At 35.0% G+C, this 144,179-nt stretch overlaps 7 protein-coding genes across 10 annotated transcripts in view; 4 read left to right on the top strand and 3 right to left on the bottom strand.

Moving 5' to 3' along the window:
• mars2 (methionyl-tRNA synthetase 2, mitochondrial) overlaps positions 1-1,098 on the bottom strand; it is a 5,571-nt gene extending 4,473 nt beyond the window's left edge. The window contains exon 1 of the mRNA XM_021474305.3: positions 802-1,098. Coding sequence (XP_021329980.2) covers positions 802-1,069 — 268 coding nt within the window. The 5' untranslated portion in view covers positions 1,070-1,098. The remainder of the gene's footprint in view (positions 1-801) is intronic.
• A 2,879-nt stretch (positions 1,099-3,977) lies between these two features.
• Positions 3,978-24,386, top strand: hspa4b (heat shock protein 4b). The gene is given in 19 exon segments (NM_199857.1): positions 3,978-4,200; positions 6,264-6,321; positions 6,442-6,582; positions 6,819-6,941; positions 9,761-9,860; positions 9,939-10,072; positions 10,165-10,409; positions 12,606-12,682; positions 12,762-12,913; positions 13,019-13,125; positions 14,105-14,238; positions 16,254-16,438; positions 18,506-18,595; positions 18,690-18,845; positions 18,925-19,050; positions 19,596-19,703; positions 20,661-20,780; positions 20,861-21,022; positions 23,885-24,386. Coding segments are annotated over 19 exon segments (2,523 nt in total). The 5' UTR covers positions 3,978-4,093; the 3' UTR covers positions 24,083-24,386.
• Positions 24,387-25,451: 1,065 nt separating this feature from the next.
• On the top strand, positions 25,452-29,930 carry gnpda1 (glucosamine-6-phosphate deaminase 1). 2 transcript variants are annotated; one of them, NM_001017867.1, is given in 7 exon segments: positions 25,452-25,512; positions 25,883-26,020; positions 26,111-26,212; positions 26,317-26,499; positions 26,571-26,755; positions 29,485-29,659; positions 29,745-29,924. In NM_001017867.1, coding segments are annotated over 6 exon segments (810 nt in total). In that variant the 5' UTR covers positions 25,452-25,512; positions 25,883-25,896; the 3' UTR covers positions 29,786-29,924.
• A 3,504-nt stretch (positions 29,931-33,434) lies between these two features.
• On the top strand, positions 33,435-42,995 carry ndfip1 (Nedd4 family interacting protein 1). 2 transcript variants are annotated; one of them, XM_005173100.5, is made up of 8 exons: positions 33,435-33,633; positions 36,093-36,180; positions 36,308-36,438; positions 38,246-38,333; positions 38,492-38,616; positions 39,542-39,608; positions 41,917-42,023; positions 42,175-42,995. In XM_005173100.5, exons 1-7 carry the CDS (start codon positions 33,604-33,606, stop codon positions 42,021-42,023), a joined length of 636 nt encoding a protein of 211 aa, XP_005173157.1. In that variant the 5' UTR covers positions 33,435-33,603; the 3' UTR covers positions 42,175-42,995.
• Positions 42,996-48,185: 5,190 nt separating this feature from the next.
• Positions 48,186-53,872, bottom strand: fgf1a (fibroblast growth factor 1a). Of its 2 annotated transcripts, XM_073921263.1 has the most exons (4): positions 53,583-53,872; positions 49,636-49,739; positions 49,469-49,557; positions 48,771-49,380 (listed from the first exon to the last, which is right to left on the bottom strand). In XM_073921263.1, exons 1-4 carry the CDS (start codon positions 53,722-53,724, stop codon positions 49,353-49,355), a joined length of 363 nt encoding a protein of 120 aa, XP_073777364.1. In that variant the 5' UTR covers positions 53,725-53,872; the 3' UTR covers positions 48,771-49,352.
• A 9,537-nt stretch (positions 53,873-63,409) lies between these two features.
• Positions 63,410-117,618, bottom strand: nr3c1 (nuclear receptor subfamily 3, group C, member 1 (glucocorticoid receptor)). The gene is made up of 9 exons (NM_001020711.3): positions 117,265-117,618; positions 114,470-115,578; positions 81,964-82,112; positions 79,525-79,641; positions 72,804-73,091; positions 72,572-72,716; positions 68,800-68,930; positions 68,541-68,698; positions 63,410-64,946 (listed from the first exon to the last, which is right to left on the bottom strand). Exons 2-9 carry the CDS (start codon positions 115,567-115,569, stop codon positions 64,794-64,796), a joined length of 2,241 nt encoding a protein of 746 aa, NP_001018547.2. The 5' UTR covers positions 115,570-115,578; positions 117,265-117,618; the 3' UTR covers positions 63,410-64,793.
• Positions 117,619-128,116: 10,498 nt separating this feature from the next.
• On the top strand, positions 128,117-129,034 carry kctd16a (potassium channel tetramerization domain containing 16a). The gene is given in 1 exon segment (NM_001037238.1): positions 128,117-129,034. A coding segment is annotated over 1 exon segment (858 nt). The 5' UTR covers positions 128,117-128,143; the 3' UTR covers positions 129,002-129,034.
• The last annotated feature ends 15,145 nt before the right edge of the window (positions 129,035-144,179 follow it).

Consider the following 144,179-nt stretch of genomic DNA (forward strand, 5'->3'; position numbering starts at 1 on the left):
CTGCGATATGAAACATATTTGTTTCATTTAATTTCCCCTGCCCAGAGCAAATGCGTGACTGCTGTCTGTGTGTAATAGTCTTACTAGCCAATTGAGTGAGCACAATTGAGTAAAGAGTGTCTTGCTAAAAAGTATCGCCAGTGAAGCTCAATCTAGTAGCAAGCAACAGCAAAATACATATTCAGTTGTCTCAGCCATGTCAGTTTGCTGAACGTTCTGTATTTTTATAATTATTATTTTGTGTTTGTTTTTATAAGAAGCTACACTATCTGCCGAATTTGAGTTGAACTTGTTTGCAGAAAGTTAATGTCTTTTATTTGTGTTTACTGCTTGCTTTAAGAAAAAAAATCATTTCTGAATTATTAAAAATTAATTTTGATAAATGTTTGTTAATATCTTTTTCAGTTCCTTTTTTCCAAGTAAAGGGTGAGTAAATGACAACATTTTCATTTTTTGAGTGAGCTATCTCTTTAAGTCACTAGACTGTACCTGTTAAAGTTCGCATTCCAGGATAACATACATTTTAAGGCTTTGGCTTCAAAATGACCACTTTAAAAACTGTGTTAAAAGTAGACAATGGAAAAGTTAATGTTATAAAGCTACTATTGAACTGTCAAATACAGTACAGCAGTGTTTCTGAACCACGTTCCTTGAGGACCATTAACCCCAACCTGTTTTATGTTCAATAAATGTATTGGAAATTAAGTTTTTAGAAAGTGAAAGTGACGGGAATTTGATGTTTGGCTTAAAGTGGGATCCCTGTATAACTATATTTCAGAAATATGACGTGTAAGGACATACCTGTAGCCAACCTGGAGTTGTATCTCTGCAAGAGCTTGTATCTGTGCAGACAGTCAGCAGTGACAGCAGAATACACATGACCAATGTGAGGAGCCGCATTGACGTAGAAGATGGGAGTAGTGATGTAATAAGCTTTCGGGCTCTGAGATCGGTCTGTGCAGAAATGAGCGATACTGTAGGCATGTGGAAGTCTTCTGTGCTGGACATGTCTGCATAATCTGTGTATTATTAACTTGGTGCTGGCGATAACACAGCACGGAGAGCTCATTATTAGACGGATGCTGCGAGAAGCGTGACAGGCAACATCCGGGTCACAGCTGTCATAGAAGTGAGCACGATTTCAAAACAAAAGTCCAGCTTATGTTGCAAATTTCGTTTGGAAAAAAAATACATTTATTACAGATGTGCATTTATGCTGGGTTTTTATATCCATAATTACTAAAATCAAATTAACAGGAACTTCAACCTCCAATGGTTTAAGTTTACACAACGCTACTTTGCAATACGGAGAATTGTGTAGACTTTCCAGATAGCAGCCCTCAATCAACATTGAATAAATGTTAAAACATTAACAAAACTGTCATTGAAACAACGTTAAAATTCATCATTGGTTTTTAGCCAGTTTTGCATCCTAAAATAATATTAATTCAAAGATGTTAAATCAATCAAAATGGTCACTAAATCAGCATTTATTCAACTAAAATTACATCACTGTTTTCACTGTAACTAACATTGAATAAACGTTTAAACATCAATCAAACTATCATTGAATTAATGCTGAAATTCAGACAGTTGATTTTTAGCCAGTTTTGCACCCTGAAATAGGCTAATGTTAATTCAGTTATGATAAATAGATCAAAATGGTCACAAAATCATATATATATATATCCCCCCCCTCTTGTAAAGACAAAAAGTATAGTTTTGAAAAAAAAACTGAACTTGTTGGATGCATTTTTTTTAAATGTTAGTTTAACTTTTATAAATAAGTTAAACTAAATTATTCACACAAAAATTAACTAAGTTGTATATGCTTAGTGAAAATATTTTTGTTTTTTAATTGAGGAAAGAAAATATTTGTACAGTGTAATGCCCCCTCTTGTCGAACAAGGTCTGTGTATTAGATAAGATAGATAATAGATAGTTTAATTCGTGCTCAGATTTTTTTGTAACAATAATGTGTATGTATACGTAAAAGCAATTGCATTTGAATTAAAACAAAAAAAAAATCAATAAAGATTTAATGCAAGTATTTTAAATGCTGTGAAATGAGTAAATGATCAACATTTATTTAATGTAAGTAATTTCAACAAAGGCAAATTATTGAATTACTGTTGATTCACTGTAAGTATTTTATTGTTAGGAAATGGGCAAATTATCAATGTTAATTTATTGTCAGTGTTTTCAACAATCGTAAATTACTAAAATATCAACATTAATTCAATGTAAGTATTTTTAGTGTTAAGAAATTGTTAAATTATTAACATTGGTCCAATTTAAGTATTTACAAAAATGGGAAGTGATCGAATTATCAGTGTTGATTCATAATTTGATTCAATGCTGTATATTCAAACTCAACCAAAATGGTGATTCTGATAGAATTTCAACAGTGAATCAATGCCACTCTGCTATCTGGGTTTATTTTACTGAAAAATGTCAATTTTAGTGAAATGTATGGACGTTTGTTCCTACCAGGGTTGGGCAAAAATACATTAAAATGTATTTTACAATAAAATAACAAATACCTCAAATGTAAGTGTATCAAAATAAACTACAAAATACAGCAGCCACAAATGTATCTACATAAAATACTGTATTTAGTGTTTTGAAAATGCTACAAAATACTTTTACAAGGAAGCATGCCATTTCTATTGGATCAAACCCTTCACCATTAAACTGATTAATGAAGTAAACAATGATTGATACAACAGCTTTTCTCTGAGCAAGCTTCTCTGCACCTCATTCACCTCTGTACATGAGGAGGTATCCCTAAACAAATCAGCAAAAGTTTTTATATCTTTGAAATTATTACATAACATTTACAATGTCAAGTACTTCTTAAAGAAAAGATTTAGACCAGATTTTAATACAAATTGCTCATTTAGTTAAAATAATACTGAAACTTCCTCACTTATTCTGGTCATGCAACCACGTGTTTATTTGACAAGATGTTAATTGATTTATCTCAAATATTACTTCGCAGAATTTTATTGTGACTCCAAAGTGATTATTTTTTACTTTAATACAAATTTTACATCTGCTCTATAATAAACCATAGTCTTTTTATGCAGATTTTATATTCGATAAAGGTACATTTTCAAATAGCAAGCCAGTATTTATAGCATTTATACAAGAGATTAAAATTACTTACAATTGCGGATTCACTTAACAAGAAAGCTCTCAAAACATATACAATTGGCACGACCTTTAATATGTATGATCTGTTAAATTGCTGTTATCATATTATTTTGCCCTCTTCACCCTCAATTCTTTTATTTATTATATCTAAAATCTCAGATCAGATAACCTATTCATTCATTCGTTTTCTTTTCAGCTTAGTCCCTTTATCAGGGGTCGCCACAGTGGAATAAACCGCCAACTTATCCAGCACATGTTCTATGAAGCGGATGCCCTTCCAGCTGCAACCCATCACTGGGAAACACCCATACACACTCATTCACTACAGACAATTGGGGTAAACCGGAGCACCTGAGGAAACCCACGCAAACACGGGGAGAACATGCAAACTCCACACAGAAATGGCAACTAGCCTAGACGAGGCTCGAACCAGCATTCTTCTTACTGTGAGGTGACAGCACTACCCACGGCACTACCAGATAACCTCGTTTCTCGTTTTTCATTCTTTATTAGCACCACTGTAAATAATCTAATGATTATTGTTGTAAATTATATACCAAATTCATCTTTCTGTTATAGAATAAATGTTCAAAGATAATAATAATAAAAAACGTCTAAACTGTGACTGTAAAAAGTTCTATTGATCTATCTGACTGTGTATTTATTTATTTATTATGAGGCTGAAACAGTCATTCATATAATCTCGAAGGGCTTTTAATATTACTTTTATATTGGACCTTTAAGCTCCGCCTTGAACCGGAATTGTTCCTGTTTTCTCCTGAGCGGCGTTTATCATCCGCAGCCTCATTCCTCCATGAAGTACAGTAGAATAATGAATTAAAACTGTCGTATTTACTCTTCACATTATACAGATTGACCACCTAGTCCTCATTTGATTTCGGGCTTATAGTACTTGAGTAATCCTGCTATTTTTAAGATGTCGGTGGTCGGTTTTGACGTGGGTTTTCTCAACTGCTATGTTGCGGTAGCTCGAGCCGGAGGAATCGAGACTGTGGCCAATGAATACAGCGACCGATGCACACCGTGAGTCTTCAACATTTGCACCTCTATAGCACCAACGCACACGATAATGAACAGGTCAACTTTTAGCCGAGTTGTGCAACTGCGGAAAGCCGCTGTTTATAGCGGGCTTTCTTTGTGAGACACGCTGATCTGACAGTGTGTTCTGCCCGCTCAGGAGCCTCCCTACACCATACAACACCATAGTCATGCGTGATTAGCGATTTGAAAATACTGTGGTACTTGCTAACTGTACTTAAAAAAACACAGTGTTATGTTATGATTATCATGAAACTGTTCTTAGCCATGGTACTTTTTTTTTTTATTAGTGTACGTTTTGATAGTTGACAAACCTAGCTACATTATACTCTCTCAATATTACCCTACATTATTCATTTGTTTTCATTATCTTGTTCAGACTTAATAAATTGTATTATTTAATATGAAATCATTGTATTTAGTTTAGATTTTTTCTTTTAATTATTTAGTAAATGGTTAGTATATGAGATAAAAAGTGAAAGTCTTAAAATCATATTTGGTTTCATCCAACGATAAATGTAATACTTTTTTATTATATGTATTTTTTGTACATTACTTTGTGTCCTGAGAAAAAAATCATGGGCTCATCAGTAGCTTGGGATGTGGAGGGTCTTATACTACTGTTGCCCTAAAAAAACTCAATAAAATATTCTAAAACTTACAAATACCTTAGGAACGGCATAACAGAAAATTTTAACGGTTTTTAAACCTTGACTTTGAGATACCTTAAAACCAGCAATCGTGCCATGCCTACACTATATTACATTAAAGTCGCCATTAGGGATACTCCGATCAGGATTTTTGTAGGAGATACCATGTACTGATTCCTCGTCATTGTGATCGGCCGATACAGAGTACCGATTCTGATGCTTTAAGCTTTATGTAACTTTACCATTTTATAAAGCACATTTTCTCTCTAAGTATAATAAATAAATAAAGGATGTTGCATATGATCCCTTTAACACTTCTCTTATAGCCATTTAGTGTGAACAAGTCATGGTCAGAAACAGCTTTACGGAAAATAATAGAAAAGACAAAAAAAAATTGGTTCGAAAAATGACTAACAATGTAATTTGGAAACATCGCAAACAATGGGAGAAGAATTAAACATGTCTCAATCAAGAAAAAGTTTCGAGCACATATTTGATGCATAAGAAGTTCAAATAGATCTTCCTCTGCTTGTAAACCCGTAAACAAACACTTGCGATTGGTTTATGAGATCGTCCAGATTAGCGAGTACTGATCGAGTTGTAATGTGATTATCGGTTGATACCGGTCTCCGGCTGATCTATCGGAGCATTCCTAATTTATTTCCTAATAGTTCAATATAAAACATTACTTTAAATTGTATGAACTAATGCAGTATTACTTTTTAAATTACACCTTATTTCAATAAAAACATAAACAGTCACATTTGTAAAACTGTGGAGTTCAATGCTGAATAGTCTAGCAGAATCTGCTTTTGACTTGATTTGCTCACCAAAGTGTACATTTACACAATCTGATTAATTTACACTGTTTAATTGAAACATTTCATTTCAGTTAGTTTTTTAATAACAAAACAAGCAAACAAACAAAAGGTTGCATTAAATTACATCAAATTTGTTAGATAAAAATTTGAATTGACAATCGAAACCCTCCCCATCATTCTCTCTCTTCTCAAATGGGATGGCGCACCAAATCAAAACTTACCATGGGATAACTTTTGCCTGCGGGCCCTAGTTTGGGCACTAGATTGTCCCCATTTGTCAGCAAGATGTTTAGAATTGTTTAAAATATATAATAAAATAAAAGTTTCTCCCTGATTTTGACAATATGTTTTCTCAATATTACCACAATATATTTGAAAAAGTAAGTTATACACTTTTACCTGCATATAATATGTTTTATACACATATCAAATCACATTTGTAAGGCTAATTTGATGCAGAGAAGTTGAACTAAACAGGCATTTGACACAAATAGATCATAAAACATGCTATAATAATTTTTCATTCTACTGTGACAATCATTTGTCTTAATGTTCGATCCACTGTTCGTCATTTCAGAGCTTGTGTGTCTTTTGGACCACGAAATCGGTCTATTGGAGCTGCAGCAAAAAGCCAGGTATCATCTATGTTCTCCATAGTTTGCAGTTTATTTTGCATCTCTTAAATCCAACTTCATCCATTCATAATATTTGTAATAATGCATCATTTCTTTTAATGCGTCTCAAATGAAACACAGATGGTCACCAACTGCAAAAACACTGTCCATGGATTCAAGCGTTTTCATGGTCGGGCTTTCTCAGATCCATTCGTCCAGAACTTGAAGCCTAGTCTCGTTTATGATCTGGCACAGATGCCATCGGGCACGACGGGCTTAAAGGTGGGTGTCTGAAAATAAGAGATTTGATCAGGAAAACTGAGTTCTGGTTTCTTCGTGCAGTCACCACATGCTGATGACTGATCACATTGTGCCAGCATTGTTCAGAGGTCTACATTGGCAGTCAATCCTTCTTCTAAAGCCAAGCACACAGTTCTGTTGTGCAGCAAATGTGAGAGTGTTTGGGAGCAGTTTCTGTTTTTTTTTAAGCAGTCGTATGATCTTGCATGTTGTCGTAGGTGATGTACATGGAGGAGGAGAAGGTGTTCAGCATTGAACAAGTCACTGCGATGCTCCTCACCAAACTCAAGGAGACTGCTGAGAGCGCCCTCAAGAAGCCTGTGGCTGACTGTGTCATCTCTGTAAGTCAAAAAAAAAAATGATAGAAGCCCTTTTTAACAATGTGTATTATTATAAGTTTATGAACCCTTTTCACAAGACTGTTATGACTCGTTTGATAATCATCAGCAAGTTGAGTCCTTGAAAGTTTGTAGTATATAGATTTTTTTAAATATAGACATTTATATGTATTTATGTATGTATTATATTATCTTTGCATCAAATTACAAAAAACAAATTAGGTTGTTTCAATGCAGGGTGTTTTTAATGCAGTCTCTTTGGGAAAGGACAGTAAATGTGACATTCTGTCCTCTGGCTGCTGTTATCAGTCTCACACAATTTTCTTTTTTCTTTTTGAAAGTCTTTATAACACCATCATCAAGTATATCTTTTATTATTTTAGCAAGTATGATTGTAAAAAATATTTGTTAAACTCTCCCATTCACTGAACTCTAAGTTTACCCAACTATGAAGACTGCCGCTACTAAGAAACCCGCAGATATGAAAAGGTTCCATTGGGCTGCGTTTACACTGTGTAATGGTTCCAGGTTTTTTTCTCATGGGGCATAGATCAGATATATGTGTAAGCAGGGGAAACAAATGTTCACTAAGCAAACAAGGTTTCCGGTTTACTCAGATCAGATTAGAACTGTACGATATTAGAAAAAACTGACATTGCGATATTTTGTTTGTCAGCGGCATATTGTAATATGAACATACTGTAATTTCACCAGATGACTTGAATCTGTAATTGGAAAGAATTCGTCATTTTAGACTGATTGGGATGATTTCGTAGGAAACATAAAACATAATAAACAAGTTGCTTGCATGAATAAATGCAATTGAGCAAAAACTCAAATGAAATAGTTTTTAAAATGGTTTTCTGGAACAGAAATTGAGAAATCAAATGTAAATGAAATTGTATTGTCTTTGTTGTTTAAATTAAAATTATACAATTAATCTTTGCTAACTTCAAATGTTATTATTTTTTATGTACTATTATTTTCACTTCAGTTCACTTCAAATCTTACAGCCACAGGCCTTAAAATCGAAGCAAATGAAAAACTTTCACTCTATTAGGTTTGCAATGACTCCACAACGTTATAAACTGTTGTTTCTGGTCAACTAAAATCCCACTAAAATTTTCTTAAGAGGTGAATAATCTAAAACTGAACTTCCATTGCAGTCCTGCAATGTGACTTGAGAATTTGCACATTGCGCTATCAATGCTGATATCAGATTCAGGCCTCCTTCATATGTGGAAATGTATCCGTTTTGAATCGGATGGGTTTCTTCATCTCTGCAATGTAAATGCGAGTCATGCATCATTAAAAACTGGACTTGGACGTGACATTTAAATGCTTTCTGGTAAAAAAAGCCTAGAACAAAAGAAGATGTACAAGTGATAACTTTTATATCATAAACTGTAATTAAAATCGCTTTTAAAAGATGATGTGAGCAAGTCGTCAAAAATGCAAATTGGATACAGTCACAAAATCGGAATTAATCATCAAGATCTGCAGTGCAAAATAATGCAGCCGCAATCACATCATGTGCTTTTGTGAGGGGAAAAAAATAAGTAGCAGGTCACATTTGAAAAAATCCATGTTGAAAAAAAAAACACACGCATTGTACTAACAAATTGTTGAAATTTAACAGTATTCGGAATAATAAAAGGAGCAAAGAATTAAGTATAAAAATAACATGGCACAATTCACTTTAAAGAAAACTCATTATAAAAGGCAAGCCTAATTTCATTAAAGTGATACCGAAGTAGCTATTAAGAAATTAGAAATTCACAATATCAAGTCACATTTATCACAAGTCTAAATGTTTGCACTTTTTTTGACACTTAGCTTGGGATATAAAAACATTTTAGGATATAAAGCATTGAACAATTCGAATGATAAAGTGACATGTACTCCAGAAAGCATAATTATCTGAGCAGAGAAATCTTTGTATGTATCTTACCTTTAATACAGTGACATTAAAATAGTCAGATCTTGCTTTATGAGTCAGCTTTAATTTTATATTTATATGACTTTTGATGAATATTAAAATGTGCTAAATGGAATGTTACTGCAATAAAAGGATAATATCAGGAGAACCACCGTAGGTGCTCTATTGTGGTTGCTCAAACACACAGCAACTGTTAATACAAATACAGATGTAGAGTTTTTAACAAAAATAAAACGTAAAACCTTAATGCAATCAAAGACTCTAGAATACACAAGATATTTCACTCTTAAAGTTTTGAATAGAGGAAGGTGTAACGGTCAATATAGCAAATCAAGCCCTGCCTTCTTGTACAGGAGCTAATCATTGATCAGTGTAGACTGGAGATTCTCTTGCGGAGAGGTTCAGACCAGACATGAGTTTCTGCAGATTTTGTGTAATTCACAGGTTTAGAAATTACACTAAGGGTACAGTTGTTGTTTAATTTTATTGGGGATTCCTAATATGAAATTTAATCATAAGCCTGGCAAGCAATTTTGGAGGATTTGATGTTTCCCTATTTAAAGAGAATTCCAGAGTATACTAACATGCGTTTCAAAGACGGCTAAGGGACTTTAATATAATCTAGATCTGCAGTATACAGATTCTTGACATTGAAAATAGCCATCGAAGCTGGCATGTTTGTAAACGCAAACAAAAGCAATCTAATCATTTACATTTCAGCTACCTTATGGAAGTGGTTAAAATAATCTCAAAACCTTTTAGACACCTTTTACACTGATGAAAACGCATCTTAACACCATATGAACACAAGGCTCAAGTCAACCATGTTCTTTTTTTTTCCTTTAATACTATAAATAAATAATTGCTGTTTAAAATCCCTAAGGTCCCCTGCTTCTACACCGATGCTGAAAGGAGATCCGTCATCGATGCAGCTCAGATTGCAGGACTCAACTGTCTGAGACTCATGAACGAGACCACTGCAGGTCAGTTTATTGCCATGCTTCTTCCGCAACACTTTTACGTTCTGTTCTTAAATGTCATCTGTGTTTTTTATTGTGCAGTGGCTCTGGCATACGGCATCTACAAGCAGGATCTACCTGCTCCTGAGGAAAAGCCAAGGAATGTGGTGTTTGTGGATATTGGCCATTCAGGCTACCAGGTTTCTGTGTGTGCCTTTAATAAAGGCAAGCTTAAGGTGTGTACTGATGTCATGGCATTTATTTCCCTCAAAACATGATTGTGACTAGCATGTGGGAGTATAAATCATTTTTTTTCCTGCTTGTACAGATTCTTGCTACAGCCTTTGACCCTGAAATGGGAGGAAAATACTTCGATGAGAGGCTGGTCAAATATTTTTGTGAGGAGTTTGTCGTGAAGTACAAACTAGATGCGAAGACCAAACCCAGAGCTCTGGTCCGGCTCTTCCAGGAATGTGAGAAGCTGAAGAAGCTGATGAGCGCCAACTCCTCCGACCTGCCGCTCAACATCGAGTGTTTCATGAATGACGTTGATGTCTCAAGCAGACTTAACAGGTAAGGAGTTACTCAAATTTAGTGATGACTTGCAAATGATTAAAATCCTTTCATCATTTAGTAGTCACTTCATTCCAAACCTGCATCACTTTTTTCATGGATTACCTGATAATTACCTGGATTACCGCATCTTTTATTTTCCAAAGGATCTATAGACTGGTATTTTCTGGGTTTCTTCAGGGCATATGTGGTTGTTTTGTGAGACTCACAAATCTTAATTTTTATTTCAATTTATCAATCAGCCATAAAATCAACAACCTTTAAGTAGGCCTGGGTGATTAATCGAAAAGTAATCAAACATTTGACTTTCAGAACCTATAATCAATCAAATTTGATCAAGGTAAATTTTTCAATTACTTTCCCTACCATGTGTATTGTGATCCCGCACTGTTAAGGCTAATTTATACTTACTATATTATTCTGATATTATATTATTAAACTTTATTGTTCTGATATTATACTTCTGCCAAGTGCGCGCGCGTACGGTCAGACGCAGCCTTCACATACCTGCGCACTTCTCCAAAAAAATGTAACTACTCATCACAATGATGCGTGGCATAAGCTTTGTGATTGGTCGGTTTGCTAGCGGTGACGAGGGTGGGTGGCACAGAGAGCCGTGTTTTAGGCAATGTGTGTTTTTAATTTAAGTTGTTCAGCATTGATGTTTAATAAAGAATTATAAATAGTAGATAGTGGGTGTTTACTTCAATTATTTTAAAATCAAGTAATGCACCCATTATTCAAAAATCTCACTAGTAATTAGTCATAGGACGATAACCGTTTTCAAGGTATACCGCGGTTTGGAAAAGTCAAGGATTTAAAACTGCCAGCATTTTCTACTATACCGTTCCTATAGTATGTGTACAAATTATTACATTTCTTTTATTTTTTTCGTTTTTTAGGACAACAGTATCTCCAGCAGAAAAATATCCAACGATGCCGTTTTAAATTGTAATGAAATCTTTGTTTTTGAAACTGATGAAGTCAATGATTTATTTTCATTATTTACCCTGACATGTTTACAGCTCCAAAATATTTTAAATGTTTCTAAAAAAAAATTTATTGAATATATTTTAGATCACTAATCACAAATCGTGAAACAGTGATATTTTTATCCAAGGTTATCATACCGTCAGAATCTTATACCGGCCCATCTCTACTAGGAATATGTGGTTGTTGGTTTTATGAAACATAACAAAACTACTAGTAGTTGGTATGATTTGTGCTACATTACAGTCTTAAAGGCACAGTGTGTAAATTTCGACACTAGAGGGTGTTTTCACAACAAACCTTGGATAATGCCATGACTGAGTATGGTATCATAGTTGTTGTCGCATTCGCTATTAAGCATTATCTTATAGATGACCTTCGCCGTCATCAAACGGCAACTTGATGGTTGGCAGCTTCAGTGTTCATCGAGCATAGGAATAAGCAGTAACTTTATCTGCTTTCTTGAGTAAAGTAAAGAACTTTTATTGTCATTGTAGTTATACAACGAAATTAGTTTGGTAACTCACAGAGACCAGCAGCAATATAAAAAGAGAGAAAACAAACAATAGACATAATACTAAAATATAAGATGCAAGATAAAATATACTAAATGTAAGAACATCATTCAGGAATGTTATTTTGCCCAATAGTCCTAATTCCAGATTTCCCCATTTTCTTATGTCTGTGAGATGTGCTTTGAGTGTAATTTAATGACATTTTGTAGTCCTTTAATATGCATGTATGAGGAAGCCGCTGTCAATATATTTAAAACAACGAAATTGCTTTTGAATGTCACAAGCGTTCTGTGTATATTATGAATAGAGCTGCAGGACTGAGTGTACGGTTTTTGTTATCCTCCTAGGGTTGTTTGGACAGCAAATTTTAGCTCTTAAGTGGCTATTTAAAATACTTTGAATGTTTTGTATTTTGTTACAGACATACAGTGTCATCCTGCTCTGAGTGCAACCCTGCTCGTTTTTTCTGTTCATTATAGGCCATTCAAACTCAGCTTTTTAATCAGTGAAGGTCAGGGGAAAGAAATTGGCATATAACCCTGCATATATCACATTTACATTTCATCCTTTCATTTGCACTTCATTAAACCTGAATTCCTACCAATCACAATTATTGGACTTTTACCAAAGTTGCCATCCCGACAGTAGTTAACACTAAGCTCATATACTATTATTTTTGTTTCTATGACAGGGCTCAGTTTGAAGAGATGTGTGCTGATATTTTAGCCCGAGTGGAGCCTCCGTTGCGCAGCCTCCTGGAACAAGCTCGTAAGTCATGAGCCTTGCTTGGATGATAAACGTTGCACCGAATCAGTGGAAATGATTCATCCAGCATTTGTCTCTGCAGATCTGAAGAAAGATGACATCCATGCAGTAGAAATAGTGGGCGGTGCTTCTAGAATGCCGGCCATCAAAGAGCGAATCAGCAAGTTCTTTGGGAAAGAGCCGAGCACAACGCTGAATGCAGATGAAGCTGTGGCCAGAGGATGTGCTCTCCAGGTCAGTCACGCTCACATCACATTTCCTTTGCTGACTGAAGCGTTTCTAGCTTAACAAGACCCTGTTGTGACCTGTTAGTGTTTTTTTGCTCTCGTTTCTCTACAGTGTGCAATCCTCTCTCCGGCTTTTAAAGTCCGTGAGTTCTCGATAACAGAAGTGGTTCCGTTTCCCATCTCTCTTAAATGGAATTCTGCAGCTGAAGATGGAGTCAGGTACAGTTGCGACAGCTGTGACATTCAGATACTGTTAAATAATCAGAAAAAAATCAGAAAAATCTGAATTGTAAGCCCCCCTGATTTATTAGCCCCCTGTTTATTTGTTACTCCATTTTCTGTTTAATGGAGAGATTTTTTTTTACACATTTCTAAACATAATAGTTTTACTAACTCATTTCTAATAACTGATTTATTTTATCTTTGCCATGATTGCAGTAAATAATACTTGACTAGGTATTTTCAAGAGACTTCTAAACAGCTTAAAGTGACATTTAACAGCTTAACTAGGTTCATGAGGTTAACTAGACAGGATAGGGTAAATAGGCAAGTTTTTGTATAAGGATGGTTTGTTCTGTTGGCTATCAAAAAAAAAATATATATATAGCTTAAAGGGGCTAATAATTTTAATCTTAAAATGTTTTTTAAAATATTAAAAACAGCTTTTATTCTAGCCAAAATAAAGCAAATAAGACTTTCTCCAGAAGAAAAAATATTATCAGACATACTTTGAAAACTTCCTTGCTCTATTAAACATCATTTGGGAAATATTTAAAAAAGAAAAAACATTTCAAAGGGGGCTAACTATTCTGATTGCAACTGTATATACATATACACACACACACACACACACACACACACACACAGTTGAAGTCAGAATTATTAGCCCCCTTTTGAATTTTTTTTCACACTTATTTTTTTATTTTAGACATGCCTTCTCATTCATTTTCAAAATGGATGCACATCTTGGCATTTCTATTAAGCATTTATTTAACGCGATAATCCAATATGTGCATAAAATACCTGGATGCTAACAGAGATATTGATATACTACTCAATACTGCAGTCTATTAGAAGACTTTTAAACTTTTATGATTTAGTTTATTTGTTGTTGTAATCAATGTCAATGGAGTCACCATATATGGTTATTCAAGCTTGATGCATGTTATTTACAGTGCTTCTCAATTTTTCATTGCAGTGACTGTGAGGTTTTCCCAAAGAACCATGCAGCACCTTTCTCTAAAGTGTTGACCTTTTACCGGAGAGAGCCATTTACCTTGGATGCATACTACAACTCCCCTAAAGAGCTCCCTTATCCAGATCCCACAATAGGTATGCACACACTCACACTTCAGAAGTAAAAATGTGAAGGATTTTTTTTAAAACTTGCAATAAATTGAACAAAAAAGAACAAAAACCAGTGTAACATAGTCAGTAAAACTTTATTTTGATGGTTTAGTTAAGAAATTCTGTTAAGGCGATATTTCACCCCAAGAATTTCACCCTCATCATTTACTCATCCTCAAGTGGTTTTAGACCTTCTTTTGAAGAAAGCTAAAAAACTGTACCCACTAATATTCATAGTTGGAAAAACAAAAACAGTGGAAGTTAAAACTCTCCTTCTCTCAATAGACAGCAAGGGTTGGTAGTCAGCAAGTCCCTAGCGTACATTTTTTTCCTTGTTGAAATAATATGTAACTCGTGGATCAATCCATTGAATCGACCCAAAGCGACAGAAATAAACTTATAAAAGAAATATTTTATATCAGTGTAAAATAGTCTTGTCAGATGAAGAAGAGCCGGAGTCAGAGATTCAAATAAAGAAAGTTTACTGAAGCTAGTTTGCAGTTTCATCAGCAAAAGCCAGCTTCAACACTCGCAATGAGTTTGTAGGCCGCTCAGCTTATAGTCTCTCAATTATACTCTTACATCACATCCATTAACCACGTCATACATATAGGTGTTTTAACCTGGTTAAAACACAGATGGACCACATGTGTGCATGTGTACAATTTTGAAAGATATCTCAATATCTCAAGCATACAAACGTCAGACAGCCAGAAGGCTATTTACAGCTGACCCCAGACCTGATCATCCATAATCAAAATAATCCATAATCAAATAAAACACACACACATAAAGTACAATCTGTTTCTTACCCAAGGCTGAGTATACTCTCAGACGTCTTTATCGAACTGGTTAAAAACCAGTATAATCTACATCCAAACTGGCAGCTTACATACAAAGGAATTACCTTTAAAAGATTTAACACATTAAATGGATGACATAATTAGCACATAGCAAATAACAATAGGAAAAGTTGATTTCAATTCTTCAAGAGTCCACGTCCACTTAAGAGGTCTCCATCACCTCTGACCTAGCTAAGTAGGTCCTGAGGAATCAAATTATTTGGCATACAAAAAAGCAATCACACACATATTATTCCAGTTTTACTCTGAAGTGGAATTACACTAAGGTCATCATATAATCTAGGCTCTTAAATATTCTACTTTATTAATAATCATAAAGACATAAGAAAGGATGTGTTACAGTTCCTTCAGGGTTTAGCTAGAAAACCAAAGAGACACTTTTTTTTGTGTGTTGAATTTCTAATATGATAGCTTAAAGAACAAAATCTAGTTTGTTTGTTTTGTTTTTTGGCAGGACCTCATGTCATTTTACTGAGAGTTTAGCTAATGAATCTGTGACACAATGACCTGCTGTAAATAAAAAAGAACTACAACAAAGTAATTCTGTTACTATAGAAACAAAAATATATTTCATGAAACCTTGTAAAACACATGTATCTGAATTGGCATTCGCCAGTGCTACGGTCAAAGGTGGCAGATATTTTGAGACCTGCAAAAGTTCTTTTGTGTATACTGTTGGATCTTCCCCTAGTCCGCCAGGTTCAAAGATCAGTCAGAGACTTCAAAAAAGTTGAAATTAATTTAACGAATCAAATGGATAAAACATACAGGGCCCTGGGTAGCAGAGAACAGCAGCACAGGCCGTTGTCAGCTGCGCACCCCCCCACCCCCCAGTTGTCACAAATGATCTGCACAGAAAAAGTTTTACACACACAGAACACACAAGACAGAGCCTAAAAGAAAGAATTATAACATTTTTCTGATAACAAGTTCTCTGAATTTAATTTTTTGGTTATCAGTCACAAAACCACAGCTGTTATGGAGCAAGGTTTTATGAGGTGAAGCACACAAACATGAGTTCATATACTTTATTAAAACAGGATTCAATTATTAATGCATAAAACAAAGTTAGAAAACATCATAACTACTTCAATACTGTCAGTATGTAAAAAATAAATAAACTAAATTTCTCTGCAGGCCAGTATGTTGTCCAGAAAGTGGTTCCCCAGGCCTCCGGTGAGAGTTCAAAGGTTAAAGTGAAGGTGCGAGTGAACATTCATGGCATCTTTAGTGTTTCCAGTGCTTCACTAGTGGAGGTGCAGAAATCTGAGGAGGAAGAGGAGAGCATGGAAACCGAGCAGAGCACAGAAAAAGAAAATGAGGTACTGAGTGCTTTTTCTTAAACACTAGCTGAAGTACTCATGAAATGCCGTTTCATCACAGTTCTAAAATGATGCAGAAGTGGGTGTCTTGAAAAATTAGGCAAAGCTTGTTTTCATATGATGTGGACACGCCTCATCATAAATATTTAAGACATTAACACAGATTTTCAGTAATGCAATACACTCACCTGCCACTTCATTAGGTACACCTGTATAACTGTTTTTTTACGCAAAGTTCTAATCAGCCAATAACATGGCAGCAACTCGATGCATTTAGGCATGTAGACATGGTCAAGATGATTGCTGCAGTTCAAACCGAGCATCAGAATGGGGAAGAAAGGTGATTTAAGTGACTGAACATGGCATGTTTTTTTTGTGCCAGACAGACTGGTCTAAGTATTTCAGAAACTGCTGCTCTACTGGGATTCACACAACCATGTATAGGGTTTACAGAAAATGGTCTGAAAAAGAGAAAATATCTAGTGAGTAGCAGTTCTGTGGGCACAAATGCCTTGTTGATGTCAGAGGAGAATGGCCAGACTGGTTCAAGCTGATAGAAAGGCAACAGTAACTCAAATAACCACTCGCTACAACCGAGGTCTGCATCTACAATATGTCGAACCTTGAGGCGGATGGGCTACAGCAGCGGAAGACCAGACCGGGTGCAACTCCTGTCAGCTAAGAACATGAAAACTGAGGCTACAATTCGCACAGGCTCAGCAAAATTGGACCATAGAAGATTGGAAAAACATTGCCTGGTCTGATGAGTCTTGATTTCTGCTGCGACATTCAGATAGTAGGGTCAGAATTTGGTGTCAACATCTTGAAAGCATGGATCATCCTGCCTTGTATCAACGGTTCAGGCTGCTGGTGGTGATGGTGTAATGATGTGGGAGATATTTTCTTGGCCCACTTTGGGCCCATTAGTTCCAATTGAGCATTGTGTCAACGCCACAGCCTACATGGGCATTGTTGTCCATCCCTTTATGACCACAGTGTACCCATCTTCTGATGGCTACCTCCAGCAAGATAATGTGCTTTGTCACAAAGCGCAAATCATCTCAGACTGGTTTCTTGAACATGACAATTTCACTGTACTTAAAATGGCCTCCACAGTCACTAGATCTCAATCCATTAGAGCAATTTGGCATGTGGCCGACAATTTTACAGGAACTGTGTGTGATGGTATCATGTCAATATGGACCAAAATCTCTGAGGAATATTTCCAGTACCTTGTTGAATCTATGCCATGGAGGATTAGGGCAGTTCTGAAGGCAAAAGGGGGTCCAACCTGATACTACTTAGGTGTGCCTAATAATGAACATGTCATGAGTGCACTTCAGAAGATTGTTAATAGTTATGTATTATTTAAAGTTATTTATTACAAATAAATTTAAATATTTATTTATTTAAAGAATACATTTAAAGAATATACATACTGTTATATTGGTGTCCATCATGGTACCAAATCCTTAAAGACTTGATGGGCAAATTATTTTCAAGCTGAAATATTACACGTTTCTTGCACTGGCCTACAACATGCACAAGATATTGATTGAATATGTTCTGATTCTTTCCATTTTTTTTTTACTTTAATCAGTTAAACTTGTACTAATCTTATTATTAATCTATTATACTATAATATTATTAATCTTAGGTGATGTTAATTTTTAAAAACTAAATGAATTAAAAATGGTAAAATGAGCTTATTTCCAAATAAATGTTTTGAGCTTACGACAATATTGTGATAAAAGCTTCTGTAATTTTAACAACTTAAAACATGAAAAACACTATCACTATTTAGTTATTTAAATAGTAATTATAACACTATTTATTTAATAAAAATTTATTGATTCTAACATTATAATTAGAATATGCAGCAAAGATATCTATGTTAAAATCTGTGAACATGTAGTGCATCTATTATTTCATGACTCTTTAGACACCTTCACTATTTTTATTGATTTATTCCTCAACATTAATGTGTTAGTTACATTTTGTTCTACATCATAGGTCTAATATTTTGTCATTTTTGTGTCACCACCATATGTTTTTGATCATTCACAGAACAAAATGCAGGTTGATCAAGAGGAACAAAAGACTCCAGAGACGGAACAGGAAAATGGCGAGAAAAAACCTGGAACTGAGGAAATGGAGGTAAAAGATTCAGTGACTCACCAATTCAATGAGTTTGAGTCATTTGATCCAAACACCTACATGTATAACAAGCTGCGAATTACAATTTGTTCAGACCTCAGCAGAGGAAGGCAAACAGGAGAAGAAATCAGATCAGCCTCCCCAAGCCAAGAAGCCCAAGGTGAAGACAAAGGTGCTGGATTTGCCCATTGAAAACAACCCGCAGTGGCAGCTGGCCAACGACATGCTGAATCTGTTCGTGGAGAGTGAGGTGTGATATCTCAAAACTGGATTATGGGGGAAATGTTTTTAGCGCTGAGTTAATCTACTGTGAAATTCCTTTTCCTCAGGGTAAGATGATCATGCAGGACAAGCTGGAGAAGGAGCGCAATGATGCCAAGAATTATGTTGAGGAGTATGTGTACGAGATGAGGGACAAACTGCATGGCATATTCGAGAAGTTCGTCACTGAGAGTGTGAGAGCAGTTACATGCCTTCATCTGCATGCTTTCTAGCACCAGGGCCTGGGTCCAGGAAGAAAGTGTCTTGGATAAAAAATTCTGAAAAGTTTATTAACAAGAAAATATTTAAGATATTATTTGAATAGGTCTGAGGAACATTGAAGTGACCTGGTATTTTTATTTTACTTTTTGGGTAATGTATGAGGTGTTTAGAACAACATTCAACTGCAAGCTCACTATGTTATTATTGTTCAGACATTTTGTTGATATCACTGTCAGTAAATGACCATCTTAGTGCATAACATTCTAATTTAGTTTAGGTTTATTAGCAATCTGTTTGTTATCTTTTTATTATTAATATTATTTTAGTCATTAAATAATAATATAGTTACTTTATGTATGTAATTTTAGCAGGCCTATTTCGGATTTAGTAAAACCTTTTTAAATTTAGTTTAATTAAAGCAAAAATTTTTTGTTTTGTTTTTCATCTTAGTAACAGAAAATGATCTTTAATCATTTTAGTTGTCAATAAAAAATAATGGGGCTGTTTTCTCTTACAGGACAGAGATGTTCTCTCATTAAAACTAGAAGACACTGAGGTCTGGCTGTATGAGGATGGAGAAGACCAGCCCAAACAAATATACATCGACAAACTTGCTGAACTGAAGGTAGTAAATACCTTTTACATTTTACAATATATTATTTATAGTAGAGGTGCCGAAATTAATTGACTGTGATGCAGACCTGCACAATTTGGTATCGGTTCAGTTCCTAACCGGTTATTACACACTGAGTTTATTTTATTTTTTTATATGTGCTATGTCGCCATAATAGTATGGTGCAGAAGGTGAGCACAAGTAATTAAAATGCAGAAACACTGCACAATTCATTGGACACTCTGGGCAGTCATTCACTGACACTGAAGTTACAGCAGAAGCCCCTATTTAGGGCTGGGCGGTTTGCCCTAAAATCCAAATCCCGATTAATCTAGCGTTTTGACTCTATTATGATTAATGAAAAAACAATACACGCGATAGATAGATAGATAGATAGATAGATAGATAGATAGATAGATAGATAGATAGATAGATAGATAGATAGATAGATAGATAGATAGATAGATAGTAGTAAAAAAAATTATATTTATATATAATAATTAAATAAAAGATTAGCAGTACATCATATTATTCATTATATCCCATTAATATTTTATAAATCATAATATTCAATATATCACATTAATATTTAATATATCATATTATTAATACAACTCAATACAAAAATAATAATAGATCAGAATAAACTACATTTAACAGTCAACATTTCTGGATAGAACAGTGATAAAAAAAAAACTCATTGAGTTTTGTTTAATGCATTCAAAAAGATTTTTTTTTTTAAGCAGATAAATTAATGTTACTGTTCATATATCTGACTGCTTGTATTAAAGGACAAGATTGTATTACAAATAATATATAAATGTATTTAAAAATTAGTAGATTAACACCTCTAATATTTATATACTGTAAGCATGTCAATTTATCTAACCATTCCAGATTGAAAAGTAATGTCTATTACTTTAAATCTAAAGTATTTTAAGCCCATTGATGTGAAAAATGTTTTTGCAGAACCTTGGCCAACCCATTCAAGACAGATACAGAGAGTTTGAGGAGAGACCCAAAGCTTTTGAAGAGCTGGGCAGACAGTTGCAGCAATACATGAAGATTGTTGAGGCCTACAAAACCAAGGTGAAGTAAACGCATCACAAAAGGTACAAAGTTGCTCTTGATAAGCACACAGTGGCTTCACGTGGCTTTCTAAATTTTAGGAAGAGCAGTATGATCATCTGGAGGAGGCAGAAATTCAGAAGGTGGACAAGATGGTGAATGATGTCATGATCTGGATGAACAGTAAAATGAACCAGCAGAGTAAACAGAGTCTTGCCATCGAGCCAGTGGTGAAAACGACAGAGATCCAGGCCAAAACACGGGTTAGTGACTGTTACATTAAGCACATAAGGGTTATATTGTGGTGTTGGCCTGAAACGAATTAATAGAAGCGATTAATAATCAGGAATGAAAATAATCAAAAACATTTGATTACCAATTACTGTGTTTGTACATAAAAAACACTTTACAGTAAATAATTACTTATTTCTTAGAGCTGTGGTAGAAAAAAACATTTGAAAAATCAATTCTTCTTTCAAAATGTATCTCTAATCTCTCATGAATTGATTCTCAAGTGTTTTAAACAGCAGATGGCGCTGTATGCTTCACAAACAACCATATTCAATGGGGTCCAATGGGGTATATGCAGACAGACTTTTAATTTCAGTCAGCCAGCCCCAGGGCTTTCAGTGAATTGTCATCCCTTACAAAATCACTGCATTTAAGATCGGATTTCTTTGAAAAACAGCAATCTTCACTGACTAGATAAGATATGTTTTAAAGTCGGTCTCAGCTTTAACAATCAAATAGATGCTTAAGTCTTTTTAACTGATTAGTAGCTGTGCATGCATATATATATATATATATATATATATATATATATATATATATATATATATATATATGTATATATATATATATATATATATATATATAGAATTTATAGCTAATTCTGTTTTAACCTTAAATAATCTTTAATAAAGATATGACAAATTTGTCAGTGAATTACAAGAGTGTTTGTAGTGTTTACATTGATCATTACATAAAAGCCAACTTGTATGAATCTGCTGAACGCACAAGCACTCTTCCTCTTGAACAGTTGGGAAACTAGCATAGATCGCCATCTGCTGTTAAATGTTTGGAAGTGATTTAAAGGTCCCATATTTTTTTAGATATTAGTATCAGTATTGTTAGTTTAAGATCTCTATTAGCTAGTGTGCTCCAAAACAGTGTCAAAATAGCGTTTGGATATATAAAACTGATGTAAACTTGTAAAGCTTGTAGTTTGTCACCTCATACTTTAGTCTCTCATCAAATCATAACCAATCAAATGCTCTCTAGTATCTGACATGCTCCGCCCCCTTCAAGACGTTTCCCATTTGCTTTTCATTTGATGCACTTGAGGTAAACCGCTCTTATTGGCATTGCAGTGATAAAAAGCACTATTGGCTGTTTTTTAAAAAGGTTGAGGAGGATGTCTCGCCCTCTCTTCGTGTTTTGGTTGAGATTACATCAAACATCTAATAAACATGCATATTGCAAAGCATTTCACAGGACTTTGAAGAGAGGCAAGCAATGCAAATCTCAGAATCGACTTCTTTTATAACTACAGCTTCAGCTGCTGTAGCTCATCTGCTTCAAGGTTTTGTGTTCAGAGATGTGCTCTTCGGCAGACCCCAGTTGTGATAAGATCAAAAGACATTTTCACGTTTTCTCTTTTTCTGACCTTTCTTTGTAAACCCTAGAGACGGTTGTGCATCAAAAGCTCTGTGGATCATCAAGCACCACCAACCATGTCACATGCAAAGTCACATAAAGGACTAGTTCTTCCAGGAATTAAAAATTACAGATAGTTTACCCTCAGGCCACTGAAGATGACTATTTTTTTTTGTCTTCAGTAGAACATTAAAGAAGATTCAAAGAAGAGTCTTTAGTGACTAGTAAAATGCAAGTCAATGGTCTAAATTAACAAGTTCAAATCAATCCCAGAGGCTTCTGATTATACACCGAGCTCTTGTGTAGTCAAACAGTCAATCTGTGCTAGAAATTGGACATTATTTAAAGGGTTATTAGCTGTAATCCACTGCCTGAGCGAATGATTGTGTAGACGTGAGGTGACGAGTGTGGATGCACTATTTTTTTTTTGGTCCTTACCTGTGATTGTTTAATATGCAGAAATGATGACTCCATTCTGTTAAATGAATTTGCATCTGAGTGCACATTCGTGTATACATCATCAAGTTACAGGAAGCTCATGCTTTTATGTGCACAGCAAGAACTGTTTGCCCAGGCTGTGGATTAAAGCTAATAATATCCTAAATAATGCCAATTTTCATTATTGGGTGAACCTGCCCCTTTTAAAGGTGGTAACTTGTGTTGAACTTACCTTTATTTATTTAAGATTTGTTTATGGGTAAAACAAAGACAATGCAGGTCAGGTAGTTGAAACAGTAGGCATGCACTCCGGTGCTCGCGGCGACCCGAGTTCGATTCCGCCTCACGATCCTGTGCCGATCCTTCCCCTCTCTCTGCTCCCCGTGCTTTCCTGTTGATTCTCTCTGCTGTCTTATCGAATAAAGGTGAAAACCCCTAAAAAAATTATAAATAAAATAAAAATAAATAATTAATCTTGCCTACATCTAACGACTCTTCTGCCTTTTAAATTTATCAGGTAATGTGTCACAGTGTCAGTACACTGCTTCAGTTTTTCGCTTTCACACTTGTACTTATTAATTTTAGTGAAAACATCAGATGCTGTTGGTTGGATCTTGTTGGTTGTGCACCTTTTTTACTGACCAAGGTTGTCGACGCCACTATAACGACACAGATCACTCTGCCTATTCATGCCAAAACCTCTGAAAAAGTGATTGACAGGTGGTAATTTGTGTTTAACTTATCTGTATTTATTTAGGATTTGTTTATGGGTAAAACAAAGATCATGCAGGTCAGGTAGTTGAAACGGTAGGCTACAAATAATTAATTTGTTTTGAATAATTAATTATTCATAATTAATTTGCCTCCGCCTGTGCTGACGATGCCTTCATCCATCAGGATGTGTCACATTAGACATTGTACGATGCCAGATTGTTCGACATCGCCCAACCCTAGTTTCCACACATTGTTATTGGCTGATTAGATAGCAGTGTGCATTTTGCTACATAAATTTATTTCAACATTTTCCACAGGAGCTGTTTTCTACTTGCAATCCAGTCGTGACCAAACCCAAGCCCAAAGTGGACTTGCCAAAAGAAGAGAACCCATCAGAACCCAACGGGCCCGTCAACACACAGGAAAACCCTGAAGCTCAGCCCGGCGGCACAGAACCAGCTGCTGCAGACAGTGCAGGAAACACAGAAAACAAGCCTGACATGGACCTTGATTAAACACGCTGTGTAATGTTATGTTAACGTTACACGTTATGTTATGTAACATAATGTTTTGTTAATGTTAACTTATGTTTCCAGTGACTAGAATGCTAAATCATCATCATCATCCTCCTCAAAACAGGGAGACTCTAACAGTGAGCGATTCAGTGGCTACATTTGCATGTCGTTTTATATTAAGAAAATCATAAGTCATAATGCTGTAAGACTTCTGATTGAGAACAATTCTGTCTGCCTACAATTGAGTTTCTGTCATATGCCGGTTCTGTCAGCTGTTGTTTCAATAAATATGGATTGAAACGTGTGCAAATTTATGTTGAGGTTATTTAGTGTAATGCAAAGGAGTCTATATTTGTTTTGTTCAGGTTGCTTTACCGTTTGGTTTAAGGATGAATTTACATGTGATTAAATTTACTAGTAATATTCAAATTATAGGACAGAACGGGAAACGTTACAAGGGAATAAAGAACTTTTTTTAGTATGCAAATTATCTTATTTATGAAAAATTTGCAATGCTATGGCTGCTAATTGCATCAATATTATTTATTTTACATTCATTATCCTATATTTAAATCCACACATCTCAGGTCCAGTTTACTTTTTGGAGTGAACAGACGTCTTTTAATCATCTGGTTTTGTCAGTTTTCAAATTTATTGTTGCAGTTATCATTAATATTAGAAAAAGTACACACAAATAATTTACTTAAATTATAATATCAACTTTTAACAGGACCTTTCTTTCTAATAACTGATTTATTTTTATCTTTGGCATGATGACAATACATTATTTTTTATTAGATGTTTTAAGATAGTTGAATTCAGCTTATTGTGACATTTAAAGGCTTAACTAAGTTAACTGGGTAACCTGGCAGTTTAGGGTAATAAGGCAACTCGTATAACCACATAGCAGTTTGTTCTCTAGACAATCAAAACAAATATATAGCTTAAAGGGGCTAATATTTTTTACCTTAAAAACTGCTTTTATTCTCGCCTAAATAAAGCAAACAAGACTTTCTCCTGGGGAAAAATAATATCAAAAATTCTGTGAAAATTTCCCTACTCTGTATTACACAAATATTTGGGAAATATTTAAAAGAGAAAAACTGGGCTAATAATTCTGACTTTAACTGTTTATTTATTATTAATATATAATTGCTTAAATCACTTTTAACCCAAACCAAATAGCTTTGTTTGTTCATTAATTGATCGACTTTATTAGCTAATGGATAATAAATAAAATTATAAATTGGGCGATTATATTTCCAAATCCTCCTCCAAAAAAAAAATGCATTTTTGCGTCGAATTGTTTTTTCCACTGAGAGCCACTCAAATCCTGAGGTGAGATGTGCAAACTCTGCTACATTTCCTCACAGTCACATGATCGTGTTCCTCTGCGGCGCTGGAGGAGTTCTGCTACTTACAAACAACTGGTAAGTGTTTTGCTAACTCAATATGACAACCTCCAACTAGCGTCTTTTAATATCTAATATAAATTCCAGAGTCATCGTTGGTTAACTAATACATAGTCTTTATTGTTCACTAGTGAGACTAAATGCACGTTGCTCTGTCTAAAAGAAGGTGAAGTATAAACACTACTTAGCGACGCGACAAAACAGCCTTTAATAATGTGTCGCGTCGCGCTAAACAAAGTCTCCACGGTTGACTCTATAGTGTCAGTGAAGTATACCTACGGCTGCACTTCCGTCTTAATTTAACGATAATAGGGTCTAAAGTCTAAAGAAGGCAGGACTGTAACAAACACTGGGTTTCCAGGTCAATTTACCTAATCGTTTCTCTTAGACTCAGATGAAGCCATGAAGCTCATAATCCTCAATGACTACGACCAAGTCAGCGAATGGGCTGCCAAGTACATCAGGAACAGAATAAGGAAGTTTAATCCAGGTCCTGAGCGGTTCTTCACTCTGGGTCTTCCAACAGGTAGAGTCAAAACAAACTCATGCTGTGTACTATGCAAACGCATTGAACTGTGTTAAGGTATACTGTATTTGAATTGTGTTTGTATTACAGGAAGCACTCCACTTGGATGCTACAAGAAACTGATCGAGTACCACAAGAAGGGAGAAATATCTTTTCAGTATGTGAAAACGTTTAATATGGATGAGTATGTAGGTATGTGAGCAGACATTTATGCTTGGGGATCAAGGGTTGAACTGCCTGTCATATATTTAGTTGTAACACTGAACCAAAGTGTAAGTGGTTATTGTCTTTTACAGGACTTCCCAGAGACCATCCTGAAAGTTATCATTCATTCATGTGGAATAACTTCTTCAAGCACATCGACATTCGAGCAGAAAACGCTCACATCCTGGATGGCAACGCACCCAATCTAGAGAAGGAATGTCAGGACTTTGAAGCCAAAATCAAAGCCGCAGGAGGAATTGAGCTCTTTGTTGGCGGTAAGACATAAGATTGAACTTTGTCCTTTGCATGGTATGTGAATGAACTTTGTCTTGTGCTCACATTGCAGGGATTGGACCTGATGGTCACATTGCATTCAATGAGCCTGGTTCCAGTCTTGTGTCTCGAACGCGTGTTAAGACCCTGGCTATGGACACAATTCTGGCTAATGCACGTTTCTTTGATGGAGATCTCTCTAAGGTGCCCACCATGGCCCTCACAGTTGGCGTTGGCACTGTGATGGATGCTAGAGAGGTATAAGTATGAATATTTCTATATGTTTGGCCACACACAGCTAAATTAGGTTGTTACATGACCTTTCCAATTAATTATCTTCTGGAACATGCTGGAGTATTGACAACTGCATTTACCAAAGCTCTGCAAGTTGTTGCTCTCATCTCTATGGACTGCAAAAAAAACATTGGTACATCTTGCAGGATCTTGCAGGGTTCCCACGCTTCTTAAAAGTACTTGCATTTCAGACATATGGATTCAAGGTCTGGAAAGTACTTAAAAACAAACATAGGTCCTTGAAAGTGCTTGAATTAAATTTAAAACTAAATTTGTTCATGGTTTTTTTCAACAATTTTACTCAATTGTAAAAACGGACAAATTAAACATCTAAAATTTAAATCTTGAAGATGATTATGATGATGATGATGAGCTTTTATTTGTCACAACACTGTTACATGCAACAAAATTTTACCCCTCTACCATACACAAACATCATACATTTCAGGGAAAGAAAGGTCTGTCGAGAGGTAGCATAGAAAAATATATATAATAAGATATATAAGATCATAAATTAATTAATTAATTAAATATATTAACCCCTACCAGACTGTCTTAAAAGTAAAGCAGTGTGAGATTAGGAATGAATGAATGAATGAATATCACCAGTATTGAATACATCAAATTTGATCAAAATTCTTTAAAGATGACTTTTTAAAACGGTCAAAAAAATTTTACGTCTTAAGGTAAATTTGAAGTGTAACAATAAACTAATAGTACCAACAGTAATAGTACAGTCAGGACTTTTATAGCGCTACATATGCTGAGGTATGAATAACAAAGGTGCCTGATTTAAAATTAATGGGGCTTTCAAAGGTACTTGAAAGTCATTGAATCTACAGTTTTAGAAAGGGTGGGAATCCTTATCTTGAATCATAAGTGTTGCCAGATATTGCTAGTAAAAAAAAAACAATATAAGTGAAAGACCAAAATAAACTTAAAGCAACACTTCTTTTGTAAATAAACTCATCTTACAAGTCACCTAGAGTTCAACAGTTTTAGCATTTTTGAATTCATTCAAGTAATCTCTGGTGGGAGCACTTTGACAGTTTTTTCACTCCTGTAGATCAATATTTTTGTTCCGAAACAGGGATTAAAATTGATAAAATTGTTTATTTTTGTCATTGGTCTTGCTTTCACAATGCAATGTTTCTAAATGGACCAAAATAGCTAAAACAATTCACGAGCGAGTAAACTCTCCTCACATTGGCCAGAGTTTTAGGGATTATTTTCAGAGTGCCACAGATTCTGCTTAGCTGTCACGTCGTTTTTTTAGTTTATGATGATAAGCAATAAGACATAAGTGAAAAGGAAAACTTTAGTTTTGACACCCTCAGACATCGTCACCAAATATAAATCAGAGAGGTCAAACTTTCTCATACATGGCCTCATTTCAGTTGTCAAGTTTTGTAAAAATCTATCTATTGAATTAATCAATCTATTTAAAAAACATTGGCTAGAATTCTGCATTTTAGGCTTAAATTGTAGAGAGAAATAACAGATGAGCCGAGACTGCAGTCAGATCATGAAGCAGATCAATGCTGATCTTTCTTTCGAGGTGTCAGTGCAGCGTTTCAATTGAGCCAAGACCACCTCATGCAAGCAATCTCAGACCGATTGTTTTGACACAGATCCGAGCACAATTGCTGGATTCACATATGCATAATGAATCCTGCTAACTGGGCAAACGAGACCGGTTTCGCAACAACTGTCAAGGTGTGAAAGCACCCTTAGATTAATTTATCTTAGCTTAAATAACTGAATCAGATTAGACCATTAGCATCTCACTGAAAAAAATGTAAAAAGAGTTTTGTTAAAGTTAGTTATTGTCCTTGATTATTTTGCCAGAATGAGAATTTAAATAGGAAAATTCTAAAAACTCTTTTGTTTTATTAAGTGAGTGAAATGCTAATGGTCTAATCGGATTCAATGCTTTATGCTAAGCTAAGCTGAAAGTGCTATAAAAGAGCCTATTTCCAAACAAAAGTGGAATTTTCCTTTAAAGCCAAAATTTAGCTTTTGAAGAAAATCAGCCACATACCAAATATTGCGACCTGCACTTGCTTACTTTATGAAATGGATACTTGAAGAAAATACTTACTTTTTGCTTTAATAAATGAAGCAAAAAACGCTTTATAACTATTGCTTATAATAAGTGGACAAACTTCTAAACATAAACATAACACAATGCCTGTTTTATCCACCTTATACAGCTGTTTGTATCTTTTTGGCTCGGGATTTCTGGTCTCATTTACTTCCATTTATTCATAGATGTTAAAAACAGCTCTTTTTGCTTCTTGATGTTGCAAACTGATATTTTCTTATTTTCTTATTCTATTTTGTCTGTATAGTCATGCAAACACTTGTTTGTAAAGCTGGTAATGTGACCGCTTTCTGCCGTTTATTGTTCCTTGTTATTTCTCCTAAAGGCGACTAAATCGGAAGTTCTAAAACAATCGCTAAAACGAGCGCACTTCCTCATTGAAGAATAAGGTCAATAGGGTTTACCTAAAATAGTCTTTTTCAATGCACGAATTTGGCCAAAAACTGTGCAGGATGCTAATGTTACGTTGTTTACCATTTTGTTAATCTCGTAGAATGCTGCTAAAAAAATGGATGAGTAATAATGCGCTCTCTTGTGGGCTGATCTGAAACAATACAGCAGTAACATGATGATCATTGTTCATTTTCAGGTCATGATCCTTATCACTGGCTCTCATAAAGCATTTGCGCTCTATAAAGCCATAGAGGAGGGAGTGAATCACATGTGGACAGTGTCGGCCTTCCAGCAGCATCCTCAGACTGTGTTTGTGTGCGATGAAGACGCCACTCAAGAGCTGAGGGTCAAAACTGTCAAGTATTTCAAAGGTAACAAAGATGACCTCAGGCTTCACTTGGGAGGATTTGAATGGATTTTGTGGCTGTAAGAAAATCACGTGTAATATCTTTTCAGGCATTATCCATGTGCACAACAAGATGGTGGAAGAGCCATAAACTAACACTGAAGAGAAGAATGGAAAGAGCAAATATGTGTTTGTGCAAATGTTTAAAATGTTTCCCTTGTTTGTTAGATCAATGTTTCTGTCTGTTGACCATTTTGGTACTCGAACAATTTTAATAAAATGTGTTTTTATCATAATTAACTGATAATCCTTATTCTTCAGATGTCAGTAAATAAATCACAGACTTGATTTTTATTAAAAAAAAAAGAAGTAAATACTTGATTTAAACACTGATGTTTAGTCCATGTTATTTGATGTTACTTTGTATTTTAATATTTTCAGATTATTTTTTTATTCAGTGATTGTATGTCCATTTAATGCTACATCACTTGTTTATATTTCAATGATTTATATTTTATGTTTTACTGTATCTTTGCGGGTTGGGAGGTCTAGGACCAGTGGGGTTACGTTTACATGAACACACACTATCTTGCCAAAAAGTTTGATACATTCTTTCATGGCCATGTGTGTATAGAATCAACCACCTAGAGCAGACCACTCCTATAAACGTGTGACAGAATGGATCATTCTCATGAGCTCGGTGAATTCAAGTATTGCACCGTAAGTCCAATAAGTACATGGGCCATTCTTCAACTACTGGCACTTTTAACCTTGTAAAGTTGAGTAAAAAAACTTGTTCAAAACTAACATAACATGTTTAAACAGTTTGTCTAGTTTTAATATCTGTAAGAGGACAAACTTACATAAGAAGAGAAACATTTTTTCCATCGTAAACTGAACAAATGTCAATTCCAACACATCTCAATATACAGCTTTTTTCAAAATGAATTAATTATGGTAGTCAAACATTGTCTAAGATCATTTTTGTATTTGGTTTACCCAATCTTTCCACAATATATATAATAATTATACATTTGTCAATGAAATAAATTAGTTATGTGCTAAATTGTAAACCTGTCACACTCTAAAATTGAATATTAGTTTTAAACTGAATTTGTATATTAAAAAGAGTGTGAACTTATACATTGTGATTACACTTTTAATGTGTGATGAGAACTTTATAAATATTTTTTAAAAATGTGTGTGGTGATGAAATTGATAGTGGTGGAAATGACATTTCAACAATTTATTGTGGAAAAAATTAAATATAGCTTCACCGATTAGCTTAAAATTGATACTAGCCTTCCATGTATACTAAACACTCTTACCTTCATTTTGTTTGGTTTTTAAAAACATCTTTGAAGGTGCAACATGTTTGGAAATGATGTAGAATAAATGTATTTCCTTATCAAGCAATATTTACCTTAATTTTTCTTCAAGTGTTGTTGATAAAAATTTAAATTCCCTCCATCTTGAACATGCGCTCAGATGGCACCATTCATCATAGAAACCAGCTAAATAATCTTTCACACGAACTTATTAAAGCAACATAACCGTGTTGTGATGGAGATGATACTGATACTGTGTGGCAGTTATATTTTGCAACTTATTTCACTAGTGCTCAATTAAGATACATTAATAGTTACCAGACAAATAATCCTTTAAAATTTAATTTTCATTGTTGAAGTTTAAAACTCTGGGTGTGCGACAAGGTGAAAACAGTGATTTTGACACCTAAAAGGAGGTTGAATATTATGTAAAAAATATAATAGAAAGCTATTCAATTTCTTAAAGTAGGTTTTATTGTTAGTTTGACAAAGAAAGAGGAATTTGAACAAAATTATATATATTTTTGGATATTTGATCAAAGGACATAAAAGTGCTTTTGTTCTAAAAGGGCTTTTGGAAGATGGAAATGGTGCTGGTGAGGCCAGCAGGGGGTGCTCAACCTGAAGTCCGTGTGAGTCCTAATACCCCAGAAAAGTGAAGGGGCCACTATACTGTCAATAGCTATATTTCCATCCATCTATTTTATGCGCATTTTAGATATGCACATAAAAAACGGTTGATGGAAACGCCATGATGTGCATACATTTTTAAAATGCGCATAAAAAATGTATGCACATAACTGAGTAGGATAAATGTTTTATTCAATAAGAAAAGATGCAAATAAACTTCGATGGAAACACCGCACACATTTCAGTATTCGCATTAAAAAAGGTCATGTGATTTTGTAATAAGAGATCATGTGATCATGTGAAAATGTCTATGGACTAACCAACAGGCTGAGGCTGAGCACACTGTAAACCACCTAAACTGTTGTTTTGGTCATTCTAAAATGCCTTACCATTTAAGTATTACTGTTATTATATCATTAATGACCTACAGAATCAAGAGCATCTGTGCTCTGCGTCTGACACCTTCAAAAGCCACCGCACATTCACTGCGTGTAAGGATTACCTTCTGAGGCGCAAGTAATTTTTTAGATAAAGAAAAGATTAACACAGCTTCTCCTACTGCAGCGAATTTAGTTTTTACTGTTGATATTTGGCGCCAGTTAATCAGGAAGTGGCGGTTTTGTTCGCTTTGACTCGTTGGATGGAAATGCAGCTTTATCCACACGTCTTTCATGCAATAATTCAGTTTTGTTCATAGTTCATTCGCATATTTGGATGGAAAAAAAACTAGTGAGTGCCATCTTTCGGATGAGACGTTAAACCGAGGTCCTGACCCTGGTCAATAAAAATCCTTTGGCACTTCTGGTAAAGAGAAGGGTAGTACCCATCATGGCCTCGCAATCATGACTGACTCCATTGTCCCGTGGCTGCCGTTGCATCATCCAAGTGGATGCTTTACTCTGGTGTTGATGTGAAGCGCTTTGGGTGTATGGCCATACACGATAAATGCAGTATATAAATACACATTACATTACATTAAATGCATGAGATTTCCTCACTACTAAATATTCTACTGTGCGTTTACAGTGCTTGTGAGTGTGCACCCTATACTGACACTAAAGAGAAGAAATTGTTGAAAAAGTTGTTCATTCACGTGCGGTGTTTAAAATTGTTTTGAATGACATGAGGGTGAATAAAATTTTTTTTGAGTGAACTAACTTAAGTTTGTGTACCCATAAAGAGAGGTTCCATTTTACTTTATTTGATACTATTTTTTATCTTTATTTGATAATACAATCTTTATTTGATAATATTATAAATAGTTTTAATTCATGGTGATAAATCAGTATAATATTAAGATAAATATATATATATTTTTATTTGTGTAAATAATGCTACAGTATGAGGCTTATTTTATGGATTAAAAAATCAGTGTATCATCGTGAGCAAAAATACCTTAGTGATTCAATATGGTTGGAAAACTAGATTGAAATATTCCTGCACACAACAAAACACTTGAAGAAATAGTTTTCACGACTAAACTTATTGCTGAATACTCTAAACTAGTGGGTCAGTTAATTAGAAATTGGCAGTAAATCTGAGTTGTATTTAGTTTCTTCAAAATACTGAGGACCCTTTCTGTCTAGCTATTGTACTTTTAATTCAACAGCTGCCAAAGTGACCAATGTAAACCCTTTATATTGCTTACATAACAATAATCTTTGCACTGACAGAAATACACCCATGGAATGTGTTCAAAATGTCGTAAGCTGATTATATAAACACTTGAACTGAGCCTGCTGGCAGCGAACAAATAATGTCCGCAGTGCTGTCTAGTTAGTGCGGACGTATTGGCTGTTGAGACAGAGCCGCAGCGGCTGACACTGAAGCTGACTGAGCATGAGCAGTCGCCATTGTTTGGGCTACAGATTAGCCTAGTGCTGTCATTCGCTCTTCGTACAGAACTGTTTAATTGTGGAATCGAACATTAGTTACATTAAGGAAAAGTTAGGTTAAACTAGTAGTCATCGCTACTGTATGACTGATTAGGTGGATAGATCGCCACAGAAGAATGTCTGATCAGAGGAGTGGATATCAGCAGGTAACATTAACAAACATTATCCAGCTCGTTTGGTTTTAGAGTGAGTTGTTTTTTCCCGTAAGGTTCAAGGCTTTATGGTGTATGTTTGGTGGATGAAGTTTTGATCATTTTTGATGATTTACATTGTATAATATTTCTGAAAAGACACTGTAACGTTAATCGCTATGACGGTAATTAGCTGGTTAACGTTAGCCGCTCCTTCTGCGGCCTTCATTTTCCACTACGTTAATGGCAAACCGGAAAAACGACGAGTGTGTTTACTCGCATATATTATTTAGCGTAGAGTAAAACCCACTGTTAGCTCTGTTTTACCATGGTTACTCAATATTTTATGTTGTCATTATGATTAAATGTTGCAGCGAGTAGCTACTTTTAATCTTAGAACTTAAAGTTAATGATTTAACTCTTCACGTTACTGGAGGACAGAGGTTAACGTGTTTATTTTGTTAACAAAATGTTGTTATATTATAATGAGACAAATTGAAGAGTATACATTAAATCAATTGTCCAAAAAATGTAAGAGATATTAGCCCAATAACGTTACATATGAGCATAACACACCCACGCAATGTAGTTAAACAAAAATTAATAATTTATAAAGCATACCTGGATCATACATCATTAGATGATCATTTGATATATATATATATATATATATATATATATATATATATATATATATATATAAACATTGTTTAATAATGTGCAGTCTTAAAATATTACATTTTCCTATTATATCTTAAATCTTTTAAATATTTAGCAATATTAAAACTACAAGATTTTACAGATTTGTGAAAGCAGGGCTCAACAATAAGGACTGCCTGATGGCCTGAGGCCAGTGTGAGAGACGCTTGGGACTGTAGACGGGATCATTACTGGCCCGATCAGGACAGTGCTGCCTTTTCACTAAAGTTTCATTTGACTGCGATTATTTGTCAGTTGCATGCATTTTAAGTTTGTGCTTTTAAGTCTTTAAATGCTATCTTCTCTGTGATGTTGTAAACACCACATTGCTTTGCGGTTCCTCTTATCTGATTTAATGTTTTGAGCATGCTATTATTTCCTTTACCCTGGTAACAATCAGTACAGTGAAGTGACGACAACATCAAATTAAAAGGGTAAAAGAAAATGTCTGTTTCTAACGTCTTGGAAGCAGACATTCACGTGGGAACAATACGACGAAAAAAATGAACTTATTTTGCACAATTCGCCATCAGTTGGGCAAATCAGCCACCTTTTGTTAAATAATTTTGAACTGCAATAAAATACCTGCACATTTTCCATACTGCTCTTTGTGTTGGCATGACACTTTGAATTTTTCTCATTATACATTTATTAACATTTTTAAAATATTTAAATTCTAGATTCACTGACACAATTTTCACACATTATTAAAATATGTGGCTAAAAATAGCTGTTAACTTCTATTTTTTTCTGTGTGTGTGTGTGAATTTTGACAGGTCAAGTAAAAATCTGAATCATAGGCCCGATTGGATCAGTAATAAAAAACCTTAGCGTTGAACCCTGCACAGCTTTTAATAATTTGAACTATGACCACTTATTTGTTTACTGAGTATTGATAAAGTATTTTATTTGGTTTTTACATATACTTATCACTCTCCATAACGATGGATCAATATTTCACTCATATTTTTATTATTATTATTAAATAGTTAAAAATAATGAAAAAAATGCCATGCTTTTGTTAATTTGGATACATGATCAAAAATTAATTGTATCAAAAACGAATTGTCCTGAGGGTCTTAAAAGTATTAAAAGTTAATAAATCGATGTAGAGAAATTTAAGGCCCTTAAAAAGTATTAAAAAGTCTTAAAGCTATTTTGCAAGGTATTAAAATTGATATCTTGTTGATTATGCAACATGTGGTTGTATGCTAAAGTTTGCCTGAATTAAATTTGCGAATTTCAGGATGCTGTGTAGTTTCTGAAATCAATGTCTGCATCTGAAACCGCATATTTCCATGCAATATGCTAAAATCAGTTTGCGAGCCAAGTAGTACGTTTTAAATTCAAATGCAGTACCTACTGAGTAGTTGGCACATTCAGACGCAGCCAATAAAATGCTGCTAGATTGGACAACATGCTGCTTTGTTTACTGCAGTAACCAAGGCAACACCAGTATTTCTGCAGTTCTGTAGGCACCAACCTGCTGAATCAGCTGGATTTAATAGATTTTTATTCAGTTTATGAATAAAATTTTAGTTTTGGATTAGTTTCTTACATTAATACTTAGTAAATATACTGTAAGTCAAAATCTCACCAGTTTTTATAACTAAGTTTTAAGTGGTTATAAGGTCTTAAAATATAGAAAAAAGTGTCTTAAAATTGTCTTAAAAGGTATTGAATTTTACTTTCTGATTACTATATGCTCTAGAAAACACCATTATTGTTATCTGATATTGTTTGCAAACATCAGTTGCTTTGCTTTGGTTGTGCAGTTGACTAATGAGGAGGAGTCCGCAGAGGGGTTTCAACAAACAGCTGATGCACCTCCACCATACAGCAGCCTTGGAGCGAGCAACGCAGGTAAAGCACAAGTGTCTAAATGCCTATGTGTTTATGAATCTACATCCATGTCAGAGCTATCAGGCAGTGTTTCATTATTGACAATGTTTAACTCATGATGGCTGTTTAATTCATGCAATTGCTGTAGCTTTCTTCGAGTACAAGGAGGATGAGGTTTACCCCAAACCACCCTCATACAATGTTGCCACGTCCCTTCCGTCCTACGACGAGGCTGAGAGGAGCAAAGCAGAGGCCACTGTTCCACTAGTCACTGACAGGGTGAGTGTGTATATGGTATTTAAATATAATAAAGATACACCAACATAATTTTTTTCATAACTAATCAGTCTGATACTCATTTTGTTTTAGTTTTGTCTGATAATGACTATTCCATGTCGTTGATTTTATTCAGAACACTGTTTAAACCGCCTATAGGCTCGATCGTTAGACACGCTCCTGTTAGTCCTCAATCTGGCAACCTGCGTTTGTTTTGATCTAGGAATGCAATATCTTGTTAAAGGGCCATGAAACCCCCTCGTTTCAGCAGGGTGTTTTCACACCTCTACTTTGGAAAAAGTCAGAAAAGTGGGCGTGTCCAGCTCTGTTTAGGGGGGAGTGTCGGAGGAACTAAAGTGGGATGGTGTGGGAGTGTTTATTTGGGCACGCGCGAGTTTCAGAGTCAAAATACACAGACAGGAGAAAGTGATGGTGTTTAACCTACATGGACATCTGTAGTCAAATTATTTCCCAAATTATTAAATGTTGGACTTTAACTGCAGTTTGGCTCTTTCATTCAGGGAATTCATTCATGCCCCTCGCGACAAACGAGATATTTGATTCGAGGAACTGCTCTAAGCGTGTATTTTTCATGCAATGTTTGATACCGCACGGCGAATGAGGGAAAAAAAACCTCCGCATTTCCCGGAAACTTAGATGCACACAGCAGGTAGCGTCAGAAAGCCGCCTGTGTTATTCTGGTCACTAAATGCGGTAAAAACCCTACACGAGGTTAAAGTTTGGTTGTGATGCTAACGTGTTTACACTCGGTGACTCGGTGCAATAGTTAACTTAGTTCGATACGAGCAAACTGAATAAACAAAGAGCACTGGTCGCTCACTTATCAGATTTGTAGAGACAGGACAATCACCAGTAACTAGAGCCGCGTCTTTATGAAGAGAAGACTACAAGCGAATCCAGATCTCAGCGTTTGGAGATGAGAACAGCTCTCAGGTAAACAATAATCCTCCTTAGACACGTAAGTTATTGTTGTCGAGCGTCGCGTACACTGTTAATCCACACGTGACGCCAGCTGAGCTCTCACAGAGAGAAAATGAAAACAAAACTTAACGGCAGCAAACTATAAAAGCAACACTTCACGCTTGATTTGCCAACACAACGTGGCGTCTCTGTCGTGAAAACACTGTGACACTAATGAATATTAATGAAGTTGCACAATAGAGCGCGCTGATTGGTTTGAACCAAGCCTTACTCATGCATTAATGCATCACACTGTAAGATGTAATAAGACTCACTCTGGCACAGACGCCCAGTCTGCACGCTGGAATACAACGCTATTATGTCATGACCGTGACGCAGCTTCAAAAATTCGTTTCAAACCGGAAGTTCGAATTTGCTTGAAATAACGCAAAAACAACCAATTTACACTTTATAGTGAAATATAGGTGTCCTAATAGTGTTTATAGCAGTGTGGGACACATATACGACTGTCAACAGCTCAAAAAATGTGTTTTGGTGTTTCGTGACCCTTTAAACCACTGGGTGTCAAACGTATATACTGCACCTTTAATGACATGTGAGCAATGTGCTATACAAATACAAACATATGTTTTGCGGACCAAATCCAAATGTTTGCACACAGATCTTGCATATTTTGCTTTGTTTTCAGCAACCTTCATTTAATCACCAAGTATTATATTTTGTATCATATCGTCAAATACCGATTTTTGATCTGCCCTGTCTGATCGACACCTGATTGGGCGAAAAGAACAACATCAAAGCTGATACTTATTCTGAATATTGGAAAATACCTTCATTTGATGCATCTTTATGTGTTCCTCTACTACAGGATGAGGACTTCATTGCCAGGGACAGCTTTGAAGACACGGATCAGCTGCGGGTTGGAAATGATGGGATTTTCATGCTGACATTTTTCAGTAAGAGGGCACAGTACTCACAGCCACCACACTGGTGCACAGTGAATGATGTATTATACCCTATGGATGAGTGAATGATATGAGTAACTACACATATGGACACAGAAGTGCAGCAGATATGTGTTCATACCTCTTCATTTGTTTTTGTTTTCCATCAGTGGCGTTCCTCTTTAACTGGATTGGCTTCTTCCTGTCCTTCTGTCTGACCACGTCTGCTGCCGGACGTTATGGGGCCATCTCTGGGTTTGGACTTTCCCTGGTCAAATGGGTCCTGATTGTGAGGGTATGACATGATGTTACAACCATATTTTTTGGAAAATGTCTCTCTGCTGATTATAAATCACACCAATTTAAAGTTGCAATATTGAGAGTAACCGAAAAAAAAGTGTTACATTTAATTTAATATAGAATGTAAAATAGGCTACCAGTAAGGTATAAAAGGTTTACAAACGTATAAACGTGTTTTAGTTCTATTTACTACACAAGAAACCTTTCAATGGCCATATTCAAAACGGAAAAATTAGAGAAAAAATAACATTTGAATAACTTATTGATGAACTAGTGCTGTTTTCCATTTCAAAGATAAAGCCATAGAGACAGACTAGTGGAATGGCATGTGTTTCATATGGATTACATAATCAGAGAATTTATGTTTCTCATTTAAATTGGTTCTTTGGAAAGTAGATTTTGCTCTCGATAGATGCACTGATCCCAATTGTCTTGGCTGATCTACCCATATGTTTTTTCTACGATTTTTTAAAGAACTATAATTTAAAACATATACAAACATATATACAATTTTTGAGTTTTATTTAATTTTAATAATAAAAATAATTACAGAATTAATCAAGTAATAAAATAGTTTAAAATGTATATTAATTAAAATAAAAACAACAATTTCCCTTAAACTTGCCATATCAGAGTATGTGTTAATGCACTGTCTCCAGTCCATTGAGTTATTAGAGAATTATTCAATTTTGCTTTGTGGCTGTAAACCAACTTAGTATTTGTATTTATTTTTTATATCCACTAATAATTCAACAGCCTATCTACAGTTATTCCTTTCTAAAATCTTAAAGACTGAAGTAGCTAAATTGTGCATTTAGTTTTAGTACTATTTTATTACATTGTAATGTAGAAAACTACTCACTTCTCTCTTTCTCTCTCTCTCTCTCTCTCTCTCTCTCTTTTTAAAATTTTTTTATCAGTTTTCCACCTACTTCCCTGGATATTTTGATGGCCAGTACTGGCTGTGGTGGGTTTTCCTTGTTGTGGGTGAGTGTCACAATTACTTAACTACTGTTATCAGATCTGAAGCAGAAAAAAAGAATTAATAAATGTTGAAATTGAAAGAGATATTTCACCCAAAATTACATTTTACTCACTATTTACTTCCTTCAAGTGTTTCCAAATCTTTATTTTTTTTCACAAAAGAAGATATTTTGAAGTATGTTCAAACCAGCGACTTTTGACTTCCATAATAGGAAAAACAAAAACTATGGAAGTCAAAGGTTGCTGGTTTCCATAATTTTTCAACACATCTTGTTTTGATGAACAGATTAAAAGAAGCTCAAACAGGTTTGTGTGTAAATAATTAAAGAATTTTTGGTTTTGGGTGAACTATCCATTTAACATTTACAAACTAATGTCTGCATATGCGTAGGTTTGGGTATCGTTTGGGGTTATTTCGATACCGGTGCTAAATCGATACATTTAAAAAGGTAACTGTGCCAAAACAGTGCTTTAACCCAGGGGTTTTCAAACTTTTAGGACACATGAAAAATTAAGGATGAAACACCCAAAATTGCATGAGCCTCTGCAGGAAACGTGAATAGCCTGGTGACGCAACATTTAAAAAGCACTTCACATAACACCTTAATCATATTATCGTCTTATTAAGGCAAATAACTGATGTCCATGTAAACATAGTATGTCTTCAAAGTAAGTGAAAGATCCTGATGGGCATCCTGCTGATTTGATTCAGAAGGGGCACTTTTTGTCAGACGGCTCAGCGGTTTGACTTTTATTTATTCCCCGTGATTAGTTTTAAAATGCACCCGCTCCATTTTAATTGTGTATATTTTACTGGAACGCATTAACTCTAGGGGTCCCTGATAGTTAGCTATGGAGCTAACGTTAAACATATTTTCTTTAGTGAACGCATAAAAATCGTCTTCATAATTTACTCGAGTGCACGCCTCAATGTCTCAGGCCCCCTTATTAGGTGCTGGCGCCCCACAGTTTGAAAACCCTTGGCTTAACTGATTCTTTTGAGCCACAAAATTTTTGACAAAAAATATTTAAATCGTTATAATTGAATAATATAATTATGTGTTTATAATAAGTTTAAAGTATACATCAATTCATATTTTATATATTTGAATTGCATTGATATTTCTTTTGATTGTTTGTTTGCATGAATGCAAGACTTGCATTATGCAATTAACATTACATTAGCTTACTACTAACCTGTGGAAAGGCTGTCATCAAAATCAGTGAACTCTTTTCAAGGGATGGGCTTGTGACTACGTTTACATGGACATCAGTAATCTAAAAATTTGCCTTAATCTGAATAATACAATATTATGATTAAGGTGTTTATATCAGTTACTTTTTGAATGTTCCTTTCATGATCCTGTGTAGCATGTTATAGCACATAGATCCATAAATGTCATTGCGTCACCATACTATCCACATTTTTTTCGGACTTTCATGTAATTAAAATTTTTATTCTTTGACTTTAACTGCAGTTCAGCAGTTTTACTTTCATTCAGGAACTTTTTATTCATGTCCCCCTGACAAACTGAGGTTTTGGATGAGAATATGAAGTAAGTACTGGTGGAAGAGAGTTGTTATAATGGAATTTAAACTTCAAGCCGGATGGAAAGAAAAAACCTCTGCATTTCGGGACGTGGGTGTCTGTGGTCCTTTAAGGTAATCAAAAATTGCTGTTTACATTGTAGACTCTTAATCATAGTATTGTCTTAATCATATTTAAATTGGAGTATTGGTGTCCATGTAAACGTTGTCACTAAAAGTGCCAGATGATGTCGCAAGCTGTCAAAGACATTCCCTTTAAGTTGTTTCATTAAGTTTGACGTGTTTTTCCCTAACTTTTGTAAAGCATCTGCTTTACGTTTCTGTGTCAGAATCCTTGCTTGTAAAATATAGCCATACTTTAGAACCCTTAGTTTAAGCAAATATGATGAACACGATCTTGCGTGTTGATGAATCTGAAGGGAGTCACTCATCAGATGCTGTAGTACTTGCTTTGCCTTGTATCTTCTAGCTATATAAGCAACAAGAACAAACCCCTAACATCGACAGCTGTGTCCATATCCCTCAAAGTTGTTTAGAATTAAATGTTTAGAGATGGTGTGACAAACCTTTGATGTACCATTTGGTGCTTGTTGCAACATCAGTGGCACCAAAATTTTATTTGCTGATTCGGTCTGCTGCATATCGGTTACATTGGTACTGGTGCCATAATGGCAGCGGTTTTCGGTACCCAACCTTACATATGCAATTATATCATAAAGTGTAAATGCCATTATATAAATTGTGTCCTTTTGAATTCACTCAGGATTCCTGCTGTTCTTCCGGGGATTCGTTAATTACTCAAGAGTTCGCAACATGGCTGACCACTCCATGTCCACCCTTCCTCGCACCAGAGTTCTTTTTATCTATTAGGTAAATCACAAGACATTTAGTTGGTTTTATGTGCGCACCATTGCATTAGGAGCTCAATTAATTAAAAGACAATCCATCAGTGATCTAAATTGTTGTGAGAATGACATGATTAAATGAGGATGAAGTATTTCCTTTTTTATTTTGTGAATAGATTACAGATCTCAGGATAATTGCAAAATGAACAAAACAAGAGCCGCCTACAGCTTTTTTCAGTCTTCAAGACAAAGAAGAGAACATCTGCTTCTGACGCCTTTGCATTTTATTTATTATTTTGTTTTTGAAGGATTGGAGTTCCTCCAGCCCTTTTGTCAGTGCTCGATTCATACAGTCAGCATCCATTATGCAGTAAGAACTTGCGTTCGCAATTTAAGTTCCAATTAGCGGCGATGCCATCAGAGAATCTGTTTTCATCCAAATTGTCAGTCACGGTTTGTTTCTCTTAATTTGTGGGAAAGTTGTAATTTTACTTTGTGAGTAAATCTAGTAACTGAACTTTCTTTTGTCAATTAGAAAAAGAGTATGTATATACAGTACACAAAAAGAGTGATATTAAATGTCATGAATGCACCTTTAACAACAACAACAACAAGATGCACCGAACGACTGGCGGGTCCTTGAAAAGCCAAAATCATATTAGCGCACAGTTTATTGAAGATGACGTAAACCTGTTTGGAATTAGCTTCACAGAAAGGACCAAAATAACCACATTGAATATAAGCAAGGCTAGATTTAGAGCAGTTCAATATATACCGCAAACCGATTGAGCATTCAAGCACACCAGAATATGTAATGCGCTTAATCAATGATCTGGCGTGAAGAATCGAATATATTATGATGCCAAATGTAGCGTTGATCTTTTTATTTTTATCAAAGACTTCAGTATGAGATAGTGCTTCACGTTGTGTTGTTTGTGATTTGTATGTTTTACACTTGTCAAGTAACTTTTAATAAATGTAACATCTATGGCAACAACACAGCTCTCTTGGTGCAATTTCTTGTTCGCAAAATGCAGTTACTTCTGTTTGAAGGCTTTATAGCCGTCAAAAATACAGCACGATAGTCATTTTTAAATATTATTATAATTTTTTAAAATGTGAATGTATTTTTAAAAAAATCATTCATTCCTGTGAACTCCAAAATAAAGTGATTATCATTTTAAATATAAACCGTTTCTGTGTACACAGTTAGTTTTTCCTAACAAAAATGGTAAATCTGTTGCTTTTAAACAGCACCTATTTTACCCCTTTTTCAAGATTTAAAATAAGTCTTTTGAGCCTCCAGAATGTTTCAGTCAAGTTTCAGCTCAAAACACTCATCAGATTATTTAATATACCTTTCAGAACATTAGAAGTTTCTGCTCTGAGCATAATAGCTGTGTCTCATTTCAGAGGCTGCATCCTCCGAAGGATGCAGACTTCAAAGGTGAGACCTTCGTAGTCCACACAGGCTGAACCGAGCATTTTGAAATGAGATGATCTAGCCAACAGAGGATGGATTTCATCACCAGCCTACTGTAACAGCTGCTGTAAGCGTTGCTAAAATTTGTAATGACTTTTTTTTTCCAAAGTAATTTTAAATCTTTATTTTAGGTCTGAAGGCAAAGCAAGGTGTACAGAAGCTGGAAATATATTTTCTTTGATCTATACTTGTACACAGAAAAATGTAAACTATCTACAAATCCCTATTTAGTAAGACACATCTTACTCTTTGTTATTTATTTTATTTATTTTTACATGTGTTCAGATATCCAAGTAAAATAAACTTAATTCATAAAGTCGAAGCAGAGTTTTCTTTTAAAAACGTCCTGCCGTTATTAGCGTACAATAAATCTTGGGACGTTCAAGGCCACAAAGGATCCACCGGTAGTTTTCTTCGTTACCTGGGAAATGAAAAACTCATTTTGAGGCTGCGTTTAAAGGAGCCTTTGAATTTTTTTTAAATTGATGCAGCCTTTGTCATGCCGTGATGACACAGCGCACTACGAATGCACCTTTCGTAGGATGCAGCCTCAAATGAGACACAGCTAATGTAGCTGTTTTTGTTGCCTGTGCCTTTAATGCTAGTTCTCCCCGCTTACCATTTCCACGTGCCTATCAGAGTGAGCCTTAATCTTCACTTTAGCTACGTCAGATAAACAGCACAGTGACAGACATGAAGGAAGCAAATCTTGTGTAACGTTTGTGTGAAATACTACAGTAAGGTCTGTCCCAATGATTATTTAATGTATTTGTTGTGGAGTTAAATCGATGAGAATGATGAGTCATACACAACGTCATTACATAGTTCACTAAGTTCAATGTTTTTGCACGACAAATGTGACGGGATACACATTAATATCCACTGCTGTATGGATATCAGTTATGTTGATGTACAAAATAAACCTGATATAATATCCACAAACCGGGATTAAAACTTCTTTTATAATTGTACTGACATGCGGCTGTGCTGATAAAGACGAAAAAATTACTGTAATTGATAACAAACATGCACTGTTTTAAAAACGTTTTAAACTTGTAAAATTCATTCTTGAGGACACTTGATGATGGTCGATGATCACAGCGAGCTTAACACATCTTTTAATCCCAGTTTGCTTTACACACGTCTTGTTGATATGATTGTATGCATTACTACAGAGACATGTCAATACGTGGCTGTCACTCAATTCAGTGGGCAGGGATCCAATTTTAATGTCAGGAAATAAAAAAATAAAAGATTTATTGTCTTTATATCAATCCAATATGACTGTGGACACACCACACACAGTTCTGTCCAAACCGCTTGCAAAGGATGATTTTCATCACAGGTGCCCTTTAAAGCAACTAGTTGACTTCAAAAAACTTGTTGTAAATTGTAACTGAGTTTATAATTATGGACAGTCACCTTTTTCAATATATTATCCATGTTAAAAACAAAATTATGGAAGCAGATCATTTTCCCTCCTATTTATAATATTTTTTGGTGGGTTTTCACCTTTAATGAATAGGACGGTAGAAAGAATCGACCGGAAAGCATGGGGAGCAGAGAGAAGGACCGGCATAGGATCTCAAAGTGGAAATGGAACTAGATTCGCTTTGTGCACCAGAGTGATTGTGTCAATTCACTAACCACAACACCATTGGTTCTGACATCTCCCAAAATTTTAAATGAATTGACAGTTCAAAATATGATGAAAATATATTTTTAAATAAGCTTTGATCCCATTTGATGAATCATATTTATTAAATAGTTTCTTCATATTTAATAAATGAAGTATTAATTTTTCTAAAACCCCTATAACATTTTGATAGATTAAACTAAGTGAATCAGATTAACAGGCATGCTTACACAGTGGGTAGCACAATCGCCTAACAGCAAGAAGGTTGCTGTTTCGAGCCTTGGCTGGGTCAGTTGGCATTTCTTTTTATTGTGAATTTTTTATTGATTTTACATGTGAGTGGCATCTTTACAATTTTCTTTCCAATAAACAAAACAAGATCCACTCCTCAACCCTCCCAGCCCACCCCAAAAAAACACCCATCCCAAAAAAAACACCCACCCCATCCCCAGCGGTGTCAAAGTCCATGCCATCCCACAAATAGCATTGCAAACAAGACAAATAACTAGTCAGTTGGCATTTCTGTGTGGAGTTTGCACTTTCTCCCTATGATCGCGTGGGTTTCCTCTGGGTGCTTCGGTTTCCCCCACAGTCCAAATACATGTAGTACAGGTGAACTGGGTTAGCTAAATTGGCCGTAGTGTATGAGTGTGTATAGATGTTTCCCAGTAATAGGGTGCACTTGTAGCTGGAAGGGCCTCTGTTGTGTAAAAAAAAACAACATATGCTGGATAAGTTGGTGGTTCATTCCATTGTGGCGACCCCAGATTAATAAAGGGACTAAGCTGAAAAGAAAATTAATGAATCATATTAACTTGTGTATTTCACATACTGTCATGTTCATTTTTAGATCCAAAGTTAAAGATTTTACTTATAAAAGACAAATGTATAGAAATATTATTAAAGTATCTGATAACCTTTCCCATAATCTGCTGGTTTGGTGCAACATATACTGCCTCGCCTAACTACACCATTTATTGACTCGCAGTTAAAAATAATTTGACACATTTTTATGATTCCGTATAGGTTAAAGATTTATTAAATTTCAAATGATTCATAATGTTGCACAATAATTCTGATATTTCTGCATTGTTCATGAAAGAAACAAGTACAATTAGACACACATTAAACATGCAAACAAACAAAACGACATGAACTAAAAAAATATATTAATACTAAAAAAAAAATAGGTTACTCTTGTAGTAGTTTTATGTTTTTATTCCGTGAGCACATAATACATGTTGACATCCAGGAGTTAGTATGCTTGTTAGTCTGGATATAATGTATATTTAGCTGTCCATCACATTTAGTTTGTGTTAATAGAGTTAGACTACTCTGGATCATGTGGTTAATCTATGCGTCTGCATAACAACTCCCCCCTTGACTTAAAAAAAATAGAGTTTTTTTTAATCCAATAAGTTTTTTTAAACATTTTTTAATCCATCCAGGCGATCTCCACTTTAAGCTCAGTTAAGCATACAGTTGAAGGTAAAATGATTAGCCCTTCTGTGAAATTGATATTCTTTCTGAAGTATCTTTTAATCGATGTTTAACAGAGCAAGAAACTTTTCACAGTATTTTCTATAACATGCTGTTTTTCTTTCAGGAGAAAGTGCTTTCTTTTATGCCTGATTTACACTGAGTGGTACTGTTTGATAAGCCTATGTGTCAACTTTATCAGGCTTGTGTCTGCACTGCTTATTTATTTATTTATTATTTACATTTCTATACAGCTTAAAGTGACATTTAATGGCTTAACAAGGCAAGCAAGTTATTGTATAACGATGGTTTGTTCTGTAGACTATTGGAAAAAATATATATAGCTTAAAGGGGCTAATGATTTTGACCTTAATGTTTTTTTAAATTTTTTTAAACTGCTTTTATTCTATCCGAAATAAAACAAATAAGACTTTTTCCAGAAGAAACAATATTATCAGACATACTGTGAAAATGTCCTTGCTCTGATAAACATCATTTAGGAAATATTTTAAAAATAATAATTCAAAGGGGAGCTAATAATTCTGAATTCAACTATTTATGTAACAAACACTAGTGTCTGATTACTATGAACATTTATCTAATACATGTGAACTCTCACAGGCAAAACATTTTCAACAGAACTCACTAATTAAATAAGTGCAGCTGTATATATTAAATAGATAAGAGTACTAGTTTCTAATAAGAATATATAATATATAATATAATACCAGTGTCTAATGAACAAATAGTATCTTTTAAAGCAGGGGTCACCAATCTCGGTCCTGGAGGGCCGGTGTCCCTGCAGGATTTAGCTCCAACTTGCCTCAACGCACCTGCATGGATGTTTCAAGTATACCAAGTAAGACCTTGATTAGCTTGTTCAGGTGTATTTGATTAGGGTTGGAGCTAAAATCTCCAGGACACCGGCCCTCCAGGAACAAGTTTGGTGAACACTGTTTTAAAGTGTCATGAAACAAACCTCTGAGATTTTAACAGATTTATGTGTTGAACATCAATTTAGACAACATTAGCATCTAAGTGTGGAGAACAACTGGCTAATTTTGAGAATCCCCCCTAATTTTGTCATCACTGGTGGTGACATAGGACTGCAAGGGCTGCGTAGGATCAAGGATGCACCAGTGTCTAATTATTATTTATAAGACTGAGTTGTCTTGACCTATGAGAAGACACTATTTCTGAACTATTCGAGACCCCACAATAGGTGTTCATGATTGGTTGTGCAGACACTGAAGATTGGCACTGCATTCAAATGCTGACAGACTCGACTTTCAAACGCTCCAGTGCCTGAGGATTTTTCTGTACCTTCACCGTAGGTATGTGTGCGACTTCATTTTTTAAATAAGCACTCTTCAAATATAAAATCTTGCATTTTACCTCAGACATTTGAGTCAGCATGGACTATTACTCATTTTCACTTTGCCTCGTCATGCACACTGACACTCCTTATGCTCGCAGCTTTCATTGTTACCATTTATTTTTTAAATATTATTTTGTGGTAAACTTGAAATTAAAAAGAGGGTTTCATGACCCTTTAAATATAAGTTCTGATAAACGTGTCTTTTTTTTTTTTTAAAGTATAAGAGACAAGTATCTTAAATAAGTACTAGTAACTATATGGTCTGAATTAACACCAGCAGCTAATGAATAAGAACTAGCCTAGGCCTGCTTAATAAATAATATATATATATATTAAAATCTAAAAAATAGTTAATAACTCCAAAATAGATACAGTAGTTTATAGATCAAATGAGTCATATGAAATGTTTTCATGGTTTCCTTCGTGGTCTTTGGAGTGTTAAAAGCTGTTTGTGCATAGAAAAGATCCTCAAAGATTAAAGTCTCTAACCCAAAACAGGTAAGTCGTGGAAACACCATGTGTTTGTAAAATTAAACCTTCCCAATCTGTTACGTTCTGCTTAAGTCACACTGGTAATGTTATCGATCAGCTTGGTCATCTGCATTTTCTGAATTAGAATCCGCCTGGAGTTAAAAAGGTAGTTAGGGCATAACATTTTTGACACATGCTTGAGGTATTTGGCAAATCACAGCAAAGGGGTTAGCTAGCCAATCAGAGCACACTGCGCTTTTCAGAATGATGAGCTTAGTCAAAAGCAAGGCATTTCAGAAAGCCAGACCAGACATGAGCAACAATACTGTACGCTATGAAAATATAATGTTTGATTTTTAACATTAAATAGTGTAAGCAACATAATATACTTTTTAGCATTGTCATATGACCCCTTTAAATGTTTAAACAGCTTGTCATACTAGCAGTTAGTCAAAGTGTTAAAAAACAAAATGAGATCAATTGTAATTAGGCATGGGCCAGTACAAGATGCTGACGGTATGATAACCTTGGATAAAATTATCACGGTTTCTCTGTGTTGTGATCACTGCTCTTAAATATATTCTTTTTAAATGTCTGGGTAAAAATCTCAAACGTTTTTCCATTTTGAACACAATATATAGAATTTTGAGAAACATTTAAAATATTTTGGGACAGTAAACATGTCTGGCTTAAAAACCCAAATTGACTTTTGCTATCTTCGTTCATTTTAAAAACACACATTCCTTTACAATTTACAATGGCATCTTTGGAGATCTTTTCTGCTGAAGATACTGTTGTCCAAAAAACAAAACAAAACATGAATTTCCCAAACTGTGGTATACCTTGAAAACGGTTATCGTCCCATGCCTAATTGTAATACTATAGTTTATGCAACTGGCTACAGGTTTCATGCCTCAGTCCTCTTCCTGCTCCACCTGTCGTGGAAGAAAGAAAATGGCCTTTTGTCCGATGTGAGTTCTTGGGCCCCGTTTCATTTTCCCGTTCTTTTTTATTCCGACGTACCAGTTTTCACCGTGCTTTTGAGACTGATATGTGTTGTAGTGGTTTTCCTCCATCTTCTCCAGGAAATAACTTTCATCCGTCACTAATGACTGCAAAAACAGATAGGATCTTATAACTGATGTTCCAATAGCGATGTATCTGTTTGTGAAATGTTTGTTTAGACTTACTGAAGCGTACAGCTTGCCATGTTCATTCATCGAGAGGTAAAGACCTGTTTCTGATCCTTCGATCACCACCACTCCTGGACTTGTTGCTTTTATGCGCAGTATGCCTTTGTATACACACACACACACACACACATACAGAAGGACTGCTGTAAACACAGGGGAGGTTTTCTGAAAATGATACAGATCAATCTCAGATTCCAGAACAGTGTCCCACATACCATACTCCCATGATACAGAGCATCAAGGACAAATGTTTGTTACTCTGATGACAAGCTATCTCCATTTTTGATTTTGGATTATGTTTTATTCACCTTATTCTCAGCTGTCGAGTGGGCGCTGCCATTTGAATCTTTTTGTCTCGCGACTTCCGGTCACATTCACTTCCATTCATTTTTTGACGTTAACAACTGCTGGTTACGCTGCTTGATGTTGCAATTTAATATTTTCTTATTATATTATGCTACTGGGTCTGTGTAGTCATGCAAACATTTGTTTGTTGAGCAAGTAGTTTGGCCATTTTCTGCCGTTTATTATTCCTAGTCATTTCTCCCATAGGCGACTGAATCGGAAGTTCTAAGACAATCGCGAAAACAGGCGCACTTCCGCATTTTAGAATAAGGTCAATACTGTTGAAGTCAGAATTATTAGCCCCCCTCTTTATTATTGTTTTCCCATTTCACTAAATATATTTATTTCCCATATTCCTGTTTAATAATTCACTAGATATTTTCAAGACACTTCTATACAGCTTAAAGTGACATTTAAAGGCTTAACTAGGTTAATTAGGTGAACTAGGCAGGTTAGGGTAATCAGGCAAGTTATTGTATAACGATGGTTTGTTCTGTAGACCATCGGAAAAAAATAACTTGGAGCTAATAGTATTGTCCTTAAAATGTTTTTAAAAAAAAATTAAAACTGCTTTTATTCTAGCCGAAATAAAACAAATCAGACTTTCTCCAGAAGAAAAAATATTATCAGACACTGTGAACATTTCCTTGCTGTTAAACATAATTTGGGAAACATTTAGAAAAGAAAAGAAATTTAAAGGGGAGCTAAGAATTCTGACTTCAACTGTATTTGTTTTACTGTTAAAGGTGAGTGTACATTTAAGTCAAATATATAATTTTACCCCTGTAAAGTCTACTATATTAGATTTGAAAATCACTGAGGCACTAATTTGTCAATGTGGTCTGAAAAACCTGTTGAGCTAAATCTGCTGTGTGCATTCTGATGGATTGAACTAATTCATACTACTTAAGTAAATAAAAAAAACCTTTTGATCGAGCTTTTTAGAGTAATGTATTACAGTATTCAACCTTCTTGTCGTGTTTGGGTCAAATCTGACTGATTTACAACTTAAAACACTCTTAAATATTGTTTTACATCTGATTGCCTCGGTCGTATAATATCCTCCACACCATGCATTTGAACATAGAAAAATAATGATCATCTCTTTCATTGTATTTTGAGTGTTTTAGTCAACCTTGTTACACCTGTAGTCCTCCTGGTCAGAAGTTAACGCCATATGAAATGAATGGGTATCCAGACAGTGTTCATCCATCAGACAGAAAAGATCCCCATATACTGTACACCACCCCAACTCACTCACTCACTATTTGTATTTTCACTGCAGTCATTTTATGTCTAATTCTATGAATTCATGTTAAACACTACTTTAATACATTGTTCACAACTAAAGAATGTTGAATAAATATTTGGTTTTGAAAAATGTTTTTTGTGCTAAGAGCAGGTTAAAATACGGTCTGGTCAATTTTGACCGGGAACACTAAAGTAAGGGGCAAGAGGTGAACACGACAGGAGGGTTAATGTTACATTTCTAAGCACATTTTCAGTAACTGATTAATCATTCAAATATAATTTTTAATTGTATCAAATAGAAAACATTTTTTTTTTTTTTTGTGGTTTTAGTGGATTCTGTTGAGTAAAATGTAATTTTGTTTTATTCTGTTTAAACTTAAGACATTTCTTATACATTTTTAATAAATTTTTACAATTAAATAAAAAATTTTTTTTTTGGTTACAAATGTAAAATATTTACATATAACATGTTTACTGTGCATATTGTAAAATGAACGTTATCGCAATATTATATGCAATATCCATATATCACAGAGAGAAGCGATACATTTAGTTTATTTTTATGTGTCAAGTGTTTGTGTGTGTCTGCATAGGTTATTTATCCAAATTTTACCAGAGGGGGCCTTACTTTCTTTATACCCGCCTCATCAGTAGGTGCTGTTTTGCTATTGGCCGGCCCAAAGATGAACCTATTTTCTCAGAGCAGAGAGCTGAAAAGCTCTAGCTGTAGAATTAGCATGAACAGAGGGGACGTCACCATCAATATCCACCAATTACTCATATGTCCCTACCAATAATTTAAGCACCTTCAAAATAAAATAATGCTCTGTCAACCCTGAGTAACCTAGATGTGCTCAAAGGGATAAATCCATAGATATATATAAAATAGATAAAACAGTTAAATTGTGTAACATGCCTCTCTAAATTTCTGTACATTCATCTTAAAAACCAGATTGTAGTAAAATCATGTAAGTTGACTTTTGCAGCATAGGACGTGCTTCATAATGTTATTTGTATACGTGTTTATAACTTTTACTCATGTTTTTTAAAGCACAAAACAGAATTTGTGCTGTTCAATACATGTGCTCTAGGGATGTAAGTCCCCACCAATATCAAGAGCAAATCTACGCTCTTGCAGTAGAGACAAGCGAGGAAAATGACAGCACAAATAATCATATGCCAAGATTTTCAGTCATTCATTTGTATTTTATGTTTGAATCTTGACATAGTTTTAAAGCCTGAATTAAATTTAATTATATGATAAAATATATATTGCCTGTTTATTTTTATGATCATTACGTAAATAAATAAAAAAAATCTGTGGGAAAATGTTATACATCAAGAAACATTTCAGATATTGTCCCAGTATTGTGCAGCAGTTTATATTTATTTTTAGAACAGTACCAATTATTTAACTTTAGAATAATTAGGAAATCTGTATCAATCACAACAAATACAAATATTGTCATTTTTAATAAACAAAAACTAAGTTTTAATGAAAAATTATAAACAAAAAAAACTTCTTTTTTTTATTCGAAATGAATGTTGTCAGGACTTTGTGGAATAAAATAAATATTATTTTATTTTACATTACATGCCTAATAAATCCTGAGAAACTGGATATTTGTAGGTGCTCTCTTATCTTCAGGGTTACTACATGTTAAAGGGTTTACAAGTCACATTTAAGACGTTTTAAGACAACAATGAATAAAATGAGTTACACAAGGCTAAACCTTAAAGATTAAAACCTTAAAAAACATTAAAAACAAATTCTATTTTAAGGAAGATAATTAAACCACATTCATAAGTAAATAGAGTTAATAAATAAACATTTCCAAAAACTTTAATTGAAATATATTATAATATAGATTAGAAGGGTGTTGGCCCAGTTGGGTATAGCTTTACATGGGCATAGGAAATTTAAGACCCATTTAAAATTATTTAAGACCTACAACACCATTTTTTAGTGGATTTAAGACTTTTTAAGGCCTAAAATGTTTTTTTAAGACTGTTAAAGACCCTGCAGATACCCTGATGTTAACCATAAATAGTTATAGGCTTTACAGGGTTATTAAAAAACTTCAAAACAGATTAATTTCTCTTCATATAGACAGATGGATTTACACATTAAATAAGCTACAGAAACTGTTCATATTCATCACAATGTTTACACTTTTTGCACAAAACTCTTTACTGCAAAGCTGTAGGTCCAAATGTTCTGTCTTAAAGATGAAAGAATATGTTTGCTAATGTGTATTACTCTGTTCAATGGCAAATTCAGAAACAGGTTCTCATATGTGAATGAACGTTTTAAAGACTGATAGCACACATGCAGAATAATAACTCACTGTATGTGTTTTCGTCTGCTGCTCCAGCCACTGTCCCGTCCGCCAGGATCTGAAGGTGAAATCCTCCATTCATACAGTACAGCCGCGTCAGTTTTTTATAGTCGCGCGGGCTGGACTTTACCGCAATATCGGCCTCGGTCATGCCTACAATTCAATGAGCTATTCTGAGCTCAGTCCTGTTTGAAAACAGAAAATGGCCGAGTCTCAAAACCTAGCGAGCTGCTTACCTACGGCATTTTAGGAGCAGCTGGGCAGAAACGTGCATACGGTGGCCGAAAATGCTGCTGCACAGTGGATTTGAGACACGGCTGATAATGCATAAGCTGCAGAGGACGACCAACGGGTTGTATTCATTAACTCAAAACTTGTCGTTACGAAATCCCAGGACAAAATACTATATAGCCTATATGAAATGTAAATTTGATGATTATGTTTTATTTGTTAAAAAAAATCGAAATAAAATAGGCTATTTTATCTCAATCAATTAAAGTCTTTTAGAAAAGCTATTAAAACATTTTTTTTAATCTTTGAGGTAAACCTGGTTGCTTAGGAAGAATATTATAATATTGCATAATAATGTATTAAATAACGTAAATAAATACAGTGCAAGAATTTTAATAAACTCTTATTATGACTTTTATGACCATCATTTGTCCCGAGAAATAATAGGTGTGTGTACTGTATGTGTGTATATATATATATATATATATATATATATATATATATATATATATATATATATATATATATATATATATATATATACACACACACACACAAACACATGCATGCATATATTTGAGAAGTGCTTATTTATTATTTTGTTTAATTAGATTTAAACTATGCAGACAAAAATTATATATAGAAATTTAAATATCTTAGTAACAATATTGTTTTGTAGTTTTGTTTCTATGTACAGTGCATCCAGAAATTGTTCGTATAGTGCTTCACTTTTTCCACATTTTTTATGTTGCAGCCTTATTCTAAAATGGATTAAATTAATTGATTTCCTCAAAATTCTACACACAATACCCCATAATGGCAACGTGAAAAAAGATTTTTTGAAATTGTTGCAAATTTACTAAAAATAAAAAAACTGAAAAATCCTGTGGTCAGGAGCACTCTGAAGCAGGTTTTTATTCTGGATGTCTCTGTACATTGCTGCATTCATCTTTCCCTCTATCCTGACTAGTCTTCCAGTTCCTGCTAATAAAAGACATCCCCACAGCATGATGCTGCCAACAACATGCTTCACTGTAGGGATGGTATTAGCCTGGGGATGAGCGGTGCCTGGTGTTCTCCAAACGTAAGGCCTGACATTCACTCTAAAGAGTTCAATTTTATTCTCATCAGATAAGGTTCTCCTCTCTCCGCAGAAGAACGCTGGAGCTCAGACAGAGAGACCATCAGGTTATTAATCACCTCCCTGACTAATTCCATCTCCCCCAATCACTCAGCTTAGATCGCTGGCCAGCCCTATAGGAAGAATCCTGGTGGTTCCAAACATCTTCCATGGATGATGGAGGCCACTATGCTTATTAGATCTTTCAGAGCAGCAAAAATTATTCTGTAACCTTTCCCAGCCTTGTGCCTCAAGACAATCCTGTATTCGAGGTCTGCAGACAATTCCTTTGTCTACATGCTTGCTTTGTGCTTTGACATGCACTGTCAACCCTGGGACCTTATAGACAGGTATATGCCTTTTTAAAATCATGTCCAATAAGCTGAATTTACCACAAGTGAACTCTAATTAAGCTGCTGAAACATCTCAAGAATGATCAGTGGAAAAAGAATGTAGCTGAGCTCAATTTAGAGTTTCATGGCAAAGGCTGTGAATACTTACAGTATGTACATGTGATTGTTCAGGTTTTCTATTTTTAGTAAACTTGCAACAATTAAAAAAAAATTCACCTGTCATTATGGGATATTGTGTGTAGAATTTTGAGGAAAATAAATATTTTAATCCATTTTGAAATAAGGCTGTAACATAAATTGAAAAAAAGTGGAAAATGTGAAGCGCTATGAATACTTTTTGGATGCACTGTATGTTTGTGTATTGCATGTACATAGCTATATAACATATACTAGAACAAACTTTTATTTTGGTTGATGGTATTAACTAAGATTATTATTATTATATTATTATTATTTTTTTAAACATATTTTCAACAACAACTCCAACTCAACAACTCCAAGTACACTTTTAAGTTTTCATTCAGCTAAAGTACATTTGTGTTTGCATTTGTAAAAAGAGATTCAGGCTACTAAAAAAAGTAGTTAGTCAGCAAATGAAGATTGAGGTATAGTTGGTTTTATGTTTGCACATTCGTTCGGTGACAGCTTGTGACATTCTCCCTATGTTGTTTACCATGATACATTAAATATTTGATCTGAAAACATATGCAAGTATGACTTGAAAACAATGTTTTTACCACTGATTTGACTGTATGCTGAAATAACGCAGTACTTTGATAGCTATTTTCTGCTAATATGATTTCACTATTCAAAATTTGCAGAGAATACTTTCCTTAAATTACATTATTAGGAGAAAAAGTCCTAATGTGTAAATATAAAACCAACTTTACCTCAATCAAATGAAGACCTATACCAGATCGTAATTATTCCTTTCAAGCGATTTCTTTCAAATACGAGTGATCAAATGGTAAGTTAAAGTTATTTTAAAGTTTTTAGGCCTCTGCGCCAGATAATTCACATGCTTTATTTTATGGAAAACTCTTTCTTTCTTTGTTTAACAAACTGTATCTCTATCAGTGAAGAGAATGGTTCTAGAAATCTTGGCTTGAATGAGGTGCTTTTCATGTACCTTCAAGTGAATAACATTTATCTTAAGTGTGTTGAGCCACTGTGTTTTTGTAATGGGGATACATTTTCTGTGTTGTTAGGAGATGGATGACTATTTTATGCTGTGCCAGCTATTTAAATCTTAAGTGGTGGATGATTGTCAGCAGTTTTATTTTAGGTCTTGCATTTTGTCTGCTTATCACCAAACAGCTTACCTACCTGCACATTTTGTCTTTTAAACTGTGCTCAGTTTTAAATGTAAAAAGAATGAATGTTTTTGAATCATTTATTTACATTCATTGTATATGCATCAATGTTGCTTGCTAATCTAAATCTAGCAAGTTTACTCTAAACAGTGCTACATTGATAATAGTGCACATTTCGGTGGAGAGAGGATTCCAGTCTTGGGCCACCTGCAAAAAAACAGTCCCCTATTGCTTATATTATCTGGATCGTGGGACCTCCAGCAACAATTGGTCTGGACTGGAGATCATAGGCACCTGTTATGTTTGAGTACATTTCAAATCTCACAGGTCCTGACTCTCTGTGGTCATTAAAAGTACCGTGCAACTTCTAGCAAAAAGCAGGGGTGTAACTCCAGTATCCTGGCCGAATTCCCTCCTTCGACCCTTACCCATCATGGCCTCCCAATAATCCCTTCTACATCACCATCTCTCCTCTCCACCTGCAGCTGGTGTGGGGTGATCCCAAAGGCACTGTTGTCCTGTGGCTGCAATTGCATCATCCAGGTGAATATTGTACATTGGTGGAGGTAAAGAGGGACCGTTTCACACCAATGTAAAGCACTTTGAGAGTATGGCCATACACAATAAATGCGCTATAAAACTGTGCTTTACATACATCTGTACATAAATACAGTTGTAAAGTTGTAACAGACAAAGAATGATTCCATTTTGTACTAGGTGGCCTTAACTAATATGTACCTACACTGAAATTAATAATTTGTAACAGCTTATTGTGTAAATTGATGTTTTTACATTGCACTGCATTGCAGTAGTCTAGACCAGAGCTAACAAAGGGATGGATGGCTTTCTCGAGATCGCTCTTGCTTAGAAAGAATATAACTTTGGTATAAATGCAAAGCTGGAAAAAGCTTTCCTTGATAGCTGAATTATTTTCTTTATCAAAGTTTAAAGTACTGTTTAAAGTGACACCCACATTTTCAACTATACATGATTATATTGTGGGGACTGAGTAAGATGATTAGTGGTAAGTCATTAGACAGGTTTTAATTGCTAAACACAATGCACTCGGTTTTGTTTACATGCAGACAGAAAAACTTCTGTGAGAGCCAAAGTTTGATATCAGCTAAATTTCTGTGTAGAGACTCAAGTGAATCTAGAGAGTCTGACGCAACAGGGAGATATGCATGAATATTCTATATACATTGCTAGTTGACCCTCACTCCTCATTGCTGAGAAAACACCCATTGTGAAATGAAAATCCATCGCAAGAAGCAATTTCTCAGTGCTTGTGCTTTTCTCTGCAATTTTACAGCTTTAACAGCAGTGCATTGGACGTTTTAAATGCACCAACACTTTTAAATCATGCTCATATCAGCTTATTATTCCATGTTTTGACTAGACATTGGGCGGTATAAGATTCTGATAGTATGATAACCTTGGATAAAATTATCCTGGTTTCACAGTATTCTGCTCTAAAATATGTTTTTTTTTTTTTTTTTTTTTAATGTTTGGGTAAAAAAACAACAACTAAATGTTTCACATTAAACAATAAAAATTTCAAAGTAAACATTTTTACGGAATAAATATAAATGTAAAATATTTTGGAACAGTAAACATGTCAGGCTAAATAATTCAAACAATCATTCCGCATTAGCTATACAAACACAGATTTTTTTTTACAACTTGAAAAGGCATTTTTGGATATAAAGTAATATCCAAAGTTTACTGTTCTGCACTGTTCACTTTCATGCTGGGATGTTGGTGCATAAGCAATTTGTATTTAAATGTTTGCTAAATCCTTGACTGACCAGTAGCTTTGGTGTGGAGATTCTTTTTCTTCTGAGCTCTTGCTCTAAAAAACTACATAAAATTTTTATTTAAAAAATAAATAAAAAAACGATAAACATTGAATCCGGTTATCTTCCCATGTTTGACCCAACAAATACCCTCTACCACTAACAATGTATAAATAAAAAACAGCATTACAGCGATTTCTTCTGTAAAAAAAAAAAAAAAAATCATAAAATAAGAATGACACATCTCATTAAGGTAAATAGAGCTGTCATGTTACACATCCATTCGAGAGTTTAGCAAGTTGTTTGATTAGTTAAATCAAATGCCATTTAATTATATATTTAGAAATGATTTCAATAAAGCAACACTCAAACATTCTATTTAGATATTCGCTTGTCACTTTACACATTTTAACTTGACCCTAAATGCATTATATAAATGATTCACTGTATAGGTTGCACCATGTTTTAACTTGTAATTTTAAAGTAATAATAACTGATAATCCAGTTTAGCCAACACAGACCACAGATGAAGTATGGATTTCTAGGCTGTCCAAAATTGCATACTCTCTTGAACAGGATACTTTTCAAATGCAAAAAAGACCTATATATTATGGTATAATTAGAGTCATGTGACTTACCTGCATCGACTGCATCACTTGACTGCCATTCATAAACCTCCGATCAAAATCTCTCCAGAAGTAGAAGGTCATCCAGGTAGTTTGCACTAGGGTTGCACGATATTGTAAAAAACGGACATTGCAGTTTCGTATTTGTCTGCAATACTTATTGTGATATTGAGTATACTTTCCCCAGATTAATAAATTACTCTTATTTAAAAATATTTTATATTTTTTAAATATTAATTATTAGATTAGAAAATAAACCAAATCACTAGCATTGACAAATACAATGGAGCAAAGATGAAAATGAAATGCACAGAACTGTATGGTTTTCTTGGAGTCTAGCAGGCAAAATAACAATAAACAAATGTAAAATGTCATTGCATAGTCTGCATGGTATAAATACAATTAATCTTTCTTAAAGTTCAAAGCATTATGATTTGTTTCCTGAATGTTTTAAACTGGCTTAAAATGCTCACAGACCTTAAAAAAAAACAAATACAAATGATAAACATGTTGGCTTTAGTAAAATTTTGCAGTGAATCCACAAATCAGGTATGATTTCAACTGTGGAAAATTTTAACTCGACATTGCAGTTCCTGCGTTGTGACTTTTGCGTACGGGCATATTGCAATATCTATGCGGAAATTATATTTTGTGCAGCCCTAGTTTGCACATTACAATAAGTATATGTAGGCCTGTCACAATAATCAATATATCGACTTATTGCACAACACATGGGCATGACCTCAATAATCTTTGGTGATGCAATTTATATCGCCTATACATAAAACCAATTCTAACCACATTTTAACTGATTGTGTAACATCTCTATCTCATTTGGAGGTGTCAGTTAGTATGGTAAAAAAACAACAACACTATAGTATTTACTATAAATTACTTTATATAATTATAATTGTATATTTTCATGTGGGTGTCTGACGACTGAAAATAGATCTGGTACCAGATATCGCAGCCTCTTTTGTGTTAACATTTATTATTATTTAATAAAGTTTTTACATTCTGATTCCTATGCATAATTATTACATTTTTTAAATGGCTATAATTAAATGAAATATTCTTAAGAACAAAATATTGTTTATCGCAATATATTTTGGTGCAATATATCGTTCAACCAAAAATAGATATCATTAAAGGCCTAAGAATATGAATAATGATGTGATATGTAAACTAAACATTACTTTAAAATGAACTCATGATAAGTAAATGCATGCAATAATCATGAACTGAGTCACATGAGATCATATGTGAAAAACAATAACCTTAATTATTGTTGGTACAGGATTGTTTGTTAATTATTGTATTAATTACCACATTGGCTTAATTTAATCATCATGAACTCATGATGTATTAGTGCATAAGTATATCATGACTTTACTTGAAGGGGTACATCATCATTAACCCATTCTTAACTACTCAATAACTCCTTATGGACATCTATCTAGTGCAGTGGTGGGCAAACTTTTTAGACCCGAGGGACCACATCAAGTTTTACAAACCAAGTGAAGGGCCACAATCCTTCAAAAATAACTTTTATTTATAGTGGCGATATGCATGAAACATCTAATATTGGACAGAAACAGGTCGCATTAACACAAAATAGATTTTTTTAAATAGTTATTTAAATTTAGAGTCAAATTTACAAGTGAAATTAATTTGCACTGCTATTTATATTTACTTATCAATCATCATAAAACAATAAAATAATCCCTTATAAAATACAATAATAATAATAATGTAATAATTTTTTAGTGGAGAATAGAAAATATATTGTCTGATAGAAAAAATCTCATAATATCACATAAAAATAATTACTAAAGTTTACTATTCAGTCAAATTTACAATAATCTATTTTGTGCTGCTTTTAGTATATACAGATCAATCATAAAACTTGGTATAACCACAAACCTTTGATAAAAGAATTTTTTAAGTGGATGTCTGCATGGGAAATATATTCTATGACAAAAATTAACACATTTAACCAGCATTTATTATATAATTTGAGACAAATTCACAACAGTCTTTTTTAAGCTTTATTAATATTTAAGCTTTTTATTAACATTTAAGCTCTATTAATATCCTCATTTCAATCATTTTAAAACTATGAGATAAAACAGAAAAAGTCTTTGTTATTTAAACTCATGTTATTATGAGTGTGTTAAAGTGAACAATAGCCTAAAATAAAGTTATATTAATATAAACAGCAACACTCTCGCAAAATACCGAGCTGATTCAGTCGTTGCCAAGCGACATAAAAAAGCGCACCACTCTCCTTTTTTTCTTGTCAGCAAAAAGGCAGTGCGATGCATCTCGTGTTTTTGGAACGTAAATGCAGTGCATCAGTGTGATCGGCCCGTTAGGTTGTGGTCTTTAAAAACAGCAATACTTTCTTGGCATATTAGACATACCGCTTTCTGTTAGATATAGGTGAAGAAGTATTTTGTTGTCCATTCTTCTTTAAACACATGACATTCAGAGTCAACTTTTCTTTTCTTGCCTGACTCATTTTCAGTTATTGACAGTCGAGTGCATTTTAACATTCGAGAGCGTGTTCTAATTCTACTTGTTGCTCTAACTGTATCGCGCAAAATACTGCCTTCAAATGGCGTTTCCTTGTATTGCATCAACTTACTAATTCTAAAACCAAACCGTTACTCAGAAGCAGCATTATAAAAACTCCCTCGCGGACCGGATGAAAGTGTTCAGCGGGCTGCATATATAACAATAAAAAATAACAATATAAAATTGTTCTGTCAACATCAACATGAAGAGTTTAAACTAGGGATGCTTCGATTGATTGGCATCTGCCAATCATCACACTTAATGACTCAATTAGTACTTGCCAATCTGGCCGATCTTATGAATTGATCACAAGTGTTTGTTTACAGACAAGATGAGTGTGCGCACCTGGGTTATACAGATAGCAGCATTGCAACATGTAAGGAGGTAAATGATGCATGGGGGGCGTAAGCGATCACTGCGCACGCATCAGCAGCGAGATGTATACAGATTTTGTGTGATCTTTTTTTATTTATTGTATATGCAGTGTTTTGAGCTGCTTTAACACGAGCAGAGCAATCAGCCCCAACTTGTGTCCAACCGTATAACCTCTCACTGAAGCTCTGTGGGTCTTCAGCATATGATCTATTATTTTCTGTAAAGCTGCGTCTGTCCACAATAAATGGTTATAAGAGACTTGTTTAAGATTATATGTCATGATAATAATGTGTATATATAGGATTACATGCAGCATCCTTAGTTTATTATTTTTAGCAAGGAGGGATCTCCACTTAAGTATCATACTTAGGGAAAATGTGCTTTATGCAATGGCAAAGTTACATAAAGCTTGAAGCATCAGAATCAGTACTCCGTATCGGCTTATCACCTTAAGATATTGGTACTCAGTTTTGGCTGCAAAAGTCCTGATCGGAGCATCCTTGGTTTCAACACGAGTTCATGAGTAGTTAAGGATGAGTTAATGGTGATGTGCCCCTCCAAGTAAAGTCATGAGAAAATTATACATTGACGTGAGTTCTTGTTGGTTTCATTTAGCTTAAACTTAAAATGGTAATTAATACAATAATTAACAACATGTACTAACAAGTAATTAAGGTAGGCGTGATTCAGAGCGCAACTCATCATTAATTCATAATTAAGTAACGTTTAAGTTATATATTAACACATCATTATTCATGTACTGTTATTACAAAGTGTTACTGGTAGTTTTCTGACTACAGCTTTTTGAGTACTCTGAATTCTTACATGCTTTCATCAAATACTGTTTTCTGCTGACTTTATAGCAGAGAAGCATGCGATTTCAGACACTGCCGTATCATTTGAGAAACACTGGAGAACAGCTTTTCCATGCATTTGACTTGTATGATAAAATGAGCGTCTACTTCTGACATTGTAGGGTCTAACAGAACATTTTATTAGACATGTTGCAAAAGTTCATGTAAATACATCTGTTTATTTGTATCATATATATCTGTAGGAACGGAAGAGCAAAGTGAAAAGTGCTGCTCATATATTGATTAGAATTTTGAAAATAAGTGTTGATCGCTAAATCTGTACCACACAATGCAATGCTAAGCAGTTTGAAGCTGAAGAGATCATCTGAATTTTTATTCATGTATTAAACAAGATGTATTAAGCTTCCACAGAAGAAATCTAAAATATTCTCATCATCTCTTTATCCCTCTGCTGAATATATATTTATACCTTTGACAACTGTTAAGACAAGCACAGTTTTTTTTTAGATTGTACAAATTGAAAGCGATATACGTTTGGCACAGAAATAACAGATAATACAGGTGAGTAGAAATTCCCAGAGAGTAAACCCTGCTCCTGCACCACAGTTTGACTGATTAAACAAACAAACAGGTCAAGGTTAGTTTAATGAATTAGTCTGACCCCGATTAAAAAAACAAAACAAAACAAAAACATACAGGATCTATAGAGTTTTAGAAGTTACGTGAAGATTAATGAAGTGGGCCTGAGTTGATGTTTGGTGTAGCTAAGTGTGATTGTACTGTAAAGGACTATTTAAAAAAAACATATCTGTCTGTATGAATCCAGAGTGTTTAGGTACTATAATCTGCATCCATTGTTTTGGTTGTACACTGTGGCGTATGCCAGCGACAATAAAGGAACAATTACAACAAACACATAAAAACAAAACAGACAAAGCAAACTCATGTTTCACATTGCATAATTCCTATATCAATTAACAGGTGAAATTAATAATAAATGGCTTTCTTTAGACATGAATACGCCTTTCTGTAGAACTAACTAAAATCAGCCCCTTTAAAGCATTTACAAGGAGTGAAAGTGCTCGATTTGCATTTTTCGGCCGACGTCCAATCAGCATAAAAATAATCGTCAGGACTCCACCTCCATGTCGTATCAGTAAGGATCACTTTTTTTTGTTGGTTTTTTCATTTTTTTTTTTTTGAAGTTCACACTACTCAATTACAGAGCTGCCAAAAAACACGGCCATTTGTTTTTTTTCAAATTACAAGTGCAAGTGGGTATAAAAGTACAATCAACTATGAGAAGAATTCCTAACACAATGACGAGTCAAGAAAACGGCTAAAAGGAAACAAGCTAAAAAAGGCACATATTTTCCCTTTTCTGTGTATATATGAGACTCTGTTTACATGAGTTGTTTTAAAACTGTAGATATGATGTCATACAAAAAAACGTGTTTCATTTTCAAACCAAGCTGAAGCCATTATAGTCTCTGTACATATTATTGAAATGATTAATATTTCAACTGTTATCATCTGAAGTTAAAAAGTAGGATATTGGGATCGAAGTAAAAGTGACTACTGTGTATAATCCGAGCATACTGGACTGTAAGTGCTGCATCTGCTCCAAAAAATAAAAGACGTGTGGAACTCTACTTAGCAAGTGACCTTTAGACTTAGATTAGCTTTCTTTTACTACTAGTTGATGCTGGGAGTCAAACACCTGAGACGACATGTATGGGATAATCTATCCATGTGATTCACGATTATATCATTTCAACAGTTCAGCCATTTTGTTAGTTCTTTTTTTATATATATATATATAATCTCTAATTACCCGTCTCTTCCTCTGACTCCACTTTTTTTGTGGTCAATGATGGAGTTCTGTGCTGGGTTGCATACAGTCGCAGCCCCTCAGCACTCTCACTCAGCTCTCTCTGAAACTCTGCGGTTTCGGGTCGGGTGGAGGGGAGTGAGGGGATATTTAAGGCATCGTGTCCTGCTGTTGGGAGGAGATTCATTTCTGGTGAAAGAGCAGCGGTTTAACACTCCCATCTTTGAATTTTGGTAACTGGTTGCTGATGATTTCTGCAAGCATTTCGGGAAACTCCACGCTCAGAGATTTATTCACAAAGGTGTAGAAGCAGAAGTTCAGGAGTCCACCCACCAACTGCAGAGATAAAGAGAGGTGTTAGAGATTTAAACTTTGTAGAAAGCAACATTTGTAATAGTTTACTTCTGTAAATAAAGAATATCTGTTGTGGGGTGAGAGAGTGAATTGTGTAAGTGTGCTTTCACACCTGTGAATCGATTCAGTTGATCCGAAACAGAGATTACAAATGTTACATTGTTGCTCTTTGCTCTTGGTGCGGTTCGCTTTCACACTGGAAAGTTTCTAATCAGACCAAAAGAGCTAAAACATGTCATGTGCGAGTAAACTCTCCTCACATTGGTCAGAGTGTCAGGGTTTATTTTGCAGCATCCCGCTCATCTGTCAGGAGAGGTGGTGGTTTGGTGGTGATTGACAAGGTGCGCGCGCGCGCGCGACGTGTCTGAATAGAGATGCGGTGGGGAGGGGTGAGAAGGGTGCACGACGATGCCTATTTGAGGACCGGGAGGGAGACGCGAGATTACCGGGAGATCATTACTCGTTTGCGGGCATCCGGAGACTCGCGAAACTTCCCGCCCTACTCATAATTCTCTCTTCATATAGTCGTAAGCCTATTACATATCCATAAAACACTGTGATATAACCGCGCTCGGATCGCTTTCTCACTGCAATCGATCCGCTCCAGGGTTCGTTTCAATCGAGCCGTGACCACCTCACTCAGGCGATCTCGGAGCGATTACTTTGGCGTGGAACAGAGCGCGATTGCCCTGTTCACATATGCCAAACAAACCGCGCTAACTAGGCAAACGAGACAGGTTATGAAACAAAAGTGTAGGTGTGAAAGCACCCTAAGACTTATTTTGTGCTTTACAAAGGTAACTGAGAATGTTGTCAATAATGACTACAGTCGTTATATGCCTGCTAGGTCAATAGTTAGCAAAGTCACACAGTAGCTTCAGCAGCACAAAAAAGTCTTAAGGTGTGTCCCAAATCGCATACTTATCCACTATTTGACACCATTTTGTAGTATGAATAGCGTATGTAGTGTGTTCACACTAAAACCTCTAAAAATAATAAGTGCAGTTTAAATACCCAGATGATGCACTTATTCAACTGGTAAAATAAGGTGTGGAATGAGGGACACTTCACGCACTCAACGGCCATTGTTTTGCTCATGTAGCAGTAGGGGCGCAGCTTTTGGGTGCTCATGTTGGATTACTTTATTTTTTTCTGGATTGTGAAAGCGAAATTCTCCTACGAGAGTGATTATAATGCCTCCTGATGATGAATGCGGTTATGCTCATGGCAGGTATTATTTGGCGATTTGGTCATTTATTTTGCTAATTAGCAACCGTCAAACGTCATTAGGAAAATGCTTTATATTTCCGCTTAGTAAAAAACATTAATGTTCCTACTGGGACGACACTACAAACATGCTGTTGAGTGTGTAAGTGCATAAATACATAGTCAATGTTGTGCAAGTTACTTTCAAACTGTAATACATTACAGATTACTTGTGACTGTTATGTAAAAGCAATCCCTTACCTTACAATTACCTTACTTTCTCAGAATTGTAATATGTTACATGACTCTCATTACTTTTCAGTTACTTTAACCAAAATAACAACAGGAATTAGAAGTTAACATTCTAAAATGACCAAATGTACTGCAGAGCATTTTACATCCAGTAGAAAGCGATATGATGTAGCAGAATGACTGTGACCTATCCAGGCTACTAACAATATAGTATATAAACGTGAAGGCTCAAGACAATGCAAGAAAGGATGACAGCCAGAATCACAAATGATCCAAGTCTGTTAAAAGTATGGTAGAGGTAAAGAGATTATTTGGCAATATCTGTGAATACCTTGACTATATTCATATTAGACACAACAGGCCTATATGTAAACTCCAATGCCATGACAAGATGCAGATTTTTTTTCTTTTCTTATTGATGCCATTAATCTATTCACTTTAAATTCAAGTGGCTCACAACACAAAACTGTCATGCACAAAGTGAGCATGATGAACAGATTTCTCAGTATATTTCTCAGAGTATATTTGAGAGCGGGCTAGGCAGTGGCGCAGTAGGTAGTGCTGTTGCCTCACAGCAAGAAGGTCGCTGGCTCAGTTGGCGGTTCTGTGTGGAGTTTGCATGTTCTCCTTGCCTTTGCGTGGGTTTCCTCCGGGTGCTCCGGTTTCCCCCACTGTCCAAAGACATGCGGTACAGGTGAATTGGGTAAGCTAAATTGTCCGTAGTGTATGAGTGTTTGAATTTGTGTGTGGATGTTTCCCAGAGATGGGTTGCGGCTGGAAGGGCATCCGCTGCGTAAAAACTACAGTATATATATATATCTCAACAAAGAAAGGTGTAATTAACTTAATGTTAATTAATACTTAATAGTATAATACTGTTTTTACTGTACTCAAGTTATGATAAAATAACTGCACAATTAAAAAGTCTTACCGACCACAAACCTTTGAACAGTATTTTCAACTTTCAGTTATAAATGGCACAACAGATAGTAAAACAAATCAAATATGATCCAATGTAGAGCTGCACAATATATCGTTTCATCATTGATATCGCTATTTGCGCATCTGCAATAGTCACACTGCAAGATATGCAATGTTGAGTCCGTATTATAGTTGACCAGGAGCTACAGAATTGTATTTAATTGGTGTATTCATATGGAATTTACACGATTTATGCAAAAAAGTTTTTTTTTTTTACTTTATTCTAGTCCAAATATCTACATTTAAAAGTGACAAAAATTATTTTACTTACCCCACTGGCAGATAATTTAGCTTGTTGTAACTCTTAATTTTGACTTATTGTAAAGTCTTTTTTATTATGTTTATTATTTATTTTTTTTAAATAATTCAATATTTTTGAATATTTTTAATATTTTTACTTGCTCTAAAATAGTTTTTGATATTTGGTTTAGAAACGAGATAAAAGTAACACATTTTTTTTGCATTGTTATTATTAAATTTTCCGTTTGTGATTACTGAGAAATCCATCAAATAGTGCTATTGTGAAACGGTGTCAAAATATTTATTGCAGAAAAATCAAGTATTTCAAGAATCCAATTTTTCCAATATTGTGCAGCCCTAATCCAATGCTAGCTAAAATGCTAATATATGATATAGAAAGATAAATCAGACATTTGTTCTGCTCCAAAACCTGGTGAGTTGCCCCTATAGAGTGCATTACAGTCACACCTCTAAAGTTAAAGTTCAAAGTTTTGGCCAAATTTAAGGATACTCAAACTGAAAAAAAATTAAATTCATTCAATGCTGAAAATATAAACTATTTGACTACTGTAGTAAAGCTGTTTATGTGGAATTATAAAAAAACTGTATATTTTACGCAATATTTCTGTGTTTTATTTTTAGGGTATTGCATCACTGGCTTAGCAACATGCAAAATTCTACTGGGATCAATTGTTGAGTTGAGTCTCCCAAGCGGAATCACTATGACGCACACAGTTGCTGCCTGTGCACAGCTTTCCAAATCAGTCCTCCTCAGTTTGAAAACTGCCTTTGAAAACATCCGTCTAGAGGCAACAGACAGCCAGACAGCTCACTAGGGCTTTGGAGCAGAGAGAGACATGGTTTTCTATAAGCATTATTTAGGAGAAGCATCATTACGTCGTGCATGGAGTCCAGTAGCTTAGTGAGCTGATAGAACCGTTGCCAGTTCTGGCTGGAGTTCTCCTCTCTCTTCACAATAGCCTTGCCCAATTCTTTAATGTAAGACATTCGTAGTTCATCAAACACTGACTGGCTCTTCAACCCATCCTTCGGCACTGAGAAACAACAAAAATCATGCAAAATAGCTGGTATAAGCTCGTTTGTTTCTGAAAGAGTATATAAGGATGAATCTAAAGAGGTATCTAGAGAAGTTCACCTGTGTTCAGGAGCAGAAGGACTTTCATGCACAGATACTCCTCAGTGGACACTTGCAGTCGCACAAATTCATTGGAGATCTTCAACATCTGTTCACACTGATCACTCATGTAGGGCAACTTCATCCTCTCTCTGTGGACAGACACACATGACCCTTATTTAGGACTTTATGTACAGTACTAGAGTTTCCCTAAATACATGGTTTAGGATACATGGTTAGGATCACACAGAGACTGATCTGCTAGTGATGATATATGAATTGACCAAAATGTGTGTTGCAAGTAGAGAATTGATCTCATTTCTGCTCTCATTCCGTAGAAATGATCTGTTCTTTATATGGACCTCTTGTTTACATTGGTGGCAAATTGATGCATGAGCCATGATGTTGGCGCTTTCAAACCAACTTTTCTAAATGTCAAAAGTAGGGCAAGTATGCAATGGGAATTAATCATTCTACCCTATCCTGTGCTGTTTTCATCTTGCTACAGGGCTAAACAACTCTCACTTTGACTCAAATGGATTGTGGTTAGGTTTGGCACCAAAATTAATTGTGTTAAAGAGCCCATATTATGGGTTTTTGAAAATTCCCCTCCATGTAGTGTGTAACACAGCTCTAAGTGAAGTGAAGTATCCAGCTAAGGCTTAAATCTGTTAGTGTACAGTGTTTAAAACGGTTGATTCATCTATAAAAGAGTCGACTCATAGTGCTTCAAACGAGTCGCCTTGATACCGACTCATTAGGTGTTTCGCCATGACGTACGAACGAAACCAAGTTATTCACGTGCACGCGCAAACCCGGGAGATTTCAAACCTGAGGCTCCGCCCTCTGACGCAGAAACCCAGACACACACACACCCACAAACACACACACACCCACAAACACACGCACACAAACATGCCGGTCGATTGAAGTCACACTGCAGATGGATATATTGAGTCTCTACCCAAAGATGAAACCTCAGCATTATAACCAAGCAGTTGGAAACTTCTGGAAGCTACATGCTACAAAGAATACTTCATCTGAGTTTGTTAAAGGAAGGATCAGTAAAGAGTAACTGATGGACGTCAGGATGGGTTTCTTCCATTTCTCAAGTGTGAGTACATGCGGTTAAAGTTGTTGCCTCGTTTACTCTAGCTTGCAAATGTATTTAGTTGTGATTTGTTACTTGTAACCGCGTGTACTGTATCAGGTTAACTGGATATATTATCTTATCGCGTGCAAAGTCACGTTAAAAACGCGACGCGTGCTGTTTGTTTATGGAGCTCCGTGCTAGAGTTCTGCTCCCGCGATTTATTCGGAAATGTATTCACGCGCCGCAGAAATCTGGCGCGGGGAGAGAGAGAGAGAGAGAAAGCGAGAGAGAGCGAACGAACGAACGAGCTTTGTGTACTTTGTGCTGTGTGTGTGTTTTTATACAGACAGCTTGGCTGTCTGGACTGTATACTGGGTGATATTTGGTTGTGTTCTCCGCTCTAGCGGGACCGGGCGTGGCGGGCAGAAAACGGAGCGGGTTCTCAGGCTAAAACCTGGCGGGTGCGGGCGGAAGCGGGAGCGTTGTCATCCGGAGGTGTGTGTGTGTTTTTGTGTGTGTGTGGTATGGCGAGTACACGACTGTCTCCTTCGTTCGGTTATCCGTGGCACTATCCACTCGCCATAGTGTGGCAGCTAAAATCCACGTCTACACTATCGAGCGTGTATGAACTGTGATTACTTTTTAAATTGCTGATTAGCTATTGGCCATTTCCCTCTCTGACTGAAGGCAGTCGACCAATCGCGACAGACTGTCATCGGTCTAATCAGCGCAGATTAGCTTCGCGCTAAGGAGGGGTTTGGGAACAAATGAATCACTGGACGATTCATACAGGAGTCGCTGGGATAATTAGGTAAAAATAAATGCAGATTATAAGACCATGAAAGTGTTTTTTGACCTTGCATGCATATTAGACTGTTGTTGGAGACCCTTACAACCAAGATATGACCCTATTTCATGTATAATATGGGCTCTTTAACTGCAATCCAGCAGGGGTTCAACTTTGGTTTAGACCAGGCAAGTAATATCAAGTTGAGACTGCATGATTTTAGCCCCGAATTTGACTTGCCGACAGGTTTTGAGAAATCGTCGAAAAATGCTTGAAATCACAGGCAAATCTGTGCTTACTCACATGAGAAACAACCACACATTATGGACTATCAAAGACACAATCTGAGAGAATCGCTGATGAGTCGCAGATGCCCATGAGATATTTTTCATGCTAAATATCTGGAGCTGTCTGCGATTCAAATCATGCCGTGTAAATTTGTTCAGATTGAAAATAACATCGGCAATTATCTATAGCCAATGAAAGAGCGTCATCCACTGGTATGGGTATTTGCAGGGCAGCGAGAGACTGGAGGAGAAGTTAAAAGCGAAGTTAAAAGATATTTGGTAGGAGCACTCAAGTCTGTTTGACTTGTTATATGAGCTATAAATTGCTAATTAGCCAGGTGAGCAAAATAAGTTCACTTTCTACCCCTCTAAATGCTTTTTTCTCAATATGTAGTTCATCACAAAAGATATACTATGTCACCACGCGTTGTTTCCATGTCACTTCTCGTGTGTGTTTGGTTGTGAGAAGTAGTTTGCGTACCGAGACAAAGATGTCTGCGATTCTTCAGATTGTAAAGTCATGCAGTGTGAAACCCCCTGTCTCTGATACATCTTTGTAAACACAGCAGCGATGAAATGTTACCGCAGATAGTCATACTGTGTGAAAACATCTGTGACACGACCACTTAATAGTGCAGTCTGAACTCGGCATAAGCCTATTGTTAAAGCACAAAAAAGAGGGTATGGATGGGTAAGTCTTCATTGTCGGGCAAACTTCTGCTGTGATGAAAAGAAACTATAAATAGATTTTTAATTAATTGCCAAAATATTACAAAGTATAGGCTTAGTACTATATCTTTAAAAGAAGCATCACAAACTACGTTTCCATTCAAAGTTGCCAATTTAAGAACACGTCTACTCTCATTTGGAAAAATCCACTAAAAACGCTCCATGTCCACACTACAGTTCTCAAATGCTTTTCAAAATCCACATTGAAACAGCTAATAATACAATTGTCAGTGTACTTCGCATGCAGTAAGATGTAAGATGCATGTATCTACTTTTGGCTCTTTAAAACATTGCAGCAGTACATTGAGGAATAGCATGGTCCGACAGTGAGGAAGAGTTGTTGCAAGAAACACAGCAGTATAAAGTTGCAAATGCGAGCCAGAATATAGACTGGAAGATGTCAAAATAACAGCTCTGAGTAAACAGTCAAAATTCTTTGAACAAAAGCTGCAGTGCAGCATGAACAAGCTGACATTAATCTTTACCAGTGCTGTCCAAACATGCATCCAAAACAGCTGCTGTACAGTTTCATCCACCTTATTAGCAGAATTGGTCACGACTAAAAATGAGCCTCCATTTTCACGACACATATTGTGACAAAAAACTGGCGTTGTCAATTTATCCACTTGGGAGCATTTTCACAAATATTCAATTTATCTTCATAAACTAAAACACCCTCTAAGAGTAGACAAAATACCAAAGCAGAGAGAAAATATCTCTTTTCAATGAAAATGTCATGGAGTAGACGTGGCATGACTTATAATTTAAAAATAAATTGGAATTTTAATGGATCGTTTCCATTCCATTTGTTTAAGAGAAATAATCTTTAATTGTCAAAAATTTAAAAGGCTGCTTCAATCCAGAAAACCACTGTAACTCATTTAATTAGATACATACTCATTGATCACCAGGTCTGGAGCGAAACACAGCATGTTTCCGTTACAGTGCTGGTAGGACCTCCAGCCCAGTCCAAAAGACATGATGAACAGCCAGGAACACTGCAGGAGGGTCATCTGATCATCCAGATGAAGGTTCCGGAACCCTAAAATACATGAAGCAGAGGGTATTTGATAAGCTCTGTGGCTGAAAATATTCCATAGGATGTTTTTAAAGACATCACAATTCGTACCTGGCAGAGCTTTAGCCCATTTGACAGCAGAGATGACCTGCCGGCCACCCAGCCTGTTCAACGTAGTCATGAGGCGGACGGATGTGTCTGGTATAGTGCTGTCATATCCGGCATAGAGGGTGTCTGGCTCAATGGCCTTTAGTAGTGATAGCATAGTGGGCACCAGCTGAGGCATTGGTTTGGGCACCAGTGCGCGGGCCTCCGGCAGTGGAGGAAGGTTGCGCTCCGGAATGGACTGCTGCTGGATTACCTTTCCGGCTTGACGTGCCTTTGACTTGCTTTTACGTGCTGAGCAGAGAAATTATTAAAATAGTTTTTTTTTTACTTACAAATATTCACTTCATAAAATTTTAGATTCAATACAAATCTAGACTAAAGCTGCATGATTAATTGTAAAAAAAAAAAAAAACATATTTTAACCAAAGACTATAGAAAACACAAGGCATGTCACTCATATCTTTTTGAATGGGGAAAAGTGTAACTGTCAATGTGGTGAATATTGCCCCGCCTACTAGTATAGGAGCCAATCATCGATTGCTACTGTATATGGTGAAAAAAGCCCGCCTTCTAGTACAGGAACCAATCATCGATCGCTTTAGACAGACGATACTCTGGGGGAGGGGCTTGGACCAGATGTGAGTTTCTGCAGATTTTGTGTAATTTGGATGTTTAGAAATGAAAATGAAAGAGACAGATGTTGTTTAATTTCATTGGTGATCCCTAATATGAAATTCAATCGTAAGTTTGGCAAGCATCTTTGGAGAAGTTTATGTTTCCCCATTCAAACAGAATGCCTGAGCATACTGCCAGAGAGGTGTTTCAAAAATGCAGCCGAGTGAATGACCTGCCTTAAGGGGACTTTGTCTTAACTATCCACATAGTCTAATTCTAAATGATGGTGGTTCAGATTTGTTAATTAAACTTTGGATGATCACAGATCTGCATGTGATCCAGAGAGCCGTTGTTTGGATAGATTTAATCTTTAGTCAATTTCACCAATATTATTATTTCTGTGTTACAAATATTCTAATAGCCACAGAAGTTCTAGGATAACAGCTGGCATAAAAAAAATGATGTTTACAGTGTGATCAAATTCAGTAATCGAGCATGACGCTTCAAATGAGGGATTACATTATTGAAGGCATTACATTATTACTACAGAATGTGGTGATGGACAAGTAAAATGTTTTTAATCACTGAATAAATCATCCCAGAGATTTTTCAAAAACACTGATTCAACACTGATATTTTAACACTGACTCTTATGATTAAGATTTTGTCAGAATCTAGAGTATTTTTTTATCATGGCTTGTATCCACTGATTGGTACATTTCAGTAAAGTACAGTTTAATTTAATTTAATTTACGCATTTATGTGTTTCCTCTGTAAGAAGTAGTAAAATGGTACATCATACCATATAGGGCTACACAATATATTGTTTGAGCATCGTTATCGCAGTTGATAATGCACAATAATGACATTGCGAGTGTTTACAATGTTGAGTCCGGATTATAATTGACAATTTTGCAAGTGTTTTTTGAGGCATGTGACTGTATGAGGGTTTTAAAAGCTTTGGCAGATGAATAACGATTAATTTTATTGTATTGTTTATAAAACGAAAACTATGCAGTATCATTTTTACATTTGATTATAGACTGTATACCTAAATACATTTTGAAATCAATAAAACAATAAATTGCTGTTTATTTAATTTTTATCTTTTTCTCAATTGCATTAATCTTTGCTTGTAGATTGTTTCTTATATTTTTTTGCATATGCCAGGGGGTGCCCAAATTCAGTCCTGGAGGGCCGGTATCCTGAATAGTTTGGTTCCAACTTCCTTTGACACACCTGCCTGAAGTTTCTAGTATACCTTCATAGAGCTTGATTAGCTGGTTTAGGTGTGTCTAACTGGGATCGGAATTAAAATTTGCAGGACACCGGTCCTCCAGGACTAAGTTTGGACAACCCTGGCATATGCACTCTCCTACAAAATCATCCCAATCAATCTAAAATGATATATTTTTCCCAAATAGTTATTCAACAAATATAGTGAAATTGTATTCCTATCATAATATATATCGCAGGATGAACATTTTTCTAATATCGTGCAGCTCTAGTACTGAACCACTTTTTTGGTGGAGCTAGATCCACTGGAAAATGTTAATTGTTTGGAAACAATACATTGTTTTTGTTATTTAAATCAAAACCTCATTTTATTTTTGAAAATAAGCCCATTGTAAAACTCCCAGAGCTGGAGTACTTTTTTTAAATCCGTTAGCTGATTTCTGGGCAGCATTTTTAGCTTAGCTTAGCATAGATTATTGAATCGGATTAGACCATTAGCATCTCACTCAAAAATTTGCACAAAGTTTTCATAAGTAACTTATTTAAAGCTTAAATCATCCTATATTGTAGGGCTGCACAATATTGAAAAAAAAGACATTGCAGTGTTTTTGTTTTTTCTGTGATATGAACATAATTACAAAAAGGTGACTATTTGGGAAAAAAAATCACAATTTTACATTGATTGTGCTGATTTTGTTAGGGAGTGCATCTGCATAAAATACACAAATGTAGGGCTGCACGATCTATCTTTGCGATATTTTGTTATTCTGCAATTTATATATTGCAATATTGAGTATAATTCTACCAGATGACTAAATATTTCTATTTGGAAAGAATTTATAATGTTCGATTGACTGTGATGATCCTGCATGTGGTTGAATCATGCATTAAATAGAATAAATCTAATATACAGGCAAAGATAAAAACAAATAAAGAAAAAGATACAATTGAAATAAACAGTGTTTTGTTGTTTTCCGAGTCTAACAATAATTCAGGAAAATTAATCCTTATTAAGCTTTCAATCATTAAATGCTTTTAAAATCATTAGAAACACATTCAAATGGGAAATTATAATACAAATTCAACCATAAATATTCAGCAATATGACTATTGCGAATGAAGACATTGCGATATCGATGCTGTAACGATATATTGTGTAGCCCTACTATATTGTATACTAAGCCTAAACTAAGCGTAAAATGAAAAGTAGCTATTTTAGGCTAATATGGCTTGGAACCATAATCTAATCAATCTAAAAACTTTGCTGCCATACCATGGTGGCAGCAGATGCAATGATATTACGCAGTGTCTCTGAAAAACTTCTGTCAAAAAAAACAGCATAACCACCTGCTGGCACAGGAAGCATGCTTTGCAACCATGTAGACATTTGTGAGAGACGTTTCTGAACTATTTTTATAGCACTGCATGATATTATTGCCCTTGACTTTAGATAGACTAGACTAGATGAAAAAATGGTAAATTTCTAGGGGAGTTTTAAAACCTGCTTATTTTCAAAAGTGGATAATGTTAGAATTGGATTGTTAATTCAGAATTATGGCAGAATCACGATCTCTATTCTTCTTTAAAAAAAAAAAATGTAATTCTTATGTTTAGCAAGGTCTTGGCTAAGAAAGTGATTTTGATGTGGAAATCTACCTAAAGGTATTTTTAAAAATGGTTTCTGCCCTAAATCTGGAAAGGTTACATTTCTCAAGATTTGGCAAACTAAAATGTACAATAAAATATTGAGCCCCTCTCTTAGATTTATATTTTAACAGTGTCCACTTGAGATTCATTTGATGGTGCTGCATAATTACTGTATTCAGAGCCCCTAGTTTTTTGTGATTCCGTCATGAATCACAAAAAACTGAATCCAACGCCAAATCAACAAAAAGTCGCTGATGTTTCTTAATTAAACGCAAAGTAATCGCAAAAATAATAAATGATCTCAAAACAGATCAAATTCCAAACCATATAATCAAAATATATTTATTTCAGTTTGTAATGAATTGTTTTACATGACTTACAGACGTTGCATATGCAGCACACGTGTGATGTATTTGAAATCTCACCTGTGCGGCTACGCCCTCACAATACTAACATTACATGGAAGGGGGGGCGGGATTGTTTTGCAGCCTGTGCAGTAAGCAGACGCAGATGAAGTGTGAGTGATTTACTTGTGAAGTCTATGCAAAGATTGGATTAGACACCCTGTGGTGCGAATTGGCCATTTTGGGCTTCAGACTGCACAAGAAAGTTGGAAACATCGAACAAATGGGGCAATGGAGCAGTTGTAGATTTTTTTTTGACAAGAGATCAAAATAAAAAAGCTTTATTTTTATTATTTGTGTCACTTAGGGATGCACGATATATCAGCGGCCATATCACTATCGGCCGATAAATGGTATTTTTAAGATTATCTTTATCGATCCAATGTCTACATTAGGCAGATATCTTTAAGCCGATAAATTACGTAATTGTACAGACCGGCCTGCCTCGCGCATGTGTGGGCGGAACTTTAGACTTTAAACCTCACATTGTTTATTCCTTTAAAGTCCGTGCTTTCTTCATGTGGTATTGCTGTGCTTTAATATCTAAGTAAGTACCCATATTCCTCAGCATTGTACATATGTTTGATAGAGTGTCATTTTGTATTTTACTTTAAATCGCCTCAGGAAAAAATATTACATGTGCAAACATCACAGCAGCGATGCACACGTGCTAAACAACTCGTTGGGTTATTTGTAATCTAATAGGATTATTAGTTATTATTATTGTTATTTGTTTTGTTGATTTAAGAATGTATTCAGTTTGATCAGAATATTCATATTGATTATAACGAGTGCCTGTGAGGACTGTCACCGCACACACACCCACACACTGATCTGACAGCCTTCACAGCAGCACGGGGGAGAGGTGCGGTGCGCTGGTTACTGAATCCAGCGTAGGAGCTCTCAAATTGCCACACATTCTGTTTTTACATTATGCTCTGTGCATGTCATAAAGTTATCTGAGCTCAATGCTTAACTGCTCCGCCTGCAGTTGAGTGAAACTCGCATAATTTATCATAAACTTTTCATCTGTCATTTTTCCCCGCAATTGACAGCAAGAACGAACACAGAAGCGTTGTCTGATTGACAAGCAGCAGCTTCACGCGTTCAAAAGAATCTAAAACACCAAATAGGATGAATCTATGCTGCATTTTCTAAAGTAATACTATCTGTATTTAGCTGTTCGCTTGTACAGTGGCTCTGAACCTGCAAAACACCTCTATAACAGGCTTTTTTGGACATGACATATTTGTAAACATATACATCACTGTATAGTATAAGTTTCAGTCCATTTTTTCAGTCAATTTTTATTTTATTTAAAATATATTGAACTTGCTTGTTAATTAATTCCCAATTTGTTATTTAACCTATTATTTTTATGCAACAGTCAAGTTGCATGTTAATTTGCTATGCAGAAAAGGAAATAATAGATTTTTTGCATGCGGATTTATATAAAATCATGAATATAGGTCTATATAATCACCTTGCAATTATGAAATTATAGCTTTTTCGCTTTGAGTATAGACTATTCGGTTCATAAGAGCAGTTCAATCTTTTATGAAGTTTGCTGTATAAAAATATAACATTTTGAAATATTTATAACTATTGGCCTATACATATCGGCTATCGGCCTCCAAGTCTGAAAAGTTATCGGTAATCGATATCGGCCAAAATATCCATATTGGTGCATCCCTAGTGTCACTAGCTATGTTTTCATTCAAAAATGCAAATTAACTATGTGCAAAAGTGGATTATCGCATAAAAGATGTGTGAATAAAGCAGCGTTTCCATTCAACGAGTCAAAGCAGACACAATCATCACTTCCTGATTAACTGGCGGCAAAAATCAACAGTAAAAACCGAACTTGCTGTGATAGGAGAAGCTACAAGTGTTTTCTTCATTTCAATGACTTGCATCTTAGAAAGCAAATCCTGACACACAGTAAACGCGTGGTGGCAAAGACGTGAAAAGCAGAGCACAGACGCTCTTGATTCTGGAGGTGATTAATAATATAATAACACTAATACTGAAACTGTTTAGGAGTTTTAGAATAACCAAAACAACATTTCAAATGTTTTACAATGAGCTCAGCCTGCTGGTTTGTTACACATGATCTCTCGTAACTAAATCACATGACCTTTTTCATGCACATTCTGGAATGTGTTCAGTAAAAGTGTTTCCATCGCAGTTTATGCACATCTTTTCTTATCGAAATAAAACATTTATCCTTCACAGTTATGCGCATTTTCAAAATTCATGCGCATCTTGGCATTTCCATCAACCATATATCCAAAATGCGCATACAAATAGATGGATGGAAACGTTGCTATTGTCATTGTGTCAGATTGCACACCTAACATAGTAGACTACCTAATTTATATAATATTTTTATATAATATGATTATAATATATATATATATATATATATATATATATATATATATATATATATATATATATATATATATATATTTTTTTTTTTTTTTTTTTTTTTTTTTTTTATATAGATGTATACTTTTAATCCCAAAATTTTTGTTTTGTGAATTTTAGGGAATTACCACCACAAAATCACAAAAAAATAACACGAAAAACTAGGGGTGGGGGAGGGGGGAATTGGGATAAGTTAGTAACACTGATAACCTTTGTTAACAAATATGCATGTTGAACATTACTGAGTGTTATGTTTTCACAAAAAGTTCTATAAATAAAGTTATAAAAAATGTGATTCTCAGTTTATCCACATTTATGCAGCTCTAATATCTAAACTGACATTTAAGGACACACTGGTATAATTATATAATAAATGCAAGATTTCATGTTACCCTCTAGGTTCATGCCTGCCATGAGGCATTTGCGGAAACGACAGGCAGGGCAGTTCTTCCGGCGGATTTTGTCAATGATGCAATCGTTTCGCCCAGCACACAGGTAATTGTGTTGCCCTATGAAAAACAAAAAAAGGTAATGATTAGACAGGATGTGTCAAGAGACCCTCACCCTTCACTGCTGTCCAACACTGTTCTGAAACCCACTGCATGGATCTGACTGTTTATGCACAAATGAGAACAACAAACATTTCTGCCACTGTTTTGTTGTAGATCTTCAAATGTATTTAGTTAATTGGCAGACGTTCTTGGTGTTATTTGTCTGCTTGGGAGACATAATCATGATTTCCAGCTAGAAGGATGCATTTCAGCACCCACACAATAAAACATTTTGACTGACGAGTGACTCATTGTACGAGTCATTTGAAGTAGACGTGCTATGAGAAGTCAGATCTTGCTGGAAGGACGTGGTCTCTAACTCTACCTTATTAGGTAAAGAAGCACTAATGGAAAGAAAATCACATGTTGAAATTGCCACTGTTGATGTGTTTTGATCACCAGTCTGCACTTTTATAACTAATATAAAAATGCCATATGTATATATCATCATTTATGATTAATTGCCTGATTAATGGAGTTATTTAATCTAATCCTAATTATTTAAGCTAGCCAATAATGGCAGGGCAGTTTAAAGTCCTCATTCCAATAAGCATTATTATATTATATTATATTATATTATATTATATTATATTATATTATATTATATTATATTATATTATATTTTATTATATTATATTAATCTGTACAAATGTTTAATATTCACACACAAACATCACATTCATGTAAGAAAAATCAAACTACTTTTATTTTATATGATATTAAACTATATGATGTGGGTCTCCTTTTTTGAGGAGGGGGAGGTGTCTATCATGAATTGTTAAATTTTTATTGTAATATTAAATTAACATTTATTTTTTTTACTTTTTTTCAGTCTAATGATCTAGTACTAGTCTAATGACTAATGACACTAAAGTACACATTTATAAAGTGCACTTGTGATAAATTTGAATTAACTACTTTATTTAAGAGCACATTTACAGTGACTTCCAGTTAATATGATACAAAATGTCTTGTAAAAAGGGTTTCCGCAAGTTTCACCAAATTAAATTTAAGACTTCAAGACATTTTAAAGACCATTATGAATGAAATTTAGACTTATACAGGGCTAAATGCTAAGGATTTGTTTAGAATATCCCAGTTAGAAAAGATAGTCACTAGCCATTTCAAAAAATGATTATAATTTAATAATATAATAATAATTAAATAATAAAAATATAGGTCAGGTCAGTATCCTCAACAGTAAATAAATGGAGTACTTTTAAACAAATGTAATTAAATGCTAATATTAAATAAAAAGTTAAAAGTTTGATTGAGATTGGGATTGTTTGTGATTGAATGAGTGTTAATGGCCAGATTGGAAAGCTATACATGAACAAAGCAAAATTAAGACCTGTTAAAAAGTCCTACAACACAACATTTTAGTTGATTTAAGAATTTTTAAAGCCTAAAATGTAGCTTTTGTGATTTTAAGACATTTTAAGACCCCGCAGATACCCTGTGTAAATAAGATACACACGTAATTTCTATTAAAATTTGTATGACATTTAAGTTTTTTTTAAAATTTGTCTACACTTGAAATAAAGCATTACATTGAAGCTATGTTGACTAATACAAATGAGTTTAATTCTTTTTAATCAGAAGAAAAACATACTCAAGCTCTATTAAACTAAGACTGAAGTTCTTCAATTAATTGTATGCACATTTAAATACATTTTAAATGAACTGTAATTCTTTCTCTAAAACATTGCATACAGTTTAAAAGTATAAAAATACAATATTTTAAAGCATAGTATTGCCATTAAAAGTACTTTGTTAAGTGTATAATCAAGTAAGCATGGGCCGGTATAAGACTCTGATGGTAAGATAACCTTAAATAAAATATCACAGTTTGACGGTATTGTGATTACTGCTCTAAAATATGTTCTTTTTAAAACGTCTGTGTAAAACAACTAAATCTTTTCCCCTTTGAACACAATATATTTTATTTTAAAAAACATGTTTTAGAGCAGTAAACATGTCAGGCTAAATAATTCAAATAAATCATTGACTTTAATTAGTTTCTAAAACACAGATTTCTTTACAATTTAAAACGACATGCTTTTCCGCAGGTGATACTGTTGTCCTAAAAATATGCAAATAAAAAATCTAACATATACCTTAGAAACATTATAGCTGAATATTTTGGCAATTTTAAAACCTTGACTTTTCCAAACTGCGGTAACCCTTGAAAACGATTATAGTCTCATCCCTATACTCAAGATGGACTTATAAAAAGAGAATGCATAGTAAACACATTAATGCCAGAGATATATGGAATACCTTCAACAGCCCTTTTAAAGAAGACTTTACAGCTTCCGCAAGTGAGAACTCCATAATGGCAGCCAGAAGCCTCATCTGAGCAAACCAGACAGATCTTGTGTGTGCCAGTCTTTCCACCAGCTGACGATGTGGCAGTGCTGTCTTCAGGCCTGAAACAATCAGAAATATCTATCTTTTAATGTCCAGGAATATTATAGTGCTATCATTTTGAATATTGAACTGAAATGTACACTGCTGCCTGAAAGTTTGGGATCAGTAAAATTAGGGCAGGGCGATTTATCGAAAAGTAATCAAAATACACATTCAGAAACTATAATCAGTCAAAACATTTTTCAGGTGAATTTTTTCCAATTATTTTCCATACCATGTGTGGAGTCACGTGACCCCGCTTTAAGGCTAATTTCTACTTATTATATCATGATTTACACGTATTATATTATTCTGATACTATACTTCAGCCAAGTGCATGCCTATGGTCCGGTGCAGCCTCCGCATACCCATACACCTCTCAAAAAAAGAAATGTAACTACATGCAACAATGATGCGTAACGCAAGCTTTGTAATTGGTCGGTTTGGTAGCTGTGTCGAGGGTGGGGTGGACGGTGCAGAGAGCCGCATTTTATACAATCCGTGTTTTCAATTGTTCAGCATTGATGTTCAATAAATAATCATAGATAGTAGTGCGTGTTTATTTCAATTATTTTAAAATCAAGTAATGCTTGCTTCATTCAAAAAATATCTCACTTGTAATATGAGCATATTTACTGTACAAAATCTGTCAGTGAACTATAAGGGCAAAAACATCAATTAAATAAAATAATCGTTCATTATTTGTAGTAAGAGTTAAAATGTTCAAATTAATAAATATTTTGATTTTAGACCAAATCGCCCAGCTCTAAGTAAGATTTGTTAATCTATATAAATTCTGTTCACCTGCATTTTTTGGGATCAAAAATACTGTAAAATTCTGAAATATTATTCGAATTTAAAATGACAGTTTTCTTTTTAAATCTAGTTTAACATTTAAATGTATTCATGTGATTTAAAGCTGAATTTTCAGCATCATTAGCATCACATGATCCTTTAGAAATCAATATAATATGCTGACTTGCCGTTCTATCATGATCAATTATTAATAATGGTTCTTGTTGAAGACATTTTTTCCTTCATAAGATTGTGGAAACTACATTTTATTAAAGTTCACAAAAACATCATTTATTGAATCTTTTTGAAACTCGTTTACAGTATGTCTTTACATTCCATATTCCATCTTAAACCGTTTAATGTTATCTTGATGAATTAGTGTGAATAATATATACTACTGGTCAAAAGTTTGGGAGTAGTAAGATTTTTAGATGTTTTAAAATAAGCTTATCCTGCTCACCAAAGCTGCATTTATTAACAAAAATACAGTACAAACAGTAAAATTGTGAAACATTGTTGCACTATAAAATAACTGTTCAAAAGTAGATTATTATTTATTTTACTCATTTATTCCAGTGGTTTAAAAGATGAATTTTCAGCTTCATTACTCTAGTCTTTAGAGTCTCATGATCCTTCAGAAAAAACTCTAATATGAACTATTATTAATGGTAATGGTAATAAAATCAATAATGACTGGAGTGATCATTTTATTTGAAGTTACATACAGTAAGAAAGCAGTTATCCAACATTTTAATAACTTTAATTATTTAATAAATGCCACCTTAATGAACTCATTTTCTTAAAAAAAAAAAAAAACTGCAAAAAAAAATTGACCTCAAATAAATATGAATTATTTCTATTATTATCAGTGTTGAAAACTGTTAGGCTGCTTCATACCAAAAACTACTAAATATAAACACAACTGGTTTAATTCATTCATATTTAGAATTTGTATTAAAATAATTTTTAAATGACCATGTGAGACAGAACACCTGAGCAACTATTATAGAAATGTTGCTTTGACATCAGAGAAATAAAATGCATTTATAACTACACTCAATAAGAAAGCAGATTTTTTTAACGGTGCTATTTAACTGTATTTTTGACCAAATAAATGCATTATTGGTGTGCAGAATAGCATTATTTTAAAAGCACGATCACAAACTATTGTGTATCTCTCCGCATAAGTAGTTTCAGCCCACTCCCATGACAAAGCTATGATTATGAAACATAATAAATCCAAAAGAATGGCCACCAGGTGGCGACACCCAAATGTAGCCAAAAAATTCAGCACTGCTCCACCTCCACAGCGACTGCACTGAGCCACTTTTGCAACGCCTACACATGTGTTTAGTGTGAGAGAAAAAGACAGAAAACAAGTAGGGCTTTACAGTGTAGTAGATATAAAATAAACAGTTGCTCGCATGCAAATCACTCATGTGAAACAGAGTAGAAAGGAGGAGAGAGCAGTTGCATATCCTCTTAAAACCGCTAGATAACATCTGTTTGTATAACGTCAGCACACAGTGTTGCTCAATGATCAAATACCACATTAAAGTCAAACGGCTGTAGTATCAATACAATTTGTGCTCTGAATTCAACGTGTTGAAAATAATGCAGGCTGTAATTACAAGGAAATATATCATGACTTGAGTCCTGGAGATATCTCTATGTCATTTGTGTATTCATGGATATCAGCAAGATTATTGCTGTGCTTTATTCAAAACTATCATGGAGTATTGTGAAAATGTAGATTGAGACGTGCCTCCTACAAGTCTAAACAAGAGAGATCTTGTTAGGCGCCAAACGATCATGGAGTTCATTTGCTTACAGTTGTTAAGTAACGTCACAACTTGTCATGTGAAAGATATGCCTCACGTAAAAACGAAAATGTACTCGTATTACACGTACTAGTTGTAATACACCGGATAAAATGATGTCTGCAAAATTGTTGCAAACAATTTAAATGTGTTGAATTTAAACAAACAAATTAAATTGAGTATTGTTCAACTTTATTTGTGTTTAAATTCAGCCCAAATAAATTGTTTACAAACATTTAACCCCAAGGAATCAGCCATAAATATATTTTTTTCAGTGTAATTTGTATCGTCTTTTGAAAATATTTTAAAGAACGTTGGTCAACGGTGAGTTAACAGAAGACTTTGACTTCCATTGTGTTGGAAAAAATGCATGAAAGTCAATTGGTTAACAACATTCTTTAAACAAAACAAACAAACTCCCATAGGTTTGGCACAAGAAGAGGGGGAATAAATATTTTTTACAAATTTTTAAACGGCAAGCGTTTATGCCTAAAATTGCTTATTTGTGACTCACGTGTCTCAAAATGTGAGGTTGTTTTTGTCAGATTTATTGCCATTTCTATATCTTATCTTTTGGTTTGTGTCCAAAAACGTCCAAATAAATAACCAAACGAGTCGTCTGTTGTTTTAGTTCAAATCTGTTATTGACATTATTAAACCAAAGCAGATGCCTTTTGTTTTTTTTTTTGTTCAAATGTGTTATTGATATTATTAGTATATGGTAATGCAAATAGAGAGTAAAGTTACGTCTGGTGCTTATCGTGATGGAATGCATTTTATTGCTTTTTAAAAGAAACCAAACAAATATTTTATTTGCACTTTATTGAGCTGGTGTAATGAAGACCTGTTAAAGGCAACTTGTGCATGCATGCGTGCATTTATGTGTAATACAACCAAGTCATACCTTTCTGGCTCAACCTGTTCTCTATTGTTTAGAAAACATTTTAATAATAGTTTTAGACATAATTGCCTATCGCAGAGCTCTTCAACTGATAGCCCACAGGGAAAAGCGTGTGCTGATACTGATTTTGATTGGAAATCCTCTACCTTACATGCTTAATCTGATCCCCACAGGTAAGTCCTTTAAAGGATTAGTTTAGTTTCAGAATAAAAATGTCCTGATAAATTTGGAGGTTGGAAATTTCCTGATCTATTACTCATCCCCTTGTTTTCCAAGGTGTAAAAGGGATAGTTCATCCATAAATAAAAACTGACTCACCATTTACCCTGAGGTGGATGTCAACTTTGAGTTTCTTTTTTCTGCTGAACAATAAAGGTATTCTGAAGAATGTTAGAGAGCGGACACCATTAACCGACAATAGTAGGTGAAAATGATACTACAGAAGCAAATGACTACCGGTTTCCAATATTCTTCAGAATATCTTCTCTTGTTTTCAGCAAAAAAAGAAACTTAAACAGGTTTGGAACAAAATGAGCAGGAGTAAATGTCATGCTATTTTTGTTAAACTTTAATTTCTGTCTTTATTAAAAATAAATGTAAGGTTCCTTCGAAAATAGTAGGGGTTTAACCCCGGCATCCTGGCTAAATTTGCCCACTGGCCTCTGTCCATCATAGCCTCCAAACCATCCCCATATCATAATTGGCTTCATCACTCTGTCTCCTCTCCACCAATCAGCTGGTGTGTGGTGTGCAGTCTGGCACTATATAGCTGCTGTCACGTCATGCAGGTGGATGCTGCACACCCAAAAATGTGTAAAGCGCTTTGAGTGTCCAGAAATGAGCTATATAAATGTATGGAATTATTATTATCATTTGAGGAATAGGGTCTAATAGCAAAATAATCTGTCATTTTATTAGAGAAAAAAGAAATCAATACATTTTAACTTTTAAAGTTTTCATCCCAGAGGTTTTGTGGCTAAAAAGTACATAAAGTTTTCATTTTAAGAAAATGACAGATCATTTCGCTTACTTCTTGGCAGGGATAATTTAGAGCGCATTGAAACTGCAGTTTGGAAACCACACAGCACCATAGATGTGCAAGACAGTGCTCAGCATATATAAGTACACTCACAAATCTCTCTTTTAAATAATATTTTTAGTAGGAAGCTATACAAGAATATATTTGTGCCTATACATTAGATTATTTAAAGAAGCCAAATCTGGAGCTTATCTAACAAAATAACTTACAATAACGATCCAAAAATAGCACACCCAAATTCATCTATTATGGAAAAATAATAAATACACATTTTAAAAAAAAGGAAAAATCAAGCGAAAATCTTTTTAAATTTAGTTGAAATTTTGTAGGTTGTCATTTTTTTGCAATATTTAGTTTAAATTTAATTGTATTATCTTTTAATTTCTAAATATGTTTAATGACTAAATACTATTTTAATAAATATATCTGCTTAATAAATCTGTTTTGTTTAACTGCACTGACATACATTGTCTATATTCAATGAGAAATGGATAAAAATATTCAGTTTCAAAATGGAGTGTACTTTATTATGCCGAGCACTGTATATGAAGGAAAAACCTACATGTTTTCTTCAAAAAACATGGACTTTAGAAAGAAAGACACGGCAGGGTGCTTACTGGCACTTGAAAATGAATGAATTTTAATCCTGTTTTTTCAAAGTTTAAAAAGTGCTTGGATTTTGGATAAAGTGCTTAAATGTAATTGTGTTGCTTTCATGATAATGTATATTACTAAATAGGTAATAATAAACTATTTAAATTAAATGAAATAGTATTTTTGCTTTGCACTAAATGAGTGTGCATGTGCCTGTAGCATGACCTTCTTGTCTTTTTTTATCTGCTTCTTTTGCTTAAACAGTGAGAGATAACAAAATGCATGAGTGAACAATGCATGCAATTAAAATAAGTATACATTAAGGTTGAAAGATCTTGACATTTAAGAAGATGAATTACAGTAATTAAATGTTTGGCTTGGGGCAAACAAACATGCCATCAAACATTTCCTTAGAAGGCTGTGCTAAAGAATGGCACCTGAAAGAACGTCAAAATGTATGTAAATATTTCACTGTGCAAAACGCTTAAAGTTTGAAAATCCACCTGGAAAGTGCTAATATTTGACTTTGGAAAAAGTGTAACAAAAGTCCAAACAGGATAAAAAACCTGTACGTTTTTCCTCAAGCTTAATTTGATTTTTGACTGAAACAAGATGAAGGAGGGAGTAAATTATCAGGAAACATTCATTCTGGAAATAAACTAATCCCTGAAAAGGCCTTGGTGTACTTAGTGAGTTAGCATCGTGCATCAGAAAACAGAAAAGTTGTGTAAAGTTCACCACCTGTAATAGATTAACAAATGATGGGAGAATGTGAGACTATTAGAGTTGAAGAGGAGCTTAAATTTCCAATAGAGGTAGAGGTTTATCTTCGGTTTTGTGTCTTACATAGCTTAAAGCCAAATGTCAGTTGGGGGCTTGGTTCTATTTTTAAGTTGATGATTGGATATTGAGAAGTGTTTGATGTGTTATGCAGGCAGATGAACGTGATCTTGCAGGAGTGGGTTTAAAGAGCCTCTATTATGGGCTTTTGAAAATGACCTTCCATGCAGTGTGTAACAGATCTAAGTGAATGAAAACGTCCGGCTGAGGGTTAAATCTGAAAGTGCATCGTGTTTAAAACTTATTAAGGAAAGAGTTGAATGAATGGTTTGTTTTGAGTTCGGATCTTTTGCATGCTCATATCAATGTCAATACAGGACATCGCCAAATATATAGTGCCAGATCAGATGATAAAACGTGAACGCGCCTTTCCCTTCAAACACTAGCGGAGCACAGGGGATCATGGAATTGATCATGACATTGAGATTAATATCATTGAGATGGCCAGATATGCGGCTGTGGGGAATCAAGGGTTAAAGTTCATTTTCACAACAATAACACAGTTTGTTCCTGTCCTTTTTCCGATGATTGATACAATAACCTACACTGCAACGTCGGATTCGCCAGCTGTTTGTTAATAAAGGAAGGATAAGCAAAGACTACTAATGTATGAGACTTTCTCAGCAACTGTACACCGTTTATATGGACCAGTTTCTTCTTCCTCCAGATCCTCTGTGTGTTTCTCCTTCCCACACAACCTGCAAGTGTGATTAAAATGGTTTTGTGTAGTCTGCAAAATATGTATGTAATTGTGTGTTGTAACTTGTAATCACTTTGCGAGGCTTGTAATCACTTTTCTTTTATAGACCAGTGCTTGTAATGTATATCTCAAGTTAAATCTTTAAGGAGCTGTTCACACATTGCTCTCAAAACAGCGTTGAAAATGCGACGCATGCTTTTTCCTTTCCCGATGTAAATGCATTTTTGAGCTCCCGATCCTTTGCCGTTTGTTGCTATGGCCAACATCAGCTGTTTCTTCACACGCATGGTCAATATTCAAAACAGTGTGGATCAATACTGAATGTGTCACTGCTATTACTTGGAGTTAGGGTTAAGAATAGAGTATTTGCTGGTGTTTAACCGCATTTCGTTAATGTATTCCTGCATTGGGCTCACACATATACTCTGTGCTACTTCATAACCATGGTGGGCGTTTCTTTCCATCTTACGCTGAACCCAGTCAACCAATCACAACAGACTGGGCCAATCGGTGCAGATTAGCTTCAGACTAAGTGGAGTATGGAACAAATGAATCAAAGTCATATGGGAGTCATTGGGATAATTAGATAAAAAATAAATGCATATTATAAGGCAATGAAAGTGTTTTAATAACTTGCATGCATATCAGCTTGTTGTTGGAAACCCCCAAAACCAAATTAAGACATTTTATATTGCATAATACTGGCTCTTTAAGTGAAATAATGCAAGTGATGTTAAAATGGAGAATGTGAACCATAGCTGGAGTTCTTTAAAATAAATATAGAGCCCTGTGATTTGCAGAATGACTGAAACTATTTGTGCAAATACCGCAATAATCAGAACGGTTACATTTTCATTTGATTACATTTTTATAAATAGCTAATGTTTTTGATTTTGTTTGATTCCCACCATTTTTGAGAAGAGCTTTAAATAAACATCATAAACCCAAAACAATGTTACTAGACTAGACAGATATTCTGAATAATAATCAATAAAAATCTCATACAGTCATTGTTAAAAAGTTGTATTCTGCAGATTGGAAATGCTTTTAGATTATTCAAATTCAATTTCGACAAAAATCTGAACTAAAAGTTTTTTTTTTTTACTTTTAAAACATCATTGCTAAATTGTAGATTTATCTATTGACAACACCAACTTTGTTTACTAGCAGTTTAATAAAAAGAAATGGACAAACCCAAATCCCACAAAAAAACAATCAAAAATAAAATAAAAAGTTTTTAAAAACACACAAAGTCTTTACTGTTAAAATAATGAAGGGTGGTCCTTGGAAAGTGACCCCAAAAACCTTTTGTTTGACATGCTGTATACATTGCCAAACAAGAGCTGTCTTTTCTTACTGGAAGGTCCAGTTCTGTCAGTTTGATTAAGCATGAAAAGGCCAGATGAATCTCCCTGTATGAATGGTTTGCGACAAGATGCATGTCGACAATGGATATGATGAACAGTCATTTCATGCCAGCTTTAAATAGAGCCTGACCTTGAAATGGTGGCAGATGGTGAGATATATGTTGCTAAAATCCTCAATTCTGCACATTCGTTTTACTTATCAATAGTGTGCATTTGATGACCACAAATCCATGTGACTTCCGACACGCTGCATTGACGTACTATTGATCAGCACAGTCCCTGCCATCTAACGATCACCGAGAGCAGAAAATCACACATGCAATTTGTGTATTGGGGCAACATTTTAATTGTCACATGCTAGATTACTCTATTTGTTTTAATAGCTTCATTATACCTTAAACAGCACATAATGACATTTAGCAGAAGTTAATCACCCATTTATCAGAACCAAATGCCTAATCCTTGGCTAAAATCTTTAGTCTCTTAGGATTGGAGAGCAAAAACAACAATAAAAAAAAAGGAAATGGCTTTTACCCTGAAGAGAAACGCATAAAAACAGAAAGAGGAAGTTGAGCATGCCATTGCTGCTTCTGGCATTCTTTTTAAAGCCTTGAAGAACTTCTGATAAGATTACCGTCTCATGAGTCAGGACACAAGTAACACTTTGCTTTGAAATGCAACCATTTTTCAGATTAAACAACCATGTCATGATAATTGTTTAGTGAATAAATAATCTCTACACTAGAAGCTCTATGTTGCTTCTTTTGGCTCAGGTGACTCATAATAAACTCCCGTAAATGTGGGTCACATTTGCTTTGCAACCAGTTAAACCACATTGGTTTGCTCAACCAAAAGTACAGTTACATTACTCGCATTGTTCTCAGAAGAAAATTCACAGGGTTAAACCAGTAATCAGAAGCACACCAAGAGGAAAATATTCGAAGGCATTTTATGACAAACAGGCGAGAGCGCAGGCCCTGTGATTACCGTGGTGCAGAAAAACGCAGACTGAATCACGGAGTCATAAAAACAGAATTAGCTCTAGAACACAGAATGTCACAGGATTTGGAAACTTTTAGATGAATAAATCGAAAGGATTGTGCAGTGTTAATCTAATCACACCAAAAACGTTTATTAAATATGAAGTCTGCATGTTCTACGTGGCATCTTCAATGTCAAATGTACAATCTTCAAGTTCTGCTCTGAGAATCACTGCACTTCCCTTTTACTTTTGAAAAACCTTGTGGTGTCTTCATGTCATTTATTTATTTAAAAACAAAAAATTTAATTCAGATAGGCACAACAAGTGAGACAACTAGGGATGTCAATTTCCAGAAATTTCCACGATCGATCATCATTTAAATAAATTGATTAATCTTAAACCTTAACAATGTGAGATGTCTACTTAAGCGGCAAACTGTCACTTAACATGAAAGATGTGTAAATGACACTAGGGGTGTGACAATAACCGCATTACCGCATTGCCGACACGTCAACCGCGGTGATGTGGTTATTACAGTCATCCCCAGCCTTTTTAAGTTTATCGTTTATTTTAGCTCCTGAAACTTTCAGGGTTGTATAGAAAAACATTGATCCATTCATTTTCTTTTTGTCTTAGTCCCTTTATTAATCAGGGGTCGCCACAGCAGACTGAATCGCCAACTTATCCAGCATATGTTTTACGCAGCGGATCACTGGGAAACACCCATACACTCTCATTCACACACATACACAACAGACAATTTAGCTTACCCAATTCACCTATACCGCATGTCTTTGGACTGTGGGAGAAACCTGAGCATCCTGAGGAACCCACATGAACAGAGGGAGAACATGCAAACTCTACACAGAAATGCCAACTGGTCGGCACCAATAGCCTAGTGGTTAAATGCACCAACATAAAACACCAAGGTGCTGATGGCGACCATGCTCATGCTGTGGCTACGGTGATGAGAGACAACAACAAGGTGCACAGATGTTGAATAATTTAAAGTATAGGTTACTATAGCATATAATAATTCAGTTTTTTTTTTGCATATAGTCTAGTTAAATCAAAACTTGTGACAACAATTAATTTTGAAATCCTAAGCAGAACTAACTTTAATATTTTTGTATTTTACAATTTTCATTAGTGTAACACTAGCAATCCTGACATATAAATAATTTACAGGCTTGTAATCAACACATTGCTTAGTGAACCTTGGTCAATGTTTACACTTCATGCCATTATTGTCAATACAACATTCTAATATATCGGCTGATATAAATGAATTTAACATAATTTTTTGGATTTTATTTAAAAACCTTTACTGCAGAAAATAAGAAAACTGTAAAAAAAAAAAAAAAGAAGAAAACTTTTTTTCATGGTGAAAATCTCCCACACATACGATTAAGCGAAAAATCAATTCCTCAATGCATTCTGTTGATTCAATCTACAATGCTGATTCTTTGTCTAATGATTTTGAATCAATTCAATCAATTTTTATGCAACGTTTGCAACAAGAATGCTAAAGATGTGGTGTGGTGCAGCGCTTCTCATCCAGTATGTAACCAGCTTCTGGATGCTGCTCAAATTCCTGCTTTGCCACAAAGCAGTACCTGTAGCTGTCATAGATGCAGCGCTGTGTGGTTTGTGACCGTCTTTGAATCTTGTGAGTGTAAATTTTTTTTAAGAACACTGTGAACCAAAGAACTGTTTGTTCTTTGTAATTGCTTTTTACAATCTGGGGTTTCATTTTTCCATTCAGAGCTTGTTCCTCCTGAATATTAATTTGTTAATAAAGCAAAAAACTATTTTTAAGGTGGCAGTACTTGATTCCAATCATAAACAAAAGCAGAGAAATTCTAAAGTGTAAAGTTGAAAAGATATATTTGCGCAGCCCAAAAACAAAATGATGATTTTCAGAATCGAAACAGATCATGGAGTCTCTAAAGATTCCCACCCCTGCAGCTTGATCTTGCCTTCCCTGCATAAATTCTTCGAAAGCATGCGCTTGGTGAATGCAACGTCACACCATTTGAAAAGAACCAATCAAAAAGCCTCATAGCCTGCAGCACATATCTAAAGTTGTTTAACCCGCAGAAATAATTTATCATCTTTAATGTCATCTTGGTGTTCTTGTCATGCCGATAATGACGCAACGAATGCATCATTAATACTGTTTTTGTTCAACTCGAAACTACTGGTAATTTTCCATGACATTAATTAATTGTTGGTTCAAATAATTCTTTATATTAATCAATGCTTTTTAATAACAAAAAAGTATTTTAATTGTTAAAATGAAACAAAAGTTAATTAATAATAAATAAAGCTGATTTTCATATGGTGCGGAGTATAAGCACGATTGAAATTTGTTTGTAGGGCAGGCACAAGGCTGCATGATTTTCCCACAGTGTGTAGTTTATTTCTTTCATTTGGTGATTTGTACTGGTTCGTCCTCCAGGACTTTGCAGTTTAGACTGCTCTGCTGATTATAATGGGGGTGTTTTAGTTTATGGCATTGTGCCGTCAGTGCAGACACAGGGTAAGCTCTGCTCAGCCCAGCTGTGATGCAGAAGAGAAAGTAGGTCAAACCAATGGCACTCACACAGCCTGATCTCAGTGTGCAAAAGCACTTATAACACAGAGGTGATTTACATCCATTATCCACTTCTGCTGACTGTCAAGATTTCTGCTCTACGGGAACCGAACCGAGACGGCGAGAGAGCAAGAAGGAAATAGAAAGAGAGAGAGAGAGAACACCCTCTGTAATGGCTTTAGTTAAAGTTGGTTTGGCCGCTGTGTCAAATATATGCGATGACTAACCAGTCTGATATTCCTAATGCAGAGATGCTGTGAAATAGCTTCACAGTGTCTGAAATAGCTTTCAGTCAACTGATCTGGGACTGAACTCGTTTTTGGTAACAAAACCTATTCAAAGCTGTTACTATATTGTATTTTAGTACAACTGGATAGTTGCATTGACTAATCAGCGTTTACCTGAGCTTTTAAATTAGTTATAAAGCTCATCATACAGATAGAAGATAATAATGGTTTTGATGGTATGTGGTAAACCATTGAATGTATAAAGCAGAAAGCAGTGGCCCCATGGATTAAAGTTATTGTATTATAAAATTATAGCTTTAAAGGGATGGTTAACCCCCCCAAAAAAGGTTGTTATCATTTACTTACTTTTTACTTATTTTAAACCAGTGGTCTCAAACTCAATTCCTAGAGGGCCGCAGCTCTGCACAGTTTAGCTCTAACCACCTCCAATTCACACCTGCTTAAAAGTCTCAAGTAGTCTTAGACACCTTGATTAGTTGGATCAGCTGTGGTTGATTAGGGTTGAAGCAAAACTGTGCAGAGCTGCAGCCCTCCAGGATTCAAGTTTCAGGCCTAATGTTTTAAACCTTAATGAGTATTCTGTTGAAGACAAAAGAAGATATTTGAATACTTGACTGCCATGTTCTTTAATATGGACGTCGATTGTTACAGGTTTACAGCAATATTCTTTTGTGTTCAATGACATAAATAAATACCTAAAGGTATGGAACATACATACAGTGCTCAGCATATATGAGTACACCCCTCACAAATCTCTCATTTAAATTAAAATCTTCTATAGGAAGCTTTACAATATTATTTTTCTGCATATACATTAGATTAGTCAGCATTGAAGCCAAATCTGGAGCTTATCTGACAAAATAACTTATGATAGTGCTCCAAAATGAGAAGAAAAATATTAAATTAAATTTTTAAAATAATAGCAAAAATCAAGAGAAACAAAAATATATGTACAATTTTAAGAGTTTACACTTAGCTGATGATTAATTATAAAGCGAGTTTGGCATGCTGTCCCAGGAGAGAGCTCTGAGCTCATAGGACTCCTTCCCGTTTGCAGGGCGAGAGGGGAGTTTGAGCTCAGGTAGGTTTTGAGAACACCCCCTCCCCTTTTTTTTTGTTTAGAGCTTGAAATACAATGCTAAGATTTGCTATGTAGAGATATACTGCTGGTTAAGAGTTTGACTAGAGTGTTAATTTAAATTTAATAATTCACGTTTTTGGACTGTGAGAGGAAACCCGAGAACCCGGGGGAAACCCGTGTGAGCACAGGGAGAACATGCACAATCTTCGCACAGAAATGACAGCTGGGCTGTTAAGGATTTGAGAAGGAGTGACGTTTTTGCTTGAGGCAACAGTGCTAACCTCTACGCCACTGTGCTGCCCTATAGAGAAAAAGGTGGAGGAGTAAGGGTGGAAAGGGTTATTCATCAAGGCGAAGATAACTGTAATAAGAAACTCTGGTTTAAGTGAGTTAGGAATCATCTGATTGGTGAATCATGTGTTATTTAATGCGGAACCAGCTGTGGTCAATCATATCACGTGCTCCTCTCGAAATTAGTTTATAAATAAACTTCACTTTGTTGATATTTTGTAGGTTGTAATTTTTTTGCAATATTTTGCTTAGATGTTCTTTGAATATATATTACTTTAATAAATATATCTGTTTAATAAATCTGTTTTGTTCAAATGCACCAATATATATTAACCATATTCACAGAGAAATGGATAAAAATATTCAAAATGGGGTGTACTCACTTATGCTGTGCACTGTATATATAATTATTTCAATTTTTAAACTTCTAATTTTAGATTATACTATTTGTGTAATTGTGTAATTTATTTTTAAAATTGAACTTTTTGTATTAATATTTACTGTTGTTTTATGGGTTTGAGAGTAATGCAGTTTCGATTCTCTGTATGTCCTGAAAGTCCAAGTACATGTGGTTGAATTGACAATAAAGCTGACTTTGACTTTATTGACTTTAAATACTTGAGGGTGAGAACATTTATTTTTGGTGAACTATTCCTTTAAGAGAGTCGACAAATGCAAGTGTAACACTGCTTAAACCAAAACACAAATATATCACTTTCACAGAAATGACAACAAGATCTGTGCTATTTTAGAATCGCCTTCTAATATTTCATATTGATTCATCCTTTCTTGGGTATGTCAATATGGAGAATTTAACATTAAGCCGGATTAAATTCCATATTTTGCAGTCTCTTGTGTAAATATTATATTCTATACCAGTATTGAACCATATTTAGCAGTTAGTATGTTTTGGGCACAGTAGTTTGTTTGTTTTTTAGATTCACTAATTCCTAATGTATTTATTAATGATTAAAAAAAATAGCAAAGTTATTAAATTAATCTTATAAAAAAAACAGATTCAATTAAATTGCAAAATTTAAAAACACAATTTATTCCTGTGTCTGCAGGCTAAGGTAAATGTAAAACTCTAAAAGTGAAGTAATTTACTTAGAAAAAACATGAATTTAAAAGAATTTAATGTATAACACAAACTTATTCCAGCTACTAGCCAACTTTTGTTTCTTAAACATAAAACTAAAAAAGCTACAACTCCAATTAAAACTAAATAATTAAATCAATATAAACTATTTAGACCTATTCATGAACCTTATTGTAAAGTGTGACCGAAAATTCTGTGACCATTAACTCACGTTGTTCCAAACCGTTTTTTTTTTTTTTTTTTTTTTTCTGATGTTGAACAATATTATCCAATAACTTGTAGGTAATGTATTTGGTTGTTGAAAATGTGAACAAGTAAATTCTGAATTAAGATTGTTCTTTTGTTTATTCATTTATTATTTATATTGTCAGACAGCTAAAACATTTCAATAAATTTGTTAAATCAGCTGCACAAATCCATCGGCATGCTGAAAATCTTATATAGATAGATATAATAATAGATATATATAGATAGATATAAATATTTTACTTTTATCGTGATAAATATCGATATCGACTGAATATCGCCCAGCTCTACCTGGGCCCCATGACAAACTAATTGAATAACCCTGCTATAGATTATTAAGATATACAGCTTCTCCAGTGCCTAGACTGCAGCTCTGCACAAGACGTTTGGCCATATGGTCGTGCCCAACTGAGCCTGGTTTCTCTCAAGGTTTTTTAATTCTTCACTTTTGTCAATTGGTGAAGTTTTTTCCTCGCCGCTGTCGCCACTGGCTTGCATGGTTTGGGATCTGTACAGTTGCGCATCGATGGACTTGCTCTTCAGTGTTTGGACTCTCAGTAGTGATTTTTAAACCACACTGAACTGAACTAAACTGAACTGAAATTAAACACTAAAAACTGGACTGAAACTAATTCAATTTACTATAATCTTCTATGTGAAGCTGCTTTGATACAAACTACATTGTAAAAGCGCTAAACAAATAAAGGTGAATTGAATTTAAATAAAATTGTCTAATTGTCTAAACGGGTGAGCATTTTAGTGATTTTTCCACATGCAACATGATGTATTGTAGACAGACTGCTTATGACAATACTACCATTTATAAACTACAGTGGCTGTGGCACCGTCAGTATTTTGGAGCCATAGTATCATGATAGTACCATAGTACTAGGGCTGGACAGTATATCAAGTTCTGGGGATATATCGATTTGATTCCCAACGCGATGTGGGATTATCCAATTTCGTTCATATTAAGGGTGTCACGATCCTCCACATCCTCGATTCGATTAAATTTTCGATTCTAAAGGCACGATTTGATTTTCGATTATGAATAATTAATTAATGATCAATTAATTATTTGCAGCCTACCGTTTAAACTACCTGACCTGCATGGTCTTTGTTTTACCCATAAACAAATCATACAGTAAATGAATAAAGGCAAGATACACACATAATTAGCACCTGTCAATCACTTTTTCTGCGGGACTCGTGAATAGGCAGTGATCTGTGTCGTTATAATGGCGTCGGTAAAAAGACGCACAACCAACAGGAACCAGCCAACAGTATCTGAGGTGTTCGCTAAAATGACTAAGTACAAGTGAGTGAAAGATTGAAGCAACGGGGGCAGGCGGAGGATCGCGATGCCGGTGTTGTCTGTCTGACGAACCGTACTTAATATGTACATAGCAGAACTTGCAAAACTGTGTTTTTTTTGTCGACAACACGAACGTTGTCAACATAACTCACTGGAAATCCAAAATGCTTACACACCGGCGACTTCATTGAAAGAGCAGAGGGTTTAAGTTCTGTCAACGGGTCTCCTGCATCTGCAGTTTAACAAGCACTTCAACGGCAATTTTTTTCCTGCTTGGCAAGCCAAGCTGACGTGACATGTGGGCGTGGCAGCATCGATGATTCTATTTTTTGATTCAATAATTGAAATTGAGCATAAATTTCGATCGATTTCAATTAAAAATCGAAGTTGTGACACCCCTAGTTCATATCGATATGGTTTGAGGCCACACGTTTACATTCTGCGTGGAACAGACCACTGCAAGGTAGCACGCAAGCTTCACTTGCATAAATAAGTGCATACGCAAACGGATGATTCTCTCCATGAGTCAGACAAAAAGTTTTGTATCGAAACCTGACTCCGGGATAAATCTGACTCCCCCTCGCGTGCACGCGCGTCACACAGTGCCTGCAGCTGTCACAGTTTATCGATCACTTCTTCCGCAATTGACAGCAAGAACGAACACAAAAACCTTGTCAAATTGACAAGCAGCACCTGAATGTGTTCAAAAGAAATAAAAATGTCAAGATGGGACGAAATACTGTATTTTAAAAGTGAAACCACCTCATGTTCACTGATTATAAGTTCAGTATTTATTACATGACGGTCTCTTCTTTACATTTATGGTATAAAACATTTTTAAAACATTTAGCCCTGCATTCTGGTCCGTTATAATGACTGTTTACAGTTATATACTTAACCAGCATTTCATCACAGTACTCTGAAACAATTTAGTTACTTTTCATTTCTATAGTCTATTCGTTTCCATCTCCTTATTCAATATTTAGTAAAACAAGTTTAGTCAAAAGAAAAGAAAAGAAAAGAAGAAGTGTAGAATTTTTTTTACACGGAGTGAAAGCCTTATCTTTAGATATCCTGGATATGTGCACTGTTTAATAATTGTGCACAATACATACATGTAAAAGTGTAACTAAAAAAAAACACATACAGCTGATTTAATTGTTGTTTATAAATCACACAACTGTGGTATCCAGGATTACTTATAACAACACTGTAATTGTGACATAAGATCATATGTGTTTCATATTTGCATTCAATGTGATTCTTTTCTATCCAACAATATTTTTTGTTGGGTTCTTATTTAAGAGTGGTCCTTTTTTGCTCTGACAATGTAGCTACGTTTTTTATGGTTCTGTTTACTTTGTTATTTGCACAACAGCACAATAGTGTTGTGTGTATAGTGTCAAGCAAGAAAAAACCCTGGCCTGTACTGTATTTATTTATCAAAGACTTAGTTTATAATTTGAAATGTTGTGCAGCTTATAGTGTTAAGCAAGAGAAATAGATATACTGTATTTTATTTATCAAAGATTTTGTGCAGCTGTTATTTTTGTGCAGCTGTTTTTTTTTTGTAAACAGGGAGGGAAATTCCCGTTTGAATTATGTTTTGCTTAAAAACTGTTTAATAAAGTTTTAATAAAGGCTTTAACTCTCAAGTAACCATTTTATTATTATTTTTTTTTTCTTCATTTTTGCCCATATCGCCCAACCCTACACAGTACCAGTAAACCATGCAACCCTACTTGGATGAATGGAAATTTCCAGTTTTTGGTAACATTTAAAAGTCTTTACCATCATCTTTCACATTATTCATTTTATGCATTCAAATGAACAACATCAATATCTAAAAATTAAAATATTTTATGAATAATTTATTATTTAACATTATTAAAAAGGATCATTCCATATTTACTAAAAAAAATAATAATAAATGAATAAAAACAATGAGCATAGAGTGACAAAAGCGGCCTGTAAAATGTTAAATCTGTTATTTTTATAATGACATTTGTTGTGAAGTGTGAGTTAGAAGAGCCAAGAACACATAAATCTCCCTCTGTCTGGACCTTCTATGTTTAGCTACAAGTGCCCTTCAAACAAACTGCATCTGGCCACAGGAAGCAAAAAAACTGTCATGGTAATAACAGTTCAATGTAAAGCACTTTAATGAAATGCCACTAAAGTAATGCACAGAGCCTGTTTTTATAAAGTATTTACAGTGTTCGCAGAGCAATGTGACGGTCTCTGTGCATTCCTAAGATCAGCTCCTGAGGCTTTTTTTCTTCAGAAAACCTATATTTTCACTAGTCAAAAGGTCTTCATTGTGGAGCTGGTTATGCAGAGTTAAAAATATTTGGTGGGTGTGTGCTGGAGGGAGGAGAAGAGAGAAAGACTAGGAGGAGAAAAAGAAAACAAGCTACTTATTCACAGCTGCCTTCCATGTTGACTCATAAAAGCCAAGAACGATTTGAGCAAAGCTTTCAGGAAGAATGTCTGAGTCACTACAAATCAAAGGGTTTGGCGCAATTAGATAGTCATTCATGGTAAAGAGTCAGTCACATAAGAGAGGAGAGAGAAGACCAACAACAACAAAAAAAAAAGAGACGCAAAACAAAAGGGGTGTGAACTAGTTTTGGTTGCGTGAGAAAAGAGGCGCCACAGACTTGATACCAGCCATGTTTGCCGCATAGCGTGCACACGAGAGAGAGAGAGAGAGAAGTGAGAGACAGACAGATAAACAAAGAGAGCGAGAAAGACAGCTCCTGTCTAAGCTGGCTACAAGCCACTAAATGTCACGCAGGTTGGGACGCAGTCGCAAACAACCCTAACTCCCACTCAAAAACCTGCAGACCACAAAGGCCTGATAATTGAGCCCACATGTAAATTAAAGATGAAACCTCTCGTGTTTCACCATCTGTTCCTGCTCTTTGTGACTGAACCATTAACTGACCGTCTTTTGTATTCAGAATAGCCAGTTATTTCAATGATTTTTATAGTACACTTTTAAGTTATCGCTACATTTTTCATAAAACATCTGATAATGTTGTGGGTCAGTGGACAGATTTTATCTGACAAATAGCAGATTAAATGCATAAGGTGAAACTGTGCCTATTTTAATTCCCTGTGGCAAGTATCTGAGTACTAAGTGAAACAGGATGTACAATGAGAAAAAACTGGGGATTGGGGAGGCGATTGGTTTATCCATTAGGAATTTACTGGAGTGTGTTGAATTGGGTTTTACGATCCCAGATTTCCTTCAAAGAAAATCACAATAAACTGGTTGTCGTTTCTAACAAAAACAAGACCAGAATGAAGTTTGAATTTAATTTTAGGAGTTTTAAGAAAGGGAGATTTTCTTTATATGGCTTGTGAATCATATTGAACTACCAATGGCTCTTTGTGATTACGTAACTGGTAAGTGTGCATCGTTCTCAGCGGCTTTGTGACGTTTGCTAAAAGCTTACTGTTATTTGGGTTATGCAAACCTTTTTTTAACCCCAAAGGCTGCGTGTTCACTGAAGCATTTTTTGTCAAGCTGAGCTTTTATTTCCTGTTGTTGTCAATGACAAAGTTGCGCTTTTTTTTTTAGGTTTTTTTTTTTTTGCGCCTGCAGTGTTGCGAGCATTTTACGGTCAGCACTGAGCGCTCTGCTTTTCTCCAGGCACTTCAAGTTGAAAATGCAGCACCCTTCAGCATCAATTAGGGCTGTGCGATTCATGGAAAACATCTAATTGCAATTTTTGTAAAAGATATTGCGATTTCATTTTATAGTTAAGCTTCCGCTCAATATTCTGCATCGTAGCTTTTTCTTCTTCTCAAGTGTTAGTTAAAAAAATGAACTAAAAAATATTAACTTCAACTTTTATTTGTTTATAAGTATTCGGAAATGAAACAAATTTTTCTCTAGAGCAAACAGTAGTGAGTTATCGCTTTAGCTATCTCCTGAAGCCTTTGTGATGTTTTTTCATATGATGCAACAGCTGCAAACAACTCTGAAATTGTACTTTGCTGTTGCTAGCTACTAAATTGAGTCTCACTGGCAATACTTTTAGTTTACTTTAAGCAAGACACTTCTCATATAGCCTGTGGTGCTTTTTTAGGTTCTTGGTTGTTGTATTTCCTCGTGCTGTGGCAACAATTCTGCAACAGCTCTTACAAATGAATGGTTTTTGTTTGGTTTCTCTGACTTTGAAATCAAAATATTCTCATGTTACAGATGTCCTGTTTTTCTTTGATATGAATTTGTCTATTAATGCTTCTGAAGCGGCAGACGCCTTCATCCCACTTTCCTTTCTCACTTTCCTATTTGTTTGTTTTATTGTGGGCTTTCCGCATATTTCAGTTGTGCAATTCTAATTGGGCAGAACGAAAGTGTGCTCACTCAACTGGCTAGTAAGACTGTCACACACAGATGGCAGTCACGCATTTGCTCTGGATGGGGGAAATTAAATAATACATATATATTTCATATCGTAGCCTATTGCGATTAGCTAATCGCAACTTTTCAAATGGTGATTGCGATTCGATTAATCGCACAACCCTAGTGTCAATTTTAAGCTAGCCATCAAATCACAGTGTAGAAAGGGCAGGACTCTACCACGCAATTCTCTCCACCACAACAACTTGTAAGCAACTACATAAGACTACTCTCCAAAAACATCCACAGCTGAGTGATTTTTGAACAGCGCTCGCGTTTCTGCAGCACACACACAAAAAACGCTCCAGTGAATACACACAACCTAAATGAAGAATCTATGAATATATTGGGGCCTTTGCACACCAAGAATTTAGGCCAGGAGGCCATGAACAAGGCTATGGAGGCTGTAGGTCAAGCTTATTCTTCAGAGCTTTTCAGCGTATCCTAAAATCCTCCCTAAATCAAAACTGACACTTTTAACTTGGTTTATGCACACTACTATTCTTGAAGTAAACTGTTAATAAACAGAAGAACATTTCAGTGCAAGTGTTGGTATATGTTTATCATGAAAAGCCATTTAAGCTTACTTAAAGTTGTTATAGGGCATGTTTTATGCTCACTTTAACCAATATCAATAATCTTGAGTACCTATAGACTAGAATTTAGTGTTGGTTGTTGTTGTTGTTGTTTTTTTGATACCGGTGTTAAATTGGTACTTTTAAAAGTAAAAAAGTAAACAATTTCATGTCTCTAAATTAAATTATTTTTTTAAATAAATAAATAAAAACCCTTCTTCTGAGTCTAAAAAATATTTAACAATTTGGGTTGTTACAAAACAACATTTAATAATTAGCTGCTTATGATATTTCTGTCTCTGTCAATGAGTCTGGTCCAGTAAAACAGCATTTATTTGAGTGCTGTCTGTCCAACAGTATGCTTCGGTAATAGTAATGCCACATACACTGCAATTATTTGTGTCTAAATTTCTCAATTAATAAAACAAAGCAGTCATTATATAAAGTATGTGTTAAGGGCTACATTTTGTTGGAGAGAAAAAGCTGAGGAATGATGAGGTGTGTGAAGGCAACAAAAACTACAAATGAGAAAATGATTGCTCGCCATGACATTTTGTCAAGTATGTACTGACAGACCTGCACAGATGCAGATATTATAACAATCTATTCATAAACACACACCTTGTCCTCTGTTTCTGCTTCATGCTGCTTTGTCGATTAAAGATTGTACTAAAACGCAGGAAGGAGCCGAAGATGTGATTGTGCACAGTTTTCTAAACTAATAGAAAAAGTTTCAGGAAGTTGAGTGGAAAAGTTGCCTTGAGACGCTCATGGTTTTAGTAAGGCTAATGTTTGACCACCTGTTGCCGTCAGAGGATTTGAGTTGCTGCAGTCACAAGCTTCTGAGAGTAGTTTCATTTGCTGACGGTTTGAGCTTTTTAAATTTTAAATATAAAAAAATATATAGAGAGTAACTCTGAGATTATTCTGTGTTTGATATAGGGCTCTTTAAAAGAGTAGGGGGTAGGGATGGGTACCGAAACTCGGTACTTGATCTGTTTCGGAGCTACATTATAAAAGACTGAAGTATCGATAAGCTCTGATGTTAACGGTTCTGCTATTGGTACTGGAGAATTATTGCTGAATGAACATAACTTACAGTGGAATAATTTAACTGACCAACCTTTTCTAATTTGCGATATTTGATATTCGTCTTCAGAGTTAGCAATCTCAAATAAAAAATGTTTGTGTTTCCGGCAAGCGAGTCAATATAAAAGCCTTCACAGTTCTCGGCTGTGCGCGAACACTTAGAGGAGGCTAGCACTAAGTGTTAACACAGCTTGTGACAGAGTCACGCGCACACACACAGCTCGTAAGCTTGTGGAGTGAACCACATGGGTTGCATTTCCCAAGTGGACAGCGACATTGTCCGATGCAACAAATACAACAAGTTCTTTTCTTGTATAAGTGGAAACACAAGTAATCTGGCTAATTGAAAATATCTTTCAAAAGTGCATTAACTGCAATGAAAATTAATGAAGAGTTTTTGACTGGCTAGCTACTAACGGTAACGTTACATCATCCACATCGTTATGCAAGCAGTCAATCACCTAAATTAGAATAACATTAACAGTTAAATAAACACACACATTCGGGGACAATGAAAACAGTATTTGGTTGCAGTGGTCTAAATAAATCTTACACATTAAAAATGTTTTTACATCAGCTGTATTTACAAATATAGCCTATAAATAACCTAATAATAAACTATGCTTATCAGAATTTCATTTTATAGATCAGAACTAAGGTTGTTGTATCGCGTTCGGTACCAATCAATACTGTAATTTAAAAAACGTCCATTTCCCACTAACAATTCAGCGCTGTAGAGCTTGTAATTAAACATCGCTGATTGGCCATTGTGTTTACCTGCTCAACAGAAATGACTGTAATTGGCCATGACAGTTATTGGTTCACATAACAGTGCAAACACAGATACATAAACACTATCTCACGGCAATTAGTAACTTTTTAATTTAGTGGCTAATTTGTATGTTCTCATATATACAATTTAGTATGATTTGCTTATCCCCAATGATGGTTGGGTTTTGGGGTGAGGTTGGGTGCCACGCCTCCTTTTAAATATCATACATTCATGAACAACTGAACTCGTAGGAATTTATACGTATTAGCCACTGAACTGATAAAACGTACAATAGTTAATTTTCCTCATAAAATCAGGCTGGAAACATGGACAACTCAAGCGTTTCAAAGCTGCATTTTGCAACATGCCACAATTTGTGATTTGTTTGCAGAAAAAAATATTCACATGTTATTTGACAGCTCAGAAAACATTCCAAAAACAATGAAGCATTGATAATGACTAAATTTTGTACAAAACAAATGCATTGTCAACACTATCATTCAGTTAAGAACGCAACATTAGCAGGGGCTAGTTTTAGTGCTAAATAATTGCAGTCAAAGCATTGATCACAAAGTTCTACTAAAAATGTTGCAATAACGGAAATTTTAGAGCAAAAGTAATGTATACGTCGTCAGCACAAAGAACATCAATTCATGGCAAGTTAATCTATAGCATACATTGTCAGAGTCCTGCTCAAATGCATGCTATCACAGTGTGGACCAGAAAGCTGCTCAGATCTTGCTCAATTCAGTCCTTTTCATGGTTACTATCTTGGTACACATGCTATGAAGTTTGCCACACCCACGTGACTACGCGCTTCTTGGTTTCTGCTGGTTTCATGGTTCAATCACAAAGCATGTCATCGTCTACACTTCGCAGAGGACAACAGCCAATTACATTACTTTTTCAGTGTTGTATGAATGCAATGGGCTAGCGTCTGCTCTAGTGTATGACTGTTTCCCAGTTTTGGGTTGCAGCTGCAAGGGCATCTGCTGTGTAAAACGTATGCTGGATAAGTTGGCGGTTCATTCCGCTCTGGTGACCCTTGATAAATAAAGGGACTAAGCCGAAGGAAAATAAATAAATAAATAAATGATTGAATTCAAGCACAGTTTCATTAGGTGAACCTACCTTTGCCTGTAAATGTGGATCAAGACTTGTAGATTGACTTGTAGATCAAGTCAAAAACCATGTGATCTGTGCAGCACGACTAGTTAACATCAATTAAAAAGCATTATACATAGCAGAGCATTGAAGTTGACCAGTCCACTAGTCTGTGCAACCCCTAACATACATTTAAGTGCTTCCCACAGGTTTGAAATATACTTGCGGGGGTAGCCAGATTGAAACACATCTTTTACCCACAGCACATGAATGGTAAACTATATGTGACAAATAAAAAATAATGTGATTTTTAAACTATATTTGTATTTATTATGACACCTTTTCTTTTTAATGGGTTAAAGTTTTTTTTTTTTAAGGCTGTTGAAATGAAAGAACTCAACTAATTCTCTTACTTTTATGGTATTTAGGAGCCATGTGCACCCACTGATAAGTAAAGAGTGCTCTCCCTCTTTCTCTCTCTCTGAAGTTCCTTTATTGGCTTGACATTTACAGTATTGCCAAAGCCTTTTAGATATGTATAAAGTATGTGATTTATTAACATCATTAAATTAATAAATTATACAACAAATGAAAAATAAATATCAGAAAAAATGAATAAAAAAATAGACATTTTTGTTAAAAATTATAATAGTTACTAGAATAAAAAGTGTAGATTATTTAAATGTAGTCAAATAAGTTGATTAGCCAATTCTAACAAATATTTTGCAGCCATTATAGATGTCATTTTGTTCTCTCCCAGTATAGCAAAGTTTGACTGAGTTGTTTATTAAATGATTAATCGTTTAATGTTTCTCTCTCAGCTGTGCATACACAGTCAGTTGCAAAAAAGTGATGCAAAAACGCAGACAAATAAAGGTAACTTTAGAAAGCAAAAGTAATACTCGAATCCCGGACATTTTTGGAGATTTTATTTCAGAAACTACGTTCAGGCGCATTTTGGCGGAAAAGGCGCGTCTGAGTGAGTGACAGATTGCGCACACACAGAACCAGCAGTAGGAAAGGTGTAGAGCGAGAGAAGATTTTCCCCTGGTTAATCGATTGCAAATGTTTGGCTTTCTTATGCGGATACATAAATAGTGTAAAAGGATGATAACAAAAGTGTTATTCATGTGTCACCACCAAATATACTTGGGCGACTATTAATATATCTGGGCGGCCCGCCCAAACAAAGTCTATGTGTAGGAAGCTTTGTACATTAATGGCTGTGCAGTCATTTCAGCTTCACTGATTTATGAAATATCATAGGTCTCAAATTAGATTCCTTGCATGCCGTAGCTCTGCACAGTTTTGATCCAACCCTAATCAAAGGCAAGGCAAGGTTAAAATTGCAGCTGTGAATCAAACACAGCTGATCCAACTAATCAAGGACTTTAAGACTACTATGGACTGTTAAAGTGGAAGTGAAGCACTCAATTAGACTTTGCAGTCTCCATGTTCAGTCCATTACTTTCACTGTATCTGTTCAGCTGAGGGAAAAGAACCAACCCAGTGATGTCAGACACCGCAATATTCCAAGATGGTCTAAAGTCTAAAAGCTATAGTAAAACATGCCGGTTGCTTCTAAATGGTTACATTAACCTAATTTGTTAAATATATTTTCATTAAAGTGTAAACTAATTTAAAGAATAATGTAAACTTGACTGAGTGCTTCCCTTCCACTTTAAGCAGGTGTGATTTGGAGGTGGTTGGAGCTAATCTATGCAGAGCTGCAGCCCTGCAGGAATTGAGACCATCGTGATAGAAGGAACAGAGAAAACAAATGACAGAAAGTCTGCATTTTTTTTTGTTTGTTTAATCACACAACGTAATTTGTCGAATATAGTTAAATATAACCAAAATAGCTCATTGTAGGAAAACATGAATAAAAGTTACAGGAACAACGAGAAAGTCATACTATTTGGATGCAAAATCCACAAACTGGCAACACTGCTTAGTATCTTGAATCAAAATGTGGAAAATGTTCTGTTTCTGATGATGTCAGTAGGACAGATTAGATAAAATATCCTTAACAACTGTTGTTTTGTTTGCTTCAATTGAAAGATAACAAACAGGAGCACTCATAAAATCCTCCCTGAATTCAATATTAATTTCAGGCAGAAATGTGTCACAGCACTAAAGTTGGAAGGAATTTGTAGTCGACGTGAACTTTAGTGGTTATTTTGCAAATATAAAGTTGTTTTGCTATTTGGTGTAACCCAAGGGTTTCCAGTCTTAATCCAGCAGATTTTAAAGCCAGTAATGATTAAAAACATCTGAACCTGCTGATCAAGCTTTTCAGGATCAAACCTCTAACTGGTGTGTTGGAGGTAAACTCCACATGAAAATGATGCAGAGAATTACACCCGTCTTGTTTTTGTATAATCGTTATCTCAAGGGTGTCCGACCAGTCAGTCCAGAGAGCTTCATTAGCTGTTTCGTTGTTTAATTAGGGTACTTGGAGCCTAATCCCTGCAGCACTTGAAAACAAACTTTATTATAGTGTGCTATTAGTATATACTGTTCACTTCTTGTTTAAACTATAAGAACATATATTTCCAATGTATTTTTCTGACGCTAATTTTGGTACTTCTCAGAAATATACTTAAGTGTACTTGACTTGTACTAGAAAGAAAAAGCTGAGTTTATTTGGCCTATACATGTTCATTTAAAAGTATAATTACATATTCTAATAATTATACTTGCTTTGTCTCTGTTTTTGCTTTGTTTATACCCCGATTTAATATTTTTCACATAATATTGCATACTTCTCGGTTTCAGAGATGAATTTTTCTGAGTATAAATATGCTCAGTAATAACTCCAGCTTAGTCAAACACCAATATGCCAACTACACTTGAAGTATAACTTTTATATTTATTGAAGTATAAACTACTAGTTAAATGAGTGCACTAACAGAGCGCTTGCAGTATAACATAGCAAAACTACTCATTAACTAAGAGTACATATGTCAGACATCTTGTTGTGGTCTTTTTGGTTAACTAGTCAGACTTGCAATCCAAAGGTTGCAGGTTTGAGTCCCAGTAGAAAACCTTTTCTATTAAGTAGCAGTAGAAAATGCTGGTGAGGTGTGTGTGTGTTGTGTGTGTGTGTTCTTCACCATCTGTGCACCTGAATGGCATAAACGAAGAACCCAAATTCTGGGAATTCTAAAAAATTCACAAACTAATTACTTAAAGAATTACAGAGGTAAGCTACTAGTGTACTGATCGGTTCACTTGCAGTACAAATGGATCTTAACTGTTGACTGCACCTAAGGTTACTACTGTTACACTTATAGTGTAAAAAAGATAGCCAATTTAGTAGGGCTGCACAATTAATAGAAAAACAATTGAGATCTCGATTCGACACCCCACACGATCTTAATCCAGCATCTCTATGATTTAGCCAATTATATTTTCAAGTTTGTAAAAACCATAAAGTAGGTCGCACAAGTCTTCACATTGTTTTATATACTTTGCTCAGCAAAATGGACACCTCCAAATGTTGTTAAAAGAGTCACACAGAGTACTGTAATTATAAAGGCATAATTTAACTACAAATGACATTTCTGTCTTAATGTAATGGTGTTTTCGCAAGCGCGAAATCACAAGTGAGCTGTATTTTTACTACAGAGAGGATGCGTGCACCTTTTAACAATGTCCACTTAAGTGAACAGAACCTGCATGGGCTGTGAATAAAAGGTAATAAAGTTGTAAATATGTTCAGTTTGTTGAACAGAGCGATCATTTGGGAGCCGCACGTGATGTATGGTTAGCATGTATTTGTGTATGTTTTTCTTCAGAGTGATGGCAGCCATTACATGAGCCGCACTCAGCAGTGAAAGTGAAACCAAAACTGCGCACCTCATTGAAACGATCATATCGCATTTTGGAGTTAAGATTACGGCAAGCATTTGAGTTTTTTTTTTACTTTCATAGTGAACAAAAAGTGTGCATGAGAATAAATGTTTAACAGTGTCAGTATAACTACACTAGCCTATATAACGTTGAATATAATGCATGAGGAAATCTGATGACAAATGTCTCATTATGTATATGTATATTTTAGTGAAAAAAGGAATCTAATAATGTTGTCAATGACAGATTGTGAGCAAAAAAAAAAAAAAAATTCTCAAACATAATGATTCAAATTCAGATTTATGAATAGTTGTATTCTGATGCCATGATTTTACTGTGCATTAACGACCTGGACATATTTAAAGTTTACCATACCAAAGTTTAAAGTTTAAACCATTCTAAGGCTATACAAAAGTTAGCATTTTAACCAACAGTAAACCTACACATGGGCCTAATATTATTGTTTAACCATATGTTTGAGAAATGCCAATAATAATAGCCTACTCATTTTAACCTTTATTTTACGTAATCATAAGAAAATCGTGGACTTTATTTCTTTATTTTATAAAAAATTGTGATTCTCCTTTTAGTCAGAATCACGCAGCCCTACAATTTAGTCCCAAGTGGTATTCTAGTAGCACACTTACCAGTATACTAATAGTACACTGATGTTATTATATTAAAAAACGAAGTATACTTAAACATATAAATCATTACATAAATATAGTATAGAGTACTATTTTTGGTAAGGGCAGTGGCCTTCCAGAAACCATTTTGGAAAGCCCTGATTTAGTTAAAATTTATTCATATTTTAAATAGGGTATTTGAGTCGATTTCATTAAGGTTGACATTTTTATTAGATTTCAGTTTGTTTTGGGTCAATTAGGCTTTATTTGTAGTCATTTTAATGCCTGATGTTTTATTAATTAGATGGCAAAGCAACATATTTGCATTTGTGTGAGTTTCTTGTATAAAATATTTTATTTTCACATTTTCCGTTAATAAAAATTTACTATAAAATGTAACATCAACAACACCTTGCTGATTAGGGCTGCGTAATATATTGTTTCAGCATCGATATTGCAATGCGTGCATTCGCAATAGTCACATCGCAAAACATGCAATGTTAAGTATGAATTATAGTTAGTCAGGAGTTACAGAATTGTATTTAATGAAGTACCGAATTTATACAATTTATGCCAAAAAAAAAATGTTTTGTCTTGTTTTTAGTCCAATTCTAGTTCTAAGGTAAAACTCTTAATTTTGGCTTATTTCTTCTTAAGTTGAAAGCAAAACAATATTTTACATTGATATTTAAGATCAAAGAAATATCACATATTTTAACTAATAACAAGACAAATCAAAGTAGGAAGAGCATTTTTTGACTGTGATTATTCAATTTCTGTACCTGACTCCCTAGAAAACTAGTGCTATTCAAACTATCTAGTGAAACTGTAATCATATCACAATATATATCGCAGAAAAATAAAATATTGTAATATCATTTTTTTCCAATATCGTGCAGCACTACTGCTGATGTTGATAAAAATGCAAAAATTAGTATGATTTTAGTGTGGCCAATGCACATGGCAATGTGACACCAGAATACAAGTATTCATAAACTGATTTATGTTAGACCCATATTTTTGCACTGGCTACATATAAATATGCCCTTGTTTTACTAGTAAACTACTCACTCAGGTTTTGTCATTCAAGCATTTGAACATCCGTGTTTACTACAGCATTACATTATAAATCTGTCACCACATACAACTGCTGAGTCTCTTCAAAAGAAGTGCTGGGCTTATTATTTGTATGACACGTTTATGACCCTTTTTTGGACGGGTCTTTTAATCTCTAGGGGAATGGTGAGGGACAGAAATCATCTATCAGGTTTCCTGAAAACTAAGTCTTTTACAAACCGTAAGCCACAAAACAAGCCGACCAATGAGAAGAATAACATTATTTTAAATGCATAGGGAGAGTCTATGCTTTATGGAGTGGGCGGAGCTAAAGGTTTATTTTGCAGCACTTTGCTCTCTGGTGTAGTTTTCAGCACAGCACCTTGGGTAATGTAGTTGTTCTGCACGAAACTCTCAATTCTTCTTTCATAATGTTGAATTTATGTACAACATTAGCATATAAGCAATTTTCCATATGAAGAAATGACATGGATTTCATCTCACATTCAGAACCTCAATGTTGCTCTCTACAGTTTAAATCAGCCTCTGAACACCTATCGGATGCACTGTTAGGTAAACAAACAATGGCCTGTAAAGCCTTAGTGACACCAAACAAAACCCTAGGTCAATTCTAAGGTGGTGCAAACTGACAAGGAAAAAAGTAAATGTGGTTTTGTTTTTATTTCTTGCTCACTTTAAGATTCCATATGGTTATTATCAGTGTGCTCTGATTAGCGAGAACTTTCTGAAACGATAATACCCTTGCGCATGATTCGAACTTGATGACTCTGTGACATCAGAGAAACAATCGTGTTTATTTTAAGCCTCGAGCCTAAGCAGGCCTAGGTGGGTGTGTCCCTAATGGCCCTGATCACATGACAGATATGCAGACGCTTCCTCAAAGCCAGTATGCTTGTCATGTCATCGGTAATCAACCTGCTGCAGTTTTGGATAAGCAGGTTTGGGGTCGAGCTGCCGAGTCCTGCACAGTGGAGATCGGTCTGCTATGTGTGTCACTTGCATAACCTTTCATAAGTACAGAAATCTTCAGACTTCCTCGTCTCACTGTAAATGTGTAATATTTTTGGAATGAACAAAAGAGGCAAATTAACAGATTAATTCCGCTGAAGATCTGCCCGACTGTCATGCCCTCTGAGCACATTTCATGCAATTTGTGTTCTGTTCGCACAGGTCTGGATTTGACTAGGTGAGGAGAGATAGCAGGAAACATGATGGAACATGAATGCGAAGAGGAGAATTTTCCAATGTTCAGTATCAGATATTGCATTATTGTGAAGGGTTTAAAACTGTGAGCTGCAACAAACTAACGATTGTGCAGAAAAATGATTGTATATGCTAATTTAGGTTCTTTAAAACTGATTTAATTTGGTTTTTTGCTCTTTACTGAAGGAAGTGCATGCCATTGTAATTCCCAGAAGAAGATGCATGCTGTAAATATTATTTCGCGCATTCCTTACTCAACACTGAATATTTTTAAATGCCAAAGCTGCTCAAATTTGATTTATTTGCAGGATATTGGCATTGTTTCTCCTTTTTTTCTTTTGAAAACTATTACAAATCTGTTAATTAAACTCACAGTGGAAAAAAAACTGAAAGGGATAGTTCATACAAAAATGAAAATTCTGCCATTTTCTTCCAAACCAGTTTGAGTTTTTTCTCATTGAAAACAAAAGAGGATATTGTGAAGAATGCTGGAAATGTGTAACCAGTGACATCTATAGTATGAACAACAAATACTAATTGGAATCAATAGTTACAGGTTTCCAACATTTTGCAAAATATCTTATTTTGCATTCAATAGAACAATACAAAGATTACCCAAACTGGTTTGGAACATATTTTTCTAATCTATTTCATAAAAATAAACTGAAAATGTGCTACTAACTACAAGTTATCCACTGGACAAGGCTGAACTAAAAGTAAAAGTAAAATAAATGAACCTCTAAAAGTACCTAAAAGTACTATTTACAAGAGAACAACTAAAGAGAGAAAAACATGAATACCACTTATAAACAATACAATATAAAAGCTAATTCAGAAATATTAATAGTATATACAGTTCAAGTCAGAATAATTAGCCCCTATGTTTTCCCCCAATTTTTGTTTAACAGAGATTTTTTCAGCACATTTCTAAACATAATAAATGTTAAATATAATATAAATATAATAAATGCAAACATAATATGGGTTTTAAAAACCCATTTCTGATAACTGATTTATTTTATCGTTGCTATGATGACAGCACATAAAATATGACTAGATCCATTTCAAAACACTTCGATGCAGCTTAAAGTGACATTTAAAGGCTTAGCTAGGTTAATTAAGTTAACTAAGCAGGTTAGGGTAATTAGGCAAGTTACAGTATAATGATTGTTTGTTCTGTAGACTATAAAAAAACTGCTTAAAAGAGATAATAATTTTGAGCTAAAATGGCATTTAAAAAAGTAAAAACTGCTTTTATTCTAGCCAAAATAAAACAAATAAAACTTTCTTCAGAAGAACAAAAACTATCAGACAAACTGTGAAAAATTACTTGCTCTGTTAAACATTATTTGGGAAATATTTTAAAAAGAAAATAAATTTAAAGTGGATTTAATAATTCTTATTTCAACTGTAGATAATACTAAAACAGTTTAGATGTTGTTCTTGTTGTAGAATTTAAATGGAAATTTAATGAAAAAAAAAACTAATAAATTGCAACAATGTTGCTTAGGACATCCAATCCAACATTTAATAAGTAATTTCTAAAGTAATGATATTAATTTTAAAAATATTTGCATGCTATATTCATCACTGTACTATAATAAAAGTTACTTAATATTTAAGAACTAAGCAAAAACACAAGATTTTAAGTCATATCTTTTCCAGTCCCAATTTGAACATTACACGAACATCGCATTCACCATTATTATCCAGAAGCATTGACCATTTCGGTGGTCTTGATGGCTTACCTGGAATAGGGGCTGCTTGAGAAGTTTTTGGAAAAGCATAAACTGGCCCTCTGCTGCATTCCACTGACATTCCCAAAGCCCTGGCTCCTGCTCCAACCATCTCCTGAAGAGGTCAGAGGGGTGTACATGTTAAAGTCCGGCTTCTGATCTTTCTGCAGACCGACGACAGCTGTGGGCGAGCTGTTCCCAAAGAGGAAGCTCTGTCCGCTTGAAGTGGTGACCCCGCATATGTTAATGGGGGTGCTGTGGAGCCCTCCTTGACAATAGCTCGCACCGGTGTTCTCCTGTTTGATGACCCCTGGGGTGCACAGCTGGATTATAGAGTCTTTCTCCACCTTTATATTGGGCAAGATGCTGGTGTTGGCTGTGCTGAGGCTGGAAGAAGCTGTGCCATTGAGCGTGTTGCTCCCGGAAACCGCAGCCTTCGAGTCCCTGTCTAAATTTGTCGGCAGCTCTGAAAGGAGAGCATCTTCACCTATGGTGGAGAGAAACGCATCGTCAGCAACGTAGAAGTCTGATGGCGATCCATCCAGCTCAAAGTCCTGCAGGAGGTCCAGAGTGTTGTCACTAAAGAGCTTATGATTGCCAACATCAACATCTTTCCCAATGTGTCCAAAGGAATCTTGGTCAAGGTCCATATCGCCTTTAATCATGGGAGAAAAGTCCTCTGTTTTTAAGGGGAAAAGATTGGGATCGACTCCACCAATCAGGGAATCCATTGAGGGAGAGGGGTTGTTAAGGTCTGCAATGCTGGCCTCCAGACCTGAAAGACTGTCACCCAAAGTGAAGGGGACCAAGGTCTGCTGTTGCAGGGCCCTCTGCTCCTTCCCAAGCAGTTTGAGTTCGGAATCGTCGCCAAAGATGGAGGACACCGAGCTGGTGTGCTCCTCCAGAGTGGGCGAATTGCTCAGGCCATTGGGAATGTCCCCAGAAACTGGCTGCATCATTGGACCGGCTTGAGGAACCATAGATGTAGGGGCCACAGACATGGTGCTTTGTATTCTTCTTGGTAATATCCCCTCAGTTGCTCGTTTGTTGTAATCCAATGTATTTAAACGCTCATCTCGCTTTTTGCCATTCTCCAGTCCTCCTTGATCCATTTTGCATTACTGTGGTAAAACACAACACAACATTGCTGAAAAACACAGTTAACCGAAAGTAATAAACATGATTAAAGAGATAAAGACAGACAAAAATGCAAAAACTAAAACTAACGTTCCTTCCCTCAGGTCATCTACCCGACTCTCTGCAAACTATTTGGAAATTTAAACATATCCTGGCTGTTTTGTTTTTTGATTATTTTCTCTCTGCTAGATTTGAATATTCACACTCACAGCTATAAAATACAGATTTCTACAGATATGTGATGTACTAAAACCTTAACCAAGACATAATTCTTTCATAATTCTTTTCCATTTATTCATAAAATAAAGTTTTATTCCAGAAAAAAAACACAATTGTTGTAGTTTCATAACTACAAATGAACCGTTTTGCTGCACTAACCAGGTTAGCAGTTGTATTAGTGCTAAAACTGTGCTTACTGAATACAAACGGTAATCAAAACTCCCATAAATATGGTTACTTCAATAAAACCACAGTTCATTTTAATGTAGTATAACTTTTACAGTATTTAAATAAACAAATAAAAATGCCATACAAAAGATACGTTTAGAGAGGATAGATGAATGGTGGATGGAAAAATGGATAAGAAAAACTTCTAATGTTTCTCACTTTAATACTCTATTCATTGACTTTACAAAGCAGTACAACCTGTAGCTACATCAAATTTTGCCAAATGCACAAAATATGAATTAACATGGGGACATGTTGAACTATTTTGCATTCGCTTCACATACACTGCAACTATCCCTATGACAAAATACTATAGGAATTTATAGTAAACACTAAAGTGTTTTCGAACTATAGTATACTAAAGTACTTGAATTATTCTATGGTGAAAATTATATTCCTATTACAGTTTATATCTATTACAATTTATTAGTTCAGTAAAGAGTGATACAGTATGCTTTAACAGGTATTAACGATAATATAATACAATATTGTATACAATTTACTACAGTATAATTAAAACACCATTACTTTAACTATAATTTACTGTAGTATTTTGTCATGTGGGATGAATGAATTTTAACTTGCAACGAGTTATTAGCGTTTAAATGAATTAAATTAAAAGCAAAACCACTCTTGTCACATATACGTAGTTCAGCAAACAGCTTGCGCACTTTATACTGGAGTTGTTCTCATAAGCTCCTCATAAAATTGCATAGTCTTCACCCTTATCAACAGTTTTTTTTTTCAAACATCGTTATACGATGCTACATGCGAGGCTTTGATGTATCTTATATCTCTATTAATATTCAAATAAAAGGATAAAAATACAAATGTGCAGCAAGTCTCGCGCCCTCGCCTCGCACGCTCACGCGCATAGCAGCAGCAGCCAACATGAGCGCGGATCGGTGACACGCACTGAGGCCTACTCACTCCCTCTGCTAATCCACCGCAGACAGACGAATCAATCATTTCACGTTTAAACCATGAACCCATAAATAACTTGCAGTAACTGCGCAACAGTCGAATGCACATTAATCGCCCTAATAGCACGTTATTAAGCATTTAACCGCAATCTAGAAAAACAAGTCGCGAGTTCAGTTTACAAACGTCAGTTACCGATCTGAAACTAGTTGCAATACTTTTACGCCATCGATGCAGATTTTGGTCTCCAAGTGCACGGGGAGCAGGAAACGTCGATTTTAAGGTCGAAAGAGAATACGTACCTTTTGATATTTACGTTCCTGTTTTGATTTGTTGCATCATCTGACATTGTTTTGCTGAGCGATTAGCAACAACATGAAAGCCTTCGCCGCAGTCTGAGGTCGTTTCTGACGAGCAAGAAAAATCGCAAACTGCGTAATGTAGATTGCACTTCAGATCGCGTCCAGCGTTTTTAGTCCGAATTCATAACACCATCTGGGTAATCCAGGCGATTTGCTCGTTTTCGGCCATGAGAAAAGAGGCGTGCCACAAAACCCTAAACCATAAAAACATTCAAAATGGAGATTACAGTAGAAAGGTCCGCGGCGACCCTGTTTACAACATGCAGTGCGACCTATTGGCAGTACAGAGTTATTGCATCTCGCTTCCTATTACAGTGACTTCATTGGGTGAGAGAGTGTGATCTGGGTCTGAGTCGGTGATATCACCATAAAAACAAATCACACAGCCTCCTCTCTCTCTCTCTCTCTCTCTCTCTCTCTCTCTCTCTCTCTCTCTCTCTCTCTCTCTCTCTGCTTTTATTATGCATTTCCCTTGTACATACATTTAGAAAGTTTTTCAAAAACTTTTATTTGTAATTTGAAATAGGATTATTCGTTCATGCATCAATGATCATTATGAAAATCAAAAGTAAAAAATGGCTATACTATGGTTTATATTTCAAACAAATTGCAATTACTTTGTTGCTTTGTGTTTATTATTTTGACAGAATGCATAAAACCAAACTGTCTTTGTTAGAATTTCCCTTTTTTGTTTGTTGCATTATCTATAGCCTATCAAACTGTTGTTGTTGTTGTTGTTGTTGTTGTTGTTGTTGTTTTGACTATTTGAATTATTGAATTAATGCTGGTTTTGTAAGTAAACAACGCATGGTTTGCGTCACCCTACATTTCTGTAAAATGTGAACAAACCAAAATGTTGGGTTTAAAGTGGGATCAAATATTTAACATTATTCCATTATACATTTATGAGTGTGTAAAACGCAAGGAAATGTTAACATTTAAATCTTTTAAAACCTCCGGAGCTCAGAATGTAATGTTTGTTTCAAAGAATTTAGCTTATGCATTGTTACAACAATCAGTTTATACAAGATATGGTCAAACCCACCTGAAAATTCTTTGAAATACACTTCCGGTCAGAAGTTTGGGGTCAGTAGGATTTTTAAATGTTTTAAAATATGCTTCTCACTCACCAAGGACACATTTATTAAATAAAAAATACAGTACAAACATTAAAATTGTGAAGTGTTCTTGCACTATAAAAGAACTGTTCAAAAGTACTTTATAATTTAATTTAATAATTAATTCCAGTGATTTTAAAGATGAATTTTCAGTTTTATAACTCCAGTTCTCAGAGTCATATGATCCTTTAGAAATCATCTAATATTAATTATTACAGTTCTTAATATTATTAATAGTAATAGTAATAAAAGCAACAATGACTGGAGTAATACTTCCATTTCAAACTACATCCACTAAGCATTTATTAAATCTTTTAATAAATATTTAACAATAAAATTTTTTTTGTATTTAATAAATGCCATCTTGATGAACAGAATCATTTTCTTAAAAAAAAAAAAAAGAAAAAAAGTACAAAATCTGACCCCAAACTTTTGACCAGTAATGTACATAGTGGACACAACTTGTTGACATTTTACTCAAATGTAGAGTTAAACAAACCAGCGTTGTTTAGAGTGTTTGTTCTTTAAAGATAAATTTTGAGTGTGTATGGAGGTTTTCAGTAATGGGTTGCTGCTGGAAGGGCAGCTGCAGTGTAAAACATGTGCTAGATAAGTTGGCAGTTCATTCCGCTGTGGTGACTCCTGATGAAAAAAGGGACTAAACCATAGGAAAACAAACGTGAACACTTTTATTTTATGTCTTACTTTCATTCATTGTTAAGAACTAAATAAATAATGGCCTGTTATGTCAGATTTCATTTATATTAAAAAAGACAACTATTATGAAATAAATGCAAAGGAAATAATTCATTTTAAAAATCAAGTAAAAATATTAATAACTATAATAACTATGTTGGTTAAGAGATTAACCGTCGTTTAGAATTGTTGAATGAATGATTACATTGGTAAATTGAAATTATTTGTTGAAGGTTCAGGTTTTAAAGATGGCAGCTAGTGTTCATTTTCTCCGTGATGACTCAGCTGTTTAGCTAAATTGATGACATTAGAGAAGATAATTACTGAAATAAACATGTAGGTGACAACTAAACACTTCCACCTAGTGGATGCTTTTTGTTTTAAGATAAGAAAAAAAAACACTTTTAATGAGCTTTATGTATTAGAATCACTAAATGAGACTCTTGTTGTCACCTTGAATTATGTCTTTCTTTTTTATCTGATAGCATTTATTGCACTCTACATACTACATTATAAAGAAGTAACACGGTTATAACTGCAACAATAATCCGTGATGAATCAAAACTGGCACAGGCAAATAAATTCTTTTATTCAGAATGACTTTTAATTTATTTGAGACAGTTTTTTATGGAGAGAGCGATGTAGATATAAAGGTGATCTGTATGTTAATCATTTGTTGTGAAATGAGTGATAGTGCATACGTGACTAATTAGTTTTGGTTTAACAAGCTGGAATACACTGTAAAACCCAGTAAGTTAAGGCAACTCAAACCATTTGAGGAAACCGATTGCAACAAACCATTTGAGTTAAACTAATCTATATTATATATATATATATATATATATATATATATATATATATATATATATATATATATATATATATATATATATATATATATATATATATATATATATATATGAGTACTGTGAACTTACTCCGTTTAAGTTGAAGTAATGAGGTATTTAATTAACTCATTACCTTTACCGCTGAGTTCAAAACTCTTTTCAAATGAGTAGAATTAACTTTCAGTACATTTTGAGTTAACTACACTCATTTCATTTGATAAAGTTGACTGTTGGATTTTACAGTGTAATAATTCAATTGAAAGGTCAGTGAAGTACATTTGTTTGTTTGATTAACATCCTCTGAGTTCCACCTGTAATTTAATTTTTTCAACGTTTTTTGTGCTTTTTGCATTTTATAAAACTACAACAAAATATAGAAGAAAAAACAATATAATACAATAATAATAGATATAAAACACGATACATAAAAACACAGAACAACAGAACACAGAGGGACAAATGATCATGAAAGCAAAATATAATTTAGCTGGTCAAGTACTGCATTCATAATAGTAATAATAAAGTAAGTTGTTATATTACTATAGTTTTATTTATCTATTATAGATTATTAATAGTGTATGTCAATTACAGGGGTGACACAGTGGCGCAATAAGTAGTGCTGTCGCCTCACAGCAAGAAGGTTGCCGGTTCAAGCCTCGGCTGGGTCAGTTGCCGTTTCTGTGTGGACTTTGCATGTTCTCCCCGCATTTACTTGGATTTCCTCCGGTTTCCTCCAGTCCAAAAACAGGTGAATTGGCTAGACTAAATTGTCCGTAGTGTATGAGTGTGAATGAGTATGTATGGATGTTTCCCAGAGATGGGTTGCAGCTGGAAGGACATCCGCTGCATAAACGCTGGATAAAATGGCGGTTTATTCTGTGGCGACTCTGGATTAATAAAGGAACTAAGCCAAAAAGAAAATGAATGAATGAATATCAATTACACTTAATCTTTATTTTCTATGTTTTTGACAGGGGTCATTGGTTAAGCTTGCATTTCTTCCAACGCATTAGGGTGTTCTAATATCTGTCCCTATGTTTTATTTAATATCTCCAATTTATCATTATTGATATATCTCAACCTCTCCAAAGCAAGCATGTTTACGAGACCTCTACCCCACATAACAAATTTAGGTACAGATTAATTTTTCCACATTCTCAAAATGGCCCTTTTGGCAATTACTAAACCAAATAAGATGGCTCGCCTTTCATATTTTTAAAGACCTCTAACCAAATATCCCAAGAACAGCTATAAGTAGACATGGTTCAAGATATTTTGGAGGGCTTTAGAAAAACATTTTAATATATTTTCCCAAAATGTTTGTAATTAAGGACACAAGTAGTGGGTTAGGAGTATCAAGTATCAAGTGGGTCCTTGTGCTGTTTTACACATGAGGGGAGATACCTCATGTATATCCTCAAGGCTGCCTTCCCAAGTCTGCAAATTTATCTCTAACCTTAATTCGTTCTCCCAAGCTTGCTTTCATGATTCCATCTACAACTTCGTGTCATAACAAGATGCTATAGAAATATGACACAGCTCCTTGATAGGATTAAACCTGTTAATTTCTTCAAGCACATTGTCCACCTGTCATTTTAAAAAGTTTACTTAAATATATGAAAGACTTTCTAAAATAATTTTTTGGAAATCCTTTCTATCTTGTTTCTGAACCTTCTCTTATAAAGCCCACTTTAGTAGTGCTGTATTCAGCTTACAAGTAAACACCTACAGCTATAATTGGGTGACAGTTTTGCATGTTAATATACATCAAAGCAGAAAGTGGCATCTTTATAATAGTTAATTAATGCTTAAACTACAGGAGTTTTAAAATTCTAACCAATTGTGAAATCTACTTGCATCGTGCACAGGAGAATCCTCACAGATTTTCTTTAGTAAGATCTCAAACATACACAGTTTGTGGTTCATCACACACTGCAAGAAAATATTAAGATTATTGTGCCCAGGAAATGATTAGATTTACATGCTAACAGCTTTCTATTCTAAGCTGCTGCGTTCAAAAGCAAGGCAATTTCTCTCTGGCCTTTCTTTTTGTCCTTATGGCTGTGGTACATTTGATGTGCTTCCACAGAATTTCCACAAGCAAATTTTTGTAGTGAACTTCTACAGCAATTTGCTTTGCTCCTAAAGATCAAACAAGTTTCATATGGTCGGGCAGTCCTGCTGTGTCGGGATTGAGAGGTTAAACATTTGATCTGTAAACACCTCACATTAAAGCAAATGCAACGTTATGGATGTGACATTTGCAGTAAAAAACTTTAAACCTAAATTGGCAAAGAATGTCAACAGTATATTTGTAATGAGGGTTGTTGACAACAAGAGTTGGATCTAATTTGCAGCTTTTATTAGCGTGGTCAGGCAGCCAAGGTTCAAACAGGGATAGATGGATTGCATGTAGATAATCTAAAGAGAGCAGTCAGTAAAACAGGCTAAAGATCGAGACAGGTGGCTAAACAAGCATAAACATAAAACAAACAATGGTCAAAACACAGTTAGACAATCCAGCAAACACTTAAGTTATGCTCAATACAGTGAAAACAAGCCTCAGCATGGATGGTGATGAAGTGTTGTGTTTATAGTCTAAGTAATCAGTTCTGATCAGTTTCAGCTGTGTGTGTTTATTCAGGAGGCAACCTGAAACCGGTGTGTGACTGCAGGACATGATGGGAAATGTAGTTCTGGTAAATAATATGGAATGTTATCTCATTAACCACAAGGGCTACATTGCTTGTGATCACAACAATATTAAAATTGTTTATATTTTTCAAAACAACTAACCATAGATTGAAGGGATAAGATGTAAATATTTTTTTAGAATTGGGAAAAATAAACGTGTTATATATGTGACCCAAAATATATGCAAGTTTAAAGTATACAACATAATTTGTAGAAATTATCAGGAGTGGTACATCTGCATAAACTGGCCTAAAAATCCTGTATAGTGTGAGCCCAACTTTATTGTTGTTAAGGTCCATATTAATGCACATGTGTAATGGACAAATCAAATATGTTTAGACGTTACTGTCAGTTCCAGTGTAGTGCATTATTTTATTTTCAAATTCTCTGAAAACCCCTGCAATGTCTAAAGCCATCTAGAAAGGGACAGTTTAAAAGGCTTGTGAAATTGCTTAACATGGCTTAATGCATTTACAACTTGATATATAATGACTACATTTGGTACAGTTAATTAATAATGGATTCTTTGTTAAACTGATGACCCCAGAATATGAAGGCAATGTGCTTATATATAATGTGCTTGTATATATTAAGACCACATTCGATTGCACAATTTTATAGAAAAAAAATATTTCTTCTGGCAAGCATACGTGTTACTTCATCTCCCCTCTCGTATTACCTCGCTTCATAGCAAAATGAACCCAGAATATAAAAAGCAACATGCTGCTCAATTGCATGTTAAGTCTTTTCCTTTCAAAGTAAACTGTTGGGCAAAAAAAGCTTAACATTGCTTATTTGATGAATTGGATCACATTAACCTTAATCTTTGTCATTATTTATATTAGAAGAAAACGGGTTAACAATACAGACATAAACATTTATACACAACCTGACAAAAGTCTTGTAATTGATCCCAGTTGTAAGAGCAACATATAATAACTTGACTTCTTGTAGATCATTTGGAAATATGGCAGAAGGTCGATTTTTTCAGATGAATCATCTGCTGAACTGCATCCCAATAATCACAAATACTGCAGAAGGCCTTCTGGAACCCACAAGTCCCAAGACTCTCACAGAAATTAGTCAAGTATGGTGAAGGAAAAATCATGGTTTGGGGTTACATTCAGTATGGGGTGCATGCAAGAGATCTGCAGAATGAATGGCAACATCAACAGCCTGAGGTATCAAGACATTTGTGCTGCCCATTACATTACAAACCACAGGAGAGGTCAAATTCTTTAGCAGGATAGTGCTCCTTCTTATACTTCAGCCTCCACATCCACAAAAAAGCAAAGAAAGTCAAGGTGCTTCAGGATTGGCCAGCCCAGTCCCCAGACACAAACATTACTGAGCATGTCAGGGGTAAGATGGAGAAGGCACTAAAGATGAATTCAAAGAATCTTGATGAACTTTGGGAACTCTCAGGATGCTTTTATTAATAAGTTATTTGAGTCATTGCAGAGATGTATGGATGCAGTCCTCCAAGCTCATGGGAGTCATACACAATATTAATTATTTTTCCACTGCACTATGACTTTATATTCTATACTGAACATTATTTCTGCTAAGTGACAAGACTTTTGTCTAAGCAAGATCAGACCTTACTGTCCTAATTAAGTAATTAAAAATCAAGGCATGATCATATTTTATTTAGCTAAAATTAGCGTAATCTTAAGGCCTTCGCCTTTCATATAAGTCACCTCTGATACCAAATGATCAACTAGAAGTCAAGTTATTATTTGTTGTTTCTAAAACGTTGATAGGCGACAAGACTTTTGTCAGGTAGTATGTCTATAGATTTTTAGCAAAGTGTATATCCAGTTTTGTTTTTATATATCACTTAATATTTATATAACACATTGGACCTTAAGTCTACGTTTATTAAGTCCATTGCTGTTCCTAGAGGCAGATTCTGTTTCGTACACAGGATGCAAGTGAGTGTAGGACTTGTGATAAAACAATAGAACCATTATGATCCGTGATTCGAAGTGTGTTCAGAGTGGCAGTACTCGACAAATGCTGGACCATTGTTGTGCATGTATCTCTCCCACTTTCACACATGAGTGGGCGGGGCTAAAGAAGCAATGATGCAGAAGTAGGAGTTGATCCATCTTCTGCAGTGACTGTCTTTCCTTGCACTATTACGCCATACTGAGGTCAAATCTGAAACTAGACGCCTGGCAACCTGCTTTCAGTTAAACCCGTTTTTGGATTAACAAATTTATTACAGGATGTTTTTTAAATGCGATGATCTCATATATGTCAAAGGATCAAAGGAGGCTTGATTTCTCAATTCATGACCCCTTTAAAATATGGGTTAAAAATCTCTAAGCAATGTGTTTACCCCAAGAAACAGGATCAAATCATCTCACTCAAAAGCACAGCATGGAGCAGGGAAATAAATAATTGCAGTAATGGCACTCCTCTGGTTCCATTAAGCGCGAACGCAGCCACACAGCCCTCCTAATGCAGAAACATCCAAATCCACATAAATGGCTTCTCTCTAAGGCAGGGGTGGCTGAAATCCAGAGAATACTAAAAATCTAGGTCAATGGATTGCTGCACAGCTATGATGACTCCCTCCTCCGAAGTGTGTGTGCGTTATGCTTATGAACGAATGAAGACCAAACAGTCTGACCAGTAATCCAAGTAAAGAAAAAAAATAATATGTGTTTATACGTGGATTATGTGTGAACAACATGCAAGCTTTGCATTAATCCACGGATGAATGTGGTAATGCTAATTAGAATTTCATTTAATGCATTGGATTTGTAATGTACTCTTTATCCATCTTGAAGCCATATTTCAAACACTCCAAATTTCAGACAGGTCTGAATGAGTAAGGAGCTGGCAGATGAGTACACAAAGACTTGTCCTGCATTATTCAAGTGTTTTAAAGGCAGTGGCTGCAGGCATGTCTTCAGCTTCGCAAGCTTTACCTGCTTTCAAATGAAGACTGCAGAAATCAAATAGACAACAAACATGTTGGCGGTCTATAGTCAAGTGATTCATGTCATCTGAGAATTGTGTATTTTTAGCAGTCCCTGAGAGGGAACAAACGTCAGAAGATATCATTATGTTCATGGCTGCTTTGCTGCATATATTAATGCAACAAAATTGCGGGTCCTTTTATAATGAAACGTTATTGCAGATATAAAGAAAACAGCAGAGCATTTGCCATCTGAATCCCACTCAGTTTCTCCAGTCGGTGCCTAGCAACACTTTTTCAGCAGAATACACAAAATTAGCAGGGTAAGCGTGACCACAGCCTCAAAGCCATCGCTTGGTGAAGCCGAGCCTACAGATTCCTTGAAACTAGATCTGCACACAATGCCAAAGGTTTCCATACTAAAAGAAACACGTTCTCTAACTCAAAGGATCCTGTGGGTGAACGTATCTTCTGAGGGTTACACTAGACCAAAGTCAATAAAATGCCATTAAATCTGTGATATGAATTTAGTTTGTTTTGACTACACTATATGTAATCAATACATTACATAGAATGTAGTCCTGCATAAAGGCAACAGACAATTGAATAAAATGCATTGCTCAAATTACTGTAAAATGTCTCACAGGCCACTTTATTAGGTATGAGTTTAACTGCTCGTTAATGCAAATATCTAACAAGCCAAACACATTTCATTTTATAAGTGATCAAGAGGGTCTGATCAAGTTCAAAGCAAGCATTAGGATAGATTTTTTTTTTGTTAGTGGCTTTGAATGTGATGCTGTTGGTGCCAGATGGGATGGTCTAAGTATTTCAGAGACTGCTGATCTGCTAGTGTTTTCATGCACAACAATCTTTGGGATTAAACTGCCTGAAAATATCAGTCACCAGATCTTAATCAAATACAGATCCTTTTGGGATGTGCTGGAATTAAAGATTTGCATCATAAATGTGCAGCTGATGAATTTGCAGCAAATAAATGATGCTATCGCTTTAAATTGAGCCAAAATCTCAGAGGAATGTTTCCAAAACCTTTTTTATTTATCTCTGCTACAAAGTATTACGATAGTTCTGATTGCCTAAGGGGTTTGGGTCAAGGCACGTTTGGGGTTTGGTTGAAGGCAAGTTTATTCATGTAGCACATTTCATACACAATGGTAATTTAAAAGGATTTACATAAACAAGAAGATTACAGGGATAGTTCACCCAAAATTCTTTATTTACCAACTGTTTTTTTCTCCCTCAAGTAGTTCCTTTTGAGTTACCTTGTAAAAACAAAACAACAACAAAAAATATTGAAGTAATGGTACTAGTTTCCAACATTGTTAAAAAATCTTCAAAATAAAGACATTTATAAAGGTTTGAAACAAGTAGGTGAGTAAATTTCATTTTTGGAATCTTTTAAAGCATCATAAAATAATAACACTAATATAAGAAATAAAAAATACAAAAAAAATGATAATTAAAACAAGTTTAAAAGGAAGGAAATTTAAAAATTGTATTGGGTGCATAGCGCGTCTTGTCTCATACTAGCAAGATATATGCAACAAAGTAGCCAACAGATGTGCTTGTTTGCAGTCTGCTAATCCAAATGGAGCAGAGTTTGAGAGGATCTGTCCGTGGTCCTGAAACCAGAACATACCCCAAGATCCCCCCTAAACTTACACCAGAGCTGATCTCTGTGAAGGCATGTGGGATTTGAGCTCAAGCACTGTGAATAGATCAATCAAGTTCTGAGGTGATAATTCATATCACAGCCTAACTAATTCATGTTCCAATCTAGCACAGTAATTGCAGGAGTATATTTGGAAATCTGGAGAAGCAGGGTGCGATGCTTGTATCTTTCCAGCTGTCATTTTCCTTTAAGATGATGTAAGGCTCATCTCCCTAAGAATGGTCTCCCTCCCCCGTCCAAAGCCTCTCTCAGCACGCTGCATTCATTCGCACTACGCTGCTGATGCTCTGGAGAGTAAGGATGCACAAACTTCCCAATGCACCCTCCTTTTCTGCTTGAGATGCTTTTACTGATATCCTGGGTGAGTGCCAGGTACATGTAGACTAACTATTCTGGACGGAGAAGGTTTCCTAGGAGAGAGAGAGAGAGGGAGGGAGAGAGAACAAGAGAGAAGCGCTCTTCTGAAGGAAGTTGAAGCTGTCTGGGTTGGTGCAGTTTTTCATTTTTTATAAGCAGAACTTATTTTTGGATTTTCTGCTGGATGAGCTGCACAATTGGTTCCCTCGGGTGAGAGCTCGTCTATTTTTACCTTTCAATAAATAACAGGCAATGCATATTCATCTATGTAACGTGGGAGAAACCGAGTAGTCTCATGCTGTCGATTTGCTGCATTTATACATTTATAAACACTCTGCAGGTCTCAGAGATGCTGTATGTAGCACGATGGACGATGAACGTCTATTAGAAAGTGGGCAGGTTATGTTCTTCTTTACTTTCTGCACGCTGAAATCGAGTCGAAAACTTTTGCGTCTTCACGTTTTTTGAAGAGTAACACACCGAAATGGCCCTGACTGAAAATTGCAGGACTTATCAAACGCCCAAGGACAGTGGATGTGCTCAGAGTTGCTCTTCTGATGTGGTGGAGCTCAATGTAGGTGGACAGGTGTACTACACTCGCCATGTCACCCTCACCAGTGTGCCAAACTCACTGCTGGGTAAATTGTTCTCCTCTAAAAAAGACATTTCTAACGACCTCACGCAGGACATCAAGGGACGCTACTTCATCGACCGGGACGGATTTCTCTTTAGGTACGTGCTGGACTATCTCCGCGATAAGACTGTCGTCCTGCCGGATTATTTTCCGGAGAAGGGGAGGCTGAAACGCGAAGCTGAGTTTTTCCAGCTGCCCGAGCTCGTCAAAATCCTAACCCCAGATGATTATAGTCACAGTGATTTTGACGAAGCATCCCAGGGAAGCGACCAGAGGTTATATCCAGCCTCTTACCTGGACGCGCGCGACCGACGCTACGGCTTCATCACGGTCGGGTACAAGAGCTCGTGCGCATTCGGGAGGGACACTGATCCCAAAGCCCGCGGAATACCCAAAATCTTCATTTGCGGAAGAGTCGGTCTGGCGAAAGAAGTTTTCGGCGACGCACTAAACGAGAGCCGGGATCCTGACAGACCGCCGGAGCGTTACACTTCTCAGTTTTACCTGAAGTTTCGCCACCTGGAGCGAGCGTTTGATATGCTCGCGGAGAGCGGGTTCCACATCGTCGCGTGCAATTCATCACTCACCACATCTCCCCACAACAGGCATGCTGATGATAGATACTGGTCCAACAACACAGAGTACGTCTTCTATCGTAAGTACAGCTTATTTACTCTTTACGTTGTATTACAAAAAGAAAGAAAATAAAGCCATTTGGCAATGCTGGGTAGTTACTGATCAGATGAGATGTAATCTGGATTACGTAATCAGATTACAAAATGGAGTACTCGTAGTTAGATTATATTGCTTCTTAATATGAACATAATCAGATTACAGTTACTTTTTATGAATTACATGATTACATAGAGCATTAGTAACCCAACAGCATCCCACTTTTTTCTCTTATCATTTTTTCTTTCTAGTATGTCTTTCTAGTATGACTTTATTAGTATGTGTACAATTTGACCTAAAATGAGCCTATTTAGTTTACATTTCCCTGTTTGAAAGTTAACATTCCAGCAATTTAACAACATGCATTATTCTGTTGTCTGATCACATTACTGATGTGTGGGTCAATAGATAAAATGTTATAAATATGATAGGTCGAAAAATATTTATATACTGTACAAAAGTTGTCAGAAAACAAAACCAAAAGAGTAAAAATGGTTAATTGATTGGTCAGTGGTCAGTTACCAAATGGTTAAAAATGAAATCTAAAAACAATTGCCAATTTTAATTGAAATTACTTTATCTCAATCAGTATTCAAACTTTTTTTTGACGACAAAATCTTAAATTCTAAATGCTAAAATATTAAAGTAAATCAAGGGCGTGCATGAAGCTGTGACCACCAGGCGGCGTACTCTGATAGTTTGCTCATTTTTGTCCTGGACACTTTCAGGATTTGCCTTGAATAAAAAGATTGTGCTCATTTCTCCAGGTGACAAATGCACTTCCTGTTAAGTATTAGCAGACTGAACTGAGACTGAGTGTGTCCGCTCAGAACATTGGTAGAAAAGAAACAGAACCAGAGAGAGAGAGAGAGAAAGTGGGAGAGGCTTTTGAGCCAATGCAGATGTGGACAATTCCCTCAAGTCTAGCTCTCAGGGATATGAACAGAGTGTGGTATGAATATTTCAGTAATCTACCACAGCGATGGTCATGTCGCTCAGCCGTTTCCTCCCTCCCTCTCTCTCACTCGCTCTTTCTCTCTTTACTTAAGTAAGTAAGTACAAATACATGTAAGTGGACCTTTTGAATATACATTTGTTCTCCAGCGCTTGCCTGCATTATCGGTTCATTTGACTTGTATTGTCTTAAATGAGAGAGATGTTGCAGCATATGGCCAATTAAAAATCACTTTGTGCTTAATTCCAAATGAGTCCCCTTGGAAATCCTAAAAAGAGTAGGCCTGTAATGGAGCGCTTCAGGAGGACAGTCACAAGATTTGGGGCGATTGGACATATGGTTGCTTAATGATTTGTTTTCTGTCATCAGTATAATTACTGCAGCACTCAACCTCTCTTATAGCCCACAAATAAGGGAGAAAAAATATGACACATAGAAATATGTAATAAGGTGATGAGTCTATATGAAAATCAGTTGCAAAAGTGATATTGCGTTTTAAATGCACCCTCTGCTTTTTTAAAAATCTCTTATTATCAGTGGTGTAAATGAATAAATTACAAATTACTGTAATTGAGTAGTTTTTCTCAGGAATTGTAATTTACGAAGTAGTTTTAAAAATGTGTACTTTTACTTTGCCTTGAGTACATTTTTTAAAGCAGTATCAGTACTTTTACTCCACTACGTTCCTTCAACCTGCAGTCACTACTTTATTTTTTTCTGTCTATGGTGATTGGGAAAAATCAGTCCTGCAAGTCCAATCAAAAAGCACACAGAAGGTACAGTAAATCGCATCATAATGAACTACCTCAAGAAATGGGCGATTTAAAATTGTGGCAAACTGTTTGGAAGTGTTAAAAATGTCCAAGAACATGTCCAAAATCTTTACTCGCATTGACCAAGAGAGTGTTTAGATGCATGTCACTGATGAGAAGCTGACCGATGTTTAATGTATGATGAACAAAAGGGCCTTAAACACCCTGCAGGCATAAGACACCAACATGACGTCAGATTGACGCTGTATCCCACCGTCGTAGGGACGATGCATTTTGTCTGTAAATGACAATCGGTTTGACTTCAGGATCCACCATCAGGCCGACGTCAATGTCCAACATCCAAATCAATAGGTAATAATGTTACAGTTTGACGTTGTTTGGACGTTACCACTATGACATCTATCAGACGTTGGATTTTGGTTGCCATACTTGACAAATAAATGTTAGTATTTAATGTCAATATGGTTTAAGATGTTAGCTCGATGCTGGATGTTGGTCACTCACTCTCACAACCTAAAACTGATCTAAAATCAATGCCATTTGACGTCGTTATTGGAGAACAAACTAATGTTATCCTTAGACGCTGGATAGACATTAAATTTTGGTCACCTGACATCACAACCTAAATCTAACTTTATATTAACGTCTTATGATGTTGTGTGCCTGCTGGAAAATAACTAAATGCATTACATAATGTTACGTTTATACACATCCACAAATTATATGTAAATGCATCAGCTTTTTACAGTGTAATACTCACTACTCAGTACTTGAGTGCTTTTCAAAGGGCTACCTTTTACTCATACTTTGAGAAATATTTATAACAGGTCCTTGCTCTAATTGCTCTACATTTTTAGGCAAGTAATGGTAATTTTACTTAAGTATGATTTTTCAGTACTCTTACCATCACTGGTTATTAATTTTAGTTTTCCTTTAAAAAACTAATGGAATTATCCCTGGTGACTTATACAAATGTCAATCTTTTAGTTCACTTAAACATGCTCCTGCTGCTTCACATTCGTTTGACACATTTTTAAAAATCTAATCAACCTAAAAAAATGACATAAAACCAATAGGCATGGGACATTAACTGTTTTCAAGTTGTACTGTGGTTTGGAAAAGTCAGGGTTTTAAAATCACCAACATTTTCTGCTATACCATACCTAATGTATGTATAAGATTTTTTTATTTACTTTTTTTAGGACAACAGTATCCCTAGCAGAAAATGTATCAAAAGATGCCATTTTAAATAGTAATTAGTCTGTTTTTGAATTCAATGAAGACAGCAGAAGTCAGTGATTCATTTATTTAGCCAGACATGTTTACTGCTCTGCTATTTTAAATGTTTTTCAAAATAAAATATATTGTGTTCAAAGAGGAAAAAAGTTTCAGTTTTTTACTCAGACATTTAAAAAGAACACATTTTAGAGCAGTGAGCACAATACCGTCAAACTGTGATATTTTTATCCAAACTTATCATACCATCAGATATAATTCCAGCCCATTCCTAAAGCCAAGTCCCTTTCTTACCTTTTTATGAGTGGCCCAGTTTACACCTGGTATAAAGATTAAGAGTTTTTGTCAATCCAGTCACAATTGGATAAATCTAAATACAGGTGTTAAATCATATGGCTAGTTTATTTTCCACCTCTTCCAGAAGTAGTCAAAATTTTGGATTTTAAACACACATCTGGTTTAAATGTGTTTGAACAGTCATTAAAGTTGTCTGCCTGTTGATTGTTACATGGGAAATTGCACTAAAACAAAGTATTCATATTTAGCTGCATGTACCAAAACACTTGGATATTTATCAAAATCTGAATCAACCATTTAATCTCTGAGCAAAATACAGCAGAAGTATTTCTTTTATGAACAAATCAGTGATGTGATTATAATGGGAATCTTGCAATATTCTGATTAAACTTTGTTGTCTAAACACAGTACTTTCACCCGATACAAAGATAAAGCCCTTTCCAGCCCAGACTCTTTGAGAAAACCTTCATCAGCAGCCTGCATATTTGAGAAACGTAAAATGAAGTTGCTCCAGGGACGTATCGTTGCATGTTTCCATCCCAATCTTATGAGCAAACCTAACTGTTTAAGTATTGTCAGAAAAATGTCTAATTCCTATGATTTCATATGATTTCGTTTGAATGAAAATGTATGATTAGGTCTGTCACAATAATCAATATATTGACTTATCGCACGACACATGTACATGACCTTATTCATTTTTGGTGATGCAATATAAATCGCCTATAAATTAAAACCAATTCTGGCAACATCTTAGCTGATTGTGCATCATCTCTATTGGAGGTGTCAGTGTCAGTATGGGTTGAACACTATAGTATTTACAATAAATGACTATAGTATAATTTCATGTGGGTGTCTGACAACTGAAAGTAGATCTGGCAGCAGATATCTCAGCCTTGGTTACTTTTTTACTTTGCACTTTTTGTTAAGATTTATTGTTAGTTATTAAAGATATGCATTTTCACATTCTGATTCCAATGCCTCTTTAAATTGTTAAAATAACTATAATAAAAATAAATATTCTTAAGAATAAAGTATGATGCATTCTTTGGAAGAGTGTACTTGCATTGTAATGATATTATATTGTCATTCTGGCATTACACAATGAGTGGCATAAAATAGTCTTAAAATGACAATAATGTCATTTATTGCAATATATTTTGGTGCAATATATCATGACAAAATATAGGTATCGAGGCATCCATCTACACCCTACCCCTCATATCAAATTTAAATATAAATGGGATCATACAAATGAATCCGAATTAGTCACTTAATCAATAAGTGAAAATTGCTGTGAGATTGCTTTGCAAGTTTCAGATTACAATGAGGGCACAGTCTACATTTTTTGCAATAGGGGTAAGTTTTAACATGTCCATGAGAAGGACTTGTTGGGCTTGTTGTATAGATCACCTAAACTAGTGAACCACTGATGTAAACCCTTCTGTAAACCCAACCAATGGTGTCTTTAAAAGCAAACATAAGGGAGATCATAGACAGCGTTAAGTTGTTTTGCAGTACTTATTTTGTTTTATGCAAAGAAGTGCATAAGATAGATCTTCTATTTATCGATAATATGGCACTGTAATTATCATTAGTGTAAAAAGGAACTACAGTTGTTGGCATCAAGCTGCCCCATAGCATTAATTTTTCCTAGAAAATACAGAAAAATGTATGTTTAAGTAAATTTTTGAGGGTTCACTAAAAAGTATGGTTTCCAATGAACCTGTGTAGGCTCTTTCATACAGCCATTCGCAGACCCTGCACTGTAAAAATATCCATTAATTAACAGGTTCTGTTTTTGTAATTCACACGTTTTTTCCATTTATATATGGTTATGAATTTCATTATAGGACCTTGATCTCTGCTGTCGACTTTTGATGTTCAAAATTTAACAGCACTATAGCAAAGTAGCTTTTACTTTAGTACTTTTAGTACTTTGAAACAATATATTGTATAATAAATTGTATATAGAGAAACAAGGTATGAAGAATATTAAGGCAGTTTATTACCGTTTTTTGTACCATCATTTAAAGCAGCAATCCATGCTATATATCCCTTTAAACTATTAAAAATGTGGAAAAAATACTAGCTTTTTTAAACATTGAAAGTTGTTTGAGGAAATATCCAAGTCCTATATTTTAACTCAAAAGTATGGGGAAAAGAATATGAATAAAAAATATAGAAAATTTAAATTACAGATTTTTTTACAGTGTCCTTTTGAAAAGAGATTATACTGACCAAATATACTGAACAAAAACCTTTTCTTTTTTATGAGATTTTTTTGGTAGACTGAAGTGTCTGTACTTAAATTTTATGACAGATGAGATGATCAGATGATCACTGCTTCCATCACAGCTTCTCTCAATACTGTTTACTTACAAACAGAAATGACTAGTCACAGAGGACAAACTGAAATCACTTACAAATGATGCATCAAAATAATCATATTAAACTACACAAAATAATCTGGACTTCATTTATTTAGCTGCTCCTTCCTATTACATAAAATTAAATGTCTTACATTAAAAATGTCTGAAATCTCAAAGACAAAATTTTAAGCCTTAAAAGGTCTTAAATTTACTGAAAAATTCTGTTGTAGGTCTTAAATCTTTTTTTAAACAGGTCTTAATTTTCCTTTGTTCATGTATAGCTACTTAATCTGGCCATCACATTCCACCTTAATACAACTTTTATTCAAAAATGTTATTTTAACTCCATTTACCATAATGTGTTAATTGGTTTCCTTATAATAACATTTGTTTAATAGTTCTCCATGTTTTACTTGTGAGGACACTGACCTAGACAGCTATTTGTGCATACATTCAGTGTACGTATTACTGTTTTTAAAAATTGTAATTTTTAAAAACACTTTATTAAAGAAAGGTTATGTGGAAAAAGCTTATGTGTATGTATACAACTAGAGCTTGCTTAAAATATGTTGCTAAGAAATACCTAAATTCTGAAACATTTTTTGTTATTAAAGAATTATTATTATTGTACTATTAAATGTATTAAATTATAATTTTTTGATAGGTCAAATACATTTTTTATCAAAATTATTATAAAATGGAAAAAGCCACAAATTATATTTATAATGGTGTTAATGTCTTAAAGTTCTAAAATTAACTTGGTGAAACCTGCAGAAACCCTCTATTAAGGTAAAGTGGGACACTAGTGCAATAGTTTTAATTTAACATGAAAGGGGACCTGGCTTTAAATCCCAACCTATTACTTTGTTTAATAAATCCGACAAATGAACTTGACAGCTATAGTGAGCAACACGCATTTCCTTTGTATGGGTAAAAAACTGTTCGACATTTGAATTCCAAAGAAGTGACATGACTGTGGTGATGATAATGATGTTTTAGTTTGACACAAAAAAAAAGATATATGGGGCTTAAAGCTTGACTTGAACCACAGCATTAGACAATTGTGCTGCATTATTGTCAAAGCTGAAAAAATAATAAATTGCATTGAAATCTACATGGCTGAAGAATTTGAGAGGGGATGTGTATGCAGTATGCATTGAACTTGCTTGACACAATGAATAACTAGTTCATATTAAGTTCAATTTACGTGTATTTCACATAATGCTTGAGATGTCATATTTTCGATTTACCCTGCACACTTCGGTTTACAACATGATTGGTAGGTTCTTGTTTCTCTCCTGAATTCGTTTGCTCTTGAATCCTCTGGTGAAATGAACCAGTTGCTTTTTCCAGGCTTCACTGCCTTCTCTTGTGCTGTTACTTTTCAGAACATCACCCACATGACACATTTTACCAATTTAGACGGCCCAAGAGATTGGTAATATATCATTTGTGGTCAAAAGGGTTGCTTTTTCCTTTTTTTTTTTCTCCTTCCTTTTTTTAACACTTGCTTCTCGCTCTCCTATTTTTCTTTGTCACTTACTTACTCATCATCGTTCTTATGTAGTTCATCACTTAACATGCTTTTAGCCTATTCTTCCATTTACAAATGGGCTGTAGGTTGTTCGCAACATTTTTTCTTTTATTATTTTATACCAACTGCTCAGTTTTGTCTCTGCATGAATTAATACTAGTGATTAATGCTCAAAGCTGGCAGTGATTTTTGGTAGGCAGATAAACAAATTGCACGAACATCATGCAATTCATAAACATCTCACACATAGCCACGTTTAATAGCTGCGGTCAGACAGAACTCATTTACTGACTTAATTTTTTTTTATGCATTACCTGCATCATTCTTGGCATTTTGATTTTGACCCTAAAATTCAACCTCTGGAATTGAAATATTTTAAACTCATTGCTGGTTAAAATGGGCAAACAAATACAATTTTACTAACCTTCATTTAACCTTCAGTTATATTTGAATATTAAAATATATTAATCCTGCTTAGTAGCTGCAAGATGTAAAAAAAAAAACACATAGTGGAATTAATTATTCAAATGACAACTACAACCCCATCTCTTCTGCGATCATCTAAAATCCTGTAAACATTTCCAAAACCCCCCTATGCAATTCTGAGTGTGCCTCACACAGTTGAGTGGGCTTGACAAACCACCTGTAGGAAATTTCATCACCATTTCATCTCTCTGACACTTGCCAACACTTGCACTAGTTTTGCACATTTATACCTGACACATTCTTACAATCACTCCACATCTATAAAAATGCAAATGTGCATTTACAGTGTGCTTTATGCAGGTGAGTGGGCTTGACAAACTACCTGTAGAAACACTCTTCTTTTTTTCTCTGTCTCTCAAAAAACAAACAAACAAACAAACAAACAAACAAACAAAAAAACACCCCCTTACTCCTTGCTCTAGCACTTAATTCTCTTAACACTAAGGGCCCTATCATACAGCTGGCACAATAAGGCGCAAGACGTGTTTGGTGTGATTTGTTGCTATTTTCAGACCAGCGCAACCCTAATTTTCACGTTTTGTGCCACGTTGTTGAAATAGCAAATCCACTTGCGGTACTTTGTGGACCCATGGGTGTTCTGGTCTAAAAAGCAGGTGTTTTAATGTGCATTGTTGGTGTGTTGAAACTGAAGCCTTCAGTTTTTCCACTTGCAAAGTCTGTAAATGGCAAATGCACCATGTGATGCAACTGACTCTTAGAGAAAATGAGAGATGAGACTGATTGGTTGAATGCACGTTATGCTCAGAGCACACCCATAACTCGTTAAGAGAATATGAACAACCCTGTTAGACAATGCACAGGGGCGCAGAGCATATTTTTCCATCCCTAAAATAGCAAAAGTTGATTCAAACACGCCCCTTAATGCTTTTGCGCCATGCGCCTAGATCGTTAAAATAGAGCTCTAACAGTTTTCATGACAGTCATTTTTCATGAGTGTACCATCCAGCTGCTAGAAAATTTGCAATCTGACTTAAGTGAAGTCATCTTTCACTACTGTATTGGTTTTAAATAGAGAAAACAGTTTACAAGTAACTTTTATTCTAAATCTTGTAAGCAAAAAATGAGCAGTAAAAAGGCGTGAAGCTCCAAAAGTGGCCCATATATTACATTAATTGGAATACTAATTAAGCTAGTGTTGTTATCCATGATTTTTCAAATGCACTTTTTTTACAAGAGAGGCTAGAAAAAATTAAAGCTCTACATTATTATTATTATTATTAATATAATTTTTATTCAAAATGTATTTTAAAAAATACAATTAAATTTTAAAAAAGTACAATTAACAGTTTTTTCATACTTTATTCAAAATCTTTAGAAAATATTTTTGGTACATCAAAAAATGTGGTTATGATAACCATCTGACAAAGCTTAAAATAGTGCTTAAAATGTATTTAAATCTCATAATTAATTAGAAAATAAGGCATATAGTTGCAAAAAGCCAGGCTGGCTACGGGTCTGCACTATGTACGTTGTAGAATAATGGGCCAAACAGAACATGAATAACTGAATAAAAAAAAAAAAAAACATAAAAACTAACTGCAGTTTGTAGTGCTTATTGTAATATTTTAATACATATAATAAAATTTATGAGAAGTTAACACTCATATTTTGAATTTCAAATGGTTCTCTGTACAATGACACCATCACCACCACAGTTGTCCATTGTATCCATTGTATGTTTGTAGGGTGAACATTTAAATTTGATGTCAAATTTAGGCTGAAATACCAAAAACCCTGAGAGGTAATCATGTACCATCATGATCATCATCATGTAAAATAATGCTTGTTTATTTTCATGCAAGCTATAAATAAGCTCAAGAAAAAAAGTTTAAAATCATCATTAACAATTCCTCTTTCAAATGGACGAGATTTATTCTTTTGATCATTAAGACCAAAACCTGTATAGCTAATTATTTACATCACAAGCCAGCATGAAGGTTTTCCAATTAAAAAGCAATTAAATGTTCCATAAGGTCACCTTCTCTGTTGTCTAAGAATGCTGATGATCTACGGCATGTTTTTTGCATCATAAAGCAGAACCATCAAGTGAAGCTGATGTTGCATGCATAATTATCTCTACATCCCAAACCTAGAATCTAGCTCGCACTCTATAATTTTGCATTTAATGTAACGCAACATCACGTCTCAGCCTGTCACATTGTTTCCAGTCGAGTGCAGATGTGGTTCATGCAGTTTATTAGGCCCACAGCATGCAAAACACACAGTTTCCAAGCAGGGCAACTAAGCTTGTCAAAATACACCATTGCGATAAAGAGAGAGAGAGAGATTATTCTGCACATGTCCTCTAAGAACCTCATAGTTTCTATTATTCCTGTGAACGCTAGCGATTTTACAGTCATTATTTGCACCGGCACAGAAAATAAGTCCTGTGTCCACTGTGGGAGTTGAGCTGGGGCAAATCCAGACTGTTCCCATTCCATCAAGCCATGCTGTACAGAAAGAGCCACTTGGCCCACCTGAGATGGAAAGTAAATGGAGGAGAGCCAGAAAGCAGAGCAAGTAATTTTCCAAGATTTTCCATGCTTAAAAAAGCTGTGAAATTATAAGGGCACGGAGTTGATGTTTTCTCATGGGATTTTGTGCATGTTTAATGCGATAGTTCACTTAAAAATAGTTCACTTTTCTCCTAGATACCATTTTCTTTCAATTGAACATTGTGTATATATTTTTCGGTTTCAAAGTGCCGGTAGCCATGGTCTTGCCATTTGCCATTTTGTGCATCACCAAGGACTACGGTTTCAGCAAAAAAAAGTTTCTTTAGTGTAAAACTTTCTTCTCAGGACTGAAGGTAAAAAAGGCAGAACTGGCAGAGAGTTTGAAGATCTATTGATTTAAAAAGTGAATTCTGGCTTACTTTAAAGTAAATATTTTAGGGTGCTTTCACACCTGTGAATCGATTCAGTTGTTCCGAAACAGAGATTACAAATGTTACATTGTTGCTCTTTGCTCTTGGTGCGGTTCGCTTTCACACTGCAAAAATTCTAATCGGACCAACAGAGCTAAAACGCGTCACGTGCGGGTAAACTCTCCTCACATTGGTCAGAGTGTCAGGGTTTATTTTGGAGCGTCCCGCTCAGCTGTCAGGAGAGGTGGTGGTTTGGTGGTGATTCACAGGGAGCGTGCGCGCGACGTGTCTGAGGAGAGATGCGGTGGGGAGGGGTGAGAAGGATGCGCGACGATGCCTATTTGAGGACCGGGAGGGAGACGAGAGATTACCGGGAGATCATCACTCGTTTGCGGGCATCTGGAGACTCGCGAAACTTCCCGCCATACTCATAATTCTCTCTTTATATAGCCGTATGCCTATTACATATCCATAAAACACTGTGATATAACCGAGCTCGGAGCGGATCGCTTTCTCACTGCAATCGAACAGCTCCAGGGTTCGTTTCAATCGAGCCGAGACCACCTCACTCAAGCGATCTCAGAGTGATTACTTTGGCACGGAACAGAGCGCGATTGCCCTGTTCACATATGCCAAACGAACCGCGCTAACTGGGCAAACGAGACACGTTCCAAAACAAAAGTGTAGGTGTGAAAGCACCCTTACTTGCAGTTCTGAGTTTATATCTCACAGCAAGTCCGAATTGTGTGTCTGTGCAATTCTGATCAGTTGTTTTGTATTATTATTCATAAATCATGAATAAATGAGCCCTTCAATGCAAAATAAAAAATACTTTAATATGGACCTGCACAAAAATGGTACTAATGTTGCATGTTTTACTTAAGAATCTATATTATTACACTTTGAATCTATATTATTACAAGATGATTGCCTGCACTGTAAAAACCCCAACTTGAAAAAAAAAACTTTAAATTACTTGATTTTTTTTTTTTTACCACTTAACCAGACGTTTCACTTCTGTAGACAAAACCAGATATATTTATTTGGCACAACTTAAAAAGGTTTGTTACAGAGTAGTTCACCTCTCCAGAAAATTAATAATCTTATGTTAATTAAACTTTTTTTGTATTAATGACATTGACACTGAAATATTTTGTAACGTGATGACCACCGACGGAGAGTTTAACCTAACCCAAGTGCAGTTTATTTACAGTGAACTGAATAAACAAAACATGAACGTAGCAAACTTGAAAAAAACACATGGCTTGGAATGAAAACACAAACGACTCACCGACAGAGGAACAACTTAAGTACATATAAATCTAGACAAGGTACCATGAAACCAGAGGGTGTATAAATAGGTGAGTTCGAATGAAACACGGCTGCAGATGGTGATCAAATAGATCAGCTGAGCGCAGGCGGGGGCGGAAAACAGAGCCGTCAAGCTGGACAACTGGACACTTTGGGGCTCAAAGTTGCAGCAGTCATAATGACCGATCACATGGAGTTATCATCATTTTTCTCATTTAAAAATTTTTGAATTTTGAATTTTTTTCAATTATAATTTAGAAGATTTACAGTAAAAATCAAACAGAATACATACTCTACAAACTAGTTCACTTTTAAACAATAAGGGAATTATGAATTAAAAATATAACAAACGCATGAGAGAAATAAGGGGAAACGAGAGGGTAATATAAACAAAAACTAACAGGCTGAATAAATACAAAGCCATAAGCACAAATTCTACGAGGTTAAACATCACTCTAGACTAATACTTCTTGTTTGAATATGCTAAAAGGGGTTAACATTTTTTTACATTTATAGATATAAAACTTTCTAATATAGGCCTATATTAATGTAAAACACAAAACAAGGTGTTTTGATTAAGTTTTGGACAGGTCCGTATAGTAGTGAAGTATGTATATTCAGATGTGCCATATAAAAGAAGATTAGTAGTTTCAAATAGTTTCTACATGTCTTGTTTTGGTTGTGTTGCATTTCATTTTACCCCTAACACTAGCTTAATTCACTAAAAGTTGCTTAAGAGATAAGCTCGACTCTCTACTTAATTACCTCGTTTACATAATAACCACAAAGTATGCATAAACCCAATAAAAGTTTCATAGTGTTCAATAAATAAAACAATTTATGAGTATTTTATTATATGTTGAGGCTGAGAAAAAATAATAAAGTTTTTAGATTAATACTGCCAGCATCTTTTCACTTCAAAAGACTTTTCTGTTTTCAATTCTGCCTTTTCACTTCATTTCCTATGGCTAGCTTTAAATGTGCATGCGGTTTGTGTTCTCCCTCTGGCTACCTCATTGATCCAACCTAATATGAAAGATTAAGCTCCATTGAGTGTTGTAATGCAAAGAATGTCAATTGCTCACATCCACACAAAAATGTTTTATTTCATTATTTTATTTATTGTTTGGTATAAAATGCATGAAATTTTGAAGCACGAGCTTTAATCAAAATGTGATTTCGTTTCTTTTTCAAACTGGAGAATTAATAGAGAAGCATTGCCTGGAGCCATTTCTAAGTAAGTAAAGTGAATGCTATATGAGATTTTTTTAAAAAGTATTTTGTTAAAAACAAAGATTCATTCAAACTGATCTTATGCAGTTGCTGTAAATGTTAATAACAAAAATGACAACAACAGTTAAATAGTTAAAACAGAGTTAAATTGCTTTAGTTACTGACATATTGCTATTGACAATACTAGCCATGATGGTAATTTATTAAAACATGCCATTAACCCTTGTGCACTGTTCAAATTTACAACCCTTTTGTTAGGGATGAAAACATCCACTGAAATAAACTGCTGTAAAAATGCATCAGATAAACATTTGTTCAATTGTTTTTGTATAAATCAAAAATACTAAGTTGTTTAGAAAATTACAGGACTTTAACTTCTTAATTGTCAAGTTCACATATGATGTCACTGAATTGGTGTAAAAAAAAAAACACACACACACACACACAAAATGGTGTATTTTCAATATAAAAAGTAATCTGGGACTGGATTTTTTTTCCACCTTTTATCACAGTCCTGGACATGTGAACGATTAGTAACAACATTGACTTTGATGCATTGTTAGATTTTCATACTTTCTCCCTAATTTTCTGTTGGTGGCTGTTTTTGCCACATTGACTTACATTATAACAACATTTGATGGTGCATAAATACACAGTCTTTGCTTTTGTTTACTCTATGTAGTTCTGCGAACTGAGACTCATGAAATTTAGTGCTGGAAGGTCACTCTCGCACTCTCACACACTCACAGACACACATACACACACTTTAATTTGCCATTATACTTCATATAAAATGCAGAAACTAAAGTGTTAATGGTTAACAAATTTTACCTTTTTCCAACAGCGAAAACCACCAACAATCAAAAATGCATGATTATATGGTGTCATGGTTTTGTAATGCAAAATAAAATATGGTTCTAATGGAAGTTAATGGGGCAAAAACAGACACAACAGTTAATTAAGGAGAGAAAAAAATGAAAATAAATTAAAAACAATGCATCAAAGACAATGTTGTCACATGTCCAAGACTTTTATAAAATGTAAAAAAAAAAACAGTCCTAGATTACATTTTATATTGAAAATACATAATTTTTTGTGTTTTTCAATGACATAATTTATGAATTTGGCAAATAAAGAGTTAAAATCCCGCAAATTTCTGAGCACCTTAGTGGTTTTAATCAGGACTGAGATTGATTAACAGATTTATGCAAAAAGAAAAAAGAAATTAAACAAAACTAAATAAAAATAGTAAAAAAAGAATAAAAAATATAATAATGATGATAATAATAATAATAATTATATATACACCCAAAATCCTTCTGCGTGCTGAAACACAGAAAAAGTCATGGCCAAATTAAGACTCAAAATCACCCCAGAGTGGCTGGAAACATCCCAAACAGTACATAAGGGTTAAACAATTCATCTAAAATACACAATCATGTTCATTCTAAATTATTTCTGGCTTATGTTTTATGCAGCGGATGCCCGTCCAGCCGCAGCCCAGTACTGGAAAACACCTATACACACTCTCGCATTCATACACACACTAATAAACAATACTGTAAATTTAGTTTATTCAGTTCACCTACAGAGCGCATGTCTTTTGACTGTGGGGCAAACCGGAGCCCCCGAAGGAAATCCACGTGAACACTAGGAGAACACAAATTCCACACAGAAATGTCGGCTCGCCCAGCCGGGACTCGAACCAGCGACCATCCTGCTGTTAGGGGCCAATGCTAACAGTGTCGCCTTTTTGATTTATTCATTTTTTATTTATTTTTATTTTTCTGGTGAGTTAAACCAGATAGTGACATTTTTCCCCCCACTTTTCATTACACATTCAATTCTTAAAAAATACATCTAAGGGTACACCTTATGGTTGAGGGTTTCCAGAGTCTACAAAATTATTAATAATAGAATATGAGGAAGTGTGTCTGAACTGCCAGTGTTCGTGTTTAAAAACAATTACACACTCTCCCCTAAACAAACCTTCAGTTGAATCACAGCATAGCTCTTCTCTAGTGTTATCCCTGCTCTCCTACTCTGCAAAATCTGCATGACACTGTACATTTTCTTTCTTTCTTCACATCTCAAAAAGAACCACCATAGTAATGACAGGCTCTCTGTCAT

The sequence above is a fragment of the Danio rerio genome, chromosome 14, assembly GCF_049306965.1.
Source record: "Danio rerio strain Tuebingen ecotype United States chromosome 14, GRCz12tu, whole genome shotgun sequence".
Classification (NCBI taxonomy): Eukaryota; Metazoa; Chordata; class Actinopteri; order Cypriniformes; family Danionidae; genus Danio; species Danio rerio.

What these genes read in the sequence shown, in the direction of transcription:
- ndfip1 (XM_005173100.5), top strand. Translation starts at nt 33,604, where the DNA reads ATGTCTGATCAGAGGAGTGGATATCAGCAG. An exon ending in CCTTGGAGCGAGCAACGCAG is followed by an intron (nt 36,181 to 36,307) that starts GTAAAGCACAAG and finishes CAATTGCTGTAG; the next exon opens with CTTTCTTCGAGTACAAGGAG. An exon ending in TTTCATGCTGACATTTTTCA is followed by an intron (nt 38,334 to 38,491) that starts GTAAGAGGGCAC and finishes GTTTTCCATCAG; the next exon opens with TGGCGTTCCTCTTTAACTGG.
- nr3c1 (NM_001020711.3), bottom strand. Translation starts at nt 115,569, where the DNA reads ATGGATCAAGGAGGACTGGAGAATGGCAAAAAGCGAGATGAGCGTTTA. An exon ending in GGCAGGCATGAACCTAGAGG is followed by an intron (nt 73,092 to 79,524) that starts GTAACATGAAAT and finishes TTCTCTGCTCAG; the next exon opens with CACGTAAAAGCAAGTCAAAG. An exon ending in TACTGGACTCCATGCACGAC is followed by an intron (nt 64,947 to 68,540) that starts GTAATGATGCTT and finishes TTATCTCTGCAG; the next exon opens with TTGGTGGGTGGACTCCTGAA.
- gnpda1 (XM_073921423.1), top strand. Translation starts at nt 25,897, where the DNA reads ATGAAGCTCATAATCCTCAATGACTACGACCAAGTCAGCGAATGGGCT. An exon ending in TAATATGGATGAGTATGTAG is followed by an intron (nt 26,213 to 26,316) that starts GTATGTGAGCAG and finishes TGTCTTTTACAG; the next exon opens with GACTTCCCAGAGACCATCCT. An exon ending in AACTGTCAAGTATTTCAAAG is followed by an intron (nt 29,660 to 29,744) that starts GTAACAAAGATG and finishes ATATCTTTTCAG; the next exon opens with GCATTATCCATGTGCACAAC.
- fgf1a (XM_073921263.1), bottom strand. Translation starts at nt 53,724, where the DNA reads ATGACCGAGGCCGATATTGCGGTAAAGTCCAGCCCGCGCGACTATAAA. An exon ending in AGCAGACGAAAACACATACA is followed by an intron (nt 49,740 to 53,582) that starts GTGAGTTATTAT and finishes GTGTATACAAAG; the next exon opens with GCATACTGCGCATAAAAGCA. An exon ending in CAAAAGCACGGTGAAAACTG is followed by an intron (nt 49,381 to 49,468) that starts GTACGTCGGAAT and finishes CTTCCACGACAG; the next exon opens with GTGGAGCAGGAAGAGGACTG.